Source organism: Primulina tabacum, chromosome 16, assembly GCF_025594145.1.
Source record: "Primulina tabacum isolate GXHZ01 chromosome 16, ASM2559414v2, whole genome shotgun sequence".
NCBI classification, from domain to species: Eukaryota; Viridiplantae; Streptophyta; class Magnoliopsida; order Lamiales; family Gesneriaceae; genus Primulina; species Primulina tabacum.
The window spans coordinates 30,596,746-30,706,910 of record NC_134565.1 but is presented as its reverse complement, the minus strand read 5'-3'; the positions used below and the strand labels follow the sequence as shown (position 1 = coordinate 30,706,910).

Sequence of the window (110,165 nt, the reverse complement as noted above, 5' to 3'; positions counted from 1 at the left end):
TCTTAGCCAACATATTTTCGGACGAGCTTGTCACATAGGACTTGCCCAGTGTCGTTTATCTGACTAACATGTTTTACAGGCTATTGCGTTCGTTTGGTGATTTGCGCAGTACGCATTAAAAAGTAACAGTTGCGCGTCATTAAAAAAAATTCGAGTTGAATTTGATATTTATATAGAAGAGAATCAGACCTACTATTAAAATGAAGTATCTTTTTATTATTATGTTTATATAACTAAAAGTATTCTTTGAACTTACAACATTTAGTTATCAATCATACATGTCAGTTAGAAAACCAAGCGTGTGACATCTTTATCATGCCGTTAAATAGAAATAACATATAATATATTGGTGATACCCTCGGAAGAGCCCGGGTCATGGATGGCCCGGGACAGTAAATGGATAGCTCGAATCATGGTTAGTTTGCAGAAGGAGCTTGTAACTAGATAGGTAGGTGAGTGCTCGGGACGTCATTTACCCGGGCAACCAGAGGCCCGAGCTATCGGGCGAATTACCGGGTGATGGCTCTCTACCTGGGATACCTCGAAAATAGTACCACACTCGAGTGCATAAATATGAGATACCTTATATTTGGTAATCATTACTGTCAGAATCATAGGGATTTGGCGTGTCAGAGAATTTATCAGAAGGTAGGGTATGGGCAACCAACTTGCCACAATTAGTAAGTGGACACTGAAAACAAGGTAATCATCGAGTTTCTTCATATAAATAGCAGATTTGCTCTGCATTAAATTCATATATACACATATATTCACACATATACACACCAGTGGCATTATTTCTCTAAAAGCTACATTGATTTTCTTCATATTCACCTGCTGACTTAAGCATCGGAGTGACCACGCCGGACACCCATCTGGTGTCCATTCACGTGTTTGTCTTCATGTTTTCATGACATCGTTTCAGCCATACTCGAGAGATATATTCTCACCTTGGGATATACCTTGCTGTTCATTTTCCCCTCATCAACTTCTTATCAGATTCAGTGGATTGCCCGACCCAACTCACTCTATTCACCTGGACCATATCATATATGTTTGCATGAGCTCAATATAGAACTCGTTCAACTGTAAGATAAAAATGACTGCAAACAATTAAGAGCCCAAGCCCATATCACGAGTTCCAACGCTCTATTTCTCCGAATGCAGGATCCTCACATTGGCATAGTGATAGAGTGATTGGTTCTTTGGTCGATAGGCCCTCTCGAGCCAGCTTCCTGGCCGGGTTCCCTTTGGTCGTTGAATTTGGAGGCCAAATGGCCTCTCCGTTAATAACACTCTCGTTAGGAAGATTAAAGTTTATGTTAGGTTAAAACTCAGTAGGTGTTTCAATCCTAAAATATTTGTTTAAAGGGTGGTATAATCTCATGTTTATCAAATATTATTTATTATTTTTTATATTCGATGTATGATATTTGTAGCAGTTAATGTACGCAATTGTCATTTGTCAATCATTTTGACGGATTGACTTTAAAAAATGTATATCAAACCGACTGTTGTGTTTATTCATGCATGTACTCGAAGTAGACGTATGTAATTTCTTTTATATGTATAATTTAGTTATTAACTAAAAAAAAATATCATCTCTTCGATTTTTGGAGTAAAAATGTACTCAATTAGCAAAAACTGATATTCCATATTTAAAATATTTTATTTTAATAAAAAAATATCATATTTATTAATTAAATTGTAGACCGGTTATTTAATGCCTACTTTTGTGGATGTAGTTGAAGAAACCATTGTCATACTTTAAATCCTAACTCTCTCCATCTCCTTTCTCTTCGGTTACTTCGATTTGCCCTTTGTCAAGCGTGAGCTAACACTGACAAAGTAATTGTGCAGTTGCCTTTATCTTTGAATTCGTTTATTCAATTTTATTTCATCCTCTCAACTATTTAAGCGTTGGAAAAAATATAAATAACAAGATCATCTTAGATTTCTCGTAGTTATATATCAACCTCTTTAATGTAACACAAATAGTCTTTTTCTTCACCTCTACCTCAATATTTTAGTATGATAAAAACTGCCATGAAAATATTTCGAAAGAGTGGAAGAAAATTCCTAATTTTTGTTTGTTTAAACATGTTTTTTTTTAATGAAAAACTATGTATATCTTCAATAAGATGTCGAATCTGGTTGACCAACCCACAACAATTTTGAGTAAGTTGGGTTGAAATATTTCCAACTCGTTTAAATATGGGATTCCACGGGCCAGCCCGCCAAGTCGTTGGCCTAAACGGGCCAACTGGTTGAGATATTTTAAATATACTAGTAAGTAGCACGTGCGTTGCACGTGATATCCCGATGATTATTGTCCAAATTTTTTGTGTGCAAACTTTAAGTTAAATTATATAATTATGAACTATCTATAAAAGAATATGATGATATATAATCAGTTAATGAAAATAATAATTAATTAAAAATATTTATTAATAGGAAAAATGTAATATAAGACAAAAATTAAAAAAAAAAACAATAAAAAAGCATAGCGCAATAAGTTACGATGGAATCAAAATTTTTCTTGCTTGATCTTCACAAATGCCACATTTTGTGTGCCATTATTTGTTTTGACTTGTCTCTTTCTCTTTATGGAGGAAGAAAGCTTGTCATCATCTTCAATCAGGATGTGGGTACTTCTTTTGGCAGCATCAGATAATTTTTTGTTGTTTTGTTGGCTTCGTGTCTTGGACATAGAACTATGTTTGATGTTTTTTCTCTTTATAAAAATAGCAATTTTTACATCATCTTCCATTTGAATTTGAGCATTTGCATCGACATCTTCGAATTTTTCTGATTTGTGCTTTTGCAGGGGCTTTTGAAATTCCTTCAACTATAATATAATAAGTTGCATTATTGGTCGGAGTCTTTTCAATAAATTTGAAAAGAAAGTTGTATTCTTCCTTTTCTGGGATTTCAAGTGCCATATAATATGGCGAAGCACTTGCATCCTACACAAAACCAAACACAAGTCAGTGATAGAGTTTTAAAGTTTAGATGTTATTTATAGTAATGTGGTTTAAACTAACCTCAGCAACAGACTTTATATAATCTTTTCACTGGACAACCAATAAGAGCAGCAACTACGTCTTCAAACATTGTAATTTTTATATTGTCATTGTCTTTTTTGACATTTATCGTAACTCGATACCTGTACATGTGACAGTATGATAAAAAATATAAATGTATGCTATTATTTCATGAATGAGAAACAAATATGATGGATTTATACCTCGGCACTACTTCGGCAAGTATATGAACGCATTTGGTACAAGTTGTCGCATCTTTTGTTTTAATAATTTCCCTCGAACAATTGTTACAAGCTTCATACCAAGGGTTAAATCTGTTTTCAACTTCAAGTACGTATCCTTTGAAAGAGTAGTATGTGTTTTAGTTCATTAGAACATAAGATCGATACATTCGATAAACCAAATAAAACTAGTGTTTTGGATAAATGGGAGAAACATTTAGCGTAATAAAAGGGAAAAATTGTGAAATTTTTCTCTTACCTCGGTTAAACGTTTGCGTTCATTGAGCAATTGATTGATGGTGATTCTTTAGAATATTTCAGTTTAGTAGCCAGCCACAAATTATCGAGATTGTGGTCTTTAAAACCCGAGTTAAGCCTGTTTGTCAAAAACAACAAGAAGTATTAGTAAAAAAAATGATATTATAAGATGTTTCAACAAAAGTGAATTTTCGACTTGTTATTACGTAATCAATATGTTTTTTTCATAGATTAAATTATACAACACTTTTATTAACTTGATTCATTCTAAATTGCAATAGGGATGCAGTACAAATTAAAATATTGATGCTCGGGGAAATAATAGAATTCAGTTTGCTCACCATAAATTTAAGTTCTCTGATTCAGTGCATGGTGAGTTTAGATATATCGTAGTAGTATATGTGGATTTTAATTGAACTATGTCTGTGGAAAAAAATCGAGAAGTGAGTATTTTAAGTTATTGATCAATACATTTATAATAAAATCGACAATACCTTGGTAAGGTTGTCTTTTCATATTTGAGAAAGCAATTATTGGCTTCTCATTCACCATTTCCTCTAATCATTGGCCTTCATTGAAGGCGAGATCGTCCCACAAATTTATTGTAACAGTATCATGTCTGAGAAAAAGTACGACAATATAACATATTTTTTGAAAGAATCGAAATGTAATAAAATGGTTGTACGCACAGAAGGTTCATCAATATGACTTCTCTTCCTGCAGTCTGTGCTGTTGTCATCCCTACGAAACTGGATCAATTGCTTGACTTTCATGATGACACCTATGACATCTAATAAATAACAGACATTAATTAGTTATAGAAATAAAATAAATGATATATTTAAAAATCAAATGATTGTTGAGAATTACCGAGTGGTTGAGCATCTTGTGAAGATTTCTTAATGTCCCCAAACTCACAAAAACTGAAAGTGTAGTTAGAGAAACTGATAATATTATCTGTTTCTGTGATTGTTGTATTGTTTTGTAGGACCAGCTCAATTTTCGGATTGATATTCGGGAAATTAGTGTTTATTTCCCTTATGTCTGGATTAGATATGAGGTAACTTCTGTTGAACTTGAGTTGTTCATGGAAATATTGCATGGCATTGGCAAAAACAATCCCATATATCATAGTACCCTGCAACAAATAAGGGAATTCAAAACGGAAAAAAACTAAAAAAATGTGATATCAGTCAATTTAGAAGACAAAATATACACCTCCAATTTTTTTAGAACTTTAAATTGTAACGAATATTCTGCCAGTGTTTATATAATATAATCTATATAGTGATGAGGACTCGTGATTAGTATAGCTCAAGCAATATATGAATAACAATAAGAACCAAAAAAAGATAAACCAATGAACTGTTTATGAAGTGGAAAAAAACCATGTAAATATACTTCACACAGTGCTAGAATCACATATTTAGAAGTTTTCATAAAAAAATATTAATAATACCTCTTCATCCAAAAATATAATCTTCCGGATTGGTTTCGAATTTGCCTTTGAAAATAGGCTGTTTCCTTGTCGAAGAACCTTAAGCACGAGCGTAGTAGCCTTTTGATTTGGTTGCAGAGAAGTAATAGAAGATACTTCTGAATCAGCCATTGAAACAAAGGTATTTAATTTGAAGACAAGGAAGAAGAAAAGCTTCAAGTGTTTGAATTCGGAAAATAACCTTTCTTTACTGATACCTATGATAAAATGAAGATAACAATGAAACATCATTAGAATAAAAAAGCTATTAAATTTTTAATATCAAATGTTATTTGCGCAAGCAACACATGCAATGTTGGTGTAAACATTTAAATTCAAATTCAACGTCAATACTTTGTAATTTACATTAATAAATGTGAAAATGATTAATTGCACAAATAACATATTAGCATTTTTTTGGTTTAATTAGTTTTAATTATAGATTGGTGCTCAAACATATATCAATGGTATCAATAAGCTTAGAAAATATAATGTTGGTGTAAACATTTAAATTCAAATTCAACGTCAATACTTTGTAATTTACATTAATAAATGTGAAAATGATTAATTGCACAAATAACATATTAGCATTTTTTTGGTTTAATTAGTTTTAATTATAGATCGGTGCTCAAACATATATCAATGGTATCAATAAGCTTAGAAAATATAGATTACACATAGTAACGCAAAAAAAAATAATAAAAGTACCTTGTTGTTCCTGGTTAAGCATATCTTCAATGGACTGAAAAAGTAGTTTCTCCTGTGGAAGTTTGTTTGTTGCCACATATACTTGAAACCGGTTAGATATTTCGGAATATTGTGCCAACCATTTTCTCCTAGTGGAAAAAGAAGTGGATATTGTAATGGATCATAACATCCGAAATAGTGTTTAATTCTATGATAATCATCATTATGTCCATGGATAACAATATATCTATCATATGGTATATTAGGATTGTTTCCTTCAATCTAAATTGCTGCAACTTGGTCAGCTGTTGGTGAATTGTAACAACATATATGCATCGGATGTAGCTCATGTGGCTGAAGCATTGTCGACTCATGTGTTGATCGATCTAACAACAATAATAAATAAATATAAATTATAAGTGTTAAATACAAATATATCTTTAAAATATTATTGATAACAATTTTACATTTGACGTTGATAGATACCTAGATTTCGTAAAGCCTTGAGCAACCCATCACATTTTTGTTTGTGCGCTTTTTGAGCCGTGGTAGGATGGAAATCAACAGCTTTTCTTTTCTTCTGATTTTCCAAAACTTTATCAATATATTGTCGACGCTCCTGAACTGAGAAGGTCTTATATTTTTTCCGTGAACTCTCTGAGCTGTTCTTTTTCACCTCATCTTTAAATTGTATGAAGTTAGGCAATTATCATAGGATATAAACATAAATTGTACCGATAAACCAAATAAATTTTTTAAAGACGTTTCACCTTCATATTGCACTTTATGGTGGAGAAGTTGTTGTGTTTCTAATCCAGCCGTCACGCCAAACAACATACTGTTTGGAAAATATGGATGAGGATTCATGGTAAGAACTTTCAATAATATACTCTATCATATTAAGTATAAATGAATTAAACAGAATAATACATATAGAACGACGTAAAAGGATTTGAACTAAGTAATCAAGAGATAAGAAATACCTCTTGGAGTAAGATGTTGATGTTTTTCTACCCACTATATCAACAAACTGATAAGTATGATTCTGGAATTGAAAATAAGTCATTTTCAAGATCATCCAAAATTGTGGGACTCTTTATCAATATTTTGCTGCAAAAAAATTTTAAATTATTTTCAACACTCATGGTTAGCCAGATTTTATCTAATAAGTGGAGAATCAAGTGGGGAACTTATTGTAGATTGCCCTGATTCTTTCCCTTCCAAACCAATCTGGTGAGAAAATGAGGAAGGGAATTGTATAAGAATGCAGTAGAACCTTTCCATCGATCATCCGACCTCACTTGTGTTCGGAAGAAATGAAAGAGCTTACATTTGGATTGAGTGACATAAAATCAGGAGTTTGATTTTAAAGTTAATCTAGTTGTTTGGATACTTTTGAAATTAAAGATTCAGTTTTCATTCCTCTAAATCTAAGCTTTTGCAAGCATAAATGTAACGATTTTCTACTGCACCCAATGTTTGCGTCTGTTGAAATTTAAGTTCATGCCCTGCCCCCAAATATATTAAAGAAAATGAAGCTTTAGTCTTCCTGCTTCAACTAACATCATTTTATAATATTGACCACTTCAACTATTTCTTGGCTGAAAAACAGATGGGATCACATATGAAGCAATCCATCGTCGACGAACAAACGTCCAAAGCCCTTAAGAAATGGCATATGGGTGCAAAGAAAAAGCAAGGAAAACAAGGAGGACAGGCCTCAACACGAATTCTAGGTGGTGGTGGTGGAAGCCCGACATCTTCTTTTGGTTCTCTATTTAACTCAACACACCCCAGGCTTCAGAAATTCAAAACTACCGGACAATTGAACACGACCGAATATCAAGACTACGACGAATCTGATCATGATCAACATCACTGGTCTTCTAAGTCAGGTGCGGCGTCCAGCTTAATCACAAGAGTTGATCGTGATGATAATAAAGAAGACGAGGTGGCCAGATTTTACCCGATAAGTGGAGAACCAAGTAGGGAACTTCTTGTAGATAGCCCTGATTCTTTCCCTTCCAAACCAATCTGGTGAGAAAATGAGGAAGGGAATTGTGTAAGAAAATAAATCTCGATGCATTGCTAAAAGAATATTCAAAGTGAGCAAAATCTTTAATCTAACGGTCACACTGAAGATGCTCTAAATGACAATTATGAAAGCTTAATAGCAATTTTTGAATGAAAGCTTAACAGCAATTTTTGAATATTATTTATAAGGCTCTAAATAATGAATATACAACGGTCAGATTAATATCTGGATTGCTAGTTGGTGTTTGAGGTTCTTTTAGTCGTTAATGTATCTTGCACAATATTTAGCCAACGGATCTAATTTTAACGCCATATTCTTCTTGCTAAAAAGCCGAATGTATAAACATTTTACTATAATTTGCATTATTGAGTAACAATGTCAAAGAAAATCTGATTCTTTGCCACTAATATAGTTTGAACCTCGAAAGTAAAGCATCTAATTCTTGAATCGATTTTGATATTTGGGAACAAATCAGACCAGAAACAAAGAGTTTGAATCCTCCAATAAGGGGAGATTCCAAGTTTATTCTTTTTACATGCAATTCGATTCTTTTCTTCTTCTCGTTTTTATGAAAATGCAATGAACATAGCATAAGAATCTACGAACACGTTATTTCCCGGTGGACTTGATTTTGTCATGTGTCAAAAATAACATTTTTAATTGAGAGTTAACAAAGAGATCGGTGCATGGTCTAAATATATATTTTTTATTTTTGGAGCATGTTTATTGTGAGATGGTCTCGTAGATTTATATCCGTAAGATCGGTCGATCCGGTCTATATCTACAGCGAAAATTAATATTTTTGACATAAAAATAACACTTATTCGTGGGTCGAGTCGGATATCCGTCTCACAAAATTAATTCGTGAGATAGTCTCATAGGAGTTTTGTGATATTTTATTATTTGGAAAATAAAATTTTGCTCTACTTAATAATATGAGTGCAGAGTCAATAACTTCGATGCGAATATTCGTCCTATTACACTCTGATTCAGAACTTGACTTCTGAATATATTTGTAGCAATTTGAGTTGCATGTTTAACTGTTTTGGCAGCTGGTCATGTGAATCACCGATATATGAGATGTGATCGAAATACTTCAACTCGCCAGAAACTAAGATAACTAGAATTTTGTTTCAACAACCTCTGACTTCCAAATTGAACAAGCAACTACACATCTGAGTAAATATGTTATAAACATGATAACATCATCAAAACTAAAATTGTCAACATTTCAAAACCCAACAAAAACCACGTCTCTTCTCATTCATGAATCACCATGCGTCCTCGACAAGTTATGATTAAAAAAAAAACACAGGTTCACAATAAAATATATAACAGTATGGATTGATAAGTTACTCGCCTTTTCTTTTTTCCACATTTATCCATCCCTATTATGGATTTATCTTACATATATACTAGGAATTAACGTCTAATTACTCTATATAAATAAAATAAACTCTCATGTGTCAGTTATATGACTCGTATCGAAAACTCAAATGATGATTGCTAAAGAAATCACTTAAATTTTATTTTATTTTATTTTATTATCGATGTTATATGGAATTAAATTAAGATAATGTTTGCAACCTCGAACATTAAGCTATTAGTTCTTTATGTTTAATTTCTAGCTTTAATTATGTAATAACATGATATTGAATATTAATGTTTTTTGTTCGTTGGCTTTCGTTTGTTAGCACTCATCGGTTGCTAGGACGACCGGTTAAAAATTATTCTTGTCATTTTTAATTTATATTTTCATCATATGCACAAAAGTATAGGAACTGTTAACATTGGAATTTGGATATAACTCAACCTAAAAAACTAGCTCAATGAGGGATGATTGTTCAAGACCATATATACAACTCCCAGGTATTTTATCCAACCGATGTTAGACAACTAACATGAACTAATTTCATTTTTTATTTCAGTTTCGATATTTTTTCCACGGAAGTGCTTATATAATATGATACTTTATCATTTTTATGTCATATACCATCATTCCGAGAAAACAACTGCTCATATTACAACAAATAATTAGCCCGAGATTTTTTTAAATAAAATATATATAATTTGATCGTGTTGTCGTATCTTAAATTTTTATATATATATATTTTTTATAAGTGACTTAGATATTTAGTAGGTGCAGGCTAAACAATATTCTTTCAATTATTTCCCAATTAAAACCCTCCAAGGAAAAGGGTTTATAGAAAAATATTTAAACATGTCGATGGAAAAAACAAAGTTTTTTTTTTTTTTTTTTGGCAACTGTAAATGTTGTTGAGGACTATAAAATTTATTATTTTACCACTTTATTTAGTCTGGCATTGTTAATGACTTTGTTCATTCCTATCCGGCTAGGAATAATTAAAGTGATGCATTTGAATAGTTGACATATTCATTCTTATATTTGAAGACTTCGTAGGATATATATACTTTTTTAAAAAGGCTTAATTTCTTGACAGATACCTGAAAATGAAACATTTCTAGTGTGCCATGTACCTGCTGCAATCTCGTACAATCGAGGAAAGAAACCAATAAGACGTAAAGATTTGAATATAGTTTCGTTCTGTTATTGTTGGCCTTTGGAGCAAAGTTTTTGCTCAATTTTCAGCTCATATATCACTTGATAAATGAAGGGGATACATCAGTTTGATGGGTTTTCTAGTGGTTTTACAACGGAATTTCCAGATTATTTGCCTCAAATTTATGGAGCTCAGTACCAATCTGCGCCGACGGAACTTCAAAATCAATTGACAGCAACAGAAAATGTCACTCAGCGGCAGATGGTTTGGCCTGATAATTCATCCAACACCAAGATCAGCAGGTTAGGATCGCAGGTCGTTCCTCCTTTTTATGCTACCGAAATTTACATGGGCTTATCAGAATTTGGTTCCCAAGAGAAGAACTCCACTTTTTGCTCCCAACAATTCAATAATTCTTACACGAAAATACCGGTATACCAAGAGTCTGGTGATGGCTTCATGGGGTATGCACCAGCAAGAAACGAACCCGATTTTCAACCTAGCAACAGCTTGTCGATAAGGCGCGAAGGTTTGTATAACGATCCATTTGGAAGCTTTTCTGTGGATGAACAGCTACTACGTCTGAAAAACAAGCTATTGGGTGAACTTGATGATACAGATAGGAGAAGCCCTTCTGTTCCATTCGATGCAAATCAAGATCTTGGAGTAAGTATTCCAGAATTCACTTGTTGTCTTCATTTGATGAAACGGCCCTTGGGTCATTTTTTATGACATCTTTCACAGGTGTCACAAAATATTTATTCATCTCATTCTGCACTTACGAAGAATTTAAGATCGAATAATGGTAATTCTTTGTCACCCGGAGCTGTTTCAACAAGCAAGGCTCGAATCAGGTGGACTCAAGAACTTCACGATCGATTTGTTGAGTGTGTGAATCGACTTGGGGGTCATGGCAGTAAGTGATCCCTGAATTAGCCACCTAAATCGTTTTTGGTAAAAGCTCCTTTCCATGTGATAAATTTGATGCTCTTTCTAACATAGAGGCGACACCAAAGGCAATACTGACGCTTATGGATACCGAAGGCCTTACCATATTTCATGTAAAAAGCCATCTACAGGTACAAATTAAATCAAGTCACTTCCTTGAGCTCTGATTGTTTTATACTTAGGTTTTCTGAACCAGATCTTCTGGTTTTGTTCTTTATTTTCGTTGTAGAAATATCGAAATGCAAAGTATGTACCAGAATCAGTGGAAGGTAAGTTAAAATCTGCTTTAGTACTGTTTGTAGAGAAAATAATATTACTCATATGAAGGCAACTATAGTTGATCTTCAGAAAAAACATGCATTGCTTTTGTTTTATGTTGACTTTTATGCCTCGACGACCTCAAGAATTATCAGAATTTAGAATGTTTCTAACATCTCTAGCACTTCACTAAGCTATAACGATTTGAAACACCGATAAGTACATTTGTGATTTGTCTGATGGCAAAAAACAAAGAAAGGAGCCAAATTCTTAAAAATCTCAGTAAACCTGAATGAAGAACAAACACTGAAGATTGTACATAAATATGATGAACTTCTTTTTCAGATCCTGCAGGAAAATCTGAGAAGAAAACTAGTACAAATAGTGCTTCACAGATCGACATCAAAGGGTAAGATTGTCATGCTGTGCAATATGAAATTTTGTCATCTCGAAATTATCATTTTCTTGAGGATTAACTTTATGTCAATGTGATGGTACCTGAACAATTAAACATTCTGTCCTGTTTTTGTATCTCAATATGTGTCCAATATTGTTTTGCAGAGGAGTGCAACTGAAGGAAGCATTGCAAATACAATTAGATGTCCAAAAGCGTCTCCATGAGCAGCTAGAGGTAGCTCCAAGTACTCAGACATTCAAATGAGAACTTTGGTTTCGTTATTGGACAAAAATTGAAATTGCCATTTTTTTCTCCCTTTCTCTGGAATAGTCTCAACGAGTCTTACAGATGAGGATTGAAGAGCAAGCCAAACAGTTGAAAATGATGCTTGATCGGCAACAAAAAACTACACCAACTCTCATGGAGTCGAGAGATCAGAACGACGAATGTCCTAGTTTTAACATTCCAACTACCATGCTTGACGATCCAGAAATTGTGAATTTAGAAAGTTGTGATGATGATATGATTTTCCCATCCGAGATAAGCTAGATACAACCCAAAAAAGACCAAATTATAAAACATAGGCTTCTATTTTTAAAACATAAACAAATGTATCTAGTACAGTCCAAATTCTGTGTCATACAACAAAAAACCACAAAATTCAAGAGTTAGAGTCATGATGTATACTTGTATTGCTCTCTTCTTCTAGTATGTATGCATCCTATAGAACACACACACATTTAACTTGGCAATTCTTGGAGAATAACTATTTTTTTGGCATTTTTCGCAACACCGTCCAATTTTCAGTTATGACATTCATATGTTGTTTACAGATGTTGAGTTTGTCCTTCGAATTGGAGATCACATATGACTAGGCTTCAAAAAGTGTAATTGGTTGACTTCATTTTCGAACAGCCAACTTGACCAACTTTATTAAACAACTTAATATGTTTAAAAAAACATGATCTCAATTATTAGAAAATAATTACATTTATACTTTACAAAAACCAATGTCGAACCAAGATATCAAAACATACTTAAATTAATGTTTCAGTGATAAATATCATGGAGCATATGTTAGATCAATTTTTCATAAGGCAACTCTTTGGAAACAAAACATTGTTTCATGATACGTTTTCATGAAAGGGTGCATTGTTTTATGAACAGTCGCGACCGTTTTGAATCAATGTTTCATTTCTATATATATGACATTATTAGTTCAAGAAAAGCATTCAGATTCTGATTTGATTTAGTCACCACAAATAGATAATATCTTCATTGTATCCTGTTATTTGAAACCTGGTGTCCTTCACGAAATTCTGGAAATGTCCTTCTCGAAATCCTGGAAACAGCAACGATTCTTTAAGTCGAGGCAAGGATAAATCCTTTATTCGCAAGACGATATTGCTCGTACACAAGTGCTTTACGTTAACGGCAATCGTCCCTAAGATACAACGACTCCTATCTAGAGTACTAGCACAACAAACTCTAGACTTCGACGAACAGAGAAATGCAAGATCTTTCAAGTATGTATGAACGAAAATCTGCAGCAATATGGAGAAGAAATTCGATGCAAAAAAAAGTATGTAAATGAATGCATGTAAGGGATATATATAGAGCATCAAAGATTGTCTTGAATGAACACAATATTTCGTGCAAAGATGCAACTTTTGATGAGTAGCCATCTTGTTTCGGTGAAAGGACGCCTTGTTCTTCTTCCGCACAGCGGTGCGCACGCACCCGCGCGAGAAGTGGCGCGGCCGCGCGCCATGTTCTGTCCGCGTACTTTGAAAAACCAGTGTGGCGCGCAGCGGCTACGCGACATCATGCGCGGCCGCGCGCTGCCTTCTGTTCGCGTGCAAGAATGCGCGCATCCGCGCAAGAACACGCGCAAGGGCGCACCAGCTTCTGTTTGGACACCAACAAAATTTATTCCTTCAAACAATTTTGGTCCAAAAAGATTAATATTGGTCAAAGACCGCACCGAGCCGGGCCGGGCGGGCGCGCGCGTGTGTTTAATTCACCGAGACCTAGCCTAGTAGCGTCTCCCCCCTTCTAAAATCTTTGGTACCCCTTGGGGCCCAAACCCTTAGTCCACACTAGAACTAATAAGGAGGAAAACCTTTCTCTAAGCTTCCAATATGAGACAACTACATTTCCATTCATATTTCCATTTTATTCACATTTTCTCTAACAATCCCCCACATGAATGAAATTTATGCATGTATGCAAATCCATTTGAAAGTTCTTTTGAACTATTATTGCATCGGGAAAGGTAGCTTTTGGCTTTGAACCTTCCGTAATAAAATACTATCGGATTTACTAGTTGCTTGGTGACGCGATGTCTTGAACCATTCAACCGTTTATGTAAACCAAGTCAACAGCATTTACACAACAATAGCTCTAACATATTTTGTTCTCATGTTGTGTCCATTTCGGCCCTGGACCATATCTTAGATTCATAAGTGTTCTTGAGGCGGCCATCACTTCTCACTTATATAGGTGATCTCATATCAAGAGTATCCTGCCATACTCTACCTCTTAGGTATAGGAATCATTAAAAAAAAATTTTAACCTCACCACATGTTGCAGGTACATTTTACTTGGACGTTTCAGGAATGAGCCTTCATTGTTTCCAAGTATTCAACCAATGTTTATAACTTAGTTTTCACATTGAACCAAGGTTTTGGGATCTCCAATTCACAAGGTTGGGTTACCGCTATAAACATTTTTATTTTGTGACTTTCAAGCCCATTCCCCTTATTAGTTTGTACAATTGATCTCGATTTATACCTTTAGTAAACGGATCCGCTAGGTTTTCCTTTGATTTCACATATTCAACAGAAATAACCCCATTTGAGATCAATTGTCTTATGGTATTATGTCTCCGACGAATATGTCGAGACTTACCATTGTACATACTGCTTTGTGCTCTTCCTATTGCTGATTGACTATCACAATGAATAACAATAGAAGACACTGGTTAATTCCAACAAGGAATATCTTCTAGGAAGTTTCTTAGCCACTCGGCTTCTTCTCCTGCTTTGTCCAAAGCAATAAACTCGGATTCCATCGTGGATCGAGCTATACATGTTTGCCTAGAAGATTTCCACGACACCGCTCCTCCACCAATCGTGAACACATATCCACTTGTGGACTTGGAGTCTTTTGTGTCAGATATCAAATTTGCATCACAGTATCCTTCCAATACTGCTGGATATTTCGTATATATCAATCCAAAGTTCATGGTGTATTTTAAATATCCAAGCACTATCGTCAAGGCTTTCCAATGATCCTTATTTGGATTGCTTGTAAACCTACTTAACTTGTTTACGGAATATGCAAGATCTGGTCGGGTACAACTAGTCAAGTACATTAGACTACCGATTATCCTTGCATATTCTAGTTGATCAATAGGTTCTCCTCGATTCTTTGTTAAATAAACACCCAAATCTAAAGGTGTTCTTGCCGAAGGATTGTCGAGTGCCTTGAACCTTTCATGAACCTTTTCAACATAATGAGTTTGTGATAATATAATTCCTTCAGAATTCCTAGAGATTTTAATCCCTAATATTATATCACATAACCCCAAGTCTTTCATATCAAAATGTTTTTTTAACATTTTCTTAGTATTCATGATCAACTCATGATTATTTCCCATGATTAACATGTCATCTACATAAAGGCAAACAATTACATATACATTTTCATTTCCTTTAATGTAGACGCACTTGTCACATTCGTTGATTTTGAAACCATTTGGTATCATTGTGGTATCAAATTTTTCATGCCATTGTTTAGGTGCTTGTTTGAGTCCGTATAGAGACTTGACAAGTTTACACACCTTTTTCTCTTGTCCGGGTACAACAAACCCCTCGGGTTGTTCCATATAGATTTCTTCTTCCAATACTCCATTTAGAAAGGCTGTTTTAACATCCATTTGATGAATCTCAAGGTCATGCAACGCTGCAATGGCTATGAGAACACGAATGGATGTGATTCTCGTAACTGGAGAGTATGTGTCAAAGAAATCATATCCCTCTTGTTGTCTAAACCCTTTGGCAACCAATCGAACTTTATATTTGTCTATAGATCCATCTTCTTTGTATTTCCTTTTAAGGATCTACTTGCATCCTAAAGGTTTACAACCCGGAGGAAGATCAACTAACTCCCATGTGTGGTTGTACATTATGGAATCTATTTCACTTTTGATTGCTTCTTTCCAGAAAGGAGCTTCTGGATTTGATAGAGCCTCTTGAATAGTTCTTGGTTCATTATCTAACAAGTATGTTAGAAAATCGGGACCAAATGACTTTTCAACCCTTGCTCTCTTACTGCGCCTTATATCTTCATTGCCTTGAACGGGTGCAATCGAAGTTTCATAAGGTCTTTTGTTTAGGACGGGATTCTTTCCTTTCTTTACAAGGAAACATATTTTCAAAGAATACGTCGTTCCTTGATTCAATTATCGTTCCCTCATTGATATCAGGAACTTCAGATTTGTGCACTAAGAAGCGATATGCACTACTATTAGTTGCATATCCAATGAAGATGCAGTCGATTGTTTTAGGCCCAATCTTAACTTGTTTTGGCTTTGGTATTTCTACTTTAGCCAAACATCCCCACACTTTGAGGTATTTGTAAGATGGTTTACGCTTTTTCCATTTCTCATATGGAGTCTCATTGTTTCATTTGAGTGGTATTTTATTGAGAATGTAGTTCGCTGAGAGAATCGCTTCCCCTCACAAGTTTTGGGGTAAGCCTGAGTTTATCAACAACGCATTCATCATCTCCTTAAGAGTACGATTCTTGCGTTCTGCTACTCCGTTTGATTGAGGTGAGTATGGGGCTGTAGTTTGATGAATTATGCCAGATTTTGCACAAAATTCTTCAAATGGAGCTACATACTCTCCACCTCGATCACTTCTTATCATTTTGATCTTTGAACTGAGTTGATTCTCGACTTCATTCTTATAAGCTTTGAATGTTTCTATTGCTTCATCTTTGCTTTTCAATAAATAGACATAGCAAAACCTTGTGCAATCATCAATGAATGTTATGAAGTACTTTTTCCCACCTCGAGTTTGTACATATTTTAAATCACATATATCAGTATGGATTAACTCAAGCGGCGTAGTACTTCTCGTTACCGAATGGAAAGGAACCTTAGCCATTTTTGCTTCAACACAGATCTCACACTTGTGTTGTGGATCTTTTTTAAATGTAGGTATTACATTTTGGTTTGCAAGTCTTTGCAACGTGTTAAAGTTAACATGTCCCAATCTTTCATGCCATAAATTTGAACTTTCAATCAAGTACGCAGAATTTATAGCTTTATTCTTCGCCTCTTGGCGGATAACATTCATTACATTCATCTTAAAGAGACCACTATCTTGGTACCCTTTTCCTATAAAAACACCACTCTTGGTTAACACAAATTTGTCGGATTCGAACACAAGCCTAAAACCGGCCTTACTCAACAAAGAGCCAGAAACCAAGTTCTTCCGAATGTCTGGCACATGCAGTACATTCTTGAGCATTACTTCTTTGCCTGAAGTCATCTTCAGCACTACTTCTCCAACTCCTACGACATCAGACGTTGTAGAGTTTCCCATAAATAGTTTTCTTTCACTGCTGGGAGAGTAGGATGAGAACATCTCCTTCTCGGCACAAATGTAGCTAGTAGATCCGGTGTCTATCCACCACTCTCTTGGATTGTCCACCAAGTTGGCTTCAAATACAACAGCAGATAAATCAAGTTGCGAAATATCAACTGGTACATACCGTTCTTCGACGACATTTGCTTGCCTTTGTTTCTGCTTTTTATTGTCTCTCTTTGGAAGACGACAATCTTTGGCCATGTGATTCGGCTTGCCACAATTGAAGCAATCCCCTTTGAACTTCTTGGATTTTCCTTGTTTCTTGTCATTGTTCGGTCGCTTTCTCTTGTGACTAGTACTTGATTCCGCTAGATTTGCTTTAGCCTCAGATTCCATAGCCCTTTTATATGTCTTGGCCTCAGAGTTTCGGTTGTCTTCCTCGATTCTAAGTCTCACGATTAGATCTTCGAGTTTCACTTCCTTGCGCTTGTGCTTGAGATAGTTTTTGAAGTCCTTCCACATAGGCGGCAACTTCTCGATGAGCGCTGCTACTTGGAAGAGCTCATTCAATAACATTCCCTCAGAAAGCAAGTCATGAAGAATGATTTGAAATTCCTGCACTTGGCTAATCACGGTTTTGGAGTCGGTCATTTTGAAGTCTAGGAATTTTCCAACAACAAACTTCTTGATACCCGCATCCTCCGTCTTGTACTTCTTCTCCAAGGAATCCCACAATTCCTTTGCAGTCTTTACTGAACAATAGACACTATAAAGTGTGTCATCAAGTCCATTTAGGATGTAATTCCTGCATAAGAAATCGCTGTGATTCCATGCATCCACAGCATTTCTCCTTTGGGTATCGGTATCAAAGACCCCACCGGGCCGGGCCGGGCCGGGCGCGCGCGTGTGTTTAATTCACCGAGACCTAGCCTAGTAGCGTCTCTCCCCTTCTAAAATCTTTGGTACCCCTTGGGGCCCAAACCCTTAGTCCACACTAGAACTAATAAGGAGGAAAACCTTTCTCCAAGCTTACCAACGTGGGACAACCACATTTCCATTCACATTTCCATTTTATTCACATTTTCTCTAACATATCCTGAGAGAAATTTTCTGAGAGAATTTTTCTTATATCCATGTGACTAAAACGATGGAGAAAACATTTCTTAAAAGAAAACATTATACACGTACCATGAAGTTCATTCGAAATATTATATCAACAGCATAAACGGCTATAAAGGCTAAACGGCTATAAACTGCATCCTTTATAAACTACCAAAGTTCGAGTGGCATACGATTGTAATATGGCTATTGGCTATTGGCTATTGGCTATCGTTCTTCTTGTTCTTGTTTTTTTCTTTTTCATTCAACTCCTGGGACGGGCTATTATCGCAGCCCAAACTTGGCTTTATCCGGGCTCCGGGCTACTCGACGTAATAACTAGCGTTTTCCAAATATTGTCAAGCGATTTATTCTCTCTTTTTTCTTTGCCAATTTTGGAAATGCGATTTTAGCTACTGAAGATGTGAATATTGAGGTTTTCAGTTTCAGACTTACCACGAGCTCGAAGCTACCCGCTGGCGCTTACACGCACAGAGATTCATATGCTCGCTGCAGCACTCTTTCCCGGCGGATGAACTGAGGCGCGTGAACTGGAGAAGCAGAAAGATTGTGTAGAAAAAGATAGGGGTAGGCTCAAAAAATGGAAGAGATGAAGAAGAGGAAGCTTGAGGAAATCGGAAACGGGCAGATGTTGCCAAATTTAAATGAAATTGCTACCTTTTCAACCGTCGAAGAATTGCGTGCGCTCCTCGAGCCACTCGCTAAGCCGCACCTTGTCGATCTCCTCTCTAAAGCGTAATGGCCACCGTAACTCTGTTTCAGTGCCTTTATGGTTTTACGTATTTACTCTATCTCCGCTTTCAATATGTTGTATTTATGAGATAAAATATGGGTTTTTGGAACCGTTGTTGTTCCTTCCAGGCGTTTGATTTGATGTAGTTGTGTTTTAGTTAGGAATTTTCTCGACCATTTTCATGTTCCTCCTCGTGACGTGCTGTGTGGATTGACGTTGTATGTGGGTGCTTGTTTGCATGTTTTGGCGTGAAGAGGGTCACTATATCCTTCTAGTTGCTGAAGAAATTAAAAGTGTTGCAAGTGCTGATCCTGCCCTCCGAAAGCTATTTGTTCGTGGTTTAGCATGGAATACTTCTTCAGAAACTTTGTGTGTTGTGAGTGATTTGGTGTCTGTGTACTGTATTTAGTGTTTTCTTGTTAACTGCATTCTTAGTATGACTTCTTGGTCACTGAAGGAACTTACCATTCATGATGTTATGTTTAGTATAAGAGTAACCTAAACCATACAACTTATCTGCTTGGATGATTTGTCCAGGCATTTCAAGAACACGGTGAGATTGAAGAGGGTGCTGTAATCCATGACAAAGCAACTGGAAAGTCTCGTGGTTATGGGTTCATCACCTTTAAAGATATGGAATCAGCTCAGAGAGCACTTAGAGCACCTGGCAAGATGATTGACGTGAGTAGAATGATTCTTTTGACACAAATGAAAAAAACATATATCGTGCTGAATGTGTGTTTAAAATATCCAAAGCTGTCTACCTTAGGGTCGTATGGCTGCTTGTAACCTTGCAAGTGAGGGATTGAAAAGCAGCAGTTCTACTCTTGATCAAGCCCAAAGGAAGCTTTATGTTGGAGGTTTGTCACCTGAAACATCTAGTGAAATGTTGCTTTCCTATTTCGGAAGACACGGTGAGATAGAGGAGGGTTCTGTTGCATATGATAAGGACTGGAGCAAATCACGGTAAAGAGGCATTTACTATTTTCTTTTTCATGTACATAGTTTTTGCTAGTAGATCTCATTAATTTACTTGTTTTACACTTTTACATGAAGTGGCTTTGGCTTTGTTACTTACAAGACTGTGGAGGCGGCGAAGAAAGCTTTAGATGACCCCCAAAAGATACTTGGAGTGAGTAAACCTTTTAGAAATATGGAAGTTGATGAACTTAACTTGCATCGCAGACTTCAAGAGTTTTATGAATAAAACTTTAATGAAAGTTGAACTTTTAAAATTCGAAAAATGAAATCGGATGTTGTGGTTAGATGGAAAGACTAAGTTTTATGTCCTTGTTGCAGGGAAGAAATATCACGGTGAAGCTTGCTGATAATTACAAAGGCAAAGTAACTCCAGCTGGTGTGGTTCCGGCTCCAGTACATATTATTGCTGGCTATCAACAGAAAGCATATTCTGAAACTGGAGCCCTTATTGGTTATTCTTATCCCCAACCTATGGCATGATTTGTTTCCTACACGAATCCCTCAGCAGCTGCACCGTACTCAGCTCAGCCACAGTATTCTTATCCCCAATTTGCTGTAAGGAAAGATAACTCACCATCGCCTACAGCATATGGGGGTTACCCTTATTACATGCCAAAGCAATAGCTACTCGATTTCCATGAAAGCATGGCACTTAATGACATGTCATATTATTAATTTGAATGCATTTACCTTCTTCTCATATTTCATTCACACCCATCCTTAAAACTTTTGGATTTTCCCCAGCTGATCTGCATGTTCATGCCGCTATGGTGATGAGGCAGGAAGTGATCATGAGCGTTTTACTTTCATAGTTTTCCAATTCAAGAACTCAAAAACGTAAGCTCCCAGTAGTAAAACAATAGTTTTCCAATTCAAGAAATCAAAATGCATTTTTGTTGATGTGAAGCAAGAATAGCGGTTCGACAATGGACGGTTGAGTGTTTGTTCGAGAAATTCTTTGGTCAATTTATTTTCCAAGTTCAGTAATTGTATCGAGGCAAGTTAAATTTTGGAATGCTTTACCATCGTTAATGGTGTTGGCTTACTGGGATATATTTATAAAAATCTTTTGCCAAAATAAGTTGGAAGAAGCTGTATGAAGAGATAGGAACGATGTCAGTAGCTTTGGTGAGGGAGAGACCAGAAGAAAATATGAAAATAATGATAATCTTGAAAAAATAAAAATAATGAATGGAAAATAGGATTTGTTTTTTGCAAAAGAAAGAAGAGAAAATAGGATTTTACAGAATGGTAGCAGATATATTTGGTTTTGGAAAGTAAAAAATATTTGGGGAAATGCATTTCGAATTGTGAAGGTAATTAATTTATAATCTAAAATCCGAACTTTTTTTTAAAAGAAATAGGGAAAAAATGGAGGTGGGGTATTTCGGTCTCTACAGTATTATACTCGCCTATTTAATTTATCAAAAATATTATTTATACTCGCCTATTATTTTCTTATCACTAGATTAATACCTAAAAATTTAGAAATTAATATTAACATATCCTATGTCATAAATAATTAGGTGTAATAATAAATCGTTTTATTTTTAAAAATATGTTTTTTAATTACAAAATGAATTCATAATAAGTAAATACAAAAGTTTAAAGCAAAAACTTGTGTGAGACGGTTTCACGAGTCGCATTTTGTGAGACGAATATCTTATTTGGATCATCCATGAAAAAATATTACTTTTTATACCAAGAATATTACTTTTTATTGTGAATATCGGTAGGATTGACTCGTCATAAAGATTTGTGAGACCGTCTCATAAGTGACTTATTCAAAATTTAAAACAGATATGATAAATATGCTAAATGAAATTCGAGTGAGTCTCATGTGAGACCGTCTCACGGATCCTAATCTGTGAGACGGGTCAACCCTATCGATATTCACAATAAAAAATAATACTCTTAGCATAAAAGTAATACTTTTTCGTGGATGACCCAAATAAGATAACCGTATCACAAATACGATCCGTGAGACCGTCTCACAAGTTTTTGTCATGAAATTCAGATGAGTTGTGAATTATTCCATAGATAAATGATTTATGAATATTATATAGAATAAAGCTAAATATATGCGAAAATTAGCTAAATGAAATATATTAACTATACCATAAAAAAGAATATGAAAATATAACGGAAGGTGTTCCATAAGTCAGTATTGCCCCCGGGGTTCCCTCTTCAATATTCAGCAGCGAGGGAAATGAAGCAAACCCTCGCCCACGAATCAGTTGCTCTGCTACACCATGATTCATGAATGGGTCTCACTGCATTTGCACTACCTTTTCCCGGAAACTTCACACGAGGATCTCTAAACCGAAAAAACTATAACGAACACCTTTCAAGGTAAGAACATCAGTTTTCAAGACCCAAGTGTTACTGCGAATATTTTTTTGCTTTTACCCATTGTCTATCTCATATATCTGATAAATAGCCATGAATAGTGTGCAAAAAACTAGAAGACGAGATGTCTTGAAATGGGTTTCTTTGTGTTTGACCCAAAACAACTTTAGACCACCAAAATCTAATCTTTCTTCCAGTGGGTCGTATTACGTTTTACGACACCTTAGGCTTTGTAGTACGGAGAGGGATTTTAATTTGAAAAATGTTGGAAACCTTGGTTTCCTAGCGAGAAAATCTCGTGCAGTTAGGAGAGAAGCACAAGCTGCTTTGTTGGAATACTTGCATTCCACCAGGGGTTTGCAGTTTATGGATGCTGAGAACATGAGTAAAAATTCTCCGGAGTTTTTTGATGGGTTGTTGAGGAGGATAGATATTGACGATGCTGATGTGAGCCGGTCATTGACACGGTTCTTGAGGTACCATCCCATTAATGAGTTTGAGCCATTCTTTGAGAGTATAGGTTTGAAGTCTTCAGAGTACTCTCAGCTTCTTCCTCGAAATTTAATGTTTCTGAATGATGATCTACTGTTGTTGGAGAACTATTATGTCTTGTGCAATTATGGCATTGCTCGGAACAAGATAGGAAAGATTTATAAAGAAGCAACAGAAATTTTTGGGTATGATTATGGGGTTTTGCAATCAAAGCTTCAATCTTTTCAGGGTTTGGGGTTAAAACAGTCTCTTGTGGTTAAGATTATTGCTTCAAGCCCTTATCTTTTGAGGGGAAATATGAATGAGAAAATCGTCAAGATTCTGCATAAGTTAAAGAATGCAGGAATTCATATTGACTGGCTTGAAGACCATATCTCCGAAGAGAATTCCTACAACTGGAAATGTATGCTTGAGCTTGTGTGCTTACTAAGTGAGTTGGGCTTGAGTGAGGATGAATTAGGTAAACTGATTGTTCAGCATCCCGACCTTTTACTTGAGTGCTCTGGACTTGTTACCTTTTGCCTATTTGGGTTCCTGTTGAAATTTGGATCCATGAAGAGTGAAGTACAAAATGTCTTTCTTCAGTTTCCTCAGATACCAATTGTAAAGTTTATCAATAATTTATATCAGTGCCACGAATTTCTGATTGAAATTGGCATGCCTGTTCAAGATATTTGTATGATAATTCGTTCATACCCGCTCGTGCTGGGCTCCTGTGAACTCAAAAAAGTTAGAAGCGTAATGGGTGCCTTGAACTGCGGGAAGAGCAGGCTCGGTCAAATGATCAAGGAAGATCCTAATGTGTTGAAGAAATGGATCCTTGGAAGGAGAGTTGATCGGCTACCAGATCCAAGCAGGGTTCTAAAAGTGAGGGAAATCAAAACTGATTTTTTGTCAAGTCTAGGATTTATTGAGAAGTCCAAGGAAATGGAAAGAGCCATTAAAGAGTTTCGAGGCAAAGGAGTGGAACTTCAAGAGAGATTTGATTGTTTAGTGAACAATGGTTTGAGTCGTGAGGAAGTCATATCGATGGTCAAAGTATCTCCTCAAATTCTCAACCAGACCAAAGATATCATTGAAACAAAGCTAAATCATTTTGTAAAAGAATTGGGCTACCCAGTGACTGATTTGCTCACTCATCCTCCCCTTGTGTCTTATACAATTGAGAGGGTGAAGCTTAGACTTTTGACTTATACATGGCTCAAAGATGAAAAAGCAGTGCATCCAAAGTTGTCCTTAAGCACACTCATGTCATGTTCAGAGAAAATATTCGTAAGGCTTTATGTAAATTCTCATCCCAGAGGGTTGGAATTTTGGGAGAGACTGAAGGAAAAAATATATTCCAAATGAAAAAATGTCCTCCCTTTTTTACTGGGTCTGAGATGCTTATCAACTGAGCTGCCATACACTTGACATGGAAGAGCTCATTTTCCTTTTTAAGCAAATGTAGGACCAGGTAAATATCTATGGCCAACTTTTAATTCTTTCTATTACATTGGGGGGATGGATTTTTTGTTTTTACTTTTTATGTCATCTGAACCCACGTGTCTTTTCTATTGGGAGATGTTTATGCCGCTACAGCACTAGGGATGGAGGCAACAACTTTTAATTTTGCGCTAGTCAAATATTGTCATGGTTAAAAATTGCAAGGAAGCTGATTGTGTCACCAGTGAATAGTTAAATATGTATCTCTGTTGCATTTATTTGGATAATTGTTGATTTTTTATGCTCCATCCTAGTTTCCCCTTGTTGATGTGACCAAATCAAATCTGTATTGACCATATAACCAAGTGATTGGCTAGGTAAAGTTGCAAAGTTGAATTGTTGATATAAGACTCTGGACACTGAAGATTATCTCTTGTCTGGCATGGAGGAGTTGGAGCAATCCAGTCTGCTCACTGCTTTTTCACTTGAGCACGCTGAAGCAAAAAATGTAGTCTCTTGTGAAGGGAAAACCAAGCAGTAAAGATGATTTTGTTCCTTAATGATCTTCGTTTCAAAGTACAATTAACAGGTTACGTTGGGATAGCAACGTCTGCAACTAAAACATGAGTGATCGAGTAATGAACAAGGGCAAACGCCATGTTGCATATTTCCCGATCTCATTAAGCAAGGAAAGCTCCCTTCCCTACGTTTTCTCGGCTATTTGTGACTAATCATATGCTCTGAACGAAGATAGAAAGACAATGTGTAGAACTCACTCCGAGAAAGTACAATTACCATATTTTTCCTTTTCCTTTTACTTCTTGATGCAATATATTCACCTGAACCAGAATAAAGTCTCTGTTCTTTGAGACCAACTCCATATTTTTCTTACGCGTCAAGTTCCATGTTAAAAGTTCATATTTTTCATTGAGGTACTTTTACAATTCCAAGTTTTCATTTTGTTTTTGTTCTTGCTGTTTTGTTTCCCTCACGTTTTCTTGCTTTCAAGTCCTGACTCGCGAATAATGGAACTTGGGTCCCTTTTCGTACTCACTTGGAAGTCCATTCATTAACCAGGTGTCCCTGAATCCTCACGCTTTGCGAAAGCCGACTGCCCCATCGATTCATCAGCACTTCACACTGCTGCTGAATGGGTGGTCCCCATGCCGGAAGGACATAAGCTGACAACCCAACAATACAATGGGTCATTTGGTCACTGGAACATACATAATTAATTTTGCGATCAATTGATGTCATCTATCTATATCTCAAAATTCAACCAAAGCGAAGAGTGCTGTTTTTTTCTTTTTTGGGTTGTCAGAATGAGTCTCATCTAACAAATAAATACTGATGATCTCGCGTAGTTTTCTTGGTAATATACAAGAATTGACGGCTCTAACAAAGTTTGTGGTACAGCAGTGGCATACAAAAGGTTGCATTTCAATATTTGTATATGCTTATTTCTTGCTTGCAATGCTTTGTCAGTTCATTTATTCAAAAATAATATTTAACTTCATTTTTTCCCTGACTGCTCGTATCGGCCCTGAAATAAATAAATAAATAATTACATTTCATAAATTTTCCGTTGAAGTGCACGTGATTTTAATTCACCAACTTTTAATTTTCTCCATCTTGCAGTCTTTGCTTGCACCTCTCCAGCCCATTAGCTTAGTTTTTTTCAAGCTTCAAAATTTCCCGAGCTAGTTTCTTCATTTTTAAGTCACCTGCTACATGTGTTGCAAAGATGATATATATTCCTCTTTTACCTTTATTTTACTCGTTTTATCCTCAATTCTTTCAAATTATTACAGCTACATGCAATTGTATTACACTGAAACAGAAGTGGAGGAGAGTTGAGGAAGCTGTCATATGTCTGAGATACAAGAAGGACTTCTTCTCCAGAGCGGTTTATTATTCATTCGAACTCAGAAACCACCTTTAGAGTTTGTTCTGTCTTTGGTTTTGATCGCGTTCTTTGTTACATACAGAAGCTTTTCACTTATGTTCCATATGCAAAAGATATGTACATAATACCTCTGAAGTCTGATGAATGTGTCGGGCTTTCTGGAAACTGAATCTAAACCAGTGGCACAGTTTAAAAATTAACGAATTATTTTGGAATATGAAAAATCATAGAAATTCAAAAATTTTCGAGGTAACCTCATTCGCTAGTGGTATGCCTCAAATAATCCAATGGATCGAGCAGACTCGTATAATTATAGATGATATAGAAGGAAAGAAACAGAGGACAAATGCTAGTTTCTTGCTACTTCAGATGCTCACATATGCGAGCTCCTTATATAAAGCTAACAATGAATAATCACATGCAACTAATAATTTTTTAAAAAATGCAACTTCCAGAAGACAAACACAAACTAATAATAATATAAAAACTCTTATAGCTTGGCGTAACCGAGACAAGATAAGCCTAACTTAATCAAACCTCCCGAGCTGAGGTTGGGTGAAAATTCTTAGAGCCTGAAATGACCGAGGCGAGATGAGTCAGGGCTCCTAAGCTGAGGTCGAGTGAAAACCTTTATAGCTAGTGTAATCAAGGTGAGGTGAGTCCGATGTAACCAGGGATCCTAAGCTGAAGTCAGTGAACCCTTATAGCCTAGCGTAACAAAGACGAGGTTAGCTCGATGTGATCAAGGCTCTTGAGCTAAAGTAAGAAGAAAATCCTTATAGCTTGGTGTAACCGACGCGAGGTGAGAACAATGTGATCAAGGCTCCGGACCTGAGGTCCGATGAAAACCCTTATAGCCTAGTGTAACCAAGGCGAGGTGAGCCCTTCATGATCACGGCTCTTGAGTTGAGGTCGGATAAAAATCTTTATATCCTTGTTGTAACAATTTATGTAAAAACATGTAATCTTGTTGAAGTAAAAATAACTTGTCCAAAAACTAAAGTACAATGCTTTGAAAAATTGAAAGTACCGAAAATAATGAAATTAAGCATAATATTTGCAAAGGTGATATGTATTTCATGGTCTCTTCAATTTCTTACCTATGAGGTCATCTAAATAGTGTGCGCCTGAGCTAAGCTTCTCAATCACTTTGAACGGACCAACTTCCCAACATCCAGCTTTTGGAATTTTTTCAAAACCAGGTCTATCACTTGAAAGCTCCTTTGTATGACCCTTCGGTATTAGCCCAAGCTATGCGACTTCTATAAGCTTCCATCCTGATGGTCGCGGTCCTGATGGTCGCGGTCTTCCATTTTTCTTCAACCAGGTATAGGTCAGCTGCTCGTCTTTCCTCGTTCCCTTCACCATAAAAAAATGAATTTTGACGAATCTGTCTCTATCTCTGCAAGGAAGGCTGCTCATTACCAATACAAGTATGAAAAGAGTCTCAAGTTCCGATCTTCGGGGTGGTCCGATATGACCATAGCACACTAGGGAGCTCCTCTACCCAATGTCCTTCGGCAATACTGAGCCTCGCTTTAAGGCTCTGTATAAGAGACCTGTTAGTGACCTCCACCTGACCGTTGCTTCGAGGATAAGCTACGGAGGTAAATTGCTATTGGATCTTCATTTCTTTTCACCAATCTTGAATCCAAACTCCTTGAAATATTCTACAATTGTTTGATATTAGTTTTATCGGCAGCCTAAACCTGCAAACTATGTTCTTTCATAAGAATTTGAGGATCTCATTCTCTTAATCTTAGTTACTTCTTCAGCGTCCACCCATTCCAAGCTAGGAAATAAGCTCCCAGGCGATTTTCACGACAACTTTCATTGTGAAGACCTGAAATCTTGCAACGGAAAGACATGTATAAGTAATAGGAAATTTGAGCTCATTTGGCACAACATTTTCGAGTTTCATGTAATCATAAGCGTGGAAATTTGAATAACCATATTCCCCTAATTATTGACCATTTATCACCATTTTAATGACTAGTTTAAACCACGATAAATCAACCATTAAACTATCTATATTAAGAGAAAAATAATGATAATAAGAAGAGGTTAATGACATTTATATTGAGATAAATGACAATGAATGGAGTGACCTTTCACCTTATCCTTGGAGGCCTATAAATAAAGGCTTTGGTTTATTGTAAAACCACAACAAAAATCCCCCCCAAATCACTCATAAGTCTCTACCACTTCAAATAAAGAGGAGAGGCTACATTCGGCCATTGTAGTGCTGTCCAAGTGCTGCCCAAGTTCACCCAAATTGTTGCTCATGTTCGACCCAAGTTTTTCCCAAATATTGATTAAATTCAAATCGTACATTTGAACCAAGAGTAAGTGGACTTTTGTTATATATATTTTTTCAAAAGTAGTTTTTTGCTATGTATATTTCTTCGTGAGTGAGATTTTGCTATATATATTTCTTCATAAGTGGGCTTTTGTTATATATATTTCTTTGTAAGTGGACTTTTGCATAAATATTATACGACATTCTTGTTTATTTTAAGTATGTCTATTTATTGTTTGAAAAATACTACGATATATTTTAAAATCTCGATCGATGTACTATATGTTTATTCTGTTCTCTATTTTCTTTGATTCTACCGATTCCATTCAAAATTCTGATAAGTTCTGTTTGATGAATTTGATTATGTAATACACTGTTATGATTTGAGTTGGATATGGAACAAATATTGTAAATTATGTTTGGCCCCCATCAGTGGATATAAAACTGTGTTATGACCTCACCTCTTAGAAGACTAAACATATGGGGGACAATTTGACTATGGATAACGAGATGAATAACAGTGTTTCGTTTATTCTAATTTGATATGTTCTGTTTTATTATGATAAGCTCAGTTCCATATTTCAATTCTGATTCTGTTAATGTTTTGATATGATAAATCGATATACTAAGTTTTGAAAATCTATTTAGGATATGTATTTTAAATATATCTCTCTATGTATTTGTTTAATCGATCGACCCCTACTTACTGAGTGTTTCCTCAAACACTCATCCTTTACTCTACCATCTCCAGCTAAAAACGAAGATCAAGTAGCGGAGGATGGACAAGATATGTTTTGGGGTTGATGATGAAGTTTCAAAACATAAAGACTACTCGCTTATGTTCTTCATAAGTTTTGATTCAAAATATATAACTCTTCAGCACATTTTATTTCGTTTTGAGAATTTATCGTTGTAAGACAATATTATTTTGAGTTAATTATGAAATAGACTGATTTTTATTTATACTGAACTATGATGGTTGTTGTTTGGCGATTATTGCCCTTCTACACAGGTTATCAGAGTCCTCATTTACGAATATCCTCACATGATTATCTATACCTCCTTTCCCAGCCTCTGGAAGTCATTGGTAGTGTGCCCATACTATTGATGGAATTCGCAAAACTTATCCGAGGGAGGTAAATGCGAACCCCTCTCTGTTTGTCTTGGATGTTCCAACTTTCTCCTTTGATCGCATATCTTCATAGCTCTTTCCAAACTCTTGCTTAGCGGGGCGTAAAGAAAGGACCCTCTATCTCGGCTATATTTGCCACTTTTCTTTGCTGACCTTTTCCTCCCTAACTCTACCCTTTTCTCCTTATCATTTTCCTTTGATCACCTCTATCTTTGTGCGTCTTCAAGATCCACATATTCATTAGATCAGTTCAGAATCTCATCATAGCTGCGAAGAGGTATTTCTACCAAGGATATGAAAAATTCTCTTCCTCGGAGGCCTTGTGCAAATGCATGTATGAGAGTATCAGTGGTGGCTGCATGTACCTCAATGGCCGCATTTTTGAAGCGCTGAATGAACTCTCTCAGTGATTCCACCTCGTTTTGCTTTATTTTGAACATGCCTAATTTCAAAAATTTCTTAATTGTGGCATATTGATTCATGAAATCAGTGCTGAAATCTCAGTAGTTCCTAATAGATCGTGGTGTAAAATAATGAACCATTTCTGGGCTGACCCCACCAAAGTAGTGAGGAAGACTCGACACTTAAATCCATCCGAGTTCCTGTGCAATAAGGCGACATTCTTGAACCTCCCAAAATGTTCCTACAAATATGTGATCCCTTCATAATCCCCACTGGTTGGCTGACGAAAATTCAACGAGAGTTCTTCATCCAGTACAATCGGGGGGAACAAGCTCTCCCTGTCCAAAGGTGTGGGCTGAACCCCCACCTGGTGACCTAATCTTCTGATCTCCTCCCACATCATATCTAACTGAGATGTGGTGGTGGAGGATGAGGTAAAGGCAGTGGAGGAATATGAGTCAGTTATGATGGAGGGCATCCTCTACCGTCCTTTTGATCAACCGAGCTCGATGATCCATAAAGAGGTTCACCGTATTTAACTTAGATTGCCATTGCGATCGGGGTCATTTTCTTTGTTAGCAGCTCTTCTTCTCCCATGTCCGTATCTACGTCTTTAACTCAAATTCTCAGAAACGATGCCAATTGATGTTGATAAAGATAGTGATACATGTAGAGGGGTTGGGATGTGTTCCAAGAGGTCAGCTCGAACCTAAAAGTGGTCTGAAAACACAAGCAAGAATACCAAAGATATTCCATAAGGTTTTTCTAGCGTATCTCTTCGACACTCAAGTTAAAGAATATGAAAAATATAGATAGGATTGTATGAGATAAGAGTTACCATATGAATAAAGTTTTTTCCCAATTAGAATTCGTTCCTTATATGACTCTAGATCTTCAGAATCTTAGATAATATTGAATCATATCTTGGTGATATTCATTCCTTAGATAGGAGAATTTTGTATCTGAATGTGGGCCTATCTGATACCCGAACCCTTCTAACGCGTAATGGGCCAACCAAGGCTTTCTCTAGAGCTCAACTCAGGAGCTCCGAATACGGAATTTCCACTTGGTCAAATAAGAATACATAGTTTGGTCGGCTAGTGGGTCGACACAATACTCATAATTGTTATTATAATGGATATTGGGTAGGTCGACCTTCGGGGCCTAGGATGATCTTCGGGTGTAAGTTGGTCATCGGGCTAGTTGTCGGAGCTTCAACTATTTGAGCAGTCGAGAGTGGGTTGAACTCATTTTATGGGTATCAAATTATACATAAATATTAATCAGATTTTGATGGACACGTAATGGAGAACTTGTGGTCAACATAAACCGATGTAATTGGAAGATTTCACAAAGATTTTGATGGAAGCTTAACGGAGAACTTGTGGTCAACATAAATCGATGTAATTGGAAGATTTCACAAAATGTATTGAAAAGGCCAAAGAGTTTGGGGGAGAGGGGACCCTTTCTTTCTCACACTGTGGTTCTTGTTTTTGGCAATTTAATGGCCTGACCTGACTTGTCACCATGCTAATCAAAACGTCATTGCACGTACCACCTAATATATGGTACATTTATTTATTTATTCATTCATTTTTTTTTATTACAACACACGCGGGAGAGAGGATCAAACCTAAGCAAGAGATCCAACTAATCTAACGGGTGAGATCACTGGGCTACAAGCCCGGTCTCTATTTATTTATTTTTTTCAAACCAAAACGAACGCATTACATACAACAGAGTCCAAATTCTTTATGATGACATTTAATCTTTGCCATGCATGCGACAAAATACCGGTGTAAATTTATGTAATATAACGAGTAAAACATTAAAAGTTACGTATTGCAGATTGATTTTAAGGTTTTGCTTAGTTTGAATGATAGCAAAGGGATTGTATAGATAAGTTATGTTAGGATTGATAAAATAATTGGTCAGAATAATAATAATAATATGTTTTTCTTGATTAATTCAGGTCCATTCGGTTTGAAAGAATAGTGTTTGGGTGATTAGAGTTTTTATAACATTAATTAATTAGCTAGAAGCTAATGTGGAGATATTGGATCATAACCATTCAATCGGCGTGATATTTACCTTTCGAGAAGTTGCTATATATGTTGATGATCACGTTATTCTGATTTATGTTCACAAATACCAATATTCGAAAACTCTTTATTCCAAGCTATGCCGGTGGTACATGCATGTGGATATAGGAAGTAGGGAAGGGAACATAAGTATTATACATAATTGAGTTGGAAAAAGTAGATAAGAGTAGCAACAAAAAAGCACACAACTATATGCCAACAATTGAGATATATCACTGCCTTATCCTCCTTGAATCCATTCAATTATTTTTTCCTTCCAATACTTTCATATGTTGTTGGGTAATAAAGGGTTTCAATTTGTCAATATTTATGTAAATTTTGCCACCCAAATCCTTTAACACCAAACTAGAAATAAGACAAAAACTGGCATGGAAATACATGTGTTGACTAAATTGGTACAAGGATTGGAACATCTATCTACCTTTTGACAAGATTGTATATATGGACCAATTATTAATTATATGAAAGAGTGAGTTTATCTAATTGATATATTTTGATATGATTCATGGCTCAAATCAAATAAATGACTATTTTAGAAAACCTAATAATAAATAGACAAAAACTTGTGTGAAACGGTCTCACGGGTCGTATTTTGTGAGACAGATCTCTTATTTGGGTCATCTATGAAAAAATATTACTTTTTTATTGTGAATGACGGTATGGTTGACCCGTCACACAGATAAAGATTCGTGAGACTGTTTCACAAGAGCCCTACTTTAATAAATAATGCTACACATTTTTCACCTATCTTAAAGTTCCTATGCCACCTTAGAACATAGGACCCTAAATCAACCAACAAGGTAACGACGAGATATGATAAATTTTAGTATTAATTAATTACACTGTATCTCTCTTAAAGTTTATATTAATAATTATAAAAAAATTAATCTAACTTACTTTAAAAACTACATATACTCCTCTCGAGGTTTGTATTACTTTTACAACTGTCTCATTATATTCAAAGAGATAATTGTAAGATACATAAATCTCGAGGGAGATATATGTGATTTTTAAATTTAACGACATCAAGCATAAGATTGGTGCAAACCCTACGGGAGGGTAGTGCATGGTTTTCAAAGTCACCTATGTTGAGAGATTATTTCGAAATTTGGACAGTGTGTGAATGAATTCCAAGGCACGTTTGTAACGCTTTTTTTTAAGAAATGTTTTCTCCATTTCTTTAGCCACATGGATGTGAAAAATTTCTTTCAAGATACAATGAAATTATTCTGAATTTGTAGGTAACTAAATCAAATCAGAATTCGAATGCTTTTCTTGAACTAATGATGTCATATATATATATATGAAACATTGATTCGGAACGGACGTGACTCTTCATGAAACAATGCATCATTTCATGAAAACGTGTCATGAAACAATGTGTTGTTTCCAAAGAGTTGCCTTACCCCTTGCGAAAGGTTGTGTGGATTTTGAAACTTTATTCGTTATCAACAACAAAATAAATTATGAAAAATTGATCTGACAAGCTATGTAAATAATATTAAATTTTATTGATACTTGCTGAAAATTTAGGGTCCAGTTCCAGACTAGTCCAGACGTAGGTTTCGAATTTGCCATGAACCTGCAATCACGGAAGGAGACCGTTAGAAGGGGACCGACATGATGTCTCTGCGTAGCCCCTCCGACGCTCAAGTCAGGGACTGAAGATATAAGGGAGAGCATCTAAGGGTGCTGCTGAAAAGTAATATATTGAATCTCCTCGAGTTGGACACTAAAACATGATATTTATAGGAGAATATATGAGCATGTCATGGGCCTTCTAAATTTGTTAAGGATGGTCCGGGACTCATGATCCGGTGTGGGCTCGATTTGGATGGATTCATCCCTCTAGTATCACATATATATTTGAGACGGAGTGGATATCATGTTATGAAAATATCCCGTCGGTTTGTTTCTATAGTTATGTCTGTTTTGATGACTTAATTACAAGTAACTGTAGGAAATATATATTTTGTTATATTTTATTTCCCCTTATAATATTATCCTCAAATTTTTTCCAACTCAATTCCTTGGTTTAGACAGAGTACGGCTTTAGTTTAAACTGCCTTTTTTTGAACAAAAACAGCTATCTTCCCATAAAATTATAAGTACACTAGATCGAAAGAACACATACACCATATGCATAAAAGTTACTGATAGACAAAACAAAAAAACAAAAAAGCTACTGATTGAGACTAGTTTGCTACTACTTATAAAATGGATAAAATTATATTTTTGATCTTATAATTTTTACATTTTTTGATCATGTTACTAGTGAATTCGTATTTTAATTTTCATTTAGTTTTTATTCTTTGATCTTTAAGATCAGGGTTCAGCCTATTCGTCGAAAATTGCTTATGTGGTGGTCGCGGACGCATTCATGATTTTTTGAAAAAAAATTGCATGTGACACGATACTCATTTTCCAACTAGGAAACAATCAAAAAAATGAATAAATCTCAAAGGTCATATATATTCTAAAATATCATGATACATGTCGATGTCTCTTTCCAAAAATCCAAGTCAACGTCGACGACCTCCACATAATAAATTTCCGACCACCATGATGTAATCCGGTGAAAAAAAGAGGTTCAAAAATCAGAAAAAACATACAAGTTACATTACTAAAAATGAAAATTAACCATTAATATGACCAAAACCGGAACAAAATGCAAATTACGGGACATAGATAATGTCTAATGAAAGCGGAATATGATTATATATACATAGTATTGTTAACTATAAGAAATTTAAGACGATGATTATTTTGAATGAGAGGTTTAAAGTTGGACGGTAAATAATGCCATCAACTACAATTGAATGTTGCCTAACTCAAGAAGTGAAGAAGCTTACCCTGGTCCACTGCACCACCCTCAATTTCAAGTTTAAAAAACTGAAAAAATAGAAAATTTAAAGAGATTTTAAGTGCCAAATCATACATCCCACAAAATTCAATTGGTTTAGGTGTCGTCCTTCTGCCTAGTTCCATCTATCTGATAATTATCTTCCATTATTATATTTAGATTCAAGTAGGTGTAAAATTATTTTAGTTCTCGATTTAATGTTGTGCTTTGATTGATGGATTTGAAATGACGCATTTCAAATCCATTGACTTGTTTAGATGAACAAAATTTCAAAACATCTAAATCTTGAATTACCATCAAATTAATCAATCCGTTTCCATAATGCATTTGCACATAAAAAAAAAAAAGATTAGATAACTCCGTTTGAAGGTGACATCACTCCAACACTCGAGTCAGCATCGAATTCGAAAAGAGAAAATATGATAGTAAGAATGAAGAAGAAGCAAGCTCTTGATTCTACTTATCTGCCGTATACCGAAATATTGGGTGGGGAGAAGAAGATGAGGTCAGTTGGTGTGGTGGTGTATACTACATAATGCTAGGAGAAAAAAAAGGTGACATAAATATTTATTATCTATTTTTTTCGTAATTAAGAATATATTTTTTCTTCTCTTCAATACACATGCTTATTTTACACTAGTGCACTGACGCACGTACGTACCGACGTACACATTGCATATTTATACAATATTTTTATAATTCATTTGATTTATATTTAAATGAGGATCAAAATATAAATATAAAAAATGATGAGAGACGATACTGCAATTTTGATATATGAATTAAAAAAATAAATAGATAAAAAGAAGGAATAAAAAAAGACTCGAGTAGGAATTGAACCTACAATTGAACCAACAAATTGATGAATAAGAAACAAAAATAGGCCTCTTGTGAGACAATCTCACGATGACGAGTTGACACGGTCCATATTTTTTCATGGAATGAGTCGATCGGAGATGTGTATCATAAAATTGATATGTGATATTGTTTCATAACAAATTTTTCATAAAAAAATAAATTAGATAACGAATTACTTTTTATTAAATGCAATAATTTTACTGTAGTTTGGTTGGAATTTATTTGGAAAGTTGATGCTATAAGCTGTAAAAATGAAGAAGCTATATATCAAAGGTTATGAATGAGCTTAATTTTGGCCATTATTGCGGTGGAGTCCACTCAGACCATTGGACAACGCTAGATTTATTTATATTTGAGAAACAAGAATGATAAAAATTGTTGCTATAAATTAAAGCTGTTCCGAACAAGAATCATAAAAAAGTAGTCGAGAAACTTTGGAAAGAAAAGGTCATCAAGGTCTCTTCTTTATGTCCTTTAGCTTTGCCCTCCATTATTTTGGCGTAAACTTCTTCCATCAAAGAAAACACCTTTTGAGACTGGATTTTTTGATTAAAAGGTGAGAAATGTTTTCTGCGTGGATAGTAATATCGTGAGCACAAACTTACATATGTATTGTATGAGAACACACAGGTGATATATGTGTTGTATATTACGAAAATGGAAGCCATTGGCGGGGTCTGTCGTCTACTGATTATCCTTTTGATCATGATTGCCCACCAGAGAAGATTAGCTTCGAGTATAGCTATACTTGAAATATTTATATATATGTATATACACGAATTTTTTGTTTTCTTTCATTAGTTTTTGTTCCAAGGAACTAATAGTGCATGTGGATTGCATTTGATTCACGAAGCTACAATGAATGGGTTATAGGGATCAAGAATGGAAAGAGGTTCATCATCTTCTTCTCCTTATTCTTCTTTCTCGACTGCTGCTGGTGCAGACTCACTCATCAATGGCTTGAATTTTGGCAAGAAGGTTTACTTCGAGGGCGTGAGTTCTGGACTACAGCCAGAAAGCGGTGGTGGGCAGTCGCCGGCGCCGCCGTCGTCGGCCAGAAAAGGGAGGGCCGGAGTTGTGCAGCAGCCTATATGTCAGGTGGAGGGGTGCAACGCAGATCTGAGCGATGCCAAGGCTTATTATTCGAGGCACAAAGTTTGTGGTGCGCATTCCAAATTCCCAAAGGTCATTGTAGCAGGCATCGAGCAGAGGTTTTGCCAGCAGTGCAGCAGGTCTGGTTTATTCAACTTCTTTTTTTTTACCCCTTTCTCAATTTTATTTTAGAAATATATTTTTGTGGTTTTGGTTCACTTGTCATAAATTTGTTAATCATTCTCTAAATTATTATTATTACTAATCCTGAGGTTTAGACAACCTTGTTTGTTGGGAGAATACAGTACGCTGTTTGTTGTAATGCGGCGTCTCCTGATTTTATCAAGCGGCCTTTGGTAATTTTGTGATGCTGGCCTTTTGATGTTCTTTAGTGAATTTACAAGAATTGCATATAATTAATGATATGTAGACTGTAAAGTGAATTTTTTGTTGATCAAATCTAATCAATTCTCAGATGGTCGTGACTATTTTCGATAATCAATATGAAATTTGTTACAGAATAAGAGAATAAATAGTTATCGTTGTAATTTACCAGAAAAGCGCATGTGTCAAATGTTTATACATATGTAAACTTCTTCGATTTGGTCATAATCCAGGTTTCATCAATTGCCTGAATTTGACCAAGGAAAACGTAGCTGCCGTAGGCGCCTTGCTGGACACAACGAGCGCAGAAGGAAGCCACCTCCACGATCTTTATTGCCACCTCGCTGTGGAACTCTTCCTTCATCCATATTTGGTAAGATACCAACGACTTGTTAACCATCCATTTAAATGTCGTTGATATATATAAAAGTTATTATTGGTTCATTTAGGAGAGATTATGACATGTTATATATCAGAAATTAGGATGTGACTCACAATTTTCTTAGTTTTAAACTATAAAAACTATTATTGGGCCATCCCTCGTCAGCTCAAAGTTTTAGACTAGTGGTGGCTAACGTTCTTGTTACCAGAGAACGGCACCAAAGCTGGAGGATTTGTGACGAATTTCAGCACTTATCCAATGCTCAGTGGAAGTGATACGTGGCCGAATATCATACCCGAACGAGGATTAGGAAATCAAGCAATCGTCACAGGAAAACATCAACCTCCATGGAATGGTAACTCACAAAATTCTTTACCTGATCTTCTGCAAGGATCAACGACTAGTCCTACTTGCTCTGCTGGTTCTTTGGTATCTCCAGAAGAATGCTTTTGTGGAGTTTCGGATTCCAGCAGTGCTCTCTCTCTTCTGTCAAGCCAGCCCTGGAGCTCAAGAAACCAATCATCCAGTCCTGATATGAACATTTTTAGTGGACCCAATCAAACAGCCATAGTTCAGTCTTCGGCGACCCCTTGTGCATCCCTTGGTCAATTTTCCTTCCTTTCATGGGATTTTAAGAGTGGCCAAGCTAATGACACGTCAAATGAGATGCGTCCTGATTTGGGTTTAGCCCAAGTTCCTCACTTAGATAATAGTCAGTACAATGGAGAGCTTGGACTGTCTCAACCGACCAAAGACCATTTTCATGAATTCAAGCATTCCAGGGGATATGATTCTTCTGTCCAACATATGCGTTGGTCGCTTTGAATTGTTGTAGTTTTAGATTTAGATTGTGTGATGCTTTTTATGCTTCTGTTGGGACATACAAAGACTTGGTATGTTCATCATTTATTCAGTCGTACTAAGCACCGATAAGCTTTAACTTTTTGACTGAGCATTCTTTCTGCGTTTTACAATCACTTGTACCAAAAATGGGACAGTGTCAAGTTCAATGTCACACTGAGTATATTTTACCCTATCTAGTGCATATAATTGGATTATCTAATATAAAGTAAACTATCCAACTGTTGTCACTCACGATGTCAAACACATCTGATGTAACATAAATGTCATCGTAATGAGATTCCTGAATCTAGTGTACTTTTGGTTCAAGTGGTAGGATGATCGAAGGATGTGTAAACGGGGTAATAATAAGTTTGAAGTTTTTGTTCCACTCATTAATTTTATTCTGCTTCTTCAACATGCTTGTTTTATGATCCGTCGGGCCAAGAGATCGTCTTTTGTTTGCTCTCAGTTCTGTTTTGAGATTCTGGAAGAGAGCAGCCAAAAAATTTCGAAAATCACACAAGCAAAAGACCAAGCAAAGACCAAGCAAAAGTTGGACAGCATATAAATGTTCCTATTTGGAGATGGCTTTGCAAAGCATACAAACTGCGGGTAGAGTATCATGATATTCCTTCATACCACCCCATCGTATCGTCGGCAAGGGGCGGGCGGGAAGGAATAAGAAACTAAGGCTTGAGCTCTTGGAGTTGCTTGTTGGGAGCCTGTCTCATGCTTGTTAGCCCGTACTAAAGATGTTTTGGCTATTACATTTTAAATTTTCGCACAACTGAGCAAGCCATATTTCATTTCACCGGAGAAATACCTTTTCAAGTTCCAATTTTAACACTATCTATACATATACATATTCGTCAAGTTAACAAGGCCCTAATCCATGTCGTCTGAAACGTCAGTTGGAAATAGTTAGTGATAACTATATAAAGCAAATCTCACGTTGAAAAAAAAAACTATATATTGTAATGCTTATGAGTGGAAATGAATAAAAGAAGTTGTAATTATAAAATCTCGACTAGTGTAGAGGAAAATCTCCAATGTCAATATTAATTCGAATTTATTATTTTCATTATTAGTATTTAATAATTAAATAATAAATCGTGCCATAATAAATTGGAACGTGCCAGTGCAATTTTTCGAATTGAATCAGTGTCAATTCATTAATGATTCGAATGAAGAAGTGTTTATTCATTAAAAAAAAATGTGTGTGTCCATTCAGGAACTCACTTCATTTCACAAAAGATGTTTCTATATTATAAATATAATTCCAATTATGAATTGTTTGATCAATTTTCTCTAATATATCTTGAGAAAATTTACATATATTACTTTCCGTAAATTTTGTTTTTTGTTTTGAAGTTCCTGGAAGAAAATTTCCGATTACCCCAACAACAACATATTAAAAGATCGACGTCACCGTCGAAATTAAATAACTTTTTGAAAACTCATTTTTTCTAACAATGATAAAAAGTGCCATGAGTTATTTACATTCTCTCCATCATTTCTTCCAATGGAAAGTCCTCTATGTCTGAAACGCATAAAAATCCTTGTCTATTCTCAATTTTGCCAATATCTGAAATGCTATGAACTCCACAGTTCAGCTTTATTCAACATTTCCCTGTGATCCAAGAAAGTCTAGAAAACAAATTTAGAGCAAAGTTTTCATTTCCCATCTTTCTTTCTCCTCTTTCCCCCAATTGCCCTACATTTTATGGAAACACTCGCCAAATTATAGCGCTGAAAACACAAAAATATTTATTTATTTTCACTTATTTTTTTGTATAATTAATATTTTTTAAACATAATTATTATTTTTTATTTTCTCGTAATAAGTATGATCTGATTGTTATACACTACACAATTATACATTTAAAATTTGTTTCTAATCAATTAGATTAAAAAAATTTGTGAATTTAAGTATATTTAAAATTTGTTTCTAATCAATTATCACAATTTTGAAATGTAAATTTCAGTATAACATTTTCTCTTTCCATCCATGACAAAAACTTGTGTGAGACGGTCTGACGGGTCGTATTTTGTGAGATGAATATTTTATTTGGGTCATCTATGAAAAAGTATTACTTTTTATGCTAAGAGTATTATTTTTTATTGTAAATAGCGGTAGGGTTGACTCGTCTACAGATAAAGATTCGTGAGACCGTCTCACAAGAGACATACTCTTCCATCATATATTCTTTGGTTTCAAAACTAACTTTTTTTTCCCAATTTAATTTAGAATAATTCATAATAATTAGTTTCTATTAAAAAAGACATTTGGTTGTTAAAAAAAATCCATTTACCTATGTATGTTTATATTTAAAATCAAAATAACACACACATATATCTTATGGTCACAACAAAATATTTAGATATTTTGAAATTATATGAAACATAAATTACAATAATAACATATAATGGGATTATATGGATAACATAGCAAGAATTTATTATATTTATAAAAATATTAATTTTTAACTACATGAATAAGTGCAATATATGATATTTTAGTAATCTAATTCATTAAAAAAAATTAAGATAAAATGTTATTAACAAAATTTGGAGTGCACTAACAGTCCTACTCGATGACAATATGGGCCACTAATTCAAAACTGCATTTCAGGCCCATTTTATGTTTTGGCCCATAAACATTCCAATCTTACAGCATGAATAAGCCCATATATGGAGTAGTCCAGGACAGTTCTTCGTAGGCCCACATATTCCCATTTTTTTTAAAGAAAAATTTCATTTTCGTCCGTCCAATCTCCCCGCTTCTCTCTCACAATCGATCGGGGTGGATCAGTCGCAGTCCTGGTGAGCTTCATTTCTTTCTCTGATGTTTGAAATTCATGTGATGATGTTATTATCTTACCGGTTTTTCTCCTTTCATTTCGAGTAGCTGTGCGAAATTTTAGTTCTAGGGCTCCAACTATTGTCTTGGATCACGATTTCAAATTTTCTGTGATTTTGGATGTACTCATAACTCGTGGTATTTGTTTTTTTCTTTGGAATCAATCTCATTTATGATTTATGTGAACTTATTTTAGATAGGGTGAGGTGGTAGTGTTGCTTGTTAATATAATACCGGGAAAATCATTTATTTGAGAGGAAAGGACTGAATTTTTTCTTGTTATATTTGTCAGTAGAAAGGTGCTACTACAGCTATGGATCCTGCGGAGCTCAGGAAAATTGAAGATGAAGAGAGTGCTACGATGAAAACGATAAAAGGTGCGACCTTTGGTCTAGTTACTGGCACTATTTGGGGTACCGTTGTTGCTACCTGGCAAGATGTGCCTCGTGTTGAGAGGAGTGTTGCACTTCCGGGTCTGATTCGCACGCTGAAGATGATGGGAAACCATGGGTTGACGTTTGCTGCAATTGGTGGAGTCTATATTGGGGTAGAGCAATTAGTGCAGAATTACAGGATGAGAAGAGACTTTGTTAATGGAGCGGTTGGTGGATTTGTGGCTGGTGCTTCTATTTTGGGTTACAAAGGTGAAATTTCGTCAGTATTAATTAATTTTGTTCATTTTAATTGATGAGAAGTGATATTATGACACTGCATCCCCGTTGCTCGGCTGAAACCGAGTAAGATTTTTTGACTGTTTGCTGTGTATGTGGTTTATTATTGTCTATGAACGATATCTTTATGTTCACATACAGTCTCAGGAAGAGAGTTGTGTGTCTGGAGACGTTATTTCAGTATACTTTCTCATTGTTCATGTTGTATTCTGGCTTTTATTATGGATATTTTATTATATGGAGTTGACACTCGTGCGTATGCTTCTGGTACAGAGCACTTCATGTTAATTGCAGTGATCAGGAAGTATTCTGAATATTATGCTAGGCTAGATAACAATCGTGTGTATACCTTAAGCAGCCAAATTTTCTCATTGGGAATACATGTGTGTGTGTGTGTGTGTGTGTGAAGAAAACATATATTTTCATGCTATCATAAATACTGCGAATGAGAAGGAATAATTTGGCATCTTGGTAGAAAATTCAGGATAGTATACCTTAACGAGCATGAATTTGCTCTTAAGTTGACTTATACATTATTATTCCACGTCAAAGTTTGTGCCATGTGCTTGTGTTGTGGTAAGAAATGCATATTGGGTGGTCAATTGTAGTATTTGAAGGCTAGCATGGAGTATGTCCTTCAGCTGTAAGATTTTCTATGTATTAATGAATTCTATTTCTTGCAAAAAAGGGTTCCTCAAGTATCAGTTTGCTTAGCTTATCTTTGTTCCCACTTTCTTCCTTAGATTTAGTTTGACAATTGATGTCGAATTTGTATATATATTGGCTGATTCAACATTATAATTTCCAGGGAGGAGCATTTCATCGGCTATCTCTGCAGGAGCTGCCCTAGCGGTCACTTCTTCTTTCATTGACATCGGAGGTCAAACCACACGGGTTGACACTGGCAAGGAGTATTATCCTTATACCACCAAGAAAAGGCCCAATGTTAATTAGTTCTCGTTCTCGGGTGAACGTTGTCTCAATGTGTTCTTCTCAGAAATGTAACGTACGTCTGAGTTGCGTTTGCATGTTACTCAGGTCGCATATATTATATCGTTTGACTTAATAAGTTTTGTGTCATGAGATGCCAATCTCTGTTTGAGTACGCACAACTGAATCCTAATTTCTTCATTGTCAAAAACTTACCATGAATTGTTCAACTCTACTTCTTTATTGATTCAATTAGCTGCTATGGGATAGTTTGAAGTGCCTATTGCAAAATATTATGTTAATATGCTGATATATTTATTTCTGTTGGTTATCTAATAATATATAAACTTGTTAGAATATCTACCTCGATCATTTCATAGACGGACCAAAACGTTCTTTCTTTCATAGTGGAAGTTGCTTTCAGCCCATTCTCTTTTTTCGTTCCATGCTTGTTTAGGAGGAAAGAAAAGATAATCTCTCTTTCGCACTTGAATAAAAAAAAGCTTACATTACTGTTAATTTATCTATCAGATTAATGCAAAGTGCTTGCTCAAAAAATCCTCCTCTGAAAACATATATAATGAACTCTAAAAAGTTAATCTATTATTATTATTTTTTTAAAAAAATTGTTAATCTATTATTTTACAAATATTAAAATTTTAAACCAACAGTGAAATTTGTTATTTTGCGCTGCAGAGCTCAAAGGCCCGTAGGCAGTATCTTGGTATTCCAACAAAATCCACATTTTTCCCGATATAGACACCAGATTTGTGGGCTGGTGGGCCCCCCATCATCATCTTGACTATGAAGGCCCATCTTCATGTCACCCATGCCATGAACTATTCAAAGTTTATCGACACCCAAACTTTTTTTTTTATGTGTCATGTATTTATTGTATATGATCAAATATATTAAAATTTTACACCAAATAGATTAGTATATCACCTCAACGAAGCTCAACATATCGAACATCACATATAGTTTTCAACATATCTCAAAATTTGATTTTAATTGTTATCGATGTCAACGTCGTACCTGAGATTTTTAGGTTTTGAGCCGAGTTTAAAAAGATGGGTCTCAAAACAGTAAAACGTGTTCTTTTTTCCTTTTGATTAAATATGATTTTGCAAAATTAAAATTATGGTGTATATACTCATATCATTCAAAACCTATCTTGTACAGATATGACTAAAGTCGTTATACTTACAACAAATTTAGAACTAATATGATGCTAATATCATGAATTATAAAATGTTACTTCTATAATCTCATGAATTAGAATGAGATGTTAGAAAACTCAATTAATAGTTTTTTTTTTTAATCATCCGTTATATATGTAAAAACAATATAAGTCGAAACTATGTTACAGCGGATGCATTCGCTTCAAATCGACCTACTTTCTTGAAATTTTTGAGTTCAATACAAGTCAGTACTGTCGTAAATGAAATTTTTAGTTTTATTGCGACAAAGCTATATAAGAATTGTGAGATATCTCTTTCCACAGCATTAACAAGTAGTGTAGGATTAGAAATGTCCACACTAATTATGATATATAGACCCATCCCTTGAAAAGCTTGGATAAGGTGAGTGATTAATGTCATCACTCTATTTCCCTCTCTCGGACATGTTTCTTTAAGACACCGAGAAATTTAGCACAATAAAATTCATCTTTGAAATGGAAAATTCGAAATCCTGACATGGGAACTCGTGGAATTTCGATTTATTTCGAACGAATAAATACTAATTATAAGACAAAATTATGTGTCCAATATCTATTTTAATAATTAAAAAAAAACCGTCTTCTATATTAATTACTTGTACATATCACGATTCTTTTTTTAAAAAAAATTATAAAAAATATATGAATTTAAAGAAAATTAAGTGATTAATTAACGGGCAAATGTAATGAGTCTCCTGTTGAGTTTACTAATTAAAGAAATAGTCAAAAATTCAACACTAAAAGAAACCATTCTACTTAATTTTGTAAATTTGAACGAAATTGAGCACCATATAATATCAAGACTTTTGAGATATATATTTGTTTTTAAGACTTTTGCAATTAGCTAGGTTGACATGATCCACCATGAAGAATACTGTCTAGTCGCGAAGTTCATAAATTTTTTTGTGGGTTTATTTTGTTATGTATCCTGTTGGGTGCAATAATTGTCCTTACTTGGTAGAGCGATCGAACCGTGGCGTTTGAGCAGTTGTGCGGTTTAAAAGATTTGAGTTGCACCATTACTACTAGCTATAGCTTTTGGTAAAGCGTCAAGCGCTCGGTCCTACAATTGATATCAGAGCCAAGGCCAGGGTTCGATTCTCGTTGATTGCAAGGACTGCAATTATTGAGAAGGAGATTGTTAGGTGCAATAATTGTCCTTGCTTGGTGTAGCGATCGAACCTTGGTGTTTGAGCAGCTGTGCGGTTTAAAAAATTTGAGTTGCACCTTTGCTACTAGCTATATCTTTTGGTAAAAAGGCAAGCGTTCGATCTTACATATTCGAGTCACATTGAATCCGCGCGTCAACTATTGATAATCTATATAGGGAAAAAATGTAATTTGAAGGTGGTGACATTGAAAGTGTGGCACAAACTAATATATATTTTGTGTGTGTGTATATATATATATATATAGTTTGTATGTCAGTATGTATGTATCTTTGTATGTTTGCCTCTGTTCTTATATTTGTTAGAAAAGAAATAGGTCGATTCATTGAATCTGTTTATATTTTTGCTTAAACAAGAGATTTGACTCCAATAATAGAAGAATAATTTTTTATACGACAATTTAATTTAATTTAGAGAAAGCTTTGATATTTGAGTCAACTTCAGCAAGTAATGGTATAATATCTTCTTCTCTTTTTTTTATTTTTGAAAATAGATATAATAGCGTATTTCAAAGTATTTTAAATTATATTGATTTGTGAGAATAATTATTTTAAGGAAAAAATATCCATGATACTAATAAGGATGATTGAAATATAAAATGAACAAAATTGGGTGACCTAAATATATGAAATGATACTGGTTAAAGAATAAAATGCCTTTTAAATTTGCAATAATGCATAATTATGTCCCCAACGGAAAGCTACATTTCTGCACGAGAATAATCAATATTGTAGCCCATTAATTAATTACGTATTATACATAGTCGCATAACGAAATAATTAATTCACACCGCCGATTAATTTTTTCCAGAGTTGGTATTTGGTGAATAGTCACATAAATCTGTGAGACGGATCGACTATGTCCATATTTATAATGAAAAATAATATTTTTAATATAAAAAATAATATTTTTAATATAAAAAATAATATTTTTTTCATGGGTCGAATCGGATAAGAGGTTTGTCTCACAAAATTGGCTCGTGAATTGGTCTCCTGAGAGTTTTTTTTTATTTTTCCCAACACTATGTAAGGATGCAATATCAAAAAACTCTTATGAGACTATGTTACAAGTTAATCTTTTGGGTAGATCTCCTATTCGGCCCGATCAAAGAAAAATTATTATTTTTTATGTTAAAATGATACTTTCTTTATGTAAAGACCATGTCAACCAGTTTAACAGATATCGTGCATCGCACGTGAGTGATTAATAATGAAAAATATAATAACGAGATTTAGATAATTTTTAAAATCATTTGAATAACATCTTGTTGATGATCGTTTGAATAACATCTTGTTGATGAGTATTTATTAATCTAAATATATCAAAACACAATAAATAAAAATACACCATGACGATAAATCAAATATATTCACTTATTTATATAACAATTTTCACTTTGCATGATTATAACATAATGACAGTTCTATCAAATTAATAAAGATACTTTTTATCCAAATATCATTCACAATGAAAAACAAAATAAATAAAATTAAGAGAATAGTAAATTTTACTAAAACCAAAATCACAATGTATTTAAATGGAGTGCATATAGTGATTGTTAAATAAAATTCTCTTAATTAACTAAATTATCATAATGATGTTAAAATAAAACCCCTAAATTTGTTATTAAGTTAAATATCAATTGTGTTTTTGCTAACTTTTAACTTCTTGTGAATTTTGTTTATTTTTTTCCGTTTATAGAATAGATATTACACATCAACTCAAATATTTTAAACGGTATAGTAGCTCAATCGTCATGATTCAATCGATGTATCCAACAAAGACAATTATTGCACTCCAACAATATCAATAATTACACTAATTGTAATCTATGAGAATCGATCTCATGACTTTGACTCTTATATATACCAATTGTAAGATCATGCATTTGTCGATTTATCAAAAGTTATAACCATGGTAACGATGCAACATTAACTAAAATCTTTTAAAATCGTAAAACAACTCAAACGTCACATTTGAATTGTTATACCTTACATAAACAATTATTGCACGTAACAAATATGATATAGTTGTTATTTTACATTTTAGAAATCATTTTTCTAAATCAAATTTATTATCACTAATCAAATAACTTCATCGAACACAAAACAGTTTTAATTGCTAATAATAATTTAAACAGAAATATTAATTGTTAGGGTGACCACTCTATGTCATCACCTATGCTTCATTAAGTTGCAATCATAGTAATAATGCACAATGAATTGGTAAACATAACTTAGTTAATTTAATAAGTGAGTAATATTAAATAACAATTTTGTTATTTTGAAATGTGAAAAATAGTTTTTATATATATATATATATTCATCATATATAATGATAAATTAATTAATATGTAGAAAAGAGAAAAAATTGTTTTTTATGTATGTAATTTCATCATATACAATTAGAAATTAATTAATATGTTGAAAAGAACAAACAAGATAACAAATCAATATATTATATACGATGATTTCGTAATAGAATAATGCTAATATAACCATACTTTGTATTATGTTTAGAACACACTTGAAAATTGATCACAAAATATATAATAATAGAAACTTTAATTTTAAAATCATTATTATCTAAAATATTATCATAATACATAATGAATCATAAATGAACTATTTATTTAATTATTACTTAAATGAATTTATAAAATAAAAGAAAAGATAAGATATGAATATTAAATATTCATTAGCAACCATGAAGAAATACACTAATTTTAGTAACAAATTTTAGTTAGGAACAAAAAAAAAATTATGGGTAAATTCATAAATTCAATATGCATTAGATAGACAATAAATTATAAAAGAACCCATCAAAAAAATTATTGATTTAATTTGCTACATTAAATTAATAAGGATATATTGGAAAATTCACAATTAAAAGTCATATATTTATATGTATGTTAGATAAATATATGTAGTTTTGATATGTTGTCTAAAGTGTCACTCATATATTAAATTTAAAGAAACATATCTAAATTGTATATCCAATATATGAGTGACGCATTATCGATGAAAACGAAGGTTGATACGTCGGGTGAGCATTATATTAAAATTGTCTCTGTGTGTGTGTGTTTGTGTGTGTGATGCTCTGGTAGATGGAATGAGTTGGGTGCGTAGTCCAATGAGAAGAGAGTGTGTTCCTTCTGCGCAAGAATTTGTGATCGGGTAGCATATACCCGAGCTGGGTGATCTGCGCACTTAAAAACAAGAAATGTTAGTGGGGTGCCTGATCGGTTTACGGCATGAACACTCTGACGCTCAAGTCAACTAAATATGCAAAGGAAAAGAAGTGTATTTTAGTAGATATACGGAGAGTGTGACATTGCTTTCAGTGCCGAATCACTCTATAAGAACATATATCTGCCCACGCTTTGCCTCCTGATACTGATTTTGAGGTATGGCAACCTGTACTATCCATGGTTTTCTCAGAAGCACTAATTGTCATACTAATGATTTCGAGACAATGTGAATCATACTTGTGAACTTAAATTCGATGACTATCCCGAGATGCTTGGGTACCGAACACGACCACACTTTGGCTTCTGTGTGATCCGAGATTTGATGACGATGGACATGGTGCATGATCACTTGATTTTAGTTTTCATGTGTTGCCGGATCAGGCCTATGAACTTAGGCTCCCTGCCTTTCTTTCCCCGCCCGAGTCTAATATGACCAGATCTCTTTCCAGTATGTGTGTGTGTGTGTGTATATATATATATATAATGTTGTGACTTTTGAGATACTTACTAACCGAATAAAAATTCAATTAATAAAAAAGAAATAAAATAAAAAAAAGGCTTTTTTTGACACATGAGCAATTTTCTAATGACATATAAAATTTTTTTTGTACAACATCGATACATACTAAAAAAAAAAAAAAGAAAGTTACATGACTAATATCCAACTTAAACAAGTTAAAGAAACTCAAATAAAAAATAGGTGGTGAGTTCGACCATTTTCCTGGAATTTCGCAACCTCAATATGATCCACCGAAATATCTTTTCATTATTGCCTTAATTATCGTTTTCCTTTCGGAAATATCGAATGCGAAGGAGTGGTTGGAAATATTGATCGATTTGCCCTTATTTTATAACAAATTCCATAAATTATTATATATTAATAATAACATGTGTGCCGATTTACCTAATCCAATATTTTGTTTTACATTTTAATTATAATATTAATTCAACACAAAAGTCTATGTACATGGAGGTTGAACTCGGCCGGGACTACATCAATTTAGAACAGATAATTTGTTCTCTATCCGCATCATTAATTATTTTATAAACTTTTGTTAATTTCCTCGACAAAGACAGTTCAAATTATTTATATATTAGTTAAAAATAACCATCATATAGAAGAGTAAGTCTCTTGTGAAACGGTCTCACGAATTTTTATCTGTGAGATGGATCAACCATACCGATATACACAATAAAAAATAATACTCTAAGCATAAAAAGTAATATTTTTTCATAGATGACCCAAATAAGATATCTGTCTCACAAAATACGACCCGTGAGACCGTCTCACACAAGTTTTATTTTGGTTCATTGGAGATTATACTCTCACTTTTCAAAATTCAAAACGAACCTAATATTTTAAACTGTGCTCTAAAAATGAAATCAAATTAATTATGATGACGACCAACCAGTTATTACTTAGTACTAATCATTACGTACACTTTGTCTGTGTACGTAACATAATCATATAAATATTATCATGTATTGTGTATATTTTGTTTTTAAAATTCTTGATAATGATTTCCCCCTATTTTTAAGCTCGTGTTTAATAACAAATATGTATTAAAGCTAAAATTTGTGAAGTGAAATTTCGGAATTTAGGAAAAAAGTTTAGCTAAAAGGTATTATTATTATATAGGAGTGTCACTTAAAACTACCCATGTTAAATCCATGCATATGAATAAATTAAACCATCTGCATTATATGCAATATTTGTCGTGATGTAGAACAATCGAAATGTGGCAACCATATAAATAAATTAAACCATCTGCATTATTATACGGTTTAAAGAATTGAGTTGTATAATTACCACCATGATGGATAATGACCTAGCTAAATTGATTAATGATAGGTTATACGCTCAATTTAATTATTCATTTCATTGTTGTAGCCCAAATTGCTTGCAGATACTTGAAACAGACACTTACATTTTTTTGGCTATATCACGCCAACTATGATTTTTGATAAAACGACAAACATTCAATCATAGGTATCTATTTCATATTGTATAATATAAAACTAATTAAATGTATAGTACACCTGGGGAGGGGTTTTCTCGATGAAATTGCATGCAATGAAATTAAATGGCAGTGCAAGGAAGCTGCCAAGCTGGTTTCTCCTTGTGGCAAAAAACTTGTGTGAGACAATCTCACGGGTCGTATTTTGTGAGACGGATCTTTTTTTTGGGTCATTTATGAAAAAATATTACTTTTATTGTGAATATCGGTATGGTTGACCCGTCTTACAGATAAAAATTTGTGAGACCATCTCAAAGAGAAAGAGACGTACTCTTCTCCTAAACACCCTTCTCCATCCTATTTTTATATCAATTATTTTATTTATTTTTATTTTCAATGTAATATAGTTGTTCCAGCCAGTACTATTTTGAAAATAAATCAAGTGGGGTTGATATAAAATAAATATTAAGAGAGTAGTTGTTTATTTGATTCAACTGGGTCCTCATGGCATTTAGAGAGAGAAAGGTAAATGCTTTAGAGAGAGAAACCAAAGCATCGAAGTTTGTTCGGAATGGATTTCTAAGACCGCTTTAACTTCAACACCAAAAACAATAAATAAAAAAGAAGAAGAAAGGTTGGGGGGTTTTCAATTTTGAATATTTCACAAAAAAAAGTCGTCTTGTTTTTGCAGAGAAAGATGGGAACCTTAAAATAGCCTTTGTCATTTGCCTCTTTTGCATTAAATTCCCCCCATTTCCTCTCTCTCTCTCTCTCCGACGTACCCTTGATTTCAATTGCCACCATAACCGACTGAAACTCTTTCTCTCTCCCCATCTCTTCTGTTTGTATGCATGTGTATTGATTACGGTGATGTGGGATTTTCTTACAAAGCGAGGGAAAATGGGCACGGAAGAGTTTCGAGGCAATTAATGATAAAAACAGTGAGCAGGTCTTAATTCTCGCTACTCGAAGTAGCTAGTAGTAGAACCTGCATCTCCTCAGGGGAAAGAATTTATTTAAAAGCTGCGAGCTTTTTTGTTCTTCCTTCCATGGCTTCCAAAAAAGGCGGCGAGGGTACGAGTCATCATCACTCGGCGGATCATTTTTTATTGGAACAAGAACAGCATCAGCATATTCAGCATCATCATCATCAGCAGCAGACTAATCAGATTTCTTTTGGGATGATGCAATCTTCTTCATCATCGTCAGCTATTCCGGGAACTTTCAATATGTAAGTATTTTTTTAACTTCTTTTGGTTTTCCATTAATTATATATATATATATAGCTAATCCGATTTCTCTTTCTCCCAACACTTCTTCGAAATTCAAAGGGTTTTCCTTTTCTCGATTTCTTGGGTCGTTATAAATCCGTATGTTTCTCGATTGTAAATCTTTTTTTCAACTCTTTGGATGGAATTATATACACAGAAGCAAGGACACTGGAACTTATGACTTGGGTGAACTGGATCAAGCTCTTTTTCTGTATCTCGATAGCCAAGATCAGTCAGCTCAAGATCAAAGACGTAAACTTTTTTTTCTTCCCTTTAAACATATAACGATTAATTCTCTTTTTTAGAAAAAGAAAATTGAAGTTTTTTTTCAATATTGATATATTTGTCTGATCTGTCTCTTCTATTTTCAGCTACAAGAAGAGTAATAAATTTTAAAAATATTTTCCTTAAATTTTATAAAAATACTGCTGAGATTCTCCGGGAAAAATATTGGGTCATGAGGAAAGTATGTTTCTTGAAGGGACCTATAAAAAACCACTCATTGTACTTCCTTTGACCAGATCCTCTCAGCGGGAGAAATATTTTTTACTCCTCGTGAAATCAAAAACAGAAAAGAGTCCAAGGATCTTATATCTTTTCGATTTTAATGTATTCTTGAATTATGAAATTTTTGGACCGCGACATGTAACAATTTGTGGTACATGAATTTCCTGCAAACTCTGATTGTACTGAAAAAGAGAGACCAATCAGAGATTATCGGTTTCTGTTTCAGCTTTTATTTATTTATTTTCCCTCTGTTGTTTCTGTATTTCTTTCTTTTCTTTTGCACAGAGAGCTTTGCATGACTTTCTTTCTTACATATCGTAATACCTCTCTAATTTTTTCTCGCCCAATTACATTATCATCATATCATATTACAGACTAAAGTTATTTCTTCATTTTTGTAACATATATTTCTTGAATTTTCTTCTTCTGATTTATCAATTTCGTGGAGCAGAAATTTCTGGTATTAGGCCACACACTTTAAACATTTTCCCTTCTCAACCCATGCACGTGGAGCCATCTGCAGCAGCAACACCAAAGGTAAAATTACATATCCGGTTTAAAATTTTAATAATTCCAATTCTTGACTTGAGAAAAATTAATCTGATTTTAAAATCTTTAATGTGATTTGTCTTAGAACTAATGTGGTTTGCTTAAAATTGTGTTTGGTAGGCAAATAGCACTGGATTAGTTACCGCAGCTACCGGGTCTTGTTCCAAGAGATCATCTGAGCCGTCCATGAAGTTAGCTAACTCTAGAAATGATGTTTCTTCTGCTCCCGAACAGACCAAAGCAGTTAAGGTTAGGACATAAAATATTACAATAATATAAATAATGCGCGCGCGTGTGTGCGTGTGTGTGTGAGTTAATCATTTTTTCGACACTTAAAAAGTTTTATTTCTCTGTTGTTGTTGCTTTTTTTTTAATGGCAGCGTGAGGGAAACCGGAAAGGTCCTACTTCAAGTACAGAGAATGAAACACCCAAGACTCCAGACCCTAAGGTGTTTTTTGTTTAATTTTAAAAATACCATTTTAGGAAAAATACAATATTATTAAGTAATGTATGTAGTTTTTTCACACACAGACACATGCGGGTGTGTGTTTTATCTGAACCTCTTTTTGTTAAATTTCTGTGAAAATGCAGACTCTTAGGAGGCTTGCTCAGAATAGAGAGGCAGCCAGGAAGAGCAGGCTTAGGAAAAAGGTGATTAATTAAGAACAAAAAATTAAGATAGATTAATTTTTGACCGATTAAGCGTAATTTTTGTGTTAATTAAATGCTTTGTATTTAAATCACAGGCTTATGTTCAGCAGCTGGAGTCAAGTAGGATTAGGCTAACTCATATTGAACAGGAAATACAAAGGGCAAGATCCCAAGTAAGTCTTCTTTGATCTAGTAGTTGCCGCCATTAATTAGTTTAATCCAAATTGTATATGAATAATTATAATAATATGACTTATGATTGGTCAAAATTTTAATTATTTGATTAACTTGTGATTATTTCACTGTTAGGGATTTTATGTTGGAGGAAATGCTATAGGAGACCAAGGCCTTCCTGTTGGTATGAGCAACATAAATTCAGGTATGTAAAGTTAACCACTAATGATTTTAAATTTCAATTTTTTTTATGTAACTTGTGATTTTAATATATATGTACTTTCTTAAATCTTATAATTATTTCAGAATAATAATCTTATTTTCTTTATTTTATACATTGAATATATTCTAGATGCAGCAATTTTCGACTTGGAATATGCGCGGTGGATGGAGGAGCACCACCGTCTAATGGTGGAGCTTCGGAATGCTGTGCAGGAACACTTGCCGGAAAATGAGCTCCGGATTTTCGTAGACAACTGCTTGGCACACTATGATCAGGTGATGAATCTTAAGAACATGATTGCGAAATCCGACGTGTTCCACCTCATCTCAGGCATGTGGAAGACCCCTGCCGAGCGTTGCTTCATGTGGATAGGAGGTTTCCGGCCATCTGAGGTGATCAAGGTTTGTCTAAATACAACTTAAACCCTAAACAAAAAACCCATCACAGCAAAACACGTGAAAACCACGTAAGAATCGACTGAATTCACAAATATATTTAATTTCTTAGAAATGTTTAGATATATATATAATATAGAGTGACAGTGTTTTCCTAACAATCAAGAAAATGGTCGACTGAAGCTCTAGAGTCCATCATGCAAACCCTAGTTTTATGATATAATTATTAAAGTTCAAGAAATGGACGAATTCAACTTACTTCGCAAAGAAATCTTTATATTAAATACCAAAAACAAGATGTATAATTTTTACCTGAAACACATACTGTATATTCTTCAAAATTGAAAGAAAATAATGTGCCCACGGCATGAAGAAATATGTACGTACGGGTGAAGACGTTAAGTGCATGGATAAATGGACAGCTGTAAAAAGGTTTCATTATATAATATTTATAAAAGAGAAATGATTCTTTTCCTTTATAGGTTTGTGTTAGGTTTTATTCCCAACCAAACCATAAAGTCCATGTCTGTTGGTGTCTCTCTCTATGTGTGTTTTCCCAGTTATTTTAACAGTATGGATATGTTCACGCCTTAATTTACTGATATTTGTAGGACAAAATAATTTTTTGGTCTATTAACTCATTTTATTATGAATTTTGATCCAACAATTATTTAAGATTTGGTTTTAGTACATTAACTTTGATTTTTTTTGTTATCTTGTTACGTCTGAATGTTGGAGTTTTGTAAGAAAATACTGATATGTAACAACAAATTGCTTATATGGGTATTGAAAATTTCTGACATGTCCGGCACTACCATAAATTAAATCAGAATATTTAGTTGATCAGTTGATGGACAAAAAAAATTCTTTGATTAAAGATGATTTTGATGATTTGTTTTTTTCTTGCCAGAAATTTTTCCTTCTCGAATTACAGAAAATAAAGTAAAGAAAGTCCCTTTGCAACACGGATGAATATTATCATTATGGGTTTAAAAGATAATTATAAATAACATTAATATTTGAATGATTTGCAGATAATCTTGAATCAAGTAGAGCCATTGACAGAACAACAACTTCTGGCTATATGTGGGTTGCAGCAATCAACACAAGAAGCAGAAGAAGCCCTTTCACAAGGATTAGAGGCTCTAAATCAGTCGATATCCGAAACGATCGCTTCCGATTCACTCAGCATCCCACCAAATATGAACACTTACATGGGACAAATGGCTTCTGCCATGAACAAACTCTCCACTCTTGAAGGTTTTGTTAGACAGGTAATTAATTTAAATCCCTTCTAATTTAATTTTTATGGTTTAGTGTATTATATATCGCGCCATGTTTAACGACCTTAATCACTTTATTATAATCCTCACTAACACCATGCTAGTTATTGAGTTAGGTATCTTGTGAGACAATCTCACCAATCTTTATCTGTGAGATAAATCAAACCTACCGATATTCACAATAAAAAGTAATACTCTTAGCATAAAAAGTAATATTTTTTCATGAATTACCCAAATAAGAGATCTGTCTCACAAAATACGACCTGTAGGACCGTCTTACATAAGTTTTTGCCCTAATTATTTATGACACCAAATTCCCTATTTATTATAGAAAAATATTTCATGTACATTTTTTTAAGGAAAGTAATAATAAGTGTAGAGTTATTGCCCGTATCATTTAGCCATCCTGAACTAGTTGCATGCATAAATATCTCTAGATGGAACGTATATATGACGTCACTCCCAACATAAGAATAAAAATGGCAATTGAAATATTTAATGTAATTTATAAAATAAATCAGTCTATATATATATATATATATATATATATATATTTGCATGATGTCATTTTCATAAACGTTTGACCTAAACCATATTAAATAGACTACCCAACAAATGTATATCAATTAATTTGACGATCTGGTTTTGTGTTACAAATTATTATAATTATTTAGCTGGAATTTTATGGTAGATGGCCATGACTAATCATTCATCATTCATTATATATATATATATATATATAGAGATTATTTTGTGGTAGGTTAAGATTAATTAATCATGGTTCAATTTAAATTTCCTACATTAGATATTGTAAATAATGGAAGAAGATAATAAAATTTTATACATTTATTGATTTCACTAAAACGCTGGCCGATTGGAATTTTTAATGTCATACCAGTGATACTACACCTAATATATATGAACGGAGTCTTTCGAACTCGAGAAATTTCTATGCCACACTGGGTGATCTTCACTCGGCGTGTCATCTAGTAAGTCTGTTCATAGAATTTCCCTTAGAACTCGTTGGCTCTGTATCATATGTGGGATCTTTCTTTGTTTCGAGGACCAACTAATCTTATTAAGATTGAGACTTTGACCTTACTCAACCTCAAAAATTAGCTCAAAAAGGAAGAATTGTCCATATATGCAATTCTCAGGGATTTTATCCAATCGATATATGTGAGACAACTGATACACCCCCTCATGTCTAAGAGTGAACATTTGAAACGTGAAGTTTACAAATGACCAAACTATCGGCTTAACGGATGGTTAGAACATGGTTCTGATACCATTTTAAGATCGAGACTTGAACCTAATCAATCTCAAAAGCTAGCTTAATGGGGGAGGATTGTCCAAATCTATATATACAATTTTCATAGATTTTATTCAACTGATGCGAGAATCGCACTAGGCGAAGCATAGTCAAATTTAACCTTACCCGTTTTGAATGAAGGACGTGTACGTGTCAAAAATAATTTAATCGGAGAAGATTTGATACGAGTCTATCCGATAGCAGTTGAATTTATTACCCCATTCGGTGAACTATAATTTGCAAATGAGACGCATGGGTATATATAGATATTAAAATCCGTAAGCGAAATGTGATTCTAGCTTTTCATTAGTGGATTTACTACTCTATGCTAGGGTGGATGTGTTATCATAACTAGCTCTAATTCGGTACGATATACCGGGTTTTTCATGTAGAGTAGATCTCTTGTGAGACGGTATCACGAATCTTTATCAGTGAGACGGGTCAACCCTACCGATTTTCAAAATAAAAAGTAATATTCTTAGCATAAAAAGTAGTATTTTTTCATGGATGACCCAAATAAGATATCTGTCTCACAAAATATGACATGTGAGACCGTCTCACACAAGTTTTTGCCTTCCATGTAATACCGTATATCGTACTGAAAAATTAATATCGATATTGTACCAAAATTTTGGAATGACACAAATTCCTTACCGTTCTTACTAAAAAATTTCGATATACCAAAATTTCGGTATGTTATCGGTATAATACCGTCTATACTGAAATTAAACAAATTAAATGTTATTCGCATCGAAAAACTAATTTTTTTTAATATCATACCGATATCGAAATTGACATTATATTATAATTTTTAAAATATATGCATTTTTTCTGTATTTTATATCAAAATATCGATTTTTTTTTTAATTTCATACATATACCGAAAAGTTCGGTACTGTATTATACCATACCGAAGTTTACAGTATACTGTTAAATTCTATATATGTGGTATTTTGCGGTACGACAAATATAATATTCCGAAATGTTCGATATTTTTTCTCACGTTAATCATAATCGACCTATAATCTGGGTCGTCCAATTTTTTCCCCTATTTTTTTATATATTAAATCTAGCTCAATTTGTCGATTTCTCGGCGATCCAATTTAAAAATAAAAAGATCTCATCTCAATCCATAAAAAAAGCTTAGAAAATTTTAGTTAGAGTAGAAATAAAAAAGTGGTTGTGCCACTGACTCTATGACTATTAATGATTTTGCATGTATGGTGCGTGTTAAAGCTAAACTTAATTACTAAAAGATGTGATTGAGAATCTTTAGACTTGTACCTGTTTTCGTTTATTGAGTTATTTTTTTTAACTCAAATGACTTCGTCTACTATATAAACTTGATTAACTATATAACAAACGTCTCATGAGTCGATTCGTTTTGTACAGGAAAAATGATTTTTTAGGTCCATTAATTAACCCGTTCAACTTTAGTCTTTGGTTCATCAAGTCTTCAAAGTTTGATTTTATTATATTAAATTTTTATTTTCGGCTATTTTGATCTAATTGTTGACGTGACATCTGACAAGTAAGCAATTTTTGATAACACATCAGTATTTTTCAGTATCACATCAATAATCAGACCAAAATAGTCGAAAACTATAATTTTTTGTATCAAAATCAAACTTTGAAAATTTAGTTGGAAAAAAACTATTCTCTCCTTTACAGATATATATTTAAGAATATGCCCAATTTCATCTCATTTATAATATCATGTCAACGTGTATACTTTTAAATTTCTTTCTTTAGAAAATGTATACGTATAAATTTATAATGTTGATGCTGAATGATGCAGACAAAGTCAACATTCATGCACGATAAGTTATTTTTACTTTTTCTTTCATTATTACTTTATTTTTATTTTTTTAAATTACTTTTAACATATTAAATAGTTATTTTACAGGCTGATAATTTAAGGCATCAAACCCTTCATCGGCTGCATCAAATCTTGACTACGCGCCAAGCTGCACGGTGTTTTCTGGCTATAGCCGAATACTTCCACCGCCTCCGTGCCCTCAGTTCTCTCTGGTTGGCCCGCCCCCGTCAAGAGTAAACGGAGAGGCGAAGAGGGAAAATAACAGAAAGAGAGGACTAGAAAAGTAGTAGCAAGATGGCTAGATATTTTCAATGTAACTTTTAAAAAACTTTAGTTAGCAGTTTAGTTATCGTTTATATACCCTTTAAATCGTAGAGATGTATAGATAGACGTACTTTAGATTCGTAAGAAGTAAAGATCATACTAATTTAAACTTTTTCTCTCGTCTCCATTATCGTTTAATTTGCCACTTGAAATATCATAAGAAATAAAGAAACGTCGATAAATTAAAAATGACTAGAACTTAATGAACATGAGTCGTTCATAATAATAATAATAATAATAATAATAATAATAATAATAAAATGCTCTTTTTATATTTTTTAAACCCTCAAAAGATTGAACTTTATGACAAAAAGACAGAAATCAATTAGTAATTTAAGATTAAAGCCAATAATTGACCAACACATATGGAGTTAGTCAATGCTGAAATTGTTATAAAATTGACGATGGTAAGCATACCGTAGCTTAAGGTGATTAATTCGATATTTTAAAACATATTGAACTCAATTATATATATATATATATATAGATACAGATTTGATACGGTGAACCCCAAACACATCGTTGAAGTAGAATTTGTGCATCTAATAAATGAATGTCAATTCAACCGATGTTAAATGCACCGTCGACGCATATATTGGTTGATAGTAGGTACACTTAATTCAAAGGATATTTGTTCCACTTTTTTGTTTGTTACTTCTTTTGAAATATATATATATATATAGATTCATATGTTTAAAAGGTCACCTAAAACAATATTTTAAATGTCTCTATCGCCTTTCGTGTTGTCAAAGATATTTAAATTATTTATGATATACTTCCGAGGATTCATATATGTTGGTTCTTTAATTCTATGCTATGGCTCGTGAGATTTGATTATAAATGATATATGATATAAGAATGACATAACGATTTATAATTATAAAATATTTTATAGAATTTAACGTAACATTATATGAAACAAAGATGGATAAGTATAACATTTCATCTTTCAGACCAAACAATGCCTAAAAGAAAAATTATTTGGCGCCTCTATAACAAACTTGTCCATGCCGTATAGCTCATGTATAAAATTATTTTTGCATATATAAGACCATATTTTTTTAAGGCAAAACTTGTGTGAGACGGTCTCACGGGTTGTATTTTGTGATACGGATATCTTATTTCAGTTATCCATGAAAAAGTATTATTTTTTATGTCAATAGTATTACTTTTTATTGTGAATATCGGTAGGGTTGACCCGTCTCACAGATAAATATTCATGAGACCGTCTCACAAAGACCTACACGTTTTTTAGATATTTTCTATCATATCATGTATACGTTGGATGTTGCATGGCAGTTATATTAATAATAACTAGCGAACAAAGCAAATATGTGTAAATGGGGTTTGGGTAAAACAAATATGTGTATATTCATAAAACTTATAAGCCAGTGAATCAAAAGGGAAAAATCAATAAATGATTAAATATTTTTATTGAGTTTGATTAAAATTAAATATGTAAATGGGGTTCGGGTAAATTCAAAGGGTTCGCTTGGTTTTTAGGATGTGATAATTGAATGATTGATAATTTGATTGATAAATGTTTGATAAGTTAATATATGTAATTTGAGATATATATAATATTATGTGTGGTGTAAAATAAACAAGAGGGATAAAATGTTGATAAACTGATTTTTGACCAAAATACCCTTTAATATTTTAATTTAAATAAATTTTATTTTTATTCAGATCTTTCGAAGAAATGGGGATATAGTTGCCATAATTGTTCACTTCTCCCCTAAGCATCGCTCTGTATCCCAAAAAATCCGACGGGAAATGAAAACCCTCTCCACATCGTTTTTCCTTCAAGATCGTAAGTCGAGGTCAGATCCGTGAAAGATATGAACCGAAGTTGTAGTTTATCGAGTTTTACCTTCGAATAAATACATAACCAATACTCACACATAGATTCAAAGTCGTAGTTTGTCGAGTTTTACCTTCGAACAAATTTGAAAATTGAACAGATCGGACTTAGAAATGAGGATTTTTTGTTCACCACTTTCGATTTCTAAGGTACTGCGCTTCCATCGATTCTTCAGAAGGAAGAAGGAGAATGACGTGTCCGTAGGCCACTTGCATTTTTTTTAATATAGAGAAGGGGTATTTTGGTCAATAAATGTTATGTGAGCAGCAGGATAAATACTATCCACAATGAATGCATGGATTTGTTGTCCAAGGAGAACAGTAAAGTTTATCTAACTAATAGTCAATATCACATTTATAAACGAAAGCAAACAAAGGGTAACTAAACAATCCCACCTTAATAAGGCTAACCAAACTGGGCCAAAATGTACACTCAAATAAATGAAAGCCCAATGCAAACAAAGGAAAAATCAACAATTAATGTGAATACTGTCAATTGTGGTGGATAAACTGGACACAGCAAATTAGTGGGCTTTGTATAAATAAATTAAAATGAATTTGTATTCATATTGAAATTGAACTCTAAACTAATTAAAACTCGAGGCTAAAATTGCAATTATTTTCTAAATAATAAATTAATTTATATTAATTACAGTTGAAATATAACATAATTGCTAGTGCATTCATAGATGGCACCAAATTGTCTAATATAAACCCGTGGATATTGAAATAGAGAAAAAAAAATTTGTCAATTAACTTGTTCAATTATAAGTTTTGTCAATTGAGTTTTCAAATTTTGATTTTGGTATACTAACTTTTAATTTTTTATTATTTTATTCAAATTGCTAATGTGATGCTAGAAGATATTGATATGACATCAAAAATGTTGTCATAATATTGAAAATTGTTGATTTGAAAGATGTCACGATTTAAATTAAAACATAATAGAAGAAAATTAAATGTCAATATACAAAAACAAAACTTTGACAATTTAAATGACCAAAAAATCATTTTTTTCATTAAAATACTGCAAAAAAAATTTGATATAATAAATTTTGTAATATAACAAAATTTTGCAAGAAAAAATATGTAATCTTCAATCAATATAATAAGTTATTACGATCGCAACATCGAGAAATAAATATGATTTCTGGTAGATATCTTGATTGAATTATATTACGAAATAACAAGGATAATTCGACATTTATTTATCGTTTATAAAGGAAAATTATCCCTATACCAAGAAATGTACTTGTGCACATACCCTTTACAATTGGAATATTATATTTTTATTTTTGAGACTTAGCCTGTGTTGGAACATTTCATGTTCACAACCCTGATTTAGATATTAACAAAACTTGTTATTGTGTTTCTAACATATTTACTCAAGTGTGAAGTTATTAACACAAGAAGAAAACTGAAACTGAGTTTAGCCAAATTGAATTTCTGGCGAGCTTCGGTCTGTTGATGATATCTCTCAACTGGATAATTTAAATGACAATCCACCAACTTGACCTACCAGAAAACTCAATTTGGAACAAGTCGTATTTCCCGTCAGTTGGGCAAAACGAATAGTATCTAGGTCAAACCGGTTGCTGAATGACCAAACTGATTGCACAAAAACAACAATCAATTGGGTATGAGCAGAAGCGGTATTTTGGTCATATTTCTAAGCTCTATTATTGAAATGAAGTGATTTAATATGCGTTGGAAAAATAAAACGGTGATCTACAAATCATCTTCAGAAGTTAAAGCCTGAATCAAAGCTTAAGATACTGATAAATGACGATAAAGCTATTGGTTCTGCGCCTGATTTCAGCACAACCAAATTGAGCTGCTGACCAGTTCAGTTCCAACCGCTGATTAGTTTTCAACCGCTGATCAGTTTTCAACCGCTGACCAATTTCAACTGCTGAACGACCAGTTTAAGCTCGAGAAAATGTCTAGCAATGCGAATTTGACTGTTGCAATTTCAGAAATAGTACAGAAACCTTTTAAACGATCATATTCTTGTGTCTAATGTATATATCATTGTTGGGGCCTATAAATATATCATCTTGAAGATCAAACATAAGCTTTTGAAGAGAATTCAAAGCGTGGGCAGCTAGCATGAAGAAATCTGTTATTTGAGAGCACAAGCCCTTGTATGAGGTTACATTTGAGATGTACACTTTAAAGGATAAATTCCTTACACACAATCACTCACACATATATAAGAGAGATGAACTTCAAAGTTTAGTTGAGTGAGTCTTCACATAAAGACATTAAAGATTGTGTTTGTAGTCTTGGCATAAGAGACGTTAAACATTATGCGGATTGTGAGGTTGCGTCCTACAATCTAGAGTGTGCTAGGAGTTTCAATTATGCAAGAGATAAGTCCTCAGTTGAAATGAGTTTGTATAAGGTGTTGTATAAATCAAAATCTTCTAGTTGATCCTTCCCAAGAGTAATAAGGGGTGATGTAGGAGTTTTAAATCTCCGAACATTCATAAACAAATTCGTGTCTATTTATTTATTGCATTTACTTATCGTTTCCATTACTTTTAAAGATGCATTGTTGAAGAATTTTATGTGTTTTTCAAATACCAAAATATTGCATACCAATTGTTTGATAAAATGCTTCAACCAAAATGTTTTTACTCATTCAAGTTGCATATATCTTAAATGTTTAAAAAATGTATAATCAGTTTTTTCGAAGGATTATTTTGAGTGTCTTCCGCTTGGTTTGAAAACAAACTCAATTTAATTCATCGATGTTCAATATTTCAAGAACTGAGGTATCGTAGCTCAACGATGATCCTCCTAATCGATCCTAACAGCTTTTCTAATTAAGTTAACACTTGTAACCAAAAATAGTAAAAATTGTTAAAATTAAAAATTTACGCTAAAAATTAAAAATCTCAAACTCACAAAATATATTAAACTACACATTTTTATAAAATTGTCTCCACTCAACTGTATGTTTCTTCAGAAATTGAGTGCTCTATTTATAGAATTTTTTTGAAAATAATCCAAAAATAAATACATCATCACACACTAATTTTCAATATTTACAACTCTTATTTTCAACATTCAATATCTTATTTTCAACAATAATGATATATATAACCCAAAAAAATGGGATAAAAAGGGCATTGTTCTACTCTTCCTTCCTCTAGGGCTTTTGATTAAGAACCATCTTCTGAGAAGTTGAGCATCTACAATTCACTCGATTTTCGCAGAGCGCCTACATGATGGATACGCGAAAATTGAAGAGAATGTTCGAGATGATGAATACATGAATATATATGACTTGAAATTTGTTGAGTAATTTTGTTAGCCCATGACACATATATACCTTGTATTGTTTCTGAAGGTTTTTGATGTATTCCACAGCTAAATCCAACATATCTGCTGTGTTGGTTTGCTGCATGTCCAGAAAAAAGATTGGACATATTCATTAAAGTAAATTGATTTCCAAAATGGATTGGAAATATTCATTAAAACATGTACCTTATCCATGTTTGGAACCAGTTCTTGTAGCTTTCTCATTCTTTCACTGATCCTAGTCCTTCTTAACTGCACCAAATTATCTTTCATTTCATCTCAAATTGTACCTCACTATTGGAAACATATATGTATATAAAATATATATATATGTGTGTGTGTGTATGCATATATATGTATATGTGTGTGTGTATGCATACCCTCTCGGCAATGCTCCGTGGATGAGTGGCACAACCGCGCTTGGCACGGATCTTACAAGGAACCATATCTTGAAGCTGCAGCAGCTTCTCCATTTCAGACGAAGTCTTCGATAAACTTAAGTGGCGTGACAAAGTATTTGATCTGTTCTCAGGCTCCCCATTCTGTTCACACACACACACACAAAACACATACTAAATTGTGAACATAATAACAATTTTATACAGTATATATTAGTGATAAAAGACAGAAACAAGATTTACTACCAGAGTGTTACCAAATAACTTGTGAGGATCATCATCAAGTTCCCTTTTGATGTCAGTAGAGAACTTTTCTGCGAAATTCGAAGAATCATTCCAAGAACCAAATGGGGATCCAGATAGACTGTCATGGTCATTGCCTCTCCCGGCCTTTGCATCATTCTGTCCATTTTCAACCTCTGAAATCTGAGACAAAGGTCCAGAGAAGAAAATGTTGCGAGTTTTTAGCCTGCTTGAACATGGACTTGAGTCTCCATTATTATCACCACAATCAGATATCTTATAGCTTCCAGTCCCTGACCTTACACTTCCATACGCTGAAAATTAAATTCTGAAAAATTGTGAGCAATAGATGCACTTTACCAAGTCACACCGAATCACAAATAAAAATAGTAATTAAAAAAAAACTCTTCGAGTATTCTTGATTAATTCAAATTTTCACATCCACTATCATAGATTCAATTTAACCAAGCATCAATCCAAGAAATTTAGATTTATGGGATACTTGTGATATTTTAAAGAGATAGTACCATGTTGAGGGGTGAGATTTGAAAAAAATCCAGCAGTACTCTTTTGCCTCGAAAGATTTGGACTCATTTTTCCCAGCACTTGAAGCTCCATCCCCATTGAACTCGTAGCGACTGCACTAAAACCACCACCATCCACAGCCAAAGACCCCGATTGGCCAACATTTTGACTTGGGTATTGTGGTGGCAACCGCGCACCAATTCCACTTCTACCATTATTTTTACAAATATCATTCATTCTACTATTTTCATCACCGATACAAAATCTAGAACTCAATCTTGCAGTACCCTTTTCACGAACCCCATTACTTGTAAGACTTTCCAGCAAAAAACTGGGAGCCGACCTATACTTCAGCAGCCCAGAATTGATTTGGCTGCTGTTCGAGCTACTAAACTGCTGCCACTTTGTATCAGATTCCATGAACAGAAATCAAAGCTCGGGGTTCTTCGGAGACCCAGATCGGTGTTCTTCAGGCTTGGGATTAGGTGAAGATATAGGGCCCGAATCAGAGGATAATGCATGGGAATCGCCATACATTCCCGCAGTGCAACTTTATCCCCACACAAAATTCTTGGAGTCCTTATCAGAATTAAGCAGCAGCTTATTTTTTAAGCAGTTGAGGGGAAATGAAATCTTGTAACAGAAGCAACAAAGAGATCTGACTTTTCGAGAAGTCCTCGATCAGCATGGATGATGGAAATGCTGGGTGGTTTTATTTATCTATAAATTTACTTTAAATTTCCATTTTTGGCTAACCTTTTCAAAAAGTGGGACTGGAAGCCGAGACTTTTTTAGCAGTGTAGAGGAAGTGAGAGGGACATGTTGGAGAAGGGAAAAAAATTAAAGAAAAGGGTAGGGATTGCAGACATCAGCAAACGATATTAACAAAAATTTATAATTTAAGAATAGTTCCCATGAATTACAAATACTATCTAAAAATGGGGATAAATAAGCACGCACGTTGTATCCATTTTTTCGGATAAATTCAGGAAAACTAGTTAGAATAAATGTTCGCAAGAAATTATTTTAACTGTTTTCAAATTTTTAGGTAATGAAACATTGGAAATTTTATTGTAAAAGTTCGGAAATACTTAAAATAAGTTGTTGTAAACATTATCTTGATCATATTCTTGAGTTTAGATCATTAACTTGACGGACTTTTGTATTGATATACTAATTTTTAATTTTCGATTATTTGATCTAGTTGTTTACATAACACCATTACATTGAATATGTAACAATTTTTGGTACTGTGTTAGCAATTTGGCGAAATAAGTTGCACCAATTTAAAAGCAAACTTCGAGTATGTAGTGAATCAAAACTTAAAATGATTCAAGTAGGTGTACCAAAAAGTATTTTCTCCATATTTTAATACATCTTATAAGATGTAATTACGAATATGTTGGAGATAATAGATATGCATCTCAAGGCTCGGAAAAAAGTCGAAAGATCTTATAGCATATATAAGTAAGCTATTAAGATATTATTAATTTTATTATATATAAAATCTTTTAGTAAGACACTATCGAATTATTTTTTGTAATTAGATATATTTTTAAAACGAGTAGGTCTCTTGTGAGACGGTCTCAAGAATTTTTATATGTGAGACGGGTCAACCCTACCGATATTCACAATAAAAAGTAATATTCTTTGCATATAAAGTAATTTTTTTTTCAATAATGACCCAAATAAGAGATCTGTCTCACAAAATACGACCTGTGAGACCGTCTCACACAAGTTTTTGCCTTTTAAAACAGCCTCGATATCTATCCTTATATCTACTATTTTGATATCCATCTTTTTAATTACTCCTTATTTTTTTTAGGCAAAAAATTGTGTGAGACCGTCTCACGGGTCGTATTTTGTGAGACGGATCTCTTATTTGGGTCATCCATGAAAAATAATTACTTTTTATACTAAGAGTATTACTTTTTATTGTGAATATTGGAATGGTTGATCCGTTTCAAAGATAAAGATTCGTGAGATTTGTCTCACAAGAGACGTACTCTTTTTTTTTATCACTTTCCTTTGTTGATCTCCAATTATTTTTTTTCAAACTCTTTAAATTTTTTATTTCAAAAAAAAAATCATATAAAAATTTATAATAAGTTAGTAAAAGACATGAAAGTTCAAAAAATATTCAAGTTTATTTTCAGTAAACCAATTACTGCTAAAATTTATTACTGCTAAAATTAATTAATCATATATATAGGATCCAGTAAAGAAGTTGGAGAGTAATTCTATTTATTGTATAACACAGAGTAATCGAAAGTTGAATATTATTAGGCTGTGTTTTGTATCCATGAATAATCATTCCCTTATCTCGCGTTTGGTTGATTTTGTATTTAGTCTGTAGGCCCTTGATTATGATTGAAAGCCCGCACTATTCATGTTATTTGTGTGATTAAATATCTCCTCAAAAAGTGTGATAATGTATAATTTTTTAATAGTGATCATGATAAGATTGTATATTGACCATAATACCCTTGAATTGTCTTCATCAATATAATATGAAAATGAAAATTAGTGAAAATTTAATAATTAATATAATATTAAAATTTTTATTATATTTTTTATAAATTAATTTCATATATTTTTATTATTTTCAATCATTTTAAAGAAAATAAATTGTAATATAAATCTATCTTAAATTAAATTTTTATAAATTTTTAATCTTGTTAATTAATTCTTTTACAAAAATAATATTTATTAAATTCTAATTTATTTTGTTTATTGATTTAAACTAATTTTAATAAATTTAAATTATAATTATAAATATTTAATTATCTATCAAATTATTTTAAGAATATTTATAATTATTTTAAAAAGCAATGATATTGTAATTATTACTAAACTTTATTTAACATTAACATTCAAACTATTATTGCTATTTTAATTATTAAAATAAATACATATTTACAAATTTATTTCTAATAAATATATTTAAATTAATTTTATTAAATGTAAATTATAATTATAAATATTTAATTATTTATTCAATTATTTTAAGAATATATACTTAATTAGCACTTGGGGCATTTTGATCATTACAGTAAAATTTACAAAATTAATCCATCATTTTAAAATCATACAAGACATCATGTTATTTATCTCACTATACTATTAATCAATATCTCTAATTTTTTAATCACTCTAATTATTAATCATTTACTTATCACATCACACATACCAAACGGAGACTTAGTGTACGTATTTAAATACTTTTATATTAATTTATATTTAATAGTTGGATTTTTATTAATGTGAATAAACTATGCTGTGTAAAACATATGTAATTAAGATGCTAGTGCGTTTATAATTATGATGAAGATATGTCAAATTTCCAAAAGTCAAAATTCCACTCAAGAATAAAATGGATTTGTTTGGAATCAAATGTAAGCACTAGTGGATCAGACCGGAGAAAATAGTATAATTTGTTTCTGCTATTACTAGTGTGCATTAATGCGCAATAATTGTCACGGTTTCTTATAACAATTAAAACGTGATATTTGTGTGGCCGAATGATTTAAAAGAATTGAGTTGTATCATTATCATCAGTTATAGTAAAATGGCAAGCGCTCGGTCCTAAAATTATTATTAGAGCCAATGGCACGGGATTGCTTCTCATTTATTGTAAGAAATTAAATTATTGAGAAAAAAATTGTTGATGTTCAATAACTATTACTATTTGTTAGAAGAATAAAAAAACATGACATTTTCTATACGATTTAAAATATTTGAGTTGCACAATTATCACAAGAGTAGGTGTCTTGTGAGACGGTCTCACGGATCTTTATCTGTGAGACGGGTCAACCTACTGATATTCACAATAAAAAGTAATAATCTTAGGATAAAAAGTAATATTTTTCATTGATGACCCAAATAAAAAATCCGTCTCACAAATACGACCTGTAAGATCGTCTCACACAAGTTTTTGTCTTATCACAAATTATAGTTTTTGGTAAAACGACAAACGCTCGGTCATACAATAATTATTTATTCAACACATAAAATGAGATATTTACAAAAGTAGAACATACATAACATATCGAATTGAAATTATTCTACAAGTAAAAAATTCGGCATTGATTGTTTATTTGACAATAGGATCGATGTTGGATAAATTACTAATACTTTGTTTGGTTTGCTTTTTAAATTCGGCATTGATTGTTTATTTGACAACTTTCACTGTTCCCGAAGGAGAAGAAATCCAGCCATGGAAGAAGGATACAAATTATCCGGGAACACCAGAAAAGTATAATGACCTAAATACCCCTCATTTTAAATATCAAATTTGCAGATTTCTCTTCTTTACGTCATTCTCCTATCTTCTCCCGAAGACTCTGGCGGTTGACCGCTGTTGAAGAACATCGACTTTGACAGGCGAGTACACAATCCTAAATTATGTTACAGATCTGAAGAAATTTGAGGCTTCATCGAAGGTAAGCTTCATGTTGGATCTGTTAAATGTGACGCCTTTGACAGTATATTTCTCAGCAATCTGTTTTTTTTGTGTTTTCGCTTTCTGGTAAGAATTTGTTGTACCAAATAATATTTTTTTTGTGTTTTCGATTCGGATCTTTCACAGATCTCGCTTCAGCTTCCTATCTTCAAGGCCGAAGGAAAGTGAGGGTTTACTTGGGTGTGTGCTTTTTCGGATAAGAGCCAATTGTTTTGGGGAAGCGAATAATAAGGGAAATAAATTAAATATTAAAAGTGAAGGGTATTTTGGTCCTCAATGCATTAATCATTATTTTATCCATCTCACAAATTTGACACCACACATGATATTATATATCTCTCAAATTATATATCTTATAATATCAACCATTTATGAATCAAATTATTAATCATTCGATTATCACATCCTACACACCAAACGAACCCTAATTGTATAATTTGATTGATTAAATTTGAAATTACTCTTCGATCTTTTTATTAATCAATGAATATGAATAAAGTAAATAGAATATATTGTCAATTTCATTCACTCACTTGATCGAATCATTACACAAAATTGTGTGGAAATTTTTTTTAAACAAAATTGATTATATTCAGCATATCCGAATTAACTTAAGAGGACGAAACCAATCGCGGGAGAGAAATGGTCAAGTTAAGAATTTTTAAGATTCAAGTTTGATGATAAGGATAAAATTGGAATAATATCGGGGAGACGTCGACGTATCGAGGAACGAGATTTTATATTATATGATTCAATTTAATCTCCATTCATTGAATTGTCCCCACAATTTTGTTACGTATAATCAAGAAAATATATGAGATCGAAATACATTGTGCTAAATATATAATATTCAACATAGGATAAGCTAAGAAAGCTTAATTTATTTGCATTCTAATATTCGTTTCATAATTGAAATACCTCATTTTGATATGATAACTCATTAATCATGTCCATCTCTGTGCTCACTGTTGAGGTAACACTCACTTAGTGTTAGTACAATTTTGATACGTTTTTATTATTTTTAATACGTGAGTGTCGTCTCGACGATGGACAACATATCAAAATTGTTGAAAAATTATATAGAACCTGCTTTAATATATTTTTCAAGTTAATTCCTTGCAACATCTTTGATAGTTTTTGGGAGAAAGTTAATTAATGCATTCCAGTTATCAGAAATTCAAACAAGTTGATTTCATGACATATTTATTTGGATAATCTTGATTATAAAGCAACCAAAGTAATATAATACTTTTTAATGCATATAGTGCAAATATGATTTTATGATGAAATACATTGACCATGAGACATATATTTGGGGTTAATAATACAATGTAGATGGACCACGAGTCATAAGACTCGTTCTGCAGTGCCATAAACTTCTCTCATTAGTGGAAATATCCAAGTCCGATATAAGATAACTAACTATATATCTTTACGATAATCAAATAAAATTTATATATTTACTATATATTTTTTTAAAAAAATTATCCACGTATACTATAGGTAGTATCACCCAATTCAGTCCACCCTGGAAATGGGTTTTTTTTTTGTGTGTTTATTTATTGTAACAAAATGAAACAAAAGTAGAGACAACGTCCTTCCAGTTCTACTCAATGAGGAATTTGCCAGAGCTATTCCATTGAGTCCTCCTACCATGCAATAGGTCAGTGAATCGTGAGCGGGCGGCACCCAGGCCGGGGTCAGTATAGTGCTGAGGGGCATAGTCAAACTTAAGAGGAAACCTATAAAAAGGACCTTCATTCAAAAGACCTAGCATTCCTTTTATGGTCTCCGCTGGTTCGTTAGAAAATACAAAGAAATTCCAGAGCGGAAGGGAATACTTAACCACGCCTCAAGTTCTCTCTGAAATATGTTCTAATAGAAATATCCCCAACCAAATACAATTGGGCATATTTGAATTAACAGAGAAGTAAGGCGGCGGAAGGAACGGGCATTTGTGGCTTCAATGTTCATTTTCGTAATGAATAAGTACATCATTGAAAGATGCCCAGTTATGGGGCTAAAACCCTACCTTGCACTTGAAGCTTGCCAGAGATTAGGGTTCGATGGACTGGGAATATGATTCAGATGCTGCTGCACACGAAATAACTTTTAAGGGTATATAAATTGGATTTTTATACACTCACGATATTGGCTCAATACCAATCAAAATTTTACTTTTAGAAATAATTGATAGAACATATCAACAATAATTCTTATCCCTATGCGACATCGAATCTGATAATTGAGAGAACGTATTAAAAATAATTCTTATCCCTATCGACATAAATCGGATGCAGATAATTGATTAATTTTTACATAATCAAACATATTTGTGCCCTTCGTGCGGCAGGGATGTAAACGATCCAAACCAAACCAAACAGTATCAGGCTTGAGCTTGGCTCGTTTAAGATTGTTTGAGGCTCGAACTCGAGTTCGATTCGAGCTTTTATTATCAGGCTCGAGCTTGGTTTGTCTTGAAATTACCAAGCTCAGGAAAAGTTCGAGCTCGGCTCGTTAAAAACTCGTTTAGCATGTTAATCAAGCCTGGCTCGAGCTTGATTCATTAATAGCTCGTTTAGCATGTTTAACAAGCATGGCTTGATCTCGGCTCGTTTTCGAGCTTGTAAAGCATAGAATTGAGCTCGAGTTTGAGCTTGATTCAAGTTTGTTAAAAATTAAATATATCTATAAACTAATTTTAAATCAGACATAAAAATGTAAATTCATTCATAAAAAATCAAAACGACACAAATAAGAGCTAAAAAAACATAAATCAATATATTATTGAACATTCCAAAATAATACATCTAGAATATTCATCATACACTGATATCACCATATAAATAACAATGAAATACTTTCACTCCTTTAATACTTCAACTAAGTTTGGTGAGAAACTAGGGAGGACGTCAAAGAATCCATTAAAATCAGGAATTACAATAGCATCTCTAATAACAACTAGTCAAGTATCCTGCAAAGTTCATAATAACATTAGTACTAATATTTTTATTTGTCAACTCAACAAATGAGTCATGCTCAAGCTTACAAGCCACCTAAACGAGCCGAGCTCGAGCTCGAGCTCGTGAGCCTATTATCAAACATGTTTGCGAGCTCACAAGCCGAATATCTTTAGGCTTGAGCTTGGTTTGATTAAATTTTCGAGCTCAAAATCGAGCTTGAGCTTGACTTGATATGATTAACAAACGAACTCAAACGAGCTTTTTATCGAACCGGACTTTGAATAGCTCGCAAACGGTTTGGTTCATTTACATCCCTATTCGTGCCCAATTCACTTGACAATATATAATCATGTATGTTCCCCCTCTATATATATTCTGTGAAAGTTAAAATAATTGTTAATACCAACAACAAATTTATATTTGTAAGTGGAACTAAAGCAATAAATTTAAAATATTTATATGGAAAATTATATAACGAATATATATACATATAAATATTTTAAATTTATATATTAGTGTCTCTTGAGGTGGTTTGTATATAGGGGATGCAATATTCAATTCAAATTTGACTATATTTTTTTTATGTTTATATTTCAAACGTGAAAATCGTTATCTGCAATTCATTTTATGTTGCATATACTCAATTTTATGTGCAAATTTTTTTTTTTTAAATAAAGCGAAGTATATACAACAATAAACAGAGTGCAAATAACAACAATTCCCTTCAAATGTATATTATTAAAAAATTTCGGTGTGTTGTCATGTCCTGATCAAAGGAAGTAAATCAAATTATATTGTGCATGTTTTCCTTTCCAAAATTGAAATTGAAAAGGGCCAGTTTTGGTATTAAATTAATGACAAAAACTTGTGTGAGACGGTCTCACAGGTCGTATTTTGTGAGACGGATCTCTTATTTCTGTCATCCATGAAAAAGTATTACTTTTTATGCTAAAAGTATTACTTTTTATTCTTGATATCGGTAAGGTTGACTCGTATCACAAATAAAAATTCGTGATACCGTCTCACAAGAGACCTATTCTGAATTAATATGAATGAAACATCCTCTCTCTTCCTTTTTTTTTTTAATCTACTATACCATTTATATATTTTTGTAATTATTATTATTAAAGTCGAATGGGTCTAAAATAACTAAAACTGGTGTCACGCTCGATACAAAAAGTAACCGGTCAAATTACAAAATTAATCCATTTTTATTGATAAAAATGTCAATAAATATATATTTTAGTTAATTTTTAATTCACCAATAATTACCATTTATGTCATCAGCCTTCCAAAATTTTAAAAATTACTATAATATTCATTTTTATCATTATTTAGACTCTTGAATTTTTAAATATTCATATAACTCCTACATACAAAATTACTTTATTCAAAAATAATAATAATTACTTATAAAAAGCCACAAGTAAAATAACAATAATAATAATAATTAAAAAAAATTATTTAGCACAAAATAACTTTATATCCACAAGTATCATAAGATTGAATTTGATCATTTCGTGGCCCTTCTAAGCCCATCAATAATTTTTATGGAATTTTTTGTCTTATTTAAAATAATTTTATTTGAAATTTTCATCCGTAGAATGATCTTCAATCATCTTCTGCTCAACGTATAAAGTAGTGCTTACAGATATTTTAAACAAAATGATTATGATTTTCTTTTACATAGTGGTAAAATTTTGTAAAATATATTTGTGAAAACTATCTGAATAATATAGTGTTATTGTATTTATTCTTTCAAAAATATTATTACTACATAATAATAACAATTTGATCCAAACCCTAATAAATTTTATCTATTTCAAAGAAAAAAAAAAAGCAAGTCTTGTTCATTGACTCCACTACTTTTGTTCACTTTAAGTCTAAAAACATCTTTTATGGGCCCAATTTGATAAGACCCAATTAGCCCAACAGTTGTATTCTTAAAGAGCCAAAGCCCAATATCGGTTGGGCTGGAAAAGAGAATTGCGATGGAAAATTTCTTGAAACCGAGACCATCTTTGGGTAGCGAGTAGCGTGGGAATTCAAATAATTCCTCGGTCGACAGAAGAATGAATCAAAGATTCTAGCCTTCGTGTTTCTGAAAATTTCAGTAGTATTTTTCGGGGAAGGAAAAAGAAAAGGGAAAACAGCAATGTATTGGGAACCTGTTCTGTGGATAATATTTGCAATCATGAATCTCGTCCTCTTAGGATTAAATTTTTACCAGGTATTGTGTTGCTTTTACTTTTTCTTGGCAGTATAGTTGAAGCTCTTTCGCTGTTTTGTGTTTACTACTGAGTTAGAAGTAGTTTTCGGTCAGAAAATTAAAACCTAAGAGAACATAATAAAGCATGCTCCTTTGTTCAGGTAAGAGAAATCCCACTTGTGTTTGAGCTGTTTCTTGATTAGTTACGGCAATAAAGATATGATTTTTGTGGAGGGCTGTTGCTTGAGTGCTGATTTGAATTTCTTTCTAGTCTGTGATGATGGTTTGTCTTTTTCCCTTGTGGTTTTGAAAATATATTCTCATTCGCTGTTTTAAAGCGTTTAAACTTGTTTTATTTTGTAAGATTTGACTTCGGAGCTTCTTACTTGCAAGAAAGTAATATATCCATACATTGATATTGTCTGTTTGAGTATATTTGATTGGTAAGAATTCTTTGATTATCCACGAGGGATAAGTTCCTATTTTGCTTTGGATGTTAGAGGCAATTACAGTTCAACTTTAATAAAGATGTAATCTTTTTTATTTCTTTTGTTTCAATAGGTTCATACTTAGATAGGTAAACAAAGACGTGTTTAGGAGTAGTGATTTTTTTCACTCAATTTGTTTACCTTTGGATGGGATGGGTAACAATGATGTATTTGGCAGACAACAGAATTGTAGGCTATACAAGGGAAATGCTCTAAACATCTGCTATTGTTTGCTGGATTGCTTGTTAAATTATGCTTTCCCCAATGCTCAGACCAAAAATTTTATAGGCCAGGGTTGAAAGAACATTTTGCCCTTTTAAATTTGAAAGTGTTTTTTGATTTTATCAGATCCAAATATGTATTGGTTAGAGAAGATGATAAGCTAAGTGATTAGATTTAGATGGGTCAAAACTAACCGTGCTGAAAAAAGCTTCAGAATAGACTGCATCTTAGAACTAGCAACTTTGAGAGTACAAATAATCAGGTGATTAATATTAAGTCAAAATCTTTTGTAATAATTCCAAATTCTTACGAAATTATATTGTAACAAATTATGATACACTTTTGTTTTAGTTAGTGAGCGTCTTTACCCTAAACACACAAATAAGCATGCATGACTAACCCTTGCTCACAACAATTAAACAACGGAAACCATATAACTTAATAATATTACAACCTAAACGAAAACAAAACAATAATCTTAGTCTTAAACATATAAATGTGCAGCATATAAGTGTGTATACTACGCTTGGATATCTCAGTCCGTACGTCACGTATATCACTAAAACAATCTGACAGAAAGTCTACTCGTTTGAACCTAGACAATACCAACGTTCTGAAATCGCTATCTTATTAGATGCAAAATCACTAGACATGTTTCAAAGTTCGTTTTAATGATTCTTAAATCACTATTTAAAGCTTTAGGATTATAACTACGTCTCGGTATATGAAACAAATGAAATCAGCTTCTATTTATAGGCTGCATCTGGACTAGTGCAGAAGATCCGAACTCAATCTTATATGTCACGTGTCATAGTCTCATTCATTTAGCTGGATATCTCGGGACAATAAAATCTGAAATAGATTGGGTAATCTATTTTAAATTCGGTGGATCCCAACATGTTGATCCTCAGTAAATCAATTCTTTAATAATGCTTAATTAACAATTTTTTAATCATGCCTTAATTAGTATTTCATTCAAGTCACGATAAATTATTGTTAATAGAAACTAAAAATTGTTGGTTGATCGAAAACAATTTTTTTTCTTAATGCGAGACCGAGAATTATTCACGAACTAAATCCGTTACTTTTCTGGATCTATGTTACGAATCCTTAAGTCATTCCGAAGACTTTTTGGGAAATCTTTACTTTAGTACGTTGCTATCTTCCTGTCTAAAACATAGTGTAAGTTTTCAATCTTGAGCAATATTGAAATATTTATGTTTATATCTTCTTTAATTTTCTTATGATATTCGTAATCGTCCTTGTGTTGTCTGTATATATGTGAGTACGACATGGCTGGACTTGTACATATCTCAAACTTTATTTTGGTTTTCTGTAGTTTATAGGTTTTTCGGATTTGGAGGCAGACTACTTAAATCCATATGAATTATCATCTCGCATCAATTCTGTGATTGTTCCTGAATATATATTACATGGAGCATTCTGCATTCTGTTTCTCTTGACAGGGCATTGGATCATGTTCCTACTCACACTGACTCCAGCTTGCTATAATCTGAAGCTGTAAAGTTCTATCACGTTACATCTCTTTACTACCTTTCTCGTGACAACTTTCTAATCCGCGATAGCATTATCACGTTCATATAATCGGTTGGGTTAAATAGAGTCTTCAATGAGCAGAAGTACAAACTTTGACTGGATTAATGAACTTGCATAATCCTTTCCTGGGGCATTTTTGTGAATCTTTTCTGAACTCTTCTGTTTTATCATAGCAGGTACTTGTCACGGCAGCATCTTATTGATGTGACTGAAGTTTTTAGATTACTTCACGCTGAGAAGAAAGTTCGGATCGTCAAGCTTGGATTCTATGTTATTTTCTTCGCCATAGTCATTGCAGGGTAGATTTTTTTCCCTTGAATTCTTTGTTTGGGGTGCTTCAGTATCATCTTGATTGATCATTGGGAAGTTATGACTTTTTTTAAGTCGCTTTTATGCACTGAAAAGCTTGATGATTCTTCATCCATGACGTCGAATTCTAATTTGCAGGCTCGCGTTTTCTGTTATACATGCTGTGTTTGGTGAATGACGATGATCTGCGTGGATTTGGTTTTCACTGAATTTCAGGAAGCCAGTTGGCGATCAATTCAATTCTTCACACTTTCGTCCCGGAAATATATTGAGGCTTGAATCTTGTGGAGTGTGTAGATGTTGGATCTCAAAACAAATTTTGCAATTTGTTGCATTTTTCACCTGGTTTATTCTTTCATAAATCCATGTACCCAAACTAATCAGTCATCAAATATGAGTTTAATCAGACTCATTTTGAATTTTGATCTTTTTCCGAGGATAATATATTTCAGTGTGAAAGTTTAATCAAGATTTAGAAAGAAAACTATTATATATGGGAATTCATCCTGCAGCCTCTTCTAAACTATGTTTAACCTTGAAGTATGCTAAAAAGTATCAACCAAAAATCTGTCAACCTCCGCAAACATCTAACGACGTTGCGCATCCCAAAGAGACCCTCCACACTCTATCAACCAAGCTCTTCTCTTCTCCCTCCCGATTCAAATACTTCACAATTCAACTGTGACCTGAATCATGGATTGCAGGAAATGTCCAAACTGGGCCTTAACATGAAGTTTAAGGAGTACGATGCTTTACTGAACAGATGTATAGCCCATAGGGTCTTGAAAGGAGGCCAAAGAGTGCAAGCCCATATGATGAAAACCCGTTATCTTCCACCGGTGTATCTCAGAACGAGACTGATAGTGTTTTACGTCAAGTGTGAAGTTTTGAGTGATGCGAGAAAGGTGTTCGATGAAATTACTGATAGGAATGTGGTTTCTTGGACTGCGATGATTTCTGGGTATTCAAGAAATGGGTTCTACTCTGAAGCTCTCATCCTTTTTATTCAGATGCTAAAATCAGGTTATTTTTTATACATGTTCAGGTGCTTGTGTGTGAACTGACTGATACCCCACTTTAACATGATGATATTCTTGTTTGACATTCATCTGCTCTTCCTCAAAAAAACACCAGCATTCTTTTTTCCCCTCTTTGATGAGCAGTTTTATATCTGCTGCGTAGAGCAGCCTGAGAATTTCCCTATAATAGGCTTACTTTCAACTACTTTGTACTCGACACCTTCAAGAACTTTTGCAGATGGGTCTCAGGATTTAATCATCAAGCATTCACTATCTTTAATCCTTGTTGAGTCTCCATCTCATCAAAATGTTTCATCCATTCAAATAAATTTTGGAATATGTCAAAAACCTTGCTTTATTTGGACATAGAGCATAGATATGTGTTTCTGGTCGTTTTTTGTTTACTTGAAAGAATGTTTATATTTCTTCTGTTATTATGTAACATGAAAAGGCTGCAGGTACCAATCCCAATGAGTTCACGTTTTCGACGGTGCTTGCCTCTTGTACTGGCTCATTTGGATTTGAATGCGGAAGGCAAATTCACTCTCTTATTATTAAGAGCCCTCTTGAGTCCCGCATGTATGTAGGTTGCTCACTTCTTGACTTATATGCCAAAGCTGGAAGAATACACGAAGCCCAGACACTATTTGACAATTTGCCTGAGAGAGACTCTATTTCTTGCACGGCTCTTATTTCGGGTTATGCTCAATTGGGACTTGACAAAGAGGCATTAGAGCTTTTCTGTGCACTTCGGAGAGAAGGACTGATTTCAAACTATGTTACTTATACCAGTATTTTAACTGCATTATCTGGGCTTGCTGCATCCGAGTATGGAAGGCAAGTTCACAGCTATGTTCTTCGATCTGAACTATCCTTTTATGTGGTCCTTCAGAATTCTTTAATTGACATGTACTCAAAATGTGGAAATCTCACTTATGCTAGGAGGATCTTTGATAATATGTCTGAAAGAACAGTTATCTCTTGGAATACGATGCTTGCAGGTTACAGTAAACATGGGATTGGAGAAGCTGTGGTAGACCTTTACAGTATTATGAATGAAGAAAATGAAATCAAACCTGACAGCACTACTATTTTGACTGTATTGTCTGGCTGCAGCCATGGAGGTATGGAAAACCGTGGCCTGAAAATTTTTGATGATATAGCTAGCAAGAAATATAGGGTTGAGCTTGGCGTTGAGCACTATGGATGCGTCGTTGACCTACTTGGGCGTGCTGGCCTAGTTGACAAGGCCTTACAGTTCATATATAAGATGCCATTTGAACCAAATGCTGCTATTTGGAGTTCACTTTTAGGTGCTTGTAGAGTTCACCAGAACGTTGACGTTGGAAAAATTGCTGGTGACCGACTTCTTGAGATAGAACCCGAAAATGCCGGGAGTTATGTAGTTCTTTGTAATTTATATGCATGTGGGGGAAGATGGGATGATGTAAAAAAATTGAGAGAACTGATGAAGGAAAAGTCTGTGGTGAAGGAGCCAGGAAAGAGCTGGATTGAGTTTGGCCGGACTATCCATACGTTTTATGCAAGTGATCAATCGAATTCAAGAAAAGATGATGCATCCTGTAAGGTAAATGATTTATCGGATAGGCTAAAGGCAGCTGGTTATATCCCTGATCTGAGCTCCGTTTTATATGACGTGGATGAGGAGCAGAAAGAGAGAATTCTGCTGGGCCATAGTGAGAAACTAGCCTTGGCATTTGGAGTGATCAATATATCTGAATCAAAGCCTATACGCGTGATGAAAAATCTACGCATTTGTGTTGATTGCCATAACTTCGCGAAGTTTGTATCTCAGGTTTACGGCAGAGAAGTGCTTATTAGAGATAAAAGTAGGTTTCATCATATCATACACGGAAAGTGTTCGTGTGGAGATTACTGGTAAAACTCTTTGAGCTTCTTAATGCGGCCACTTGGTGGGTGAGCGTTGAGACAGATCACTAGACATGGCCTTAACTGACAAATTTTAATAGTCCCTTGAAATCCACGGGAACTCGCAAGACATCGCCCAGTTCAGTTTACAAAGGATCTAGAGCACCTTGGTTCACTTTCAGCTTCCCCGTGTACTTCTCAAACAAGTGTAGCCAAAGATCAAGATCAACAAATAAAGTAATTTTTAATCATGACTCTGGAAACCACACGAATCCGACGAACAGACATGCCTCGAACCTGCAGTGCCGTGTACGGAGTATCAATCTGACATTACATGCATGAACAAATCCAATGTTTAGTCTTGCATTTGCAATAGATTTTTGTTTATCACTTATAAAGTTGTTGATATTACATGCATGAACAAATCCAATGTTTAGTCTTGCATTTGCAATAGATTTTTGTGTATGACTTATGAAGCAGAGGAGTATCGAATGAAAATGATATATACTTTAAATAAATTTTCTAGCACGATCAATCTGACTTCTCCACTTTTTCCTTTAACCCATGTCTGATAGCCGGAGCACAAAAATTGCTCCTGTGTTTTCATGTCTTCTCTGGATCGATGCACAAACTTTGAGGTAAAGATAGAAAAATTCACATTTCATGCACAATGCAACATAAAAAATGATGTGAACAAGAATGAACTGGACGATTAATTCCCAAAGCGAGACAGCACTCAGACAATAAATCGAGTTTACAATCAGAAACAATGTTCTTCACTTGAAAATTCATACAGGAACTGAACTTTCAGATTCAATACAGCCAGAAATATCGATATCTTGGACGCTTAAAGTAGTTCTTGAGTCGAGACATTGAAGTCTTTTAACAATTTCCCATGTTGATGGCCTCTTTTCAGGCACAACAGAAGTGCAACTTAAGGCTATTTCTAGAGCTCCCATCATTTGTTGTTGGGAAGAGGAGCTCGTTATCTTAGAGTCGAGAGCCTTTAAAGCTCCATTTGTAATGTTAATCTTTCTCCTCACCCATTTTACAACATCAAGAAAAGGTTCTGTCGATTCTTTTAGTTCAGCTTGCCTCCCTGTCAAGAGCTCTAATAAAATGACGCCAAAGCTGTATGTATCGCCCTGTTCTGTGGCTTTCTTGGTGTATCCGTATTCTGAAAGACGAACAAGTCAAAGATTTCAATAATAAGAATAGAGGCTGGTATGTTATTATGATGTTGAATTTACTCTTGTACCTGGTGCTAAATAGCAAGAATTTGCAGATTCTGACAATAATGTCGAGTGAAATACATTTTCTCCAACAATTCGATCTAAAGAGAAGCCGGTGAGTTTAGGTTCAAAATCGTTGTCCAAAAGGATGTTTTTTGACTTCAAGTTCTTATGAAGTAAATGTGGGACATAATCTTGGTGAAGATAGGCTAATCCTTGTGCGATTCCGATTGCAATTTTCAATCGAACGCTCCATGGAATGTTTAAGTCTGGTTTGCCAATGAGGTCTCCAAGGCTTCCTTTTGGTAGATACTCGTATATCAAGAGAATGGAATCATCGGACTGGCAAAATCCCAAGATTTTTACTATGTTCTTGTGTCTTATCTTTGCCAAAGTCTTCATCTCGGATTTTAGGGATTTCCAAGAGTGGATCGAAAATTTTAGTATCTTTTTAACAGCAATAAGTTCACCACTAGGTAAAGTAACAGCATAAACTCTTCCAAAAATTCCACCAGTTTTTCCACTAGCTGCCTGTTCATCCATCAACATGATCAAATCGAGCTCAGTAACTCTCAGAGGATAAAAGAACACGGATCTCCAAGAACATGATTCGAACTTTGGCGTATAAGAGCGATACACGAGGTAAAATCCCAAACCAAATATCACCAATGCAAAAGCTAGCCCAATAGAAATTATGGCAACAGTCAATTTAGCAAGGCCAAATCTTCTGCTCATTCCTTTGTCATCGGAACAAGAACTAGGCAACCCTGGACCACATAATCCAGGATTTCCTTGCAAGAATGAAGCAGGAAGGCCGGAAATCAACGATGATGGAACTCTACCAGAGAGCTGATTGAATGAAACATTGAAAAGGGCCAGCTTTAAATTTTCTATATCCTGTGGAATCGAACCAGTGAGATTGTTACAGGAGAGATCAAGGTATGTTAGCACGGGCAATTCAGACAAAGATTCTGGAATTTCACCAATAAAACCGTTATCTGCAAGAGACAACGACACAAGTTTTTTACAATTCCTCACCTCAGGAATCCTACTTGAAAGGTGATTATGAGAGAGATTAATGATACTCATGACTGGCGAATCACAGAAATTTGGAGGAAGCTCACCATATAAGCCATTCAACGAAGCAGAGAATCTGTACAAGCTTCTAACTTTTCCAAGTCCTGGAGGAAATTTACTATTGAAACTATTGTTATCAATCTGAACCTGTTCTAATTGTGCAGATTCTGATATGGAGTCAGGTATTTCTCCAGTAAATCTGTTATTTTCTGCTCTGATGAGCTTAATCTTAGGCAAGGACCATAGCCAAGATGGAAAATCACCACTAAACCTATTGTTCTGAACCTCAAACCTCTCAAGATTCATACACTCGTTGATAGACTCATGTTGTATTGACCCATTCAAGAGATTTGTATGTAAACTCAGGCTTACTAGCCCTTCAGCCTCACAAATCCCCTTTGGAAATGACCCAAACAGCTTGTTTTGTGAAACATCAAAAGAAACCAAATTTGGAAGGAAAAAAGACCCAACTCGAGGGATTTTTCCAGAGAGATTATTCTGAGAAAGGTCTAATAGTTTCAAACTCTTCAAACCCTGGAAGAAATCAGGTATTTCTCCATGGAAACCGGAGTTTTGCAGCAAAAGTTTCTCGAGTTTACCGAGTTTACCAATATCCACAGGCAACTCAGTAATCAAAAATGGATTTTGAGACAGATCAAGAACTTCAAGCTCTGTAAAATTTCCGAAAACCATAGGGTCACTACCTGAAAGAAAGTTGCTGCCCAGGTTGAAAACTTTAAGCTGCTGCAATGAGCCAATGCTTTCTGGGATGTTTCCCTCAATATGATTACTGCTAAAATCAAACACTTTTAATGACTTAAACTGAGAGATTTGTTCTTGAATGGTACCCCAGATGAGATTGGTACTGAGATTCAGAGTCTCCAAAGAGACACATTCAGAGAGATGAAGGGGAATCGGCAGGTTAAACAAATTATCAGCAAGATTAAGGTGAGCAAGATTTTCAAGTTCACAAATAGAAACCGAGATTTCCCCAGAAAGATTCAAGCTTTGGAGGGTAAGAGAAGTAACCGAAAAAGGAACCGCATTTGTGCAAGAAACTCCAGTCCAGTTACAATGGTGAATGGCTGTGGAGTTTGACCAATCAGAGAGAGCATCCAAAGGATCGTTAATGGAGTTCTTAAACTGAAGCAACACTTGTGCTTCAGAAAATGCAGAGCTCACAAGAAAAGATGAGAAGATACACGAAAAATACAGAATGATTTTGCAGTTTGACGCCATTAAAGCTCCGATACTGATAAGTTACCGGAATAACAAAAATATTTTATGCATGAACAGAAACTACGGGGTGGAGTGGAGTGTGTTTTCTGGCTTGAAGATGGAATGAAAAGATAACGACAAAATGTACATTGTTAACCTTAACCTTTGAGTGGGGATCTTGTCAAAATTGATAGGGAAAACAAAAGTCAATGACGACATGCACATTTATTCACAAATTTCATCGAACGGATCATATTCATTTAATATATTTAATTGGTTTTATTTATTTTTCAATAAGATTGACTTATATACCTTACAAGTAATATCTATGTTTGGCTTTCATGGATGTTCGAGTCACTAGAACGAGCGACCCTTGATCAAGTATCATGGATTTGATTATCTCTTATAATATTTTATCGAACAAATATGTTACACAGTATTTTTTTAGTGTTATTATTTGACTAGAGTATGTTTGCATATTTTTGCATTAGATTGATTTTTATCCAATGCAGAACGAAAAATTATATTTTTTTGATAGAAAACTATGATTTATTATAATAAAATTAGAGTTTACAAAAGTAGTGGACGAGTGATACACAAAACATAACCGTAATTGAAAACAGTCATATCTCTAACAACATACAAATCTTCAATCCCTGACTAGGTCCGATATTAGCATATGCTGAAACTGCGGTATGTTGATCGCCCAACTCGCCACTCTGAATATTATCTTCTTCCATAGTTCCTCCCATGAATCATCTTTGTCTCTGAAAATTCTACTGTTGCGTTCCATCCAGATTGACCAAAATATGCACTGAACCACTAAGTACCAGAAATCCGTAAGGCCCTTTCCCTTTAGGAATCCCCTGGTCCATGAGCAACATGTCTTTCGATCTGCATGGAAAAGTATATTAATATACATGTTTGTATAGATGTAAGTAATAAATGATGTTTTGAATAACTACTTACAATTCATTTTTATAATTCAATTTTATACAAATCATGAAACTGAATAATTACATATAATTTGTGATAAAATTTCACGTTAATATGAGTAGATTAACTCGACTTTGGCTGGTTCGCTGGACCACTTTTGGCATACGTTCTTTTCACAATAATAATGATTATTATATGCGTGACATTGATTTCACAATAGTTAGTTATATTTTTGGTCTTAAAAGAAGAGAATCCTGTGGGATTTTAAATAATTCCAAGATTTGACCTTTCACCAACCATAAAAAAATAATATAAAATAAATTATAGACATGGTTCAAAAAATGTCATAGATTCGTCCTTTTTTTCCTTGAAACGAGATCAGTCACATAAACAAATTTATAAAAGGTAAAATTTGCGTGAAACCGTCTCACGGATCGTATTTTGTGAGACATGTCTCTTATTTGGGTCATCCATGAAAAAATATTATTTTTTATGCTAAGAATATTACTTTTTAATATGAATATCGGTAGGGCTGACCCGTCTCACATGTAAAGATTTGTGAGACCGTCTCACATGTAAAGATTTGTGAGACCGTCTCACAAAAAACTTATTCTTTATAAAATTATAATTAGTAACACATTCATTAATTATAGACCTTAATTGGGAAAATAATATTAAGTTATAAACTTGAGATCTTAATCAATGGGAAAAATCGTACAAGATTTATGTATCATATAGAAAATTATTTATATATTAAATATGGGGAAGACAGTCTTGGGTACAAATTTAAACCAAAAATAAAAATAAAATTGTGTGCCCCGTGACTCGGTTTGGATTGAGGTTACGACAGATAGATCTAGAATACGAACAAAACTCCACTCTCCACCCCACATGCTTGCCCACCCTTTTTCTTTTTCATGTAAGGATTTAATGGATCCTCGGTTTAAATTTATGATATCTTCCCACCAGTCAATTTTATAAAACAAATCTCGTGCCAAATTCAACATATGAAAACATATTATTTTGTATGTAAAAAATATTATTTCTAACTTCAAAAATAGACCGAGTTGATTCGTTTTACGAATAAATATCTATGATATCATCTCAAATGATACTTACTCTTTTTTTCTTATTAATGATGATAGAATTCACAGCCGCTGATATTCAGTACATATTGTATTAACCTTCAAGCTGGCGTAGTAGCCAATAGCACATGCTACTAAATTATCAACACTTCATAAATCAATGTGTTACACAAAATGGATGCACAAACAGAAAGGTACACAAAAACAGCGAGCTAGTATCACGAACTAAACAGTAGCACAATGCAAAAGTGAAGCAAACCGAGGCCTGTACGTAATACAGTGTCCTTAAAACAGATTCGTCCCCTCCGATGTGCTTCGAGGATGAACTTGGACGTCTGTTTCCCAGGATACAACGGAACAACCAGCAGTACTTTAGCACGAGATACTACAAAGGCGAACTGAAATGTACCTGAACTTTATCACGAGACAGAGTAACGAGAAAAAGGAGCATCAGCCGAGACAACTGAACAAGCAAAGCGTCGAAGTAACAGAATGTAGGAGAGTGTGTTGGTATTTTTAAAAGACTCGAGGCTGCCTCTATTTATAGGCACTCATATGGACAGTTACGGCTGGCCATTCGAAAGGCCAAAGGTCTGTCCAGCTGGAGCACCAAAGGTCATCAGTTGGAACACCAAAGGTCAACTGAAACTGTTCCAGCTGAAACACCAAAGGTCACAGTCCATAATGTAATTTTTCGAAAATAAAAAATAGCATAAGCCAGGTGAGCCTTGGTGGGAAATTTTGCCTTGGTCGGTCCGACATTCGACGCACCCAGGTCGCGGTCGTACGCTTGCACACAAGTCAAGCCTTTTTCCATTGCAAATCGGCCCATGATTTGCATCCCCCTGCGCCTGTGCGCGCGAGAGAGAGCCTCTTGACCAATCATTGTTACACCTCCATAAAGTGCAACTCAATATAAGCTCACCAATGCTATGTTTATTTTTCTATGTGGGACATTTCCCATTCACCAACTATTAGGCATTGCTTGTCCAATTTCCCATTCAAAAGACACAAGCCCAATAGGCCTCTAAGTCCAACACAATGTCCCATAAAATCATCCAAAACATTGTTATAATCGGGAGAAATCACACGTCATTTTTATTGAATTTTATAGAAGTCTGGATGGTTTAAGTCACCTATTTTGTACTATCTTTTCAATAGCATAGACGAAAAAGTTATTTATTCAATAATAAAACATTATATATGTAAAGATTTGGGGAGGCAATGAGATGTCACACGTGAAAGGTGGTCAAAATACAAGTTGACTTTCAGAGTTAAAATGTTATTCTAAGAGGACAACTAGAGGAGTGCAGCTTTTAGGTTACACAGCTTCCAAGACCTATATATTAAACAATTTTCATTTCTTGATAATTATTCAATTGCTTTAAAACTTATGTCAAAACTTAAAAGTGCATTTAATATTTTTCATGTATTTATATTCTCTCGTCAGCAACGAATACGTTTGTTCTTTCTGAGTCCACATATATTTTTTCAGATGAAAATCAATCCAGAACATTAAAAATATGATACTAATATATGATTTTTTAGAGTTGAAAAATATGAGCATGAAAAAGAAATTAATATTTGGATTCTGTTCTCTCCTCATTTACATAGCGAAACGTGTGTATTTATACTCAATCCATCCAATTATCTATCTATCTTGTTGTAACTTTCAAAAAAAGAAATATTATTATGTTTAGCTAAACACAAATACTCATATCATATTCATTTATGGGCTTTGCATTTGGACCATTTATTTATAGAGTATGTCTCTTGTGAGACGGTCTCACGAATCTTTATCTGTGAGACGAGTCAACTCTACCGATATTCACAATAAAAAGTAATGTTTTTAGCATAAAAGGTACTATTTTTTCATGGATGACTCAAATAAAAAATATGTCTCACAAAATACGACTCGTAAGACCGTCTCACACAAATTTTTGCCTTATTTATATGTGGGTTTTTCATCGGGCTTGTTCCTCTATTTTTCTAATTCTTTGGGCTTGTTAAAATTTTGACACATATGCCGTCTGATCAATTGAAAGAACATGATGAACTGAAACAACTTTGTTTAACACTTTTTCTTAGATGAAGTGAATATCTAACCCCAAATGCTTTGTTCGAGCATGTAAAACAGAAGGTTGGCAGTAAGCACAATTGTGCTCATATTATCGCACCATAGCATCAGAGTGTGTTGTAAAGTGACATTGAGTTCAGATTAAATCCAAAGTAATTCTAAAGTTACATTAGCAAGATTTTTATACTCAGCTTTCGGACTCAATCGGGAAACCACAGAGTGCTTCCTAGAACTCCAGGAAATGGGTGACGAACCAAAAAAAACCAACAGAAGCCGGACATAGAACGGTGGTCATCGGGGTCGCTCCCCCAATCAGCATCAGAATAGCCACGACGAATAAGATCTGATGAATGCGTAGCAAGTGCAATACCATAGTTAAGTGGTCGTTGAGATATCAAAGAATGCATTTGACTGCGTTCCAATGAGAAGGTAAAGGACTTTGCATAATTGGCACACCTTGTTGACACTATATGCAATATCAGGATGAGTAATAATCAAATATTGAAGAGCACCCATTGTACTTTGATAAAGAGTATCATTTTCAAGTGATTAACTATCTCGAGAGGATAATTTTACTCCAGTAGCCTTAAGGGTAGGAAAAGGCTTTGCTCCTAACATCTTAGTTCGATGTAACAAGTCCCTAGCATTAGCAGAAGACTTGATGGCTTCAGTGCCTAAGAAATAAGACAATTATCCAAGATCCTTAATTGAAAACTGGCAATGCAATTGCTGAACAAGATCATCAATCAATGACTTAATATTTTCTGTAATTAAAATGTCGTCGACATACACAAGAATATATAGCATTGAAGTGGAAGTAAACTTAATAAATAAAGATGCATCTGCTTTGGAAGCAATAAAACCCCTAGATTGCAGTGACTGCTGAATTCGATCAAACCAAGCTCTTGATGATTGTTTGAGGCCATAAAGAGCTTTATGTAACTTACAAAAAAAATTGTTTGTTTGGATCATTAATTTCGAACCCCGACGGTTGTTTCATGTAAACAACTTCAAGTAAGATTACCATTTAGAAAAAAACATTGTTGACACCAACTTTCTTAACATGTCATCCCTGCGATATGGATACTTTTAGAACAATCTGAATGGTAGTGGGTTTAACAATAGTACTATATGTTTCAGTAAACTCGAGTCCTGACATTTGTGAGTAGCTTTTTGCAAAAAGACGAGCTTTGTGACTAGCTATTGATCTATCGGGGTTGGTTATTGTCTTAAAATCTCATTTGATACCAATGAGAGTATTATTCAAACTATGGACCATGTGCGATTTTGAGGTCATAGTTGTATACCATTCAGGATGTAACAGAAACCCCTGATGTAGTAACCAAAAGAGACTTGGGCTTAAAAAGCCCAGCTTTGGCATGAGTAATCCTAGGATAATGATTCACATGAGATGAGGTAGAGGCTTGTATCGGAGATGAAGAAGTAACATGGGTAGTATTAGGAACAAAAACAAAAGACAATGGACTTGGAGGATGAGATGGTGAAGTAGGAATATTACTTGATGATTGAGAAAAAACTTGTGGAAGATAAATATCAGATGAGAAAGTAGAATTATCAAGAGACGCGGTGCATTCTTTTTATTAAGACTAGTAAAAAGAAAAGTGAATTCATCAAACTTGACATTCCTCAAAATATAAATCCTACCATCATTATTCACACATATAACTTGTATGGGCATCACTATACCCAAGAAAAGTACATGGAGTTGAACGAAAATCAAGTTTATGGGTGTTGTAAGGTTAAAGACAAGGAAAACTAAGGCGCCCAAAAACCCGAAAAAGATAATAGTTAGGCACATTGTTATATAGCCTTTGGAGAGGGCTACTCCAGTAAGACCAGAGGTTGGAAGCTGATTGATAAGATAAACGACAATTGAAAAAGCATATTTCAAGTATTCCAATGGCATTGAAGAATGTGCTAATAATGAAATACTAGTTTCTACTATATGATGGTGTTTACGTTCAATTATTCTATTTTATTGAGACGTATGAGGACACAAAAATATATGATTGATGCCATGAGTATGAAGAAAATATGTTAATGACTGAAGATCCCATCAGAGCCAGATTTGATGGTTTTTATTTGTCCGTCAAATTGAAGCTCAACATATTTCTTAAATTTCATAAAGTTTGAGTTACTTCATATTTAAGTTTGAGGAAATATATCCAAGTGTACCGAGTACAAGCATCGACAAAACTTAGATTATGTGGAAAACCATTTATGGACATGGTGTGAACAGGTCCCGATACATTACCATAAATTAATTCAAGAAGCACAAAAACTTTAGAGTTGGAAGACAAGAAAAGAAGTTGGTGTCTTTTGCCAAGCTCACAATCTGCGCAAGAACCGAAATTATCATTTCTTGAGAAGGGAATATTACAAATTAGCAAAATCTTCTTGACTATCATGGTGTGAGATGTCCTAAATTAATATTTCATTGAGCTAATACAAGGAAAGAAAATCGAACGGGTTGGAAATGACAAAACTATTGGTTCACTTTATTCACTGAAGACAAATTTGAGTTTTGGACAAAGTGACCAAGAGTTTAACGCAAAGGGTGGCTTCCCAAGATTGAACTTGTAGAGGCCTTCATGCAAAGTCTGATTGAGAAAGATCGCTTGTGTTGCTAGGTCCCTTCACAAGTCAGAAGCAATGATGAAATTCAAAGAAGACATGATTATCTTGAGCAAATTTGCTCACACTAAGCAGATTTTTTGTTATATGTGGAACTCGATGAAGATTATTCAAAAGAAATGTGCATTATGAGGAAGGGAATGAAAATTTATATTGTCCAATATGAGATATAGACAAACCTGCACTATTGCCCATATGAATCTTACCACCACCGGAATATTTAGAACCAACAGAGAGATTTGAAAGGTCATTATTGACATGGTGAGAAGCACCAGAGTCGGGGAACCACCACTCCTCATTCGATGGTTCTGATTTTGTAGTAGTGAGAGTTGTTGCTGGGTAAGATCTATTGGAACCATCAGAAGGGGTGCGAGGAAGCGGTGATGAGTGCTGAGGGGGTGTATAATCTTGATCAAATAGATAGTAACAAATTTCAGCAACGTGTCCCATATAACCACAAATTTGACAAAATGGTTTGTTGTTATTATTATGTCAGTTTCTTCGACCCCCTCGAGAACATATTCCACGACCTCGACCTTTGTTGGATACTTGATGGGAGTGATAGTCTGGTTTACACTCCAGATGAACATTAGCAGTGTTAACTGTAGGTGGAGTGATACCATAAAAAATGTAAGCCTCAAACCTTCTTTCATGGTGGCCATGAAGAGAGCACCAACTTCAGAGAAACTTAAAGTATTAGATTTGGAGGTTACACGAACAACCAGAGAGTCATATTCCATCCCAACACCACCGAGAATATATAGAATTTGGTCTTCATCTGAAATAGGATGACCACAGGCAACAAGTGTATCCATGTATCTTTCATTTTAACAATGTAATGCCTTCAGGCTTAGACCCTCTTTCCTAAATGTCTGGATTTGAAGCTTATATTGCATGACTCGATGATTTCGATCGAGTAGAAAAGATGATCGAAACTCTGTTCCATAACTGGACAAAGGATGCACAACCAATCATTTGAGCTTGGACGCCCTCAATTTGAATTTCTTTCTCTCATCCATCTACAGAGCGAAACGTGTACATTTATACTGAATTCATCGAATAATCTACTGTATCTTGTTGTAACTATCAAAACAAAAAATATTCTTCTCTTTAGCTAAATACAAATAGGTACGATAATTTCATTTACGGGCTTTTCATTGGGTTTGTTCATCTCTTCTTCTAATTCTTTGGGCTTTGTCTTCTTTCTCTTTCACTACTAAATGCTTCAAATCTGGTACTAATATATAATTTTGAGTACTAATTATGTAAAATAAATATTGATATTAATGACACATTTGTATTTCGGATGAAAATCAGTATAAAACGTGAAAAAATAGTGTTAATATATGATATTTTAGTACTAACTATTTTAGATCTGATATTAATATCTGTTTTTTTAATACCCAAACATGTGTAGTAGATGTTGATATTAACAAAGTTGTTCTAATTTTGTACTCAAAATCTTATTTTTTGTATCAGATCTAAAACAATTAATACCCTAACATCATTTATTAGTACCATATTTTCGATATTTTGTACTATTTTCATTCTAAAAAACAAATGTATCATTAATATCGATATTTGTTATACATGTTTTGGTACTCAAAAATCATATATTAGTATCAAATCTGAAACAATTGATAATCAAATATCATATATTGATATCATATTTTTAATGATTTGTACTGATTTTCATTCAAGAAAAAATATGTTGTTCCAAAGAATTCAAACATATTTTTTCTGACACGGAGACTTAAAGCAAACACGGTTTGCTTTTGAAAATTTTTGAGCAATTTTTTATTTTATTGGAAAAAAAAACACTTAATTACAATCAAGAGAACGTAAAAAAGTCAAAATAACTACTTTCGAACAAGATATCGGATGGAAGCTAAATTACTCTAGTGTATCAAACCTATCTCCCCAAGCTAAAAAGAAGAGTAAAAATATATAAAAACTTTTATTTGTATAGGCAAAAGAGAGCTAAAAATTATTAAATACTAAACATATAGAATAATTATTTTCCCCGGAGAAACATATTATTCATAAAATACACAATGAGCATCCACAAAAATCCTATAATTGAAACAGAGAACATACAACATCAATGTGCAAATAGTAATCAACAGAAAAATCGAAGAATAACAAGAGGCGCGATTTCACATATTCCACAACAATGTCATTCAAACCACCAAATAACATCTTACACAATGGACCAAATCAAAGAAACTTGTCGCCAATTGACACTGATTTCCAGCGTTACCATATTGCAATAAATCACAATGAAACAACAGCATCAACCCCACCCCAACTCCTCCCAAATTTCTTGCCTTTACCCATGCTGTTTACGAGTACTAGAGACCTATTATGACCATCAACTAACTTAAACGAACACACGTAGATATATGAAGGTAAAGCCGCATGCTTTGCTTCATAAACTTTTTAAATCTTATCGAGCTTTTCAGCTTTCACAACAGGGTTTGCCTTTGCTATAGCATCCTGACCAGCAATCCGGTAATCAAATTGGCAGTTGTGTTTGTCAGAGTACCGATGAACTGAACAAAACATATACCCGCACCTGCAACTGAATCCCGTTAAACCCACTCTCTTGTGGCAGGTGGAGCACCTGTTTGGTCCTTCTTTCGCCTTCACACCTGAGCCATGACCCGTCCCCAGTTCAGAAGATGGTTGAGGAGAAACAACCTTAAACTCTGATTCAGTATTTGCTGCTTCAGCTAAAAAAGGCTCGTTTTTGTTGGTACTTGAGCTAGAGTTAACTATGTCCTCAATAGATGAGGCAGCAAGCTTCGCCTGTTGTTTTAATACAGTATCCTTGTGACATTTGGAGCACATATTCATGGTTGTTGCGCTTCCAAAGAAACCACAGTTGTTGACGCAAAGAATGGGGCCTTCTGGCACTTGGCAGCCTGTTTCCTTTGAAGACTCCATTAATCCAAGTCCTGTCATTCACCATGCACGGCTTGTAAAAATATATCCAAGAAATGTATCAGGATAAAAGAGTAGATCAAATAGAGAAAGTGAAAATCACCATGCCCGCGTAGGAAATTACATATAAAGAAAAGGAAACCACAATCGGTTGCATGATCCATTGACAGCTGTATGCACACTAAACGTCTTGACTAACTCTGCCTAACACAGTTTCACAGTACACATATCTACCATTTGCATTATCTATTTTCCTTTATGCTCTTCCACTCCATGAAGAGAAAGGAAAAACTGGCTGTTATCTATGCAAAAACAGAACAATGAAAAATGACACCAATCTTCTCTCATGAGGATATTATTCAGGAAGAAGGGGTTCTGAGCCACAATATGTGGGCACTCGGCAAAATGATTTTACATACATGCCAACAGTCTTCGAAGGAACAAAATTACTTGTTCTTGTGCAGTATATAATATGGTTAAATACAAACCACAAAATATTTGGACTTACCCTTTACATGAATTGAATCACAAAACTAGTATGATCAAGCAATTAAGCAGCTAGAAGGAAGACAAAGGTGTCTTCGAAAAACTAAAACATGAACCCAAAAATAAACTCCTTGACCAGGACTAATCGAGTTCATAAAGCACATCAGAGTTCAAGCTTTCTAAAACATAGCTGATAGAAAAAGTGTGAATAGTTGTCCAGAACTAAAAACAACTCCAATTTAGCTATCTAGCATCGTGCATATTTTAATCATCTTCACAATTAATCTCCATCAAAGGAATACCCCAATATTTGTCACACGCATAAGGACATACAAGAAGTACAGACTTCTGACTTCAGGAAATAATATCAAGTCTGCGACAGGTTGTAAATAACGATATATCTACCAAGATGGTCTTTGGGATAAAAATTCATGACCAGATTACTAAATTATCGAGCTATAAAAAAACATATTTATTTCGTCAAACCACAATCAATTTACTGGTCATTCAGCTATCGAGGCATATGATTATTATGTAACGAAAGAATAGAAAAATAAATAAATAACTTTCATCCATCTGCCAAATGGTATGACTTCGTAGGAACTACCCATCAAGGTGTTACAAACCTTAGCAACACCACAGTCTGCACAAAACAACACAACAAATTCTCGAATACCACGGGATATTGATTGTGCGTAAAGAGTTCACTGATGTAAGAGGCAACCATGTATAAAAATACCTTCACCCAGTTGCTTTTTGCTTACTGTATATGATATTATACATCAATATTTACTTTCATTTCTCACATAATAGATAGACTTCTGAAGTGAAATCAAGAAAGTAGAAAGGAATAAAGCAACAATCTTCTTATCCACTTAATTCAGAGAATTCAAACTTGAGAGAAAACCATCATCACTTTGCACCACATGCGATGCAACATGTACAACCCATGAGTTAAAGCCTATAGTACTTCTACTTTCCTTTAAAAAATCAATCAGAGAAAAAAATATCTGAATCGAAAAAACTCAGATGGTGGTCTCCAATAATTTTTTAAAAAAACCAAACTGATCTTCCAGTTTTCTCACCATCTCTATAGCCCAAGTAACAGATAACAGATCCAAAAATTAAAACGAGCAAAACTGACTCTACTTCGTTTTTTTAAAAAAAAACACCCAAAAAAACCTAGCATCTCATAGAACTTCAAAATTAATATCCAAAGTTCCAACTTATCTCAAAAAAGCTTCGTCCACACCTAATAACAAGCTTTTTTTCACAGTTAAAAAAAAAAGCACACTCCTCGTAGTTGTCCACTTAATAGCAAATATCTACACTCAGACGATTATGTTCGCAGATGATGAAATGATGCAAAACGAAAATAATTAACAAAGAAAAACTGCAACCCCAATAGAAATACGCAGTGGAAAATTTCAGCTACCATAATACGAAAAAAAAAAGAGTTTTACCGATCCTGACTAAAATAAAAACCAAAATTCTTACACTGCTTCTTGACCCACAAGAAATTATAAAGAAAAGAACCAATTTTTACACGAACCAAAACAGATCACTTTGAATCTGAATAAAATCCTTCGAGAAAAATCACGAGTTAGGGTGCCTAAAAGCGTTGATGATACCTGAAATTGGGAAAAGAGAGAAGAGAAGGTGGGGAGAAACAGAGAAGGGTATCTGCGTGGGGTCACATTTAAAATTCAGAATTTAACAAAGAATTCAAGCTCGTTTAAAGAATGAACAGGTATCTTGTGAATTTTTATATATGAGACGAGTCAATCATATCGATATTCATAATAAAAAATAATACTCTTAGCATAACAATTAATAATTTTTCATGGTAACTCAAATAAGATATCAGTCTCACGAAATACGATCCGTGAGATCGTTTCACACAAGTTTTTGCCTTTGAAAATTACGTTTCTCTCAAATATATCTGATTTTTATTTTGATCGCGCTTGATAAACTCAAGTTAATATAGTATTCCATAAATTATGTTAATCAGATAAATTATATTGTATAAATATCATACAAAAAACTCTTTCGAAAAAATATTGATAAAAACAATCGAACTCATAATATCATGCAAAAGACTCTTCCGATCCATGTAGTCAAGATTTTAAAATTAACAAAAACTTGTATGAAACGTTCTAAGGAGCAATTTTGTTACATATATCTCCAATCTAAATCGATGATCGGGTTAACTTTTATTATTATTTAAATTTTATTATTTGTTTATAAAAAAATATCTCTTACAGCTCGTGCATTTTTAAAAAATTTCTATTAAAATTCTGTATTTTTTGTGTGGCTCCAAATTAATATATTTATAGAAATAAATATCCCTTATTAATGCTATTCAATCAATAATAACATAAAAAATTTCATCTATCTTCCTCGATATAAAATAAAAATCAATTATATTTAATAGGTTATCTGGCTGATCACTAATCTATTATATATACTATGTATACTTCTATACTATTTTATTAAGTTTGAGATCCTTAAAGTAACTAACTTTGGTATCATGATCTGTTTTAATAATTATTTATATTAATAAAATGTTAAAATTTTAATGTAAGTTAAATGCAGTTTAATGGATATATTCATTGGTTTTTGGGATTGAGTTCATAGGTTCAATATTAATTGAGGTCATTTTTTTTTATTCTTTTATTTTTTGATTTATTTTTTTAATTTATATATCAAAATTATAATGTAGTCTCATCGCTATTTTTTATAATTATATTTTGATCTTCATTTAAATATAAATCAAATGAATTATAGAAAATATTATACATGCACGCAATGCGTGCGTCGATGTACTAGTATTTTATTAAAGTTGAGGATAAGATAATAATCACTTAAGAAGGACACCAACTTTTTCTTTCAACTTTACACTTATATGATAATAATATTACACTTTTATTTTTTTGTTTTTTGTTTTTAAATTTCAACACACACTTTTATTTTTATATTTATTTCAACAATTCAAATATCAATTAATATCTCCATAATTTATCAAATTTCACTTTAGTCCATTAATAATGATGAAAACGACTGTACATACATGCATCGTGTGTACAGAGTAACTAGTATTAATACAGTAAGGTGGTTTTGTTAGTCATAAATATGTTAATTTTTTCGATAAAATAATTTCCCGATTGTTCAAATTAAATCCGGGTCAAATTCGAACAAACATCGGGCGATTCCCTGACCCGATATCTCACCCGAGGAAACCTGCTAGCGGGAACAAGCAAAAACGAGGTGTCAAAAGGCGGGAAAGAATGAATCTTTATCGACACAGACTATAAAAGTAATCTCCTCCTGATTTTGAATCAAATAGAAGCAGATTTTTGGAAATGGGGAGGAGCAGAAAGACTAGGGTTTCGGAGGCGAATAGTGAGGAAGAAGAGGTGGAAACGAAGGAAAACGAGCAATATTTTAACGGATCGTCTTCCTCGAGCCGGAAAAGCTTGTACGAGGTTTGTCATTTCGTATTTCTTCGCTTTTCCACTTCTTCAGGAATTTAATGTTGTATTTTCTTTAATTCAGATTTAATTTGAGCATGTTTCAGAGAAAATAGTTTGAACTTTGTTGCTGACTGTTTCAATCACAATATGTTAATATGCTGATTTAATCTGAGCAGGTTTCAGATTTTATTTAATCAAATGCTTTTCAATCACAATATGTTCTGTGCGGTCATGTTGTATAGGGTTATTAACAATGCTTATTGGTGATTTATTATCATAAAAAGTCTCGTCAGAGCTTTCAAGTTCATCTCCAGCTCTTCAAGTACTACCTTAGGCCATAATATTTCACACTACAATTAATTCCGCCCCACCATTGTATCATGCTGTTTTTTTTACTTCTCCATGTGACAAGGTTACCCCATAGAAAGGTACAATAACCAGTGGTAGATCTTTTATCTGAGATTGAACTTGCGCAGTTTGGTTCTCGAAAGCTTCAATACTTCTTTAATCGTTTTTCTTAAATAATAAACCTTCTTTTGGTGACCCTTTATGCACCTTAGTGTTATGTAGACTACCTCCACGTGTTCTTCATAAGGTGAGTGTATAAATTGACCCCACTACGCATGCATCAAAAGTTACATCAAGTCTTGTGTGTGAAAGATATACGAGCTTCCTACTAGATGCTGGTACTATCTTCCATTTTCAACTGGAACCCCCTTTGATATATCACTCAGCTTTTGATGTGGATCCAAAGGAGTGTCACTTGGTCTACAACAACTCATCATTGTTTCTTCCAGAAGATCTAGAACATATACTCTCTCTGCGGCATAGATATATCTCTTGTTATCAAGCTCTTGGAGATTGCTTCAATCCATAAAGAGGTTTTTGTGTATGCAGTTTCTATAACCCATATTATTTTCTTCTTCTCTCATTCACAAATCTTTTATTCTCAATAATTTGCCATCATTTACTCCAAAATATTAAGTTTTTTGCTCTCTGATAATAAAACACTGTAACTCACTTAGATTTTACTCCATTCATTAACTGCTTTGAATTCAGTATTTACATTGTGTCACCACCTTGTAATTTTCTTTTCTATTAGTATTAGTTTCCAAATTCTGTGATTCTTTCCAAATTTTCCCATAATTAACCTCTGAATGAAGTTTGCTCTTTCCATCAAACTTCGGTTATAAGTAGAGAATGAATTACTGGTGTATTGCCCAGTTTACTTTAGACCTCCTGATATAGCTGCCATAGACTCGTATGAGACTTGCATTCTAAAACTTGAGTGCGAAAACAATTATTTATAATAAAGGAAAAACTCTTATGGACGAGTACATTGATGGTCCCTTGTGCCTTTTTAGAGTTATTGGTTTTACTCCAATCTGTAATTTGATCCTTGAAAACTCCATGCTTAAGATGTAACTGTGATGATTTATGATCTCCTTGTATGTGTGTGTGTGTGTGTGTGAGCTGAATATTGAGCTGGGAGTTGTATTTGGCTGGACTTCTGCATTTTTAGATTCTTGGGGTAGACAAAGCTGCATCTCAGCAAGAAATAAAGAAAGCTTATTACAAGCTAGCTCTGAGGCTACATCCTGATAAAAATCCTGATAATGAGGTAAAATTTGTAGTTTTAAACATGTTGCATTTGATTCTTTTCCAGCGGAGAAATCATGGGTCTTGTACGAGACTTTTATCATCCCATTTATTTTCTCTAGGAAGCCAAGGAAAAGTTTCAACATCTGCAAAAGGTTATGTCTGTTCTTGGCGACGAGGAAAAACGTGCAGTGTATGACCAGACTGGCTGTATTGACGATGCTGTAAGTCACAGTCCTACCTGCTGTTCTTGCCTTTACTTGTTAAATGATTGTGGTAGGTCCGACACCATTCACAAAGGTTATAGTGTGAATTGGAATAATGTATGAGCAAAATCCACCCTCTGCATTTACATAGTTCAATTCAACTGCACTGATGAAATCTTTACACTACGAGTTGTTTGGATTATTTTTACTACTTATTTACTGTATTTTTAATATTTCATAACATTGTAAGTTTTCATACATTCTAGAATTAAAAAATGACTAACATGTTTTATGGCAGTTTCTCCATCAACATAGGATCTTCCAACTTAATTGACATGACTTTGCTGATTAACAGGAACTAGCAGGAGATGACATCCAGAATTTGAAGGATTTTTTCCGAACCACATATAAGAAGGTTATTGGCCTTTGCTATCTGATGACTTTCTCCAATAATGGTTGACTCTGCTGTACTCATCAAATGAAGTAGTACATGGATATCGTTTATAGGTCACTGAGGCAGATATCGAGGAGTTTGAAGCTAATTACAGAGGCTCTGGTTCAGAGAAAAATGATTTGCTTGAGCTATACAAAAAACACAAGGGAAACATGGATAGGTATGTATAATTAGCGTGTTGTATGACCGCCAATTTAAACTTCGCACATCATAATCTGTTAGCATTTGTTTGCAGGCTTTTCTGCTGCATGATTTGCTCTGATCCTCAACTAGACTCCCATCGCTTCAAAGATATCATTGATGAGTCTATATCTGCAGGTGAGATTTCTCTGATTTCTACTATGGAATTTACATTGACTTCTCTAAATAATTTTATTGATTTTTCTTTCTTTTCGTACTTTCTGTACCAATTACCGACCCCCTTGTTTTTTCCAATACTGTATTTATAGGAGAAATGAAATCAACCCAAGCATATGAGAAATGGGCTAAGAAGGTATCCAAGTCAAAACCTCCCACAAGTACATTGCAACCGCGAAAGAAGTCAGTCACTTATCTTTCCTTCCCCTAATCTATCTTTGTAACGTATCTTTTTGTATAGTGTATAATTGAGAAAATCGTATGCTCATTGAAAACCTTCGCAGATCAAAGAAAAACTCGGAAGGCTTGTATACTATAATAGCTCAGCGACAGAATGAGAGGAAAGGCAAAATTGATTCAATGTTCTCATCTCTAGTTCAAAAATATGGTGGGACTGAGGCAGTTCCAGAGCCAAGCGAAGAGGAGTTTGAAGCCGCTCGTATAAAACTCGAAAGTCGGAGGACTTCCGAACGAAAGTAATTGCTGGTTAACTGTCGTTATTTCTGTAAAAATTATGAATTCTGTGAATGTTCTTGTATCTTGTGTATGGTACAATTGCCAACCACTTCGGTAGCTTCTCATGCCTCTAGACGACGTGTGATGGTTGCAAAGATGGCCCTTAGTATTTTTTGAATTCATCATATATATATTTTGCATGTTGTATGAGTTTGTCAGAAATAATATAGGATTTTTTTTCCCTTTAAATCTGTAAATAAAGAGATACATATAAAAAAAAAAACATCAGACAGACGATCATAACTCCAATGTCAAAGTTAAAAGGATATAAATTGTCCAAATCGTGGAAACAAAGATATGTGTAGCAGATGTTGAGGCTAGTGCAACAATAATATCACCAGAAAATGCATTGAAATAGACCAAATAATGAATCTTAATTTGTACCTTCAATTAAAAATTAATGTGGTTGAGAGAATTATGCTCGAGAATGATTATTATTTTCCAGTTTGTTGGCTTCAGTTTCACATAAACAATAATTACAGTGGTCGATTCTTAATATTGAAGTTATTGTTTCATGCGTGTAATTAATGTTTAATTTCTTTGGATTGAAAATATGTTTATATCATCATCAAATTAAGAAGCCTGATTCTTCCATGATTCAATACCGTGATATTCTCACCGTCGCAGCTATACAAGTTTGTTTGTTTTTTCACATAGATTATTAAACTTATCGGATTTATTTTTCTATTTAATTCATTCAAAAAATAATTTTACGTTTTTCAAGACTTATTTAATATGTGTATATTGGTAAAATAAACTAAGAAAATGCTACTACATATAAAAACAGGACCATATATTAGCAAAAACTTGTGTGAGACGATCTCACGGGTAGTATTTTGTGATACAGATCTCTTATTTGGATCATCCATGAAAAAGTATTATTTTTTATGCTAAGAGTACTACTTTTTATTGTGAATATCGATAGGGTTGACCCGTCTCACAGATAAAGATTCGTGAGATCGTCTCACCGAAAAAAAAAACGAAGCTTATATAATTTGGACGAAAAAAATATATATACGTGTGATTACAAATTTAATCTACCAACATTTAAAAAAATCGAGCAAATAAAATAGATTTTATTGAGTTTATAACCAAAGTCTCACATTAAAAATACAAAAAAGGAAGACCATGAGTTAACAAAATAGAAATATATCTCTATTGGTACCATATATTATTGCTAAAATCCAAAAACAAATTCACGATGATTTATGCCTAAAGTAGACAGTATTATACAATTGTGGAGATAATGACTTCCATGACATAACGAGTGACGCCATGTGTGAGAAAACGAGTAATGATCTAGATCAATTCATGTAGGTGGAATCCTTAGATACTTAAATTAAAGAGGTGAGGACTCTTAATAAATCCATTTTGAGATTGAGGCAGACAATGCTCAAATTATTTCACGTAAGACGTCGCTCCCATCATAGTGGAGAGGAGTAACCTCAAGGATTAACGAATGAGAATAGGATGAACATGAGAGATTGAGGGGAGGCCTTGACCATGGGAAGAATTGTGGTCCTTTATTTGAGATGGGGATTATGGAGAATGCAACCAAAGTCCCACGTTGAAAACATAAAGTGAAAAGCATGTGTTAATAAGATGGAATGATATCTCCATTGGTATGAGACTTTTTGAGTAAATTCCACAACATAGTAGAGAGGAGTGACCTTGAGCATGAACATATGAGATTGAGAGGAGACCCGAACCATGAAAAGAATGGTGGTCTTTTGTTTGAGGAGGTGATTATTGTGAATGCAACCAAAGTCCCATATTAGAAATACAAATGGAATATAATGAGTTAAAAAGATAGAACGATATCTTTATTAATATTAGGTTTTTTGCCTAAAGTCTAAAAGCAAATCCATGAGAGTTTATGTTCAAAGTAAACAATAATATACTATTGTGAAAATATTGTACAACATATTTAAATCGGTTATTTGATCAAAATAAGCTGTGATTTTTAAAAAACTCGTGTTGTAGGTTTTTAGTATTGAATGAATGCATAACTTGGGTAGGCTCATTCATTGTCCGGAGAAATTTGTCTATCTGTTGTCACATTTATAATTATTATGATTACAGCAACCATATTTTATTTCTTGCTACCTCTTGAAGAAATTAAGGATTCTTTCTTTAAAAATATCAAGTACATTCATGTCATAAAATCAAGGAATTGTAAGCATTAAATGTCAATATCTTGTGAAAAACGGCCTTTTTTCTGCATGCATTTTAATGTTACTAATACTAAACAAAACTCCATGGAACACATGTAGGAGAAAAAATTATCGTGGTTCCGAGGTATTTGAGATGATGAAGTAGATTAACGTTTGAACAATGATCAATCGTTTGATTATATATATATTTCATTTTTACGAATTAGGAGAATCATCCACGAAGCATAGGGTACACCTCAACATATATTCATGCGCGACAGTGGAGCTTACACCGACACCCACCCTTAACGCGTATAAAATTGTCTCCTTCCCCCCTTTCAAATGGCTATCAATTTTTCTTTGATTCTTATATTTAATTTCCACGTCCTATTATTTAAAATATTGTGCATTGACCATCAAAATTTTAAAATATATAAAAATTTGTAATTATTAATTGTATCTTAAGATTTCGTTGGACACACATGCTTAAATTATTCTATGATTTAAATAATTGAAGTTGTATTAATACTATTAATTATAACTTTTGATCAAACGATTCGTCCTAGACGATTAAAGTGAAAATTATGTATAATATACATCGAAATCTAAAATTTAAAATGCATATATATATATATATATATATATATATATAATATCAGTTACTAGTTTTTAGATTGTGATGTATTGACAATATTACATGGTTTGAAACCAGTAAAACGAGAGGGGCTTTATTGTCAATTCATCCAAGTCCCCGGGGTAGATGTAGATCATGAGCCCAACGACTATTTAACCATGTGCCTGTCTCAGCTTCCGTAGAATTTCATTTTTTGCACAGATATCACTCCACAAATCCAAGCGCGTGTTCATTTCGAAGATCCAGAGGTAAATTCTCAGATTTTCTTACTCCGGATTTGGCACAACGGCTGATTTCGGTTTCGTTTTTTCAACTTTTTGGGTGTGATCTGAAAATGCAGCTGTCGCGGTCTAATGTGATTTCAGCGATCTCTAATTTAGTGCCTGGTTTTTTTGTCCTAGTGATACTTGAGTGATTAGATCTACGCAGGTATGAAGGAGTTAGGTGTGATCGAATAAAAAAAATTCGTTATGATTTTAAAAAATCCAAGATTCATCGCTAAGCTTCTGTTGCGCTGCCCGGAGCTTGCTGTTTGATTCGAATTGTGTTGTATGGATTTCATCACATGTAATTGGATGGTGGTGCAGTTGTAGATCTAGTCTGATTAGGCATTGCTGAAATAATTCAATGATTTCTGTCTGATATAAATTATTTCATTTGAATAGTAATTCGTGTTCTTCATGTGTCGTCGTAATTCTTGCTCTTTTTTGCATCAGATCTGAGTTTGAAGCGCATAATATATTTTTTTTCTGATTTTTCGGTTTGTAGTTGTGGTTGAATGGATTCAAATCCGTAGTTGATCTAATCTAATTTATCGCAACTGACTGTAGATATTTGTATACCTTGGTTCATCATTTGATCCCTCTTATTCCAAGTGGAAATATATGTATGCTAGTTGAGCAACTACGAATTTGTTCCCTTCAGTATCATGGGCAGTATTCCTCGGAGAAATTGCTGATTTGGATTGATGTTAAGATCTGACGAGATCATATTCATGCGATTAGAATATTGCCAAAAACGGCCTCATCTTTCTCATAATGGTTTTGATTATATTCATGTTATCTTAACATTGTCCACGAGTCTTGTTAGTGCCCACTCTATGGTTGCTGACTCATGGACAGTGATATTTTTTTTTACAACCATTATGAGAATGCATCTTCGAAATGCTCACATCTCGATTTCCAACTTTATTTTCCAGATCACGCAAAATAGAAAAGATGGTGAAGATCTGCTGCATCGGAGCTGGGTATGTGGGAGGTCCTACCATGGCTGTGATAGCACTCAAATGCCCTGCAATTGAAGTAGCTGTTGTTGATATTTCTGTTGCTCGCATCAAAGCCTGGAACAGTGATCAGCTTCCTATCTACGAGCCAGGACTCGACGATGTGGTGAAGCAGTGCCGTGGCAAGAATCTATTCTTCAGCACAGATGTGGAGAAACATGTATTTGAGGCTGATATAGTCTTTGTTTCAGTCAATACTCCAACTAAGACCAGGGGCCTCGGAGCTGGGAAAGCCGCAGATTTGACATATTGGGAGAGTGCGGCTCGCATGATTGCCGATGTGTCAAAATCTGACAAGATTGTGGTTGAGAAGTCCACAGTTCCAGTAAAAACAGCTGAGGCGATTGAAAAAATCTTGACTCACAACAGCAAGGGAATCAATTATCAGATTCTCTCAAATCCAGAATTCCTTGCTGAGGGCACTGCCATTGAAGATCTTTTTAAACCAGACAGAGTTCTTATTGGAGGCAGGGAAACCCCAGAAGGCCTTAAGGCAGTCCAAACTCTGAAGGATGTTTATGCCCATTGGGTTCCTGAAGATCGTATCCTTACCACCAATTTATGGTCCGCGGAGCTCTCAAAACTTGCTGCTAATGCCTTCTTGGCTCAAAGAATTTCATCGGTCAATGCCATGTCTGCTCTCTGTGAGGCTACTGGAGCAGATGTTACCCAAGTGTCTTACGCTGTTGGCAAGGACACGAGAATTGGTCCCAAGTTCCTTAATTCTAGTGTTGGTTTTGGTGGCTCCTGCTTCCAGAAGGACATACTCAACTTAGTTTACATTTGCGAGTGCAATGGTCTTCCTGAGGTTGCAGAATACTGGAAACAAGTTATTAAGATCAACGACTATCAAAAGAGCCGGTTTGTCAACCGCATAGTTTCATCTATGTTTAACACAGTTGCTAACAAGAAAATGGCCATCTTAGGTTTTGCCTTTAAGAAGGATACAGGTGACACGAGAGAGACTCCTGCAATTGATGTTTGCCAAGGACTCCTAGGTGACAAGGCTCAGTTGAGCATCTACGACCCTCAGGTCACCGAGGACCAGATCCAGAGAGACCTTTCAATGAACAAATTCGATTGGGATCATCCCCTTCATCTCCAGCCAATGAGCCCAACCACAGTCAAGAAAGTTTCTGTAGTTTGGAGCGCTGAGGAGGCAACAAAAGATGCTCATGCTGTTTGTATTCTTACTGAGTGGGATGAGTTTAAAACACTTGATTTCCAGAAAATATATGACAATATGCAGAAACCAGCCTTTGTTTTCGATGGAAGGAACGTTGTTGATGTGCAGAAGCTCAGGGAGATTGGTTTTGTTGTTTATTCGATTGGCAAGCCACTCGATGCCTGGATCAAGGACTTGCCTGCTGTTGCATAAAAATTGGATCTCTCCTGTTCGCCTCACAGTGAATCAAATGGCATACTTTCAGTAAGGAAACATTATAAGATTCTTTTTCTCTTACATTTTCATTTTACAAGTGGACCAGTTTTTGATTGTTCATATATCAGATTTGTAGTCAGAGAAGCAACTATGTTGTTTCTGGTCTTAAATCGTGGTTTATGAAATTACCTGTGTCGTTTACTTGTCTTCTATTACGACTTGATTTATTGTTTTGTCTGTGATGTAATGTGAGGTTACAAGTTTTACAAACCATTTTTGCTGTCATTTTTATGTAACGTTGCACGTAAATGACATCTAAATGTTACATACATTTCGAAATTTGGAATAAATAAAAATTAATATTGATCTTTGTGATGTTTGCTGGATCAAATTCTTATTCTTGTGAATGTGGTTGGCTTTGTTTGATTCTTAAGATTTCTTTGCACGTGCATTTTCGTTTATTCAAATATAATCATTAATTTAATTTAATTTTTTTATTCACCAATCAAAATATTCTATAATTTTATAATTATCTGACTCGATTATCATGTATTAAACTAATAAGATGGCATCACTATTTCAATGTAATATATGTTATAATTACTGTTCCAAAAGGAATCTCGAACAAACACTTGCTTTTCAATGTATACCCTCGAAGTACTTTCATAAATATATATCCTGAAAATTCCAATTAAAAAAAAGGTAACTAAAGAGGAAATTTCATGTACAACGGTGTCATGAATCTATATCTCCGAGATAAATCGATTTAAACTATTTTGTAGTAAAAAATAATAAGTTTGATATAAAAAAATAAAATTTTCCCTCAAATCATTATTGATATGTATATTATACAATATATTATTTACATAAAAAATCATATTTTTCACTCAAATCAACGTATATGTGTGTGTACATGTATATATATATATATATATATATATATATATATATATATATTTACATTACACAATATTTATTCTTAACATAACTACACAAAAATGATATTTTTGAAGCGAAAAATAATATTTTAGACATTAAAAATAACATTTTTCGTGGGTCGAGTCAGATATTAATCTCATAAAATTAACCTGTGAGATGATCTCAGTGAAATTTTTGTGATAACTAAAAAAAAAAGTGCTCGTTAAAACACCATGAAGAATGTAAAGCTATCAAATGAATATAAATAAATTTCTCTGTTTATACTAAATTATTGACATGAATGAATTGGACTTATAAAGACAAAAATGCTGAGTTTTAATTGTTAATTTGTTGTTGAATAAACCCATAATACTTTTCAAAAGAAAAACTGCATGATGAAAAACAAATTTCACAGCCAATATTTTAAAAAACGATGCTGATATAATCAATTAAAACTCAGTATTATGAGTTCAACTCAGTTAAGTACTCAGGTTGCACTTGGACATTGGTATCGGACATTATATTTAGGAGTTTTATGCAAATCATTCTACAAAAGAGTATACATGATCAGATCTGTTTGAACATAACTATTAACATCATCATCGACTCTTTGATACTTTTTCCGATGTTGATAATCACGGTTTGAGATCTCTGCATTAGTTAGATAATGTTCTTCACTAATCGATGTACTGGTTTTATGTTGCTTTTTTTTTTTAAATAGTTTTCTTCTTGAACAAAAAAAAACCCTTTAAGGTTTTGATGAACACCAACTGCTCTCATGATAATAATCTCTTTATCAGTATCCCATCAAATTATGTTTCATAAGCTCCATTTATATTCTTTTAAAGCAGAAGTGTTTACCTGGTTTAATGGCCATGTTTATACTTCTTGATGCAGTCATCACCCACGAAACCAGAAAATTTAACATGACTAGAGTAAATCATAAAAGTACTCTGAAAATTTTACGCCTAAATCGATTGAGTTGGTGTCTCTTTCCGTTCACATCTCACAAAATACGACCCGTGAGATCGTCTCACACAAGTTTTTATATTTAATGTTTTGTACTAATTTTCATCCAAAAAATGTCATTAATACTAAAATTTGTTATACATATTTGAGTACTCAAAAATCAAATATTAATGTCAGATCTAAAACATTTAAGACTCAAATATCATATATCAATATCATATTTTCAAATTTTGTACCAAATTTTCATTCGAAGTATACGTATCATTAATATCAAATTTTGTTATAGATTTTTGTATCTTAAAAATCATACATTCGTGTCAGATCTAAAACATTTGATATTGAAATATCGTATATTTGTTTATTATAAGAACAATAAACAAAAAGTAAAGCACATCACACGCACACACAAATAGTGGGGCAGATTGAGAGAGGTTGATTTGGTACAGCATTTTTCGTTCGTCACATAATTGAGAATAACAAGCAAAGTGTCTGTTTCAAAGCATGAAAATGAATTAAAAAAAAAATTCAGAAAAATGAAAGATTCTATAGTATCTGGGGATTTACATTACTCCAGAAAAATTCCAAAATACTGTCCTGGAGAGCAAAAAGTAATTATATAGTAGAGCAAATTATTTTTTAATTTGAAATTAGTTGAATGGAAATATCATATTGTCACATTTTAAAAATTAGAAATCTGAAAGGACCTGAAACCGACAATTACACGAATTTGTTACAAGTTTTGTTTTTATTGGAACAATATAAAACTTCATCGAAGATTATGAGCTGTCTCGAAATGGTTAGGTACAACATCGAATCAATAGTGTCCATTAATTCAGATGTCCTCTTCCGAAATAATTGACGATTATGAAACACCAACTTCCGTCCCGATCGACAATTTTTTTTAGATTAATTATTGGCAAAAACTTTTGAGACGGTCTCACGGATCGTATTTTGTGAGACGGATCTCTTATTTGAGTCATCAATGAAAAAATATTATTTTTTATAATTTTTATTGTGAATATCGATAGGATTGATCGGTCTCACAGATAAAGATTTGTGAGACCGTCTCACAAGACACCTACTCATAATTTTTAGCATGGTAATAATTTCGAAATACAGGATATATTTTTACATGATTTTTGTAATGTAAACAATTTCAGCTTGTCCATAAAAAAAAAGGAACAATCCCACTTCAACCAATTATAAATTAAATTATATATTTCTTACCAAATCTTGAACTCCTAACAAAAAAATTAATATTTTGAATTTTGTTATTTTTCACTAAAAAATATATTTTTGTTTTTCACTAACAAAAAAGGGGTGATTTATGAAATTTTACTTCTACATATAATTTTTTGAATTTTGTTATTTTCAACATTGCTTGATTGTGGTGAGCAAATGTCAAATAGATTGAGATACATTGCCAACCCACGAGCCTTAAGGCAATAATAATAATTTTTTTTTAAAAAAACCCTTTAATCTTACATGCAAACCACTATGAATTTAGACATTTATTATTCCTTCACACCATTTCCATTCACACAACAAAATTCAATATCCTAAATTATTATATATTTTACCAAAATATGGCACATTTTGTCAAGTTCAACGACTACAACACTATTCACAATTTTATTATTCTGATCGTCGTAATTTTTTCGGTGTAGGACGTCGCGACTCCACCC

At 33.7% G+C, this 110,165-nt stretch overlaps 13 protein-coding genes and 1 pseudogene across 24 annotated transcripts; 10 read left to right on the top strand and 4 right to left on the bottom strand.

Moving 5' to 3' along the window:
* Nucleotides 1–3,863: 3,863 nt before the first annotated feature.
* On the bottom strand, nt 3,864–5,186 carry LOC142530157 (replication protein A 70 kDa DNA-binding subunit B-like). Its single transcript, XM_075635950.1, has 5 exons — nt 4,983–5,186; nt 4,394–4,661; nt 4,213–4,313; nt 4,018–4,142; nt 3,864–3,946 (listed from the first exon to the last, which is right to left on the bottom strand). Exons 1-4 carry the CDS (start codon nt 5,130–5,132, stop codon nt 4,137–4,139), a joined length of 525 nt encoding a protein of 174 aa, XP_075492065.1. The 5' UTR covers nt 5,133–5,186; the 3' UTR covers nt 3,864–3,946; nt 4,018–4,136.
* A 4,912-nt stretch (nt 5,187–10,098) lies between these two features.
* LOC142529038 (myb family transcription factor PHL6-like) lies at nt 10,099–12,625 on the top strand. Its single transcript, XM_075634399.1, has 8 exons — nt 10,099–10,263; nt 10,334–10,910; nt 10,989–11,160; nt 11,247–11,323; nt 11,422–11,461; nt 11,796–11,859; nt 12,012–12,081; nt 12,178–12,625. Exons 2-8 carry the CDS (start codon nt 10,353–10,355, stop codon nt 12,394–12,396), a joined length of 1,200 nt encoding a protein of 399 aa, XP_075490514.1. The 5' UTR covers nt 10,099–10,263; nt 10,334–10,352; the 3' UTR covers nt 12,397–12,625.
* Nucleotides 12,626–18,961: 6,336 nt separating this feature from the next.
* Nucleotides 18,962–21,346, top strand: LOC142529923 (UBP1-associated protein 2C-like; annotated as a pseudogene).
* Nucleotides 21,347–22,420: 1,074 nt separating this feature from the next.
* Nucleotides 22,421–26,553, top strand: LOC142529368 (transcription termination factor MTEF18, mitochondrial-like). 3 transcript variants are annotated; one of them, XM_075634892.1, is made up of 2 exons: nt 22,421–24,577; nt 26,358–26,553. In XM_075634892.1, exon 1 carries the CDS (start codon nt 22,723–22,725, stop codon nt 24,469–24,471), a length of 1,749 nt encoding a protein of 582 aa, XP_075491007.1. In that variant the 5' UTR covers nt 22,421–22,722; the 3' UTR covers nt 24,472–24,577; nt 26,358–26,553. The 3 variants fall into 3 exon arrangements, with proteins under 3 accessions (XP_075491007.1, XP_075491006.1, XP_075491005.1); XM_075634891.1 differs by lacking the exon at nt 26,358–26,553 and adding an exon at nt 24,995–25,473; XM_075634890.1 differs by lacking the exon at nt 26,358–26,553 and adding an exon at nt 24,924–25,473.
* A 9,953-nt stretch (nt 26,554–36,506) lies between these two features.
* LOC142529781 (squamosa promoter-binding-like protein 9) lies at nt 36,507–39,000 on the top strand. Of its 3 annotated transcripts, none has more exons than XM_075635417.1 (4): nt 36,507–36,664; nt 36,982–37,340; nt 37,818–37,957; nt 38,175–39,000. In XM_075635417.1, exons 2-4 carry the CDS (start codon nt 36,991–36,993, stop codon nt 38,789–38,791), a joined length of 1,107 nt encoding a protein of 368 aa, XP_075491532.1. In that variant the 5' UTR covers nt 36,507–36,664; nt 36,982–36,990; the 3' UTR covers nt 38,792–39,000. The 3 variants fall into 3 exon arrangements, with proteins under 3 accessions (XP_075491532.1, XP_075491533.1, XP_075491531.1); XM_075635418.1 differs by lacking the exon at nt 36,507–36,664 and adding an exon at nt 36,676–36,844; XM_075635416.1 differs by lacking the exon at nt 36,507–36,664 and having other exon boundaries at nt 36,677–37,340.
* Nucleotides 39,001–41,513: 2,513 nt separating this feature from the next.
* LOC142529811 (outer envelope pore protein 16-3, chloroplastic/mitochondrial-like) lies at nt 41,514–43,522 on the top strand. 2 transcript variants are annotated; one of them, XM_075635459.1, is made up of 3 exons: nt 41,514–41,632; nt 41,962–42,313; nt 43,149–43,522. In XM_075635459.1, the coding sequence occupies exons 2-3, from the start codon at nt 41,983–41,985 to the stop codon at nt 43,292–43,294; spliced, it is 477 nt and encodes a 158-aa protein (XP_075491574.1). In that variant the 5' UTR covers nt 41,514–41,632; nt 41,962–41,982; the 3' UTR covers nt 43,295–43,522. The 2 variants fall into 2 exon arrangements, with proteins under 2 accessions (XP_075491574.1, XP_075491575.1); XM_075635460.1 differs by having other exon boundaries at nt 41,525–41,632; nt 41,965–42,313.
* A 7,855-nt stretch (nt 43,523–51,377) lies between these two features.
* LOC142530133 (bZIP transcription factor TGA10-like) lies at nt 51,378–59,494 on the top strand. The gene is made up of 11 exons (XM_075635921.1): nt 51,378–52,097; nt 52,295–52,389; nt 53,096–53,181; nt 53,314–53,442; nt 53,574–53,642; nt 53,786–53,845; nt 53,941–54,018; nt 54,155–54,224; nt 54,372–54,643; nt 55,672–55,911; nt 59,139–59,494. Exons 1-11 carry the CDS (start codon nt 51,916–51,918, stop codon nt 59,286–59,288), a joined length of 1,431 nt encoding a protein of 476 aa, XP_075492036.1. The 5' UTR covers nt 51,378–51,915; the 3' UTR covers nt 59,289–59,494.
* A 4,768-nt stretch (nt 59,495–64,262) lies between these two features.
* Nucleotides 64,263–66,396, bottom strand: LOC142529121 (transcription factor bHLH130-like). The gene is made up of 6 exons (XM_075634518.1): nt 65,713–66,396; nt 65,189–65,499; nt 64,925–65,086; nt 64,731–64,796; nt 64,576–64,644; nt 64,263–64,464 (listed from the first exon to the last, which is right to left on the bottom strand). The coding sequence occupies exons 1-6, from the start codon at nt 66,128–66,130 to the stop codon at nt 64,393–64,395; spliced, it is 1,098 nt and encodes a 365-aa protein (XP_075490633.1). The 5' UTR covers nt 66,131–66,396; the 3' UTR covers nt 64,263–64,392.
* Nucleotides 66,397–75,129: 8,733 nt separating this feature from the next.
* Nucleotides 75,130–78,328, top strand: LOC142530145 (protein cornichon homolog 1-like). Of its 2 annotated transcripts, none has more exons than XM_075635939.1 (4): nt 75,130–75,365; nt 77,394–77,575; nt 77,788–77,910; nt 78,059–78,328. In XM_075635939.1, exons 1-4 carry the CDS (start codon nt 75,291–75,293, stop codon nt 78,096–78,098), a joined length of 420 nt encoding a protein of 139 aa, XP_075492054.1. In that variant the 5' UTR covers nt 75,130–75,290; the 3' UTR covers nt 78,099–78,328. The 2 variants fall into 2 exon arrangements, with proteins under 2 accessions (XP_075492054.1, XP_075492055.1); XM_075635940.1 differs by lacking the exon at nt 75,130–75,365 and adding an exon at nt 75,426–75,505 and having other exon boundaries at nt 77,521–77,575.
* Nucleotides 78,124–81,306, top strand: LOC142530144 (putative pentatricopeptide repeat-containing protein At3g13770, mitochondrial). The gene is made up of 2 exons (XM_075635938.1): nt 78,124–78,943; nt 79,398–81,306. The coding sequence occupies exons 1-2, from the start codon at nt 78,463–78,465 to the stop codon at nt 80,840–80,842; spliced, it is 1,926 nt and encodes a 641-aa protein (XP_075492053.1). The 5' UTR covers nt 78,124–78,462; the 3' UTR covers nt 80,843–81,306.
* A 235-nt stretch (nt 81,307–81,541) lies between these two features.
* Nucleotides 81,542–84,558, bottom strand: LOC142530143 (probably inactive leucine-rich repeat receptor-like protein kinase At5g06940). Its single transcript, XM_075635937.1, has 2 exons — nt 82,088–84,558; nt 81,542–82,006 (listed from the first exon to the last, which is right to left on the bottom strand). The coding sequence occupies exons 1-2, from the start codon at nt 84,375–84,377 to the stop codon at nt 81,618–81,620; spliced, it is 2,679 nt and encodes an 892-aa protein (XP_075492052.1). The 5' UTR covers nt 84,378–84,558; the 3' UTR covers nt 81,542–81,617.
* An 8,690-nt stretch (nt 84,559–93,248) lies between these two features.
* On the bottom strand, nt 93,249–96,278 carry LOC142528912 (zinc finger A20 and AN1 domain-containing stress-associated protein 8-like). Of its 5 annotated transcripts, none has more exons than XM_075634185.1 (2): nt 96,170–96,278; nt 93,249–94,066 (listed from the first exon to the last, which is right to left on the bottom strand). In XM_075634185.1, the coding sequence occupies exon 2, from the start codon at nt 94,053–94,055 to the stop codon at nt 93,549–93,551; it is 507 nt and encodes a 168-aa protein (XP_075490300.1). In that variant the 5' UTR covers nt 94,056–94,066; nt 96,170–96,278; the 3' UTR covers nt 93,249–93,548. The 5 variants fall into 5 exon arrangements, with proteins under 5 accessions (XP_075490300.1, XP_075490302.1, XP_075490303.1 ...); XM_075634187.1 differs by having other exon boundaries at nt 96,036–96,235; XM_075634188.1 differs by having other exon boundaries at nt 96,091–96,223.
* Nucleotides 96,279–97,654: 1,376 nt separating this feature from the next.
* Nucleotides 97,655–101,229, top strand: LOC142529947 (chaperone protein dnaJ 6-like). Its single transcript, XM_075635678.1, has 8 exons — nt 97,655–98,023; nt 99,534–99,632; nt 99,733–99,834; nt 100,172–100,231; nt 100,324–100,430; nt 100,506–100,588; nt 100,720–100,810; nt 100,912–101,229. The coding sequence occupies exons 1-8, from the start codon at nt 97,901–97,903 to the stop codon at nt 101,105–101,107; spliced, it is 861 nt and encodes a 286-aa protein (XP_075491793.1). The 5' UTR covers nt 97,655–97,900; the 3' UTR covers nt 101,108–101,229.
* Nucleotides 101,230–103,995: 2,766 nt separating this feature from the next.
* Nucleotides 103,996–106,963, top strand: LOC142528755 (UDP-glucose 6-dehydrogenase 1). Of its 2 annotated transcripts, none has more exons than XM_075633900.1 (2): nt 103,996–104,178; nt 105,129–106,963. In XM_075633900.1, exon 2 carries the CDS (start codon nt 105,148–105,150, stop codon nt 106,588–106,590), a length of 1,443 nt encoding a protein of 480 aa, XP_075490015.1. In that variant the 5' UTR covers nt 103,996–104,178; nt 105,129–105,147; the 3' UTR covers nt 106,591–106,963. The 2 variants fall into 2 exon arrangements, with proteins under 2 accessions (XP_075490015.1, XP_075490016.1); XM_075633901.1 differs by having other exon boundaries at nt 104,152–104,359.
* The last annotated feature ends 3,202 nt before the right edge of the window (nt 106,964–110,165 follow it).

Bases quoted from the DNA above. Each gene is read 5' to 3' on its own strand.
- LOC142530157 (XM_075635950.1), bottom strand. From the start codon at position 5,132: ATGGCTGATTCAGAAGTATCTTCTATTACTTCTCTGCAACCAAATCAA. The intron at 4,662-4,982 runs GTATTATTAATA...TATTTGTTGCAG, and splicing joins TTATATTTTTGGATGAAGAG to GGTACTATGATATATGGGAT. The intron at 4,314-4,393 runs GTAATTCTCAAC...GTTATTTATTAG, and splicing joins ACAAGATGCTCAACCACTCG to ATGTCATAGGTGTCATCATG.
- LOC142529038 (XM_075634399.1), top strand. From the start codon at position 10,353: ATGAAGGGGATACATCAGTTTGATGGGTTTTCTAGTGGTTTTACAACG. The intron at 11,324-11,421 runs GTACAAATTAAA...TTTTCGTTGTAG, and splicing joins ATGTAAAAAGCCATCTACAG to AAATATCGAAATGCAAAGTA. The intron at 11,860-12,011 runs GTAAGATTGTCA...ATTGTTTTGCAG, and splicing joins TCACAGATCGACATCAAAGG to AGGAGTGCAACTGAAGGAAG.
- LOC142529368 (XM_075634892.1), top strand. From the start codon at position 22,723: ATGAATAGTGTGCAAAAAACTAGAAGACGAGATGTCTTGAAATGGGTT.
- LOC142529781 (XM_075635417.1), top strand. From the start codon at position 36,991: ATGGAAAGAGGTTCATCATCTTCTTCTCCTTATTCTTCTTTCTCGACT. The intron at 37,341-37,817 runs GTCTGGTTTATT...GTCATAATCCAG, and splicing joins TTTTGCCAGCAGTGCAGCAG to GTTTCATCAATTGCCTGAAT. The intron at 37,958-38,174 runs GTAAGATACCAA...TCTTGTTACCAG, and splicing joins TCTTCCTTCATCCATATTTG to AGAACGGCACCAAAGCTGGA.
- LOC142529811 (XM_075635459.1), top strand. From the start codon at position 41,983: ATGGATCCTGCGGAGCTCAGGAAAATTGAAGATGAAGAGAGTGCTACG. The intron at 42,314-43,148 runs GTGAAATTTCGT...TATAATTTCCAG, and splicing joins TTCTATTTTGGGTTACAAAG to GGAGGAGCATTTCATCGGCT.
- LOC142530133 (XM_075635921.1), top strand. From the start codon at position 51,916: ATGGCTTCCAAAAAAGGCGGCGAGGGTACGAGTCATCATCACTCGGCG. The intron at 53,443-53,573 runs GTTAGGACATAA...TTTTAATGGCAG, and splicing joins AACAGACCAAAGCAGTTAAG to CGTGAGGGAAACCGGAAAGG. The intron at 54,019-54,154 runs GTAAGTCTTCTT...TTTCACTGTTAG, and splicing joins TACAAAGGGCAAGATCCCAA to GGATTTTATGTTGGAGGAAA.
- LOC142529121 (XM_075634518.1), bottom strand. From the start codon at position 66,130: ATGGAATCTGATACAAAGTGGCAGCAGTTTAGTAGCTCGAACAGCAGC. The intron at 65,087-65,188 runs GTAGTAAATCTT...GTGTGTGAACAG, and splicing joins AGTTATTTGGTAACACTCTG to AATGGGGAGCCTGAGAACAG. The intron at 64,797-64,924 runs GTATGCATACAC...AATTTGGTGCAG, and splicing joins CACGGAGCATTGCCGAGAGG to TTAAGAAGGACTAGGATCAG.
- LOC142530145 (XM_075635939.1), top strand. From the start codon at position 75,291: ATGTATTGGGAACCTGTTCTGTGGATAATATTTGCAATCATGAATCTC. The intron at 75,366-77,393 runs GTATTGTGTTGC...GGTTTTCTGTAG, and splicing joins TAGGATTAAATTTTTACCAG to TTTATAGGTTTTTCGGATTT. The intron at 77,911-78,058 runs GTAGATTTTTTT...TCTAATTTGCAG, and splicing joins TTCGCCATAGTCATTGCAGG to GCTCGCGTTTTCTGTTATAC.
- LOC142530144 (XM_075635938.1), top strand. From the start codon at position 78,463: ATGCTAAAAAGTATCAACCAAAAATCTGTCAACCTCCGCAAACATCTA. The intron at 78,944-79,397 runs GTTATTTTTTAT...AAAAGGCTGCAG, and splicing joins TATTCAGATGCTAAAATCAG to GTACCAATCCCAATGAGTTC.
- LOC142530143 (XM_075635937.1), bottom strand. From the start codon at position 84,377: ATGGCGTCAAACTGCAAAATCATTCTGTATTTTTCGTGTATCTTCTCA. The intron at 82,007-82,087 runs GTACAAGAGTAA...TTCGTCTTTCAG, and splicing joins TTCTTGCTATTTAGCACCAG to AATACGGATACACCAAGAAA.
- LOC142528912 (XM_075634184.1), bottom strand. From the start codon at position 94,216: ATGGATCATGCAACCGATTGTGGTTTCCTTTTCTTTATATGTAATTTC. The intron at 94,067-94,155 runs GTGATTTTCACT...GGTGAATGACAG, and splicing joins TAATTTCCTACGCGGGCATG to GACTTGGATTAATGGAGTCT.
- LOC142529947 (XM_075635678.1), top strand. From the start codon at position 97,901: ATGGGGAGGAGCAGAAAGACTAGGGTTTCGGAGGCGAATAGTGAGGAA. The intron at 99,835-100,171 runs GTAAGTCACAGT...GCTGATTAACAG, and splicing joins CTGGCTGTATTGACGATGCT to GAACTAGCAGGAGATGACAT. The intron at 100,811-100,911 runs GTCAGTCACTTA...AAACCTTCGCAG, and splicing joins ACATTGCAACCGCGAAAGAA to ATCAAAGAAAAACTCGGAAG.
- LOC142528755 (XM_075633900.1), top strand. From the start codon at position 105,148: ATGGTGAAGATCTGCTGCATCGGAGCTGGGTATGTGGGAGGTCCTACC.